Here is a 144,179-nt window from a genome sequence, read left to right on the forward strand (position 1 = left end):
GCCTGGTCCATTAATACCCGGTTATATATATATATATATATGGGTCTCGTTCAGCAACAAACATTTTGGCAAAACATTTTTCAAAACATGGGTTAGAGGTTTTGGAATGGGCTGATTTTTGGTGAGGATGATCTCTACGGTGAGGAGATCATCATCACCAAAAATCAGCCCATTCCAAAACTTTTAGCCTCAATTTACAAGTTGAAAACTTGTGGACCGTCCATTTTTTGTAAACCATTTTTGATGGGGTTAGCAGTTTTGGAATGTGCTGATTTTTGGTGAGGATGATCTCCTCACCGTAGAGATCATCCTCACCAAAAATCAGCCCATTCCAAAACCTCTAACCCATGTTTTGAAAAATGTTTTGCCAAAATGTTTGTTGCTGAACATTTCCCTATATATATATATGGGCGGCGTTCAATGGCAAACTTTTTAGCAAACTTTTTGGCAAAACATGAGTTAGAAGTTTTGGAATGGGCTGATTTTTGGTGAGGATGATCTCTACGGTGAGGAGATCATCATCACCAAAAATCAGCCAATTCTAAAACTTCTAACCCCATCAAAAATAGTTTACAAAAAATGGACGGTCCACGATTTTTCAACTGGTAAACATGGGTTAGAAGTTTTGGAATGAGCTGATTTTTGGTGAGGATGATCCTCACCGTAGAGGTCATCCTCACCAAAAATCGTCCCATTCCAAAACCTCTAACCCATGTTTTGAAAAATGTTTTGCCAAAAAGTTTGCTAAAAAGTTTGCCCTTGAACGCTACCCTATATATATATATGGGAAATGTTCAGCAACAAACATTTTGGCAAAACATTTTTCAAAACATGGGTTAGAGGTTTTGGAATGGGCTGATTTTTGGAGAGGATGATCTCTACGGTGAGGAGATCATCATCACCAAAAATCAGCCCATTCCAAAACTTCTAACCCCATCTAAAATGGTTTACAAAAAATGGACTGTCCACGAGTTTTCAACTTGTAAACTGGGGCTAGAAGTTTTGGAATGGGCTGATTTTTGGTGAGGATGATCTCCTCATCGTAGAGATCATCCTCACCAAAAATCAGCCCATTCCAAAACCTCTAACCCATGTTTTGAAAAATGTTTTGTCAAAATGTTTGTTGCTGAACGGGATATATATATATACATACATACATGTATTAATGTATATATTAAGGTAATAATGTAAATATATATTATGATGTATATAAACTTATGCACTTTATAGTTCCGACAACAATTATGACAACAGTTTTTTGTGAACTACTTTTGAATGGATTGATTTTTGGTGAGGATGTTCTCTATGGTGAGAAGATTATCCTCATCAAAAATCAGCTCATTCTGAAACTTCTAACTAACCCTAATTTACAAGTTGAAGAATTGTGAACTATCAATTTTTTTATAAATCACTTTTGATGGGATTAGAAGTTTTCGGAATTAACTGATTTTGTGTGAGAATTATCTCTATGGTGAGGAAATCATACTCACTAAAAATTAGCCTATTCCGAAACTTTTAACTCATATAAGACAAAAACCATTGTCATAGATGTTGTCTTATGAACTGCCCATATATATATATACATTGAAATTATTAATTTTTATTGGATATTTCTCTTTAAGGTTATGAGCACTAAATTTACGCTTTAAATTATTGATCTTGATTTTACTTTGTTTTAAAGTCCTCACACTCCAATTCCTCCTTCCTTAATTCAAGCTCTGTGTTGAGTCCCTCTCGATTCTCATCAATTAAAACCATGGGGCCAATGGAAACACCACTCACAATCGTTAAAAAAATAGGAGGGGGGGAATTGTTAAAAGATGAGATTGGACCACAAGGAAAGTCATCACTCCAAGTTCAAATAAGAAGCAAAGAGATAAATATTGGCTGGATACATTATACTTCGGAAAAAGTTTGGTTGGAGAATAGATTCTTACCCACAATCAAGAAAATATACTTTATTTTTTTTATATGATGAGGGTATCCAAACTTACGTCCGCCTAGTGGGACTGGAAGAGCAAGAGACCAGGCTAAGGCATGTGGGTCCCTTCCATCGAGTGCGTGCAACACCCGCACATCACACACACCGAGTAAGTGAGGGTGCCCTCTCGTAGGTGGCCCCTTTGGAATTAATGCTCAAACTGGATATCAAACTTATGACCTACAAACTTTCACCACTAATCGGTTCGAAATTGCCATTGAACCAATCCCTCGGGTTTCAAAAAATATACTTCAGATATAGGTATTTTATGAAAATTGTCAAATGTTTTGTAAAATGTATTGAATCAGTTATTTAAAAAAAAAAGTTACTGAAAATAGCCATACACTCAATTGCATAATTTATTTACGAAAACGATTATTTAATGTATGGTCACATTTGCTATTTGTTTATTTACCCTTTCTATCATGAACCAACATTGGTACAAAGATAAATTCTTCAAATTGTCCATATGAAGAAAGTACATCAAATAATATGATCATTTTCATTAAAAAGAATTATAAAAGTAGGTGTATAGTTGTTTTTATAAATATTTTTTTAAAATGGCTGATTCAGTAGTTTTGGCAATGTAGATAACTAAGATGATCTCCAAGTTTTTAGATGGTTTAAACACCTCCTCAACAATTAGTAATTATTTTATCTTCATATTTTCATATCGTCCCCACCCCGCCCTGTCCTTTTCACCGTGTTGCACCTTCCCCTTCTACTTAATTTTTTTTACCACCCTTTCCCGAAGAAGTTTTTTAGGTGATTTCGATACCCTTTTATTATTATTATTATTATTATTATTATTTTAAATATATATGAATATTTGAGACACTCCTATGTTTTTCCTCTTTTACTTCTTCCCGTCCTTTAATTTTTGAGAGACCACTTGAGGGAATCCAAAAACATGGCACAATGCCATAATGTTGTAAAGGATTAAATTCTATGAACTTTGAAAAAAAAATTTATAAAAGAGAAACCCCTTATTTTCCAATGATGAATTTTAATTTTAAAGTTTGGGAATTTGATAGTCATCTAATTTCAACACTCGGGTCAAGCTCAAATTAGAATTTTATTTATTTATTTGAATCTAAATTTTTCCATGAAATCTAGAAGGTTGTGGTGTTGGATTTTCAATGTTATAATCCATATAGGCCCAATGAACCTTAGTAAGATTTCAAATCTTACTGAGTAAAGCTAGTCTAACTATGAGTTTTTTTTTTTTTTGACTAGACACCTTTTACATTTTGATTAATATTCTTGACACTGTCATTCTTTTCTGGATTAATAAAAATAACTTAAATACCTTTGTAGACACATGAAATTTAAAGGGTTTTGACTTCATCTACTTGGATTTAGGATTCACCATCACTCAAAGAGTTAAGGTGTAAATGGACATCATAAAAAGAGTTTTAAAATATGATTTTTAAGTAAATAATAACTCAAATTTGATCTTTACATAGAGGTAACAAATAAGAAGGTTCTGTTATGAGACATGAAGGTGTTAGGCACGTCATCTCACCTACCAAGTTGGTAGTTACCAAGTGTTGACCAAAAGTGAAGTATAAACTAATTTTTTAATCTTTTTGAAGTTAGAAAACTACTAAGTATTTACAAAGAGTCGTGTTGGAGTGACCTTAGCAGGGGACACCTTGACATGGTGGCGTGCATATCCGTAGATGCATTTTACTCATATCTTGGAGAAGTGCATCTACAAGCATGCACGCACCACCACGTCAAAATGTCCTCTGTGTGTCCCCCATTGATGTCACTCCAGTATTAATCATTTACAAATCGAAATAAGTATAGTTCGACCTCTTAATTTGCAAGTGGGTTCAATGAGCATGTCAAAAATAAAATTTCATGTTTGTTGGAATTTTTTTATGTGCCTAAGGTTTTGTGCAAATCTACATAGATTTCACATTTGTGACCCTCAAGCACTCGTCTTACATATGTATACCCACTTGGGGATATATTTTGATTGGTTAGATTTTAGAGACATATCTATAAGTTGAACACATCCTTGAGGGAACCTTCACCTTCCTCTAGAGATTGTTTTGTTGGTTTAGAGTTGTTAGTATGGATCTAGATAGATTTCACCATTTTTTACTTATAATCTTTTAAAAATAAAAGAAAGGTGGTGTGTGTAAATGTGTATGTATGTGATATTCCATAAATGAACTTATTTATGGACTTAGAAAAAGAAGATAACTTCATGTAGATAAATCTAGATTGAAGATTAGGATAAAAAAAATTACCTAAGAAATTGACAATGACTGGTTGATTTTAGTTTCAAATTGAAGACAAGAGTAATGAGGCTATTTTGCATTCATCGATTAGATAAATTGAGGTCAAGCATGTAATGTTTTAGTGAAAAATTGAGATACCCTATGTTTTTAAACCAATCGCATTGCCACCCTTGATTTAGGTCTTCTCTCATAAACTAATGAGAAACGACCTAATTAATCTTTTCCTTCAACTTCTAATAAAAATCACCTCCAGAATTAGTCAAATAGAAACACTTCAACCTTACCCTTTAAGTATAGTTTGCCCCTCTAGAAGAAAACCCCGGCTCTGCCCCTACTACTCATCACATCCACAAGTCATGCTATAATAGACAATTATTTTTAGTAATATGTAGGAGCCATCCTCCGATTCTTAAGGATTTGATTGATATATCATTTGGTGGTTATAATAATTTCAGGGATTTGATGAGATCTCTTTTCTGATGAGGTTTGAGTTATGCTATTTGTTAAAGGCTTAACTAGCCAGTATATGCACATACTTTTAGTATCCCATGATACCTCTTAAGTTGGAACACAAATCTTGGAAGACGAGGGGTGAGCTTGACGTTGCACATGTATGCTAGGGATTGTGTGTATGTTCTGGATTGCTTGTCGAAGACATAATTTTTTTCGTGTTTGTGTTAACTTCTAGCACCCATAAACTTGGTTGGAGAAGATGGTCTTGAGACATGGGGGATAGGAAGCTCAACATGGCACATGTACTCTGGGGATTGTGTACTTTCATATCCTTATATACGATAGATGATTAATAAAAATCCATTACAATGATATAATAGAGGCAAATACTCTTTGGGGGGGATGATATGATCTATGAATAAAATTATACATAATTATGTTTAGGACTAAAAGTTTAATTAGAATAAGTGCATTATATAGTTCAATTATAATTTTCAATCTTATTTTTATTTTCATGGAGATGTTAGCATCCTTTACAATTTTTATTTTTCAAAAATACCATTAAAACACATTTATTATTTGAGTCCTGATAACCCGACTCCTTTTTTGTGTACTCACTATTACTCCTCTTTACATCATCCTATAAAATCATAAATATCTGGACTTGTGTAGAAAAGGATTTACGGGGACATGTAAGGGGAGTCAAAGTGAGTCATATTATCATGACTCTTACTAATCTTTATAAAGTAAATATTTTTATAAAAATTCCATTTGTTGTGCAATAAATACTTTTAAAACATGTCATTGATGGTTTTTCATTAAAATATTGTCTAATGACCATAACATTTTCGCCTTTTTTTTTCTTCATTAAAGATAAAATAGTAATTGTGTATTAGGGTATTTTCGAAAAATTAAATTTGTGGATTCAAACTTTTTGATATGTACAAAAATATGCCATTGTAAAATGATCAAAATACTTAATTTTTCACTAAAAGATAAAATAATAATTATTTTCAATAGCATTTTCGCAAAACCAAACTCCCCCACCATTTTACAAATAGTAGAAGGGTATTGACTTTTTTACTTGAAAATTTTGACTCGATTTATACTCAGTTGACGGGGCAAGAGCACAGAACCATAGATCTTTTTCTTTGAGATACACAAAGAAAATACCAATGGTTTTGTGCCCTTGCCACATCAGCTGAGAACAAACCTAGTGAAAATTTTCTAGTTAGAAAATCATTAGTGATGGTAGTATTCTTTCTTAAATCCTTAATTAGAAACAAATTATTACAATGCAATCTTAAGTCAAGAATCAAGAAATTATCAACCTGAGCCCTACTTTAGGTAAGAAAGGTCTGGGCCATCCCAATCCAAATTTAGCTTGGGTTGCACCCCACGGGACATCATCACTACCAAATTGAAATTGTGAGAGATCACTATATCTCTTTACTTTTGCACAGTACCCACCAACTTTAGGGTGGAGATGGTGATGTGTCATATGGTGAAATCATGTGATGTCATCTTCATTGTAGTAGTTGTTGTACAACTCAGCTGGATCAATTTGTCCGACGCCACATCAGCTCTTGCCAATTATTCATCCGATATATAGTACTATTTTTTAAAAATCGTGAAACATGAATGTACTAGAGTTCACCTGTGCCATAATGTTCATTCTCTTTGAGGGTTAAAGGGGTAAAAGAGGGGATAAAAAAATTGAAGGGGGTATTATTAAAAAATCTTTTGGTTGGAGGGGTAAAAGATGATAAATAGTAAAATTAGAGAGATTATTGAAGAAGGGTAAGAGCTGGGGGAGGATGAGAATAAAGATAATAAAGTCGAAGAGGTAAGAAAAAAGCAATGAAGATGTTTATCCCCACAAGTTGGTCCTATTATTGTGTTTTATTATATAGATAAGTCTACAGTTTAAAATCTTATCTGAGACCAAGATGACTTGAGTGAGATAATTGATGTTAATTGTCTGATATCCAAGATGATTGGTTTGATCTTTTGAAGATCAAATCGATCAAGTTTATGAAAACTAGTTTAGTCAATTAGATTATATATTTTTATATAAAATAATTAATTTGTAATGGCTTAAATACATATTTTTATTATATAAAAAAATAATGAACAATCCACCTTATAGTTTTAAATCAAGTTAAATGGTTTGACTTGTCTAGCATGAGAGAATTCGTACGAGTCAAAATGATATCAATTGGAGATTGAGACAGAGACAACATATCGAATTTTAAGACGTCGATTGTATGAAGGTTGACCAAGGGGTAGGCCGAAAGTTCATAGGTCAACCGCCGTAAGATCATAACAAATGATAGTTTGACTTGATTGACACAAGTATTTCAGAGAGAGAAATTAATCCTTTTAAACAGGAATTACTCCTAATGATTCAAAGCCCCCACCAAAACACAAATTTTTTTTCAAGCATCGACTTTTTAGGGCACTTCCCAGGAAATCAGGGAAAAAGAAGGCAAGAAGAGAGAGTAAAAATGTTGTCTACACTAACATGGGTCATATAATGGGCCTAATGGAATTTGGATTTGATTTGATTTTTTAAGTCAGAAAAGACAAAAAATTATCTACAAGTCATGATGACAAGTGTTGTTATTACTTTGAAATACATTTGAATTACCAAACAATCTTTGGTCACCCTTCTTGAGTGATTTGAATTCAAAACCACCCTTAAATATATATAAGATTAATACTTGAGTACCCTCATTGAGGGATACTTTAATGTGGTGGCGCGTGCATGCCCGTAGATATATTTTCTCTGATATATGAGTAAAACATATCTACAGACATACTCGTGCCATCACGTCAAGATGTCCCCTTTGTGTCCCTTGTTGAGGTTACTCCAACACGACTTTAAAAATATATGAAATTTTAATAGAAATTATATGTAGTAAGATTGAGAAGCTTTAATTAGAAGAGAAATAAAAAACGGAGTCCAAATGATTTTCTGACTAAAAAAATTTCACGCCGTCTGTACTCGAATGACATGGCAAGGGTATAGAACCGTTGATCTTTTCCTTGTGTATTCAAGAGAAAAAGATCTATGGTTATGTCCCCTTACCACATCAACTAAGTACAAATTGAGTAAAAATTTTCAAGTCAGAAAATCACGACTCAAAAAAGAAGAGAGTTGCTATTGCCACACCAACGTTTACTAATGGCACGCCAATTTCTATATAAACCACCAAAGATTTGGACACAGTTGATGTGGCAATAAAAACTCTCCAAAAGAAAAAGAGATTATTTCTTTATTAAAGCTAGGCAACAAAGGATGAGTTCAAGAAACCATCACAACTTTGCAGATTTCATGTCTTGTGGTTCAAATATATGTGTGACAACACCCATATGGGGTTGTGGTGGTGGAACAGTGGAAAAAAAAAGATTTCCACTAAGAATTGCATGAAAAGAAGAGACTTGAATCATGAAAGAGAGAGAAAGAGGAGAATAGTAGCTAGTATTAAGATTATGGATTTTACAATCCAGCATGACCCACCAAACTAAACATAGGAGCAAATCCTCTGTAGCACTTTTTTTTTCTTTTTCCTGTAACACTCTTTACATGGTAGAGAGAGAGAGAGAGAGAGGGACATGTCGAAAAACACTACCACCTCATCCATATAAGGACCCTCTTTTTGAATGGTTGAGAGAGTGCCACATTGAAAGAAGAGTCGGGATAATCTGACTTACCGATGTGGCATACTCGATCGACACTCCTAACGTGACAAGTTCGAGAATCGTAGATATGCTCTCTGCATTTTTTATATTGGGAAGTGCAGTTTTGTATCTTGAGAAAAACAAATTTACGATTCCCGAACCTGTCATGTTAGGGGTGTCGATTGAGTATGCCTTGTGGGCAAGTCATATTATCATGATTCTTGAAAGAAAAACTAAAAAACTCCGCCTCTTGGCCGGATTCATGGCCTAATTAGATTTGAACAAACAAAAAAATCAAAATTTTTTTTATTTATTATATCCTCAACGAACCAATTTTGTTATCTTGGCCACATGGCATTCTCACTAGCATTTAAAAGTATTACAGGATGCTATAGGAAAAAACGCTTCAAATGATCCACTTCCTTAAGGATCAAGGCCTGTATTAGATTTTTAAGAAAATTTATTTTTAACCTGATCGAAGACTTTGGAAATGAACGGTCATTGAACTCTCAATTTTAAATGTTGGGATTTTGTTATCTCGTCCATGTAACATGTAGCACTCTCTCAATCGAAAAATGGTGGCATATAGGATTGAAGTATCATTTGGGCCAATGTAGAAGTTTGCACGACCCAAATGAGGACTTTTGTTCAGGCTCTAGATAGTCCTTTGGTGCATGTAACCTTTTTCCATATGTATAAAAGCCTTGAAGACTTGAGGATGGTGAGATATTAAGCAATCATTGTGTCTAACAACTAAGTGGGTAAAATACTAACATAAAAAAAATAAAAAGTTTATTGATAGACCCACCCTTCCACTAGTGGAGGAGACTTGCCTTGCTTGCTTTCCCTACCCACTTTGTTCTAGTATGAATGGCTCCTTATGCCATCATTATCAAGACACTCCATTTTCCACCCTAATACATCTTCTTGAGGCCCATGAAAATGTTGCAATGTGAAGGCACTTCTCTCTACATTTGCTAGTTATAAGTTGGAGGCATGAGTAATAAGACATGTGTCATCACAACACATGTCAAGTAGGAGGATATCGAAGTTTTCCCCTCATAGATCATATATAGATGTGCGACCTATGGGTAAGGAAGTGGGATCCATACGTTTTTTTTTGTGTGAGTGTGTGGGTGGGTGAATTACCATTTCGTGAGCTGAAAATGAGTTATTTATGATTCCTATTGATTGTTCACTTTAATTATCAAAACATGAAAGATCACGTTTTCATTATAAAAAAAAAAAAAAAAAATCAAAATGATAATGAATTCGACTGTTTTAAAGTGACTATTTCGCAGGTTTAAAGTGACTATTTCCTATTAGTCACTTTAAACCTGCGACATAGTCACCCGAATTCGTTATTGTTTACGTTTTGGTAATTAAAAAGAATAATGAGCCAAAATCGTAAATTCATCAAAAGTTGATTGCTTTATCGTAAATATCCATTTTTTTTAGTTGAGACAACAAATTTTGCATCTTCGCCGAGATTTGTGAAATACAATGGTGAATTATGTAAGAATAATGATACAAATCTCAGTTACACCTTTTCAAGGGAACCTTCAAATGACAAATGAATTTGTTGAGAAGAAAATTGTACATTAATATATTTCTCGATTTTTGAAAAGTATTTCTTGCCTATGTGTCCTCTCAGGATGAAGTTTTATCAAATGAGAATAAGATTGTCCAGGAGAAAAGGCTTTTGTTGCTTGTTCTTCTCTATATGGTGATCAATGATCATCTACAATTTGACAAAATAAGTTAATTAAATACAAATTAAGTTGAGATTGTCTTTGTAGAGCACCAAAAAAAAAATACCCAAAGCAATTTGTGGTGTCCATTTTCAAAGTCCCTGGCAGAGGAACTTTTTTTTCTAATCCTTAACTTTTAGGGCTTCTCTTAATAGTCTATTTATTAAAACTTTTCTTTCTTGTTACTCTCTGAACCTCGTTCCTGACATTTCTCACGATTGAAACATCGAAGTGCCGTACCGTTCAAATTCACCATTTTCATCCAAAAAATTGGATTTTAGGAATCCCATTCAAGTTTAGGAAACTTCATTCTGAAGTTAAAAATTTGAGAAGGAAGAAGCCATTTTCAAGCATTTTGAAGACTTACAATTTTTTTTCTTTGGATGATTGATCAAAGATGGTTCTTTTTGTTTGAAATCATCTAGACAAGTCGTAATGTCAAGTTTTTAGTCGATCTTTTCATGTATGTTATCTCAAAAAAAAAAAAAAAAAAAAAATCGAAAATGAAAACAAGTAGGTTTTACAAAGTTCGACAATTTTAAAAACTGTCAAGGTTAATAATAAAAATTGGTGACCTCGACAATAAATAAAAGAATAATGATGAATGCCCGCAGTTGGATACGCATATGACGTACCAAGGGCGCATAACCGTACATCTTTTTCTTGTGTATCCCGATGAAATGTAATCTATGGTTTTGTGCCCTAGCCACGTTAGTCGCGTACCCCAACTGCGTACCAAGATCATGTGCATTTATCACGACTCTAAATAAAAAAGTGGTGCGTTCTATCAAGCTACCGCCCATAATTCAAGGACTATTAAGAAAGAAAATCCTCCGCCAAGGACCTTTAGTAATTTTTCTTATAAAAAAAGAACAAAATCTAGGTTCTAGACAACAGATGCTAACAAGGCTCGAGAAATCAAACCAAAGTGGAATTAATATTAAAATTAATAAATAAACAAAATAAGATCCCTATTATGATACTACAACAATAGGTGAAAAACAACTTTATTTCAAGACTAATGATAACCTAACGCTTATTATACGCTCTCTGACGTGGCAGTGCACAGAACCATAGATCTTTTCCTTGAGTATCTCCAGGAAAAGATATATGGTTCTACACTACATCAATCACTCTAATTACCATCTTCCAATCTTACCTTTTCTACTTTTCACCAAACTTGCCAAAAGCCAAGCAATTGCTAGTAAGATGGTGCAAACATGGTTTTAAATCTCGTCTGATTTGTCTCAAGTCATCTCAGACCTGAAGTGTTTCTCAAAATTCAGTCTACTGTGTCATTGTTGAAGAAGACGTCTTGAATATGACTCGGTCTCATTCACGAATGAGACGAGACGTCAAAACGAGTTTTAAAACCATGGGTACAAGTGCCCATTAACCTTGGCAAGAGGAGACACCTCTCTTGAGTCCTGGGGTCTTTTGCGAACCCATTATCACAAGTGAGAAAATCTGAGAGTGCAGCCATGAGAGATTGATCTTCAAGTCAGCCTCAGACTAATTTATCATTACGGTTGAATATGATTGCTAATCTTGTTGTCATAAAGATCCTTGCACACCAACTTTCCCTCTCCATTCTATATATTTTGAGATTTAACCAGCTTTTCAACCTTCGATTTAGCTTGAAGAATGGTTAGCTTTGATTGCTATTTGAGTTGCATATATAGCGCTGATCAGTCAACAATTCGGAGACGTCTTCTAACGCTCAAAGGCTCGATGCAAGGCAAATGATGGTGTTTGCTAGAAAGAAAAATGTATCCATGGACCATGGTAACCTATGTTTTACCATCATTAATGATCTTTCTTTCTTTCTTCTTCTTCGATCTGCGTTTTTTCGAAGTTTTCTATCATTTAGAAACCAATTTGGTTAGTAGAGGGAGGCTTGTAGGGGGGGACTTCTCCCTAAAATAATATTTGGAAGAGATGTAGATTAACCTTTTGTTTTTTCAGTTATTATTATAGAAAAATGTGGATTCAAATCCATTTCTATTGTATTGTAGTAAAGGAGATTTCTTTTGTATTGTATGTAGTAGAGGTTTGGTTTATGAGGTTAACCTTGATTATAGCATGCTTTTGTTCGTTGGCTTAATTTTGACATACACTTTTTTTTAGTGTGAATGTTTGAGAGACCCTTAATAGTTTAAAATTCATGGCATACCCTCCTTGACTGTGGTCTTTTACAAGAGACTGACTGAAATTACCAAAATATTCTCATCTTCATCCTCTTCCCCAAAACGCTTGGGGGTGTTTCGTTCAGATTACTAGATTCTGGTTTGGATTATATAGAAGCTGATTTTCTTCAATTCATAATCTCAGTCATTCGACTATACTTTTTGCCTTCTAAAGACTGACCATGGAATCTAGAATGAGACTCTCCTTTTGCCAATCTTGTTTCTATAGTTTTGATATTATATATCAACAAAAATACAATAAACATATTGTAAAATGGCAAGAAATGGGTCTGACTCATTTAGATTTTAGACGATTTATGATGATGAGATAATTATGCTAATTTATAATTTGAACTAATTATATGGATCCTTGAATGGGATTTGTAGGGGATTTTTCGTGTTTCCCACTCCTCAATATTTGTTTACCAATAAATATTCACTACTCAAGATTTGTATAGTAATAAATGTTTACTCGGGTTGTCTTCTAATTTGATGAACTTCTATGTTTCTGATCTTTTTCTTTATTTGTTTCACTTGAAAAGACATTAGTGTGGTGTTGGTTTAAGAGCTTCCAACGATTAAATTAGTACAATATAGATTTGCAGAGCAAGACTGCAAGAGTATGATTGTATTTTTTTTTTTACCTTGGGACTTGAGTGGAAGAAGTCCTTATTTTATAAAGTGGATGTCATTATCATGATGATCCATGATGCTTTGTACTTATGATCTTAATGATCCACTAATCATAGTATTTGTAACTAATATAAGGAATAGTCATTATTGTGTAACTACTTCAACTCGGTGATCAGTCAGTTTCTTGAGTTGACTCAGTTAAGTTATATATCTGTGACATGATTTCCATTGGACCCTTGACAATTAAGTTAGCAGTAGAACCTTAGTTAGTGTGTTATTACTCAGGTAGCTTAGTAGTAGTACATTTTCCATTATGTTGCTACTCGGGTAGGATTACTAGATATATTTTTCTCTTCTCGAATTGATTCTCAATGTGTCACTCTTCGTGTGACTAATTGGTAAAATTCTCAAGGGAGGAGGGAGGTAATGGTAGTGTGGAGATTAATCATCCATTGAAGGAAGCAAAATGAGAGAATAGTAATGTGGAGATCATTCTTCCTTAATAGAAGGAGAAGGAAAGAATAATGTGAAGATCATCCATTCTTAGTGGAAGGAGGAGAGAGTTATAATTCTTATGCTTGAGAGAGAGAGAGAGAGAGAGGTAGGAGAAGAAGATCGAAGGATGCATGGCCGAACCTCTTATTTTAGAGGGGAGGGGGTCAACCTCTTTGAAGGAGCCGAGCTAACATCTCTTAGATAAGGGTCCGACTGGTACAAAGAGGCCGAACTTCTCCCATCACTTGGATGGGGAGTCGTGCGGTTGGCTCCTTATTTGGACAGGTTTGGTTCAGATCAACTTGGATCGAGTTGGTTTTGGGACGGATAGGATCTCAAAGTAATTCTCTCCATATCTAAAATTATTTTATTAATCTCAAGGAATGTTAAATTTGGTTCCTACAATATTATAAACAAGAAATCAGATTCTAGCATCCTAACTAAATCCCCTTTGAATTTTTTCCTTAAAAGTCGTTATCTTCAACATTGGATTTTGGTGATAAGGTCGCCACTTGTTCGTCGCACGATTTGATTAATTACTCAATTTCTTTGTTCTTTTACTTTCTTTTTCTAAAGTGACTAACTTTTTTGCATACCACTCATTATCAATTGCACCCCACACTTAAAAATCTCTTTTGCAGTACTCCATTTGTATGATTGTAAAAAATATTACACTCTCTTCTTCTTCCTCTTCAATCATGCCTACAAAATTTATTGCTCGTTGTTTTTTTTTTTTTTTTCTTTTTTTGCAAAAAAAAAAACTGTCCTTTTTTATATCAATTCTTCAAGCAATAAAGATAAATTTCCACTAAAGACAATCATTTTAACTCATTCAATTAATCAATAAATAGTAGGGACTCACTAAAATCATCATTTCATTTTAGAGACAAGAGAAGACGTGCATGAAAAACATTAATGAATACGGAATCCTTTTAGAGTCGTGCTAGAGTGACCTCAGCGGGGGACACATTGGCGTGGTGGCACGCACATGTTCATAGATGCGTTTTACTTGTATCTGGGAGAAATGCATTTATGGCATGGGCATAGGCACGCCACCACGTCAAGATGTCCCTCGTGTGTCTCCCACTAAGGTCACTCCAGCATTAATCTTCTTTTTATGTCATCTTCATTACAAGAAACCAAAAGAAGATTGGGTAAAGAGTGCAACCCAAATGACTTTATGAGTTTCACTACATTCAATGTTGAGATCTAAACACAAGCTCTTATCAATTTTTAAATAAAAGGTTAAAAAAATGTAGTATTTTGCAATTTTCACTAATGAGAAAAAGAGCAAAAATGGGAAGATGAACAAGTAGGTTATCCTAATAAAGTGCAATTGTATGTTACGAGATATTATGAAAAAATGTATTCTTTTAAGATTAGGGTCAGTCCCTCTTCCAAATCAATGAGAAGAAAATAAATAAAGTTTTTAATCTAGATGAATTTATCAAGTAATTCATGGGTTGAAAACAATGGATTTTTGGAAGTCAGATAGATAAAAAATAAAAAAAAATAAAAAGATTGCCTAAAGATTGAAACTGAGTCTTTTTTATTTTTGTAGAGATATCAAAGGTTTTGGTGAGAAGTTGAGGCTGGGGTATTTCAGTCATTTTGATTAATTTCTGCTACAATGCCATGCTCAAGGGGTATCTTAAATATGTATAAAAATCCTAAGGGCATTTCTTAAAGAGAGATTCTATTACCACACCAACTTTAGCTAATGCCACTCCTGCTAGTTCTTTGGTGTGGCATTAGCAATAGTTGGTGAGGCAATAGAATCTCTCTTTCCTAAATTGTAGAGCTCTTAATCTACCAGATCACTTTCCTTTTTCCGAATCTGTCCTTCTTTATTCCATCCAAATTTGGAAATTATGAAATAGTTTTCTGGCGGTGAAGAGAGAGGGAATCTCCACTTGCTTCAATCTTACACAAATATGCTCCAAAGTAGAACATCTCTCTCTCTCTCTCTCAGAGGTGGGTCCACACCAAAAGTACCAGATTGATGGGTGATTTCCAGCCCTTGGATTTGGAAATTTTATGTGTTCAGGCTCCTTGGTGGGCTTAAAGCCCATAATGAAGAAAATTGCTCAAATTCAATGGCTAGAATTCAAGTATTCAACTGATTTTTGACATAGTAGGTCCTCCAAGTAGAGAGTCAAACAAGAGCATGTGCCACGTGGCAAGTTAAAAAAAATATCTTGATGACGGCATGCGGTCCTGGTACGTGGCAAAGGGCGTAGAACCATAAATCATTTTCATCAAAATAAACAAGAAAAAGATGTGCGGCGGTTCAATGCTCTTGCCACGACACCTGTATATCCAACCGTGTACTAAGACCGCGTGCATTCATCATGATTAAAAAAAAATTAGTGTTGAATTACATTATTCAACTCTTGAAGCTAAGGTACTTGAAAGTGATATATAAAAGGGTTTCTATTGCCACACCATCTTTTACTCTTATCATAGTTCATATCCTATGTTAGACAACCCTTCCATCTTTTTATTTTATTTTATTTTTTCATATAAAATCTATTGGTTTTGATTCAAGCCTTCATCTTTTCTTTTGTGTATTTGAAATCCTTTTGTTCTTCTTGTTCTACTTGGTTTCTAACAAGAGCTTCAACACCAAGCTCTTTCATCTTCAAATGCTAAGTACTAAAAATATCACCATCAAACTTTTAGACATCTAAATAGAGTAAAAAACTCCAGATTTGAAAAGTGGTTCATCCAAGCTTTCATGGCAGTTATGGAAGCAATTCTCCACCACACTTCACTACCTTTAAGTAAATTAAAACAAACAAAAAACAAAAAAAAACCTATATGCAAACCTCACTAAATTTAGAGGTTTGAAACCCTAAAAACAAAAACCAAAAAATGCAAAATAAAACCCAAATACTAAAATAAAAAAATCAGAAAACCATACTAAATTTAGAGCTTTCTTCAAACCCAAAGTTTAGTTTCCTCTCTTACAGCTCAACACAAATGATCAAATCGGTATTCTTTTATGAAAGCCCTATTTTTATTACACTAAAACTAGAAAAGAAGATAGAGATGAATGAATGTGAAAATATCATAGAAGAATTGGGGTGTGATCATTAAAATAAAGAATGATTATCTACTACTCAGACAAATCATTTAATTTGAAATATTGGTGGGGCATAAGTAAGACTTGGTGTGGCAATAGAAGTTATCATAAATAGTAATAAGGGTAAATTACCATTTCATAAGCCCAATTTAACAAATTTACGAATCCAACGGACTATTCATTTTAATTCCCAAAGCATGAACATGCGAAATCGCAAGTTTGAAATAATAAACTCGATGGTTATTTTCCCCCAAAGTAACAATCTTGATGGTTTGTATAGTGACAATCTCTTTAAAAGTAGTGAAGCCTGCGAGTTTGTCACTTTAAATATATGAAATTGTCACTTTAAAACTTTTGATATCGTTACCTTTCGGGTTTTTGGTACTTAAAATGACTAGTGAGCCAGAATCGTAAATTCATCAAAAGTTGACCATGTTTTCAATCATAAATATCTCTAGTAATAATAATTGTTATTATTTTGTTTAACAAACAATATTAAATATTAGTGGTTGGTAATTATTATGTGAAGACGAGTTTTGGACTTAGATCATAATTTCAGCAAACATGCTTTTAAAAAACCAAACTAGCTAACACCTTCGAAGTATACCAGTTCATGGGAAATGTTAGACTCTCTTGATTAACTAAATTATTCAATAATATTTTGAAAATTAAAAAGATATTAGCATAATCGAAACAAATAGTTATAGCTATATAAGAAGAAAAAAAAGGAAAATAAATTTATGATCACACTATGAAAGTTATAAAAGTAATGATTGAACAAATATTAAGATACAAACAAGATGTTATGAAACCATGCATTGGTTTTAAATCGACGAGGTCAGCTTAAAAGTTATAAGATTTCTATTAACTTATAAAAAGGAATATGGAAAGTTGAAGATCCTTAAATGGAAAGATGACGACTCAAAAGAACTCACATGGTGCTAGTATAAGTAGATACCGACTTACTCTTGATAACGAAAGGCTTTGCCATGGATATGAAGGAATGGAAGAACAAGATCTTTTCAACCAATCCCAAATTCTCGAGATAAGTCTCTATTGTAGTTGTAATAGGTGTGGGGCTCATTTAGTGTATTCGATCATTAGTCCTTGAACACTCCATTTACTGGGTTGGTGGCCCCTCGAAATATGTAGGCAAAACAAATTACCTTACCCCAGACTCGAATATTGATGATGATCTCTCATTTGATTCATGCAAATAATATCAAATTTGAAAGATTTTCTTAGATCAAGTTGTTATGGTTTGTAGAGCCTAATAGTACTGGTTAGCAAGGTGTATTGTTCATTATTTAACACAATGCTCGCTGGGGGATTGGACGAGGGGCAACAACCCCCTTTCTCAGAAGGTGGGGGTTTGGAGGTTGAGCCCTTGAAAGAAATTTTTTCAAGGGTATTTTCATAATTTCATTGATATTGTATAAATCCTAGTTAGTTTTTCTAGGGTATATATTTCTTTTTTCATGGTGTAATTTGTAATTTACAGTTTCCTCTTCATGTTGGAATTTGTGTGATATAGACGTACCTCAATCTTAAGGGAATTACATATAAAATCTCTATATTTTTGTGTGTGATTGCATCTTCTTTCTTTCTTTTTTTGTTATCCATTATTTCTACCTTCCTTAACACAAGTTAGCAAGAATAATCCAAGGGTCAATTCGAGAATGAATCCAAAAGTCCTTTACTTGTGTGATGTTCCTTTTAGTACAATGGTATTGACTTTATTTATTAATTTTCTCATGAAAATCCTGCAATTGATCCTTATATTTAGAGGATTAGGATATTTCTAACTTGATCTTCTTAATTTCATATAGAATTAAGATTCTTTCTTATCCTATCTACTTCTAATATTAGTCTGGGAAAATAATTATAATTAAAATCTTAATTATGCTAAGGATTCTCCTGTCAAGATTTACATTAATTCCTTATCATATTTGAATCTTACTTTATTTGTGAAGGTCACTCGATCGTATTTAGTTGAGTGATTTAGCATTACCATGTGTCACCCTAGTTGAGTTAACACGTCGTTTGGCCCATTTTTCCATGCATTAGCGGCCAAGTGGTCTCATCCCATTGATCCATGTTATCAGACGTAATTACATACCCACAAAATCAATGCTAAAATCAGACAAAGTTCAACAAAATATCATATCTAAGATCATAATCTTGCATAAACATCTTATAAGTCTTATATCTATACATTACGATTGCATTGGCGTGCCATTTAATCATGGGATTAATTGGGATACATGAGTTCATCACTCATTATAAAATTGTGGTCTCCCACTTTATGGTCGTGTCTTTAACGTCTTTTAACTATAATTTGCATGCCCCAATTGTGTTTTTAACGATCACATGTTACTTTCTTTTTTCGTAATTGTAACATACGACATAATGTGAGTTATGTAATGTTATATTTTTTATGTGCTTAAACTTCTGTCTTCTCAAGGTTGTTCATCAAGCCTTCAAGAGGATGAATCCATCCGACATGAGAGGTGTAGAGATCAAATTTCTCCATTGAATTGATTGTTAGCAATGGATTTTCGATCGAATCCACTGCTACTACAAGACTATTCCAAGAATTTATTGTAACAATCATATTTTCGACGTTCAACTAATACAAACTCTAGTGTGGTGCAACTTTTGGAAGTCTTGCACCAACAATAGGTATTGCAAACGAAAAGAGTCTTAAGTTGTGCAAGAAAGTTCTCAATTACATTAATGATCGATTTTGACTTCCTTAGAAATAAAAAATTGTATCTCTAAAATGAGAGCTACTACTACCACGCCAACTTTTACCAATGCCACACAAATTCCTATATAAATCACTAAAGAATTGCATGTACTTGGTGTGGCAATAGTAATTCTCCTAAAAATTAATGAACGAGAGTGCTGATAATCTGACTTAGGCACTTGGCAAATCAATCGACTTATATGATGTGGCAGGCTTGGGAATCGTAAATGTGCTCTCCTCTAAATAATTATGGTTCCCCATAAAAGTGCAGTTTTGTATCCCGAGAAAAGTAGATTTACGATTCTTAAGTCTGTCACATCAAGTAAGTCGATTGAGTATGCCATGTGCCTTAGTCAGGTTATCATGACTCTTAATGAACTACTCCGTTGATATGCTAATCTCTAGGAAATCTTTATTTATCTTCGTATCTCAGCGGTCTTTTGGATGGTAAACCGTTGTTACTGTCCAGCAGAAACCCAAAGTTTTAATTAGTAACCAGATCTTCTTTTTATGTCATACGCCACCAATTTTAAAGAGCCGAAAATTATCGCGATATATCGTTCCCATGTTAAAAAATAAAAACCACACCAATCGTCCTTTTTCTCGAGCTTTTATATCGCAATACGAGAAATTGCAAGATTACTATAAATAACGCGCTACTCGTAGAGACCCGATCTTTCGTCTCAGTTTTCTTTTAACCTGCGCACCATCCCCTTCGCTAATCTTCATTCTCTCTCTGTTGTTAACCTCAGAGTGATTTCTTCTCCTCTCGATTGTTTCAGAGCTTTTCGAAATCTGCGAGTTTTCTATTGTTCTGTTGGTGTTCTTAATCTCTGAAACAGATTCTGTAAAAGAGATCGATTCGATTGCTTCTTTCTCCTGTTCTAGGGTTTTATCGAACCGTATAAGCGTTGGAGATCAGGCAAGTTGTTTCAGAGAAATTTTAGGGTTTGAGATTTTATTTTGATGCTCGATCTACATGTTTTGGTGATCTGTTGATGATTCTGGATTGGATGATGTAGGGTTGTTTGATTTGTTGTTTAATTTTCTTATAATTTCGTTGATGATCATGAGATTTTTTTTATTATTATTATTATTTTTTTAACATCAAACCTAGATTTATTTATTTAGTTAGGTTTTGGCTTGTGGATCATTGCTGCCTTTGTGAAGAAAAATGAAATCAAATATTGATCCTTTCAGATTCTTCTGGCTTGTTCAGTTTTAATCGTAGTTGATGCGATTTCCCTGTTAATTTAGAGAATTTTTTTAAGTTAAAACTCAGTATCATGTCTTGAACATTTATGTTTGGAATGATTACGAGAAGAAGATCTATTAAAATAAAGAGAGAGAACATCTCTTTAACGTTTGCAATAAGAAGATTTTCCTGTTAGATTTGATCAATCGTAGGGCTTGAGGATCGTTAAACATGGTGCATTTTTAATGGCCATATTGAGGAAATAGTCATTGTAGTTATTGGGGATTGATGAGTAATACCATTGATGAACATATAGTAGGTTTTTCATCTCTCTAGATGCAAGATCAGTCTGGTCAAACTAGTTATTGAGTTCAAGGTTGAGGTATATCATGGAAATGGTTAAAAGTGTAGTTTATTTTATAGGATAGGAATTTTTGGTGGCCCCAAAATCGAGAGAAATAAGTGTGATAAACTGTTTCTAAATGGGAAAAATTGAGATGGAGGTATTACATAATTTGGAGCGATTTGAATTTTTTCAGAAATGGGTTAGTTCTCTCTGAAAGTGGAGTTTCTCGCATAATTCTAGTGTTTGGTACTTTGCTTTGCATCTCCAAGAGTTGACTGGGGCAATACAAGTGGTACACAATCAAGCAACAAGTTGACTCTCTATACCGGCATTTTAAAAGGTGTGTGAGGCGTAAGCCTTTTGAGGCACCTTAGGGCGAGGTTCGTATAAAGTTCCTTGAGGCACAAGAAAATGTAAAACTGCTGAGACTTTCCCTTAGACCAAGAGGCACCCATAAGGCATACATTTCAATGTGAGGCATGACTAAGGCATATGCTTATTGGCCACTAAGTATGCCTAACACTTTAAATTTTCTTTTTGCCTACCCCCATGGGTTTGGCTTAGTGGTAAAGCTAGCGATGGGGGTTTCTCTCCCTTTGGTCATGTGGTCAAAATTGGGTGGCCTCCTGATTTATTCTATTGCATTTTTGTAAACTTTCGTGGGGTCGGGGCATGTGATTTTTGGGACTAGTCCCATCATCCCCAAGGGGATGTGGGATACCTTGCGTTATCAAAAAACAATTTCTTTTTGCTTGATTTTTCAAAAATCAATATTTTTTGTTTGTTTGTTTGTTAAAATTATATATTAATTGTATTTTATGTTTTCTTCCTCCATCCTTTTTTTTTGTAATTTCTAATTTTGTTGTTGGCATGCAACACAATTTGAGTTTTTATAAATATATCTGAATATAAAATAGTAACATTTGCAAATAAATATGTTGAATTCATTTGAATCGTAAATAATTTATGTTGTATCTAGTATTATGGAAAAAAAAAAAAATACTGAATGATAATATTTAGTTGTATTTTTTATATAAATTTAAAGTAGTTATTTGCTATAGAAAATTTTATTATTTAACTAGAAAATATGCATTTCTTGTTGAAATATAAAATAATAATTTATTTTGTTACTATTTGTGTGGGGGGTTGGAATTCAGTTATGTATTTCTTGTTGAAATATAAAATAATAATCTATGTCTTGAGGCTTTCACCTGTGCCTTGCCTCACGCTTTAGTGTCAAAACATTTCTCCATATGCTATGATTTCATAATCACATGTGTATCATGTATTTGTATCCTTCAAAACTTTAAAACCATGGAGTTGAGAGTCTTCCATACCTGATGAAAGCCATCCGTAAATCGATTTTTAAAATTTCTTGGCCGAAAGGTCAATCACCTCTCGAGACATTGTCATGAGGCATATAGGATCTGGTCCTATTTTTCTCTCTCTTCCACATGTATTTGAACTCTTCCTAAGTTGGTGTTGGCCTCGTTTGATAGTTGGATGAGTCGTTCTTTTGTTTCTAGAGACAAGATCCCTTGGAGGGTGTTAATCTTTGTATGTTGGTGTATTTGAAAAGAGTGCAAATAGGACCTTCGAAGTGGTTGGAAAAAGCCTGCAAGATGTATGCTTAGATGGTTAAACAAGGACTTTCTGGAATTGAAAAATTATTCTTCTGTCTAAGCTGCATTTAGAGTTCAGGAGAGTACCTTTTGAAGATTTAGTTTTACATGGGATTTGGTTATATGTAAGTAGTTAATTATTTTATTGTTGCCAAGTTTATGCTGGGGGGTGTTGTTTTTTTGGCATTCTTTCTGGTAGGTCTTTTTGACCTTCAGGGGTGGTTTAGGATATATGTCCTTTTCTTGTTTAATGATATTCCTACAATTATCAAAATAATTTTTTGTTGTGTTTCTGCATGCTAGTAAAATCAAACCTTTTCCTTAATGTTTATTGATGATTTTCCTGTTGTTGATGGAATGTCTCTCGAATTTTTTCTTTAGGCTCTATCCGTTTAGTTGAATGACCTTGCAACTCCAATTAAACCATGGCTTCAAGTATGTTGACTGGAGAGCGAAGGTATACCTTTTTTCCCATAATATCCATCAAATCTCTACTGTTGTGATTTTACTTTTTTTTTTCCCTTAGAATTTTTTCTTTCAAGCATATTTGTTTCATTGTTTGTGTGAAATGACAAATTTGTGATTGATATATTTTATTTGTATTATCTTTTTTTTTTTCCTGAAAATTATTACTCCCACTTTTCTGACTGTGATGTGTTACTCAGTTGCATATTAAGGCATATTTTGATTTATAATGTTGGATCTGGTTCTATATTAGTGATTAGAAAGGATAATGTCTTTTCTATGTAAATGTTGCTTGTTGCAAATGTTTATTGCATGTGAGCTCCACACATTTTTTTTGCGATTGGGAAAAGGACTATTTTATTAAGAAAGGAGCAGGAAAGAAGCCCAAATGTACAGATAAAACAATTGGCTGGTGAGAGTCTCACATCATTCCTGTTAAAAGAAAACAAACAATGAAGTGGAACTAGATCTTTCAATCTGAACTCGAAGTGAGAAAAGCTTATGCCCATGAAATCACCAAAATAGAAGACCACTCAAACATAAGGGTGTTGATCTTCAACATTGTTTCCTTTGCGTTCTCTTCTTGTCGTCAAAGACTCGGTCTTTCACTCCTTCCTAACAGCCCAGACTATCACAAATAGGAGCAACCTCCACAATGGATTTGTCTTTGGATGAGAGCTCTTAGGAAGCATTCAACATATCTGAAATTGGTGAAGGAAAGCAAGTCGTGCAACATGTAGATGATTTTGGAAGTTAGATTTGAATTATAATTCTTTCTCATTTGGAATAATTATATATAAATAATACAATAGACAAGGTTGGTTCGTCTATTTTTTTAGTTTGTAGGTCTATTTCTTGGTTTGAGATCCGTCTTACTAACTACATCAAAGAATAAGTATATCTGATTCTCACCCAAAACAGGAATAATATCCAAGGGTTGTTAAAAAGTGGGATAACTGGAAAATCTCGGGGCATTCTCATCTATCCGGGGCTTATCCTATAGTTTTTTCCCTCGCTTTTGTTCTCTTTCTATAAATATCTTTCATAGTAATCTTTTTTGAGTTATCATTATACATTTTTTTTTCTTTTAGCACATTAAGCGCGATCCTATTGCTGGCATTGATTCTTACATGAACGAAATTCGTGATGGGACCATTGTTTTCATTAGTTGATTTGCTTCCATTCGTTGAAATCCTGGAGTACATTTCTTTCAAGTAGAGCGATTTTGCTCATTGCTTGTATCCATTAGAGTCACCAAGTCGGGGTTCGGAAATAAGTCGGCAAGGGAAAGTTTTGGAAAATTTGGTAAAATTGGAAAAAAAAAATCGAGCTAAGGTTAAGGCTATGTAATTATTCCTAATAGTTGGTGTTATCATATTATATCATTAAGTCCCATGCTAACTAAAATAATAAATCATTGAACCCCAAATTGATGTCACCATGCATCCACAATATATAACCACAGGTCTACAACATATGTAAGGTTTATATTGTACCCGTCAAAATCAACATTAACCACTTTTGTATTGTCATTATCTTAAGCTTTATCGATTAAAAGGTCACTATCATCTTCAGCAACGCCATATCCTCTTACTAGTGCATCAAGTTCATATTTTGTTTTTCCCAATTTAATCTCAAAGATCGTGATTTAATCGTGAAGTTCATGATTTAATCACTAAAAGTCATGTCTTATTGAAAAAGTCACAATCAAATTGTGATTAAATTGGTGAATGAAAAAATCATGATTTAATTGCGACTTTTTCAATAAGTTGGAGAATTTGGTGACTTTGGTATCCTCTGAACGTACAGAAGGCTTGAGAAAACTCTACTTAGTGCTGGTCACTTCCATATCGTGCCAGTTGCCCTATGTTCCACTAGATGATATGGCATAGTGCCCACCCATAACTCAAGACCTGAATTAGAATGAGAATAAGTTGACAGCCACCTAATTTGTTAAGTTTCAGCTTTGTTTTGTCAACTATGTAAACTGCTGAAGCATAGCATTCCACACAGTACAAGCTTTTGTTTTCAACTGTGTAATGTGCTGAAAAAATTATATTGTTACTGGCTTAACGCAGTACATCTCTCTCTCTCTCTCTCTCTCACACACACACACACACACACACACTACGCTCCTATTCTAACGTTATGTTGGTCTTGTAATGTTAACATTACTGTAGGTGGGTCTCTGCGCGAAGGGGGGGCATGACTGTTTTGGGGAAAGTCCCAAAACCTGTAAATTTACCCAGTCAAAGGTATTCTCCTTCCTATTGAATTATTTTAGTCTCATTTGCGTATTTTCATCACTCCATTGTTTGCTCATCACTTATATTTTCACATCTTGTAATTTCAAGGTTGGAAAACCATGGTTTGGACCCCAATGTGGAAATTGTTCCCAAGTGAGTTCAGTCTTCCTTCTTTCTCTTGAATAGGACATTGTTTATATCCTTGTTAGTTTGAAATGGTTGTATTTCACCCTCAGTATTAGGGTTTCTTTGGCTATTGCTGGTTGACGAGGTTTCTGATGCATTTTTCTAAGGGGCACACTTAGCTGGGGAAGTCGTTCATCATCCTCTACTCAAAATGCATGGGGCTCCTCATCCTTGTCGTCTCCTAATACTGATGGAGGTCCTTCTTCACCAAATTATCTTAATGGCCGCCCTTCATCTGGTGGAAGTGGCACTCGACCATCAACAGCTGGTAGTGATAGATCCCATGAACCTGCGCCTAATGCATGGGGTCCAAGTTCTCGGCCATCGTCAGCATCTGGGTTATTGGCCTCGAATCAGGCACCAATGGCGACAGCACGTCCTCGCAGTGCAGAAACAAGGCCCGGTAGCTCTCATCTATCCCGGTTTGCTGAACCCATATCTGGAAATTCAGTGGCATGGGGTCCATCGGGAACCACAGAAAGATTGGTATTTCTCTTGTTGTTGCCTTCTTTTGTTCTCATTGCATGTGCATGAATGTTAAAATTACCTTCTACCCTTGGTCCATAAAATTCCTTGTAATGAATTTACGTTATGATTCATACCAAACGTGCACTTCCATATATTACCATAGTTCATTTTTGTTGACATTTGGTGTGTGATTTCCTGATGGTCTGAACTATTTTATTTGGTCTTTATTGTACCCGCAGGGAGTTTCGTCCTCCAAGATGAATGAGTTCACCCTGAGTTCTGGAGATTTTCCAACACTTGGTTCTGAAAAGAATACTGAGTCACATGTGCGGCAAGGTGCTTAAACAATCTGTTAATTTATTTTCTGTGTTTGATGTTTCTAACCAACCCTAATTATGGTAATGATTTTGGTTATACTTATGATTGTTCTAATGCTAAAAAATTGTACATCATTTTAATGATCCTTGCCGTGTAAGTATATTTTCTTCTTGAGCTTTCAACTTCTGGCCCTTATAACCCTGATTTCAAATTGAAATCTCGTCCTAGATTTGTTCATTTCTTTTGTATGGCAATGCCATGGACCTGGGATCAAAACCCCGTTTTCACTCCTACAACAATAAAAAAGAGAGCCTATGTTTGGATGAATTTAGGGATTCAATTTGATGAAGTTGTGTTTAGATTGGGATTTGGAGGAGCTAGTTAGGGGATCCACTCTCAAATCTTTATTGAATGAAATGCACTTAAGAGACGCATGTTCTCTACTTAATGTATTTATTTGATAAGAATGGTAGAAACAATTGTTGTAACTGCTTTAGAGAAAAATCAGATGAAAACATGCCACTTTTTCAATATTATAGAGAAAACTAATACGATCTCAAATTCCTTGGCTGGTGATGAAAACTGTATTGGCTTTGAAAAGAGAGTTTTGATTTTTGATAAATGAAAGCAAATTTTATGGGAGGCTGAGATGACCTCCCAAGAGAAAAACACAAGAAGACTAGGTAGTTCCTTTACTAACCAAAGACCATCTAAAGAGAAGATCCTCAAAATATATACCTCTAAACACTCTAAATTCCTTACACCAATAGAACACAAAATCCAAGATACTAATAATGATCTCCTGCAAAGATTGCTCTTTCTTTTCAAAGATCCTCTCATTCCACAAGCCCCAAGAAACCGCAAAGGGCATGAGCTTCCATAATATCATCTTCCTGTTCATCACAGTTGCGAAGACCTCCAAATTTGGAATAATTGAAGGACCAAGCTAGGAAAACACTAAGAGATTCCGAGAGAGAATGCATTGAAATCTTATGAGCAAAATCACAATGAATAAGGAGATGATCCACGGATTCCCCACTGGATTTATACATACAACAAAAATCTAACAGATATTATACCCTGCTTCTAAGGTTGTTTGAGGTTAAGAATTTGCCCAAGGCTGCATTCCAAATGAAGAAAGACACTTGGGAAGGAATTTTAGGAATCCAAATCACAGAAGCAGGGATTTTGGGACACCGCGACTCTTAAGGGCATAGTAAAGAGATTTGACATAAAACCTACCATTTCAACCGCAAACCTAAAACCTATAATCCTTTGCCAGAGAAGCACAGGCATAGGAAGATTAATGATTGGTGAGAGTAGCAACTTCATGAATCTCCTAGATGTTATCTATTGAATAAGGACTTGGACACCAGCCCAAAACGTGAGGCAAACGTGAGGCATCTATTTATGCGTATTAATTTTTTATGTAGTATGATATTGATTTGTTTCCAATGGCTTGTCTGCTGAATATTATGCATTTTGTGGTTAATTTTAAATGTTATCACATGACTACATCAATCCAACAACTTGTTGGGTTCTTCAGGGCCACCATGTCTGCATGTCCTGGCAAAAGGAATTACCTCGGTCAACTTATATTTTTTGTGCAAATCAGATTCGGAATTGGCTAATCATCTCCTTATCCATTACTCCTTTCTTTAGAAAGATCTGGGCTCATTTTCTCTTGCTAGTCAAGATCTATTGGTGTTTTCTATTTTCTGTCTGCTCTTTTCCGAAGTTGGGGCCTTATCGGAAGCACTATAAAATTTTTAATCCTGTGGTCTTTAACTCCCTTTGCGTATGCTGGGGCATCTGGTTGGAGTGGAATAGTAGGGTCTTTGAAGGGAAAGAACATCACCTGCATGAAGTTATCATGGAGATCTTGGGCTGGCTTCCTTTTGTAGTCAGATCTTTTAAAGATTTTAGGGGTTTTTTCTTTGATGATTTTTTGTTTAGATGGGGTTTATTATGTGTTTCTTAGTGTTCCTTCATTTATTTATTTTGGGTTTTTTTTCTTTGTCAGCTTGGTTTTCTTAGCTGTAGGGTGGCCATTTTAGCCTCCCATTTTCTCTTTTTCTTAATAAAATTTCGCTTTAACCCATCAAAATAGTTAATTATACATACTATACAAGATCTATTCAGAGATTTGATTGCTTGAAAACTCCTTATGCCAGGTCATAGCTCACAAGGACGTCCTGTCTCAGCTTCCGATGATTCAGCAACACCGAAAGAGAGGTCGGGAACTTTTTCAGCTGGTGGGTATACCATGCATGCTTACAATTTAACTAGGGAGACTCACGAAGTTCATTTTCATGATTCAAAATTCTGAAATGTAGAACTTCAGTCTTTACTCATTAATATGTGTCTACTGGATCTCTTTTTTATTATTATTTTATTTCCAGAAGAAGAGTCAATAATTGTAAGTCCAGATGGTGGAGCTGTAGACACTTGGAAAAAGGACAATTCCCCATATGGTGGAGGTGGCCCCCCACCAAGCATGGACAAGTGGCACAGGGAAACCCAACCGTACTCCAATCCTAATATGCCACCTCAGCATTTTGGTTCTTCACATGGTCCTTACTTGCATAACTCTCCTGATGTAGTTTGGTATCAAGGAGGACCTTCTGGTGGTGGTCCTTGCAGACCACCGGGCCCTCCTGGCGGCTATCCTCTCGAATCTTTTGCTTATCATCATCCTCAGCTTCCAGCTCGGCCTCTAGCCAACTCTCAGCCAGTTCCACGGCCTGGATATGGTCCAGGTGGGTATCTACCAAATCATGGTGATTCGTTCCGGCCCCACGTGCCTAATTCTTATATTCAGCCTGTCATGCCAGTTAGACCAGTTGTTTACCCTGGTCAGGGGCCCTATGATGGCTATTACGGTCCACCTGATGCTCCTATCATGGGAATGGCCCCAACTGGTCCTTGTGTTTATAACAGATACCCAGTTCGGAACGTCCATTCTGACTCAGGCAATTTCCATGCCAGACCCGGTGAGTATGATTCTACAAGGACACCGATGGCCAGGGAACATGGTGACACTGGTCACCCTCACAATGCTCATCAAGGACCGTACAAAGTTCTCTTGAAGCAACAAGATGGATGGGGGGGTGAAAATGATAGGAAGGAGAAGAGGGAGCACATTGTAAAAACACCAAACCTTGGAAGAGGAAACGTACCAGGAACACCACCTAAAAATAGTGATAACTGCACTAATGATGAACTGGTGGATTTCTCAAAGACTGGTGAAGAAGATTCATCGGTCGCTGTAGGTTTGAACTTACCTGAAAACATGAGCAAGGCTAAGGCAGGCGGTGATGCCAGTTTGGTGCCTAAACAAGAAACAGTTGCCATTTCTGGAGAAGCTCCACAGACAATTTTTTCTACCAAAAGAAATCCTACTCTGATAGACAAGATAGAGGGTTTAAATAACAAAGCTCGGATTTCTGAGGGTCGATATGATTCTGGACACGCTCCTAGAGAGAAGACGAAACCGTTCAGGATTTTGAATGCTAAACCTGATCATATCACTAATGAAGCTGAAATTAGTGTCATTTCCTCCGAAAAAGCTTCCACCAGCAGGGTACTTACCCCTATCCATGAAGCGAGTGCTCCTGCAGGAGAGAAGAGATTTGAAGCATTATCCTCCAATGCAACAGTTATGTCCAGGCCAGTAAGCGACTTGCAAGCATCCACTGTTGATGTATTAAATCATTCTGTTGGTGGAGAAAAAGCTCACACTGATGTTCACAGGAGACCTCATGGTGTGCAGAGTAGAGCAAATTTCCGAGGTAAAGGAAGGTTTAACACTCAGGAGGGGGAGGAGTGGAGAAAGAAATCTCATGTTGAGGATTCACCAATTGTAGTTCCACAGGAGAACGTTGAGACTTGTCCTGATGTTTGTGTACTAGAAGACCACCATGCAGTTCAAGAGCCGTCTGAGATGTTCAATTCAAATATTCAAGCTAAGGCAGGAGGGGAATTGGGTCAGACATCTGTTTTTTATCTGAGTGATAAGGAGGTGCATGCACTTATTATTTTTCAATTTTTTTGGTGGTCAAGTATAGACCGATTGTTTTTGTGTTTCTTGATATGACATTAAATTAATGCTCTTTTTTGACTTCTTTGTCAGCGTGCAACGAGGAGAGAGAATGCGGCACAACGGGCGAAAGAGCTGCAGAAGGAGGAAGAAGAGCGGATAAGAGAACAGAACGCTAGGGCTCGTGCAAAATTGGAGGAGTTGGACAGGCGTAAACTAGCAGAAAGTTCAATTGAGAAGTCGGAACATTCTCTGCCTCCAAGTGGAGCTCTGCAGCATAAACAAGAAGACTACCAGTCTAAGGCAGGACCAGTGACTGCTGTGAACAGTTCCACCAATGTGTCAACTGATCTACCTAAGAGCTTGCCTTTAGAAGTTCCACCGTGTGCTCCTCCAGACGATGTGATCACAAACTCGACTTTGCCGTTGCGGGAAAATACCAAGGATGTTACTGACCATAGAACTACACAGGTTAATGATACCAGTGCTCCTTCCAAGCATAGACAAATGGGCTATAAAAGAAAGCAGAGCAATTCGATGGACAAGAACTTAAACGAAAAGTCAATTCCTACTGGAAATGCTGTTGGGGGTCCAAAAAGTCATGATAATGCAGCAGGGATCAATGTAAATGCTTCGGGTGGTGAATCAAACTTTCCAAGTAACAGTAATGCTATGGATGATTCCTTGCAGCAGCAACACAAGAAGAAAAATATCAGGAGTGGCAAAAACAAGCACAAATTTGACGAGGTTTCATCATCTAGCATGATTTTACCATCATTGGTGCCTGTTAAAGGAATTGCTGTAAAAGATTCAGCCGAAAGCAGCAAACCAAAGACCCCTGAATCTGTGTTGGAAGTTAGTACTGTCCAGGCAGAGACTTCTCAGAATGTAGTTCCATTCACAGACCAAGGGTGGTCGTCCCTACCAATTGAAGAAGCTCATAGTAAAGAAAACCATCTGTCTCAGCTTCAACCTCAACCTCAGCCTCAGCCACCTCGTCGGATGCCAAGGAAGGCACAAACTACTAGAACAACGGACAAGTTTCATGGCAGTGACAATGTTGTCTGGGCTCCAGTGCGTTCGCAGAACAAGAATGATGCTTCCGAAGAAGCTGGCCACAACAATACCATTGAAGTCCAGTCTCCCTCGGCAATTGCGCATGGGACTCAGAATAACCCAAAAAGCAGGAGGGCTGAAATGGAGAGATACGTCCCAAAGCCTGTGGCAAAAGAAATGTCCCAGCAGGGGAATATGCAACGACCATCATCTCCGATTGTTAATCAAGCTTCATCAAATGAAATCACTGAGACTAAAGAGTCTGGTTCTCTGATTACCGAAAATAGTGAGCCTGGTGGTGGTTCTTCTGTTGGTAAAGGAGGTTTTGCTGTTGTGTCCACAAATGGGGAGAATAAGGATAGCAAGCTTGGTAAAACACAAGGATCATGGCGGCAGCGTGGTTCATTAAGTAATAACAGGCAGGAAAAATATCCCGACAACCATAACGAACAAGTTACTGGTCCTGATGTGAAAGATCATGGAGTTACGGGCAGGGGAAAGAGGCAGCCATTCAAGGGGCAGAAGGGCATGTTGCATAATCACAATAATTTGTTTGACGACTCACATGGCGAGGATACTTTTAAATCTGGTACTCAATCTGAAGCCAATAAACCGAGTCAATTAGAGAGAAAAATTGTTGTGGGAGAGAACCAGATTGTAATCCAACATGGATCGTCATCTCATTGGCAACCCAAATCACAGGCTTATGTAGGTCAAAATCGACATGGAAGCCGGGGCAATGGAAATGATAGAGTTGTATCTCAGGTTGATAAGGCCCCTGAAAAGGAGTATCATCCTCCTGAGGGTGGTCAGCTCCATCCTGATTGGTCCAACCCACAGAAGCCCATTGTAGCTGAAGTACAAAATATACATCATCAAGTTGCAAAGGGAGAAAAGAAAGGTGGTGTAGATTCATCTGAAAATGTAGACAACCAACATGAGCAATCCTTCTCCTCGGGATTGCGCAGGCATGGACACCACAATGGTGGTCGTTTTGGCAGAGGTGGTCACGAAGTGTCTCGTGGAGGAGGTCGGGGCCCATCAGTGAAAGATAATAACAGTAGACAACAGCATTTACCTGCAAACAGTGATGGACGAAGGAATAGTTCACATTATGAGTACAAGCCAGCCGGGTCTCCCAATAATGAGCATGGTGAATACTTTGAAGAAGATTCACGTAATAAGGGTTCAAGATACCGTGAGAGGAGTCAGACACATCAGAGGCGTGGTGGCGGTGCAAATTTTTATGGGGGGAGTAGTGGCGCCCTCACCCGTGTGTCCGATTTTTATGCTAGTGGGGAATGAAGGCCTGAAACTGTGGTTTCTTTGCTCAAACCCATTTTTCAAAGGACTTTGTGGTGTTTGATTGTCTGTCTGCAGGTACATTGCTTACTCTTCTAGAAAATACATGTTTCGATTTGTTTTTTTTTTTTTTCCAATCACAATTGTTGTCTAATAGTTGATTTGATATTTATATGTCTGGAGTGTCATTCAGGAGTACATCGGAGTTAAAAAGATGGCGAGGGTTGTGATTGGTCTTCTACTATTTGCTTAGGAGGGTACGGATGTGGTAAGATTGATGATTTTTAAGATGTATTTGATTTGAACATCTTTATGGTTGTTGCTTTAGTAGTGTATGTGGAACCTTGCATTCTTTTCTCAAATTCTCTCTGTATTTAGTGGCTAATGCTTTGGCCTCTAAAAGAAGAGAATCAGTTGAAGGTTCCACATCTATCACGGAAAAGTTTTTGTTGACTGTCATTTTTCATTTCTAATGGGAAAAAAAGAAGGGACAAAGCACATATATAGCTTCTCTTTGTAAAGGATGTAGTTTGTATGCTCTATGTTATGGTTATTACTTGAACTTTAGCCGAGTAACTTGTTGACTGCATATTGTTTGTGCATAATCCACCCATTTTATTTTTATTTTTTTCTCTCCGTATAACTCCATGTATGGGGGTCCCATTCCAACGAATTTTATTTGTAAAGGAGATTCAAAAGTGTGTTGGGCTCTTGAATTGCTGTTCGCCTTAACGATGAAGTGGTTCAGACCTGCTTTGGGATGGAGTTGGGGTTGGGAAGTGCTTCCATTCATAGGTTGGGTGTCTGAAATTTTTTTTTGCTCATTTAAAAAAAGAGAAATAAAAAATCAAATTGTACTCCCTCTTCTATGGAAATTCTTCCCCCCTCTGCATTTCCGTCTGTCTGTATGATAAAAATTAACCTATTATGTGATGGCAGTCCCATCTCTTTATGTAAAAGCAGCCTGCGCTCTTGTGGTCTCAAATGAGGCCTAGGGATTTGTGATTTTTTTTTTTTTTGTCCTTTCCGTTTTCTTTTAAAAGCTCTAATGACTATGATGCAAAATCAGATCTTTTTTTGTCTCCCTTCTTGTCCACGAGATTATTAGATGAGAAACAATTCCTTCATCCTAAATGGAAACTAATTGTGATAAATTAATAGTTAAAAAAAAAAAAAAAAAAACCTTTTCTGGTTTCTGATGAATTATTTGAGTCCACTGTTATTGATGCATCTGAAAGGGTACGGATGAATGTGGTTTGGGGCGTGTTTTGGTAAACCTGTTAGCTGCTTTAATGCAACCAACAACAAAAATTACCTGATGGAAATAATCAATTTTATGTTATTAGATGAATAAAACAAATAGAAGATGATGGAATTTTGAGAAATCTACTAAAAATTAGGGTTAAAATAGGGACTGGATCATCATTCTTCAAAGCTGAAGAACAAGGTAGTTGAAAGTTGTAGATGAGGGCATATATTATATAGTATTCTTTAGTTTGTAAAGAGAAGACCGAGGTCAAGGGGCATTGTAATCAGTTTGAAAACACTGTGGAGCGGTTATGTCTAATTCATTCTCTAATTTGAATTTTTATTTTATTTTATTAGTGTTACAAGTAAAATTTGGTGTGGCACTATTAGATTTTAATTCAACAACTTGGATCGGAATAATTCTGTAGCTGTAATCTCCGACTCCGACTCCAACAGTTGACCTCTTTATTCCACAAAATATGGAAAATGCAATTCTATAGTGTGTAAACAGGCACAAATACGGCAAATTAAATTGAAGGACTAGTTATACGTAAAGGCTAGCTAAGCTAGGGCTATCAGTTTTATTAGGAACAGACTTGGCCCAATTATTTAGAATAGTTCGATAATCCAGAGAATTAATACTTTCATCGAAAAAAATGAAAAATTTGTGAATTTTTCAAGAATTAAATGGGAGATTGCTAACAAGGATTATGAGTGCTGATTTTATAGCTCAACTTAACATGGTAACTCAAAAACTCATTGACGTGTCAGGTGCAAGAATCATAGATATTTTTCCCTCACGATACAAAACTGCACATATTTTATGGAGATGTTCAGTTGTGCATTCCGAGGGAAAAATCTACTGTTCTTGCAGAGTACGTATCACTTGAGTTTTGGAGTCCCCATCTCAGGTTAATTTACGAAATCACTACAACTAAACATTAAGGCTGTCAATGGGTGGGTTCGGCCGTGCTTCATGGAGCATTAAACCAACCCTAAAGAAGGCGGGTTCTCTCTAAACCAGCCCGGCCCATTATATGTTAAAATGTCTAGAATTAACTTTTTTAATGAAAAATTTGCATTTTGTACAATAATAATAATAATAATTATTATTATTATTTGAAGATTACAGCATTGAATTTACAATTCATAACTTATTAACATATAATGTAGTAAGAGATGAGAGCTAAATTCTAATTATACATGTGTTGTCCTTATTAGAAAAATATTTATCGAACTAATATTTTATGAATGTTTCTAAAATATATACTAGCGGGTGGACCGAGCATTGTAGGCCTAGGCCCTAGTCTTAGCCGGATTTGATAGCCTAGGCCCTACCTTGTGGGCTCAATACGAAGGCCCTAACCCTCGTTTTAGGGGCGGGTTGGGCTGGGCTGAATTGACACCCCTATTGAACTTTTCATAAAACATGACGAGTTGTGTATCCCGAGGGAAGAATGGTAGATTTTTTTCTTTGGGATACATAACTGAACATCTTCATAGACATGTGGAGTTGTGTATCCCGAGGGAAAAAATCTCCAACTCTTGCAGGGTACGCGTGAATTAAGTTTTTGAGTCACCCTGTAGGTTGAGTTACAAAACCAGCACTCAGCTGGACTTCATCTACTTAGGCGGTGTTTGTTTGTGCTATTTTTCGGCGTTTATTGCTGAAAAAAATTAAATTCAGTACTGTTGTCAAAATAGCGCATTTGTTTACTCTATATTTTCAGCGCTAATTGCTGAAAATAAGTGAAAAAAATTCAGTACTATTTTGATGCTGAAAAAAAGTGCTGAAGCGATAAGCACTTCGCTTTTTTCAACACGGACAAGTATGCCCTTATTCTTAAAAGGATATTACCTCTTATATCCCATGGATAAGTATATAAACATCCCACAAATTAATAAACCCATACCATAGTTAAATTATTTTGTCTTATATGGGTTAAAAGTTTTGGAATAAGTTGATTTTTAGTGAGGATGATCTCTACAATGAGAAGATCATCCTCACAAAAAATCAGCACATCTTGAAACTTCTAACCTTATCAAAACAAGTTCAAGAACCGTAAATTGTCCCCTTTTTTTTTTTGAAAACTATTTTTGACGAGTTAGAAGTTTCAAAATAGATTGATTTTTGGTGAGGATGATCTCTAGACCATATATACCATCCTCACTAAAAATTTGCTCATTCCAAAAACTTTAATCCATATAAAATAAAACAAAAAATGGCTATAGTGTGGGTTGCCCTTATTAATTCATAGGGTGCTTTTATAATTACACATCCCTCATTTCCATCGAAAATTATTCATCCAAAATTAAGTTCTTTTAAAGTTGATTTCAAATTTTGGTGACTTGTATGACATTATTATTTTTAATTTGAAATTTGTGGGCTTTTATAAATATAAATTATTATTTATAAATTAAAGATTTGAGTATTATTTATTATTTAAAAATAAATTGTATTTTAATTTTATAAGAAATAATATATTTTATTGTGTTTGATAATAAATAAGCATTTGAAACATCAAAACAATGTATAATATGATTGTAAGGGTAACAAAGACAATTTACTAGTTTCAGTAATCTGTAACAAACATAATTCAACATCTAAACAAACAACTTTTTAAGCACTTAAATTCAGCGCTTAATGCTATTGTGCACTTATTTTTTTCAGTTTAACAAACAGCACCTTAGACACATGTAGAGCTGAGAGTCAATATTTGTTCTACCACATCAATGATTATTGACGAAATTACCCCTTAATAAAAACCCAAAGATACACTCTCACAAAAAAGATTTGCTCTTTTAATATAGAGAGATTTTCAAAGCTATCCAAAAAGGAAAATCCAGCGCATGGTGGATTCATGGTTTTAAAACTCGTTCGAGATCGAGACGTATCGCCTGAGTTTAACGAGACCAACTCACAAGTCACTTTTTTGATCGAGATTTAATATCTTATGTTTGATTTTTTTATTTTTTTTGAACGAGATGTTTCAAATGTATCGGAAAACTCATCCGAGACGACTCGGTATCAAACCTGAACGAGACGAGACGCAAAACCGAATTTTAAAACTATGGGTAATTTACAACTTTAGAAGGATATGAGGCAAGTATTCTACACTGCATGGTCTATAATAAGTAACATGGTTCATCAATACAATCACCAATCAAGATCAAGATGGCCCACCTAAAGCAGTCTAAGCCGTTGATTGGTAATTCATTCCAATGAAGCTATTTCGTCATGGTGATAATGACTTCTTACATCCTAAGGAGTAAGGACTAATAATGTGTGGAGTATGATAAAATGATAGGCAACAAAGCATTGAATCTTATTCTGTTTCCTAAACAATAATGCAAAATCTATCCATACCATTGGTGCTTCATCACCAATTAAATAATTTCCTATGTATTCCACTAAATCCATTAAAACATTGAGGGTATTTTGGTAATTATGAAATATACCCATAACTCTCTCTCTACACTATAAGAAGTAGACCTGTATAGGTTGTCTGAAATATTCTGAGCTCACCCAACAAATTAATTGGTCTAAAAAGTAGATTTTGGGAAGTTGTTTTCAAAATGGAGGGTCTGAATTTGGTTAGAAATGGAGAGACTAGATTGGGTCCTGGCATCCAGATCTTTCCAACTTATGACGAACTTTTGGTTCACCATTTGAAACGCAAGGTTATTAGTGATCCTTTGCCTTCTTCGATTATTCCAGAGTTTGATGTTGCCAACACGGATCCTTGGGCTTTGCCAGGTAATTAAATGGGAATCCCTATAATTTCCATAGTTCATGAATTCATTGTTTGTCTTTGTGTTTCTTTTTTTTTTTTATAACTAAATTATCAAATTATCTAGTGTATACAAATTGTCCAAGGGTGGTGATCGGGCGCCTAAAGAGAGCCAAACGCTTTTTTCAATGTATGGGTTAGAAATTTCGGAATGAGCTGATTTTTTGTGATGATGATCTCTGCATCCTTACTTATCCTCACAAAAAATCAGTCCATTCTGAAACTTCTATTCCCATCAAAAGTTATTTACAAAAATTGAATGGTCCACAATTCTTCAACTTGTGAATTAGGGTTAAAAGTTTCAACTTCACAAAAAAATCAATCCATTTCGAAATTTCTAACGTGAAGAGATCATCCTCATCAAAAATCGGCTCATTCCGAAACTTCTAACCCTTATTTTGAAAAATGTTTGACACAACATTTGGCTCTCTTTAGGGTCTCGAACGCTTCCCATTATTGAACACCATGATTTTCGGGATGGATCACATATCCATATGGTCAGTGGGTCCCAAAATGCCATGTGGCATAAAAATGGGATGCCACTTGACTGATCCCTACTCTTATTTTTTGAGCTGTGATTTTTTGACTGCCCCCCCTCTGACATACTCCCCCAACGTGGCATGTGATAGAACTATAGATTCTCTTTTCTCGGGATACACAACTACACATCCCCATAAACATGTCCCATTGTGTATCTCAAGGAAGAAAATCTACGATTTTGTCACATACCACATCTGAAGAGTATCTCAGAGGGGGAGTCCGAAAATCATTATTTTTTTTTTTTTTTTTTAATTAGAAATAAGGCTAATGATAAACTAATGCTCTTTGTACGTTATCTAACTTGGAAGTGCATAGAATCATAGGTCTTTTTCCTTGTGTATCTCGAAGAAAAAGATCAGTTAATCATGACTCTAGCTAGGAATAATTTGGTTATTTTTCAGGTTTAGGTGATTTGGAGAAGACACTCTACTTCTTCACTGTAAGAGAAGTCCGACCCTATATAGTAACCACTTCTGGTTACTGGAAGCCTAATGAATCGGACGAGCAAATAAAGGATTCAAGAAGCAATGAAGTGGTCGGGAAGAAGAAAACTCTTGTCTTCTACATGGGGAAACCTCCTAATGGGCCTCGAACTCTGTGGGTCATGCATGAGTATAGCCTTGCCGGACCTACTAACCCTACCCAAGTGAATTTTACTGTTTTATATTTTAGATTCTGTCTTTTATTAATTATGTGTTTATTATAATAAATAAATAAATAAGTTAATTTCATTTTTTTCTTTTTTCTTTTTTCTTTTTCTGCAGAATTGGGTTGTTAGCCGAATCTTTATGAAGAGAACAAGTACAGAAGATGACGGCGAGGTTGTCCTTTAAAAATGTTTACTTATTTTACATGTAGTGAAGAGGTGGATTGTAAGCCCAAGCCCAATTATAATGGGTTTGGATTGGGTTCGAGTTGATTTTTGGATTATATAAAAATGTTAAATTTATGTAACTTTTGAAATAGTTAGTTGTCGCTTGATGGTATATTTCATAAAAATAGGGGATTGAATCTCTAACATTGTTGAAAAAGGGTTAGAGATGAGAACAAATTTATTATTTTATGATGTATTTTATTACAAAATCATAAATCAGACTATATAACTTACATACATAGTCTTAGTCTTCACTTTTAATTAATACAGTGGTAACCACCAACTTGGTAGTTAAGATGAGGTGTTTAACACTTTTCCTTCTTGTAACTGAATTGGACCAGTTTTGAGTCACTAACTTCATCCCAAAAAGAATTAAATTTTTTTTTTTTTATGGTATCCATTTACACCTTAAACTCTTTGAATGGTGACGACTCCCAAATCCAAGTAGAATCAAGGTTTAGACTACTAAACTCTTGTGTAATGAAGATATTTCGAAAAAAGATACAAAATATAATTTTCAAAGTAATGTATCATTCAAATCTAGGCGGATATAAAGACAGATCTGTATCGAACCAGATCTGACTGGGTCAAGAGACATCAACCCATAACCCATATCCTTATCATATTTATATTCGGATCTACTCCAAGGGTTCAATTTGGATCACTCAGATTTTAGATAAAATTCGACCCATTTTTATATATACCCTAAGAATACAACCCTTGATTACTCTAAGGAAAAAATCCATCATCTTGAAGTTCTAAACTCAAAATCAGCACTCTTCAAGATATATCGTCCAAATTATCTATAATGTTAAAGGAAAACAAATTCCTAGAAAATTTTATTGATCCCGTAAAAAATCACACCTATTGGTGTGCAACTAGCAATACTAGGGCTGCAACTTAGGCGGGCAGAACCCGACCATGGGTTATGTCTGGGCAAACTTAGCTTGGGTTAGGTTCGGCATGGGCAATAGGTATTGGTCAACCTAATTTGCCCGAACCCGAACTTAAAAATATTTCGTATCTTAGTATCTTTCACACTCATAAATCATTTGTTTATCTATATATCAAAACTAATATATGATTATTTTTATAAGATTATTAATGCTTTATTTTAAGTGTAATTCTATATTGCTTATAATTTTATGTATATAAACTTTTGAAACATAATTTTAAGAAAAATAATTGCAAATTTTAAGTTGTTTTACTCGCACACTTATCTTTATATAAACCCTTACCAATACTAAATTGCCCAGTATGAATTAACACCACTTGGCTAACAAACAATGCAGTTTTTGACATTTATTAAAGTTAGATAAGCAAATTTACTCTTTTTATTAGTAAAGAAAAAAAAACCGCAATCAAACACTCCTATCAGATAAGAATTACCTACAAAGCTCTACCTAAGAGCATCATTTTGATCATCCAGCCCTAATTTTATGAACAAAATCATCTTTATTCTCTTCTTACAGAATAATCAAATTTACCTAACAAACAATGCAATTTGAGATATTTATTAAAATTAAATAAACAAATTAACTCTTTTATTTAATAATAATAATAATAAACAATCAAACACTCCAATCAGACCAGAATTACCTTCAAAACTCGATCTACGAACTTGTAAACTTCGTCACCGCCTTAGTTCCCTCAGAAACCGCATGCTTCGCCAACTCACCAGGCAAAGTTAAACGCACAGCTGTCTGGATCTCTCTCGACGTGATCGTCGGCTTCTTGTTGTATCGAGCGAGCTTCGATGCCTCTTGAGCGAGTTTTTCGAAGATGTCATTGATGAAGCTGTTCATGATCCCCATTGCTTTGCTTGAGATCCCGATATCGGGATGAACTTGTTTCAAAACCTTGAAAATGTAGATCTTGTAGGTTTCTACTGCTCGCTTCGATTTCTTCTTTTTCTTTTCAACTGAAGCAGATCCATCTTTTGAGATCTTTGGAGATTTCTCAGATACAGGTTTCTTCTCTGCGATTGGTTTCTTTCCAGCCTTCGACGCCATTAATTCTGGTTTTTGAGGTTTTTTAAGATCTAAGATTTTCTCTGTAATTGGAGAGACTCAAGTATGGAGTATTTGTTTGAGTTTAGGGTTGGTATTTATAGGTAATTGTTGGGGAATAGAGAAGTGTGACTGATTTTGATTGGTTGGATTAGAGAGTGAATGATTGGGATGGAAGATGTGATCATGGCCGTTGGATTCTAGATTTTACGGAAAACTCCATGTTTTGTGTGAAATTGATTTTAAGGTGTCATATTTTTTTGGGTAATTATGAGATACCCTCCTAGTGTAAATTAGAATACACATGGGTTTTTGAACTCATGAATAAGCCTTGACTTAGGTCCTCTACTAAAGAGTAACTGGAAATGACTTAAATGTCCTCGTCTTTGATGGATAGTTTGAAATCTCATCTTCAATCCATGGTTTAAATCTCTTGGAACTACCCTTCATTTTTCTTCAAATCTCTTACCAAACCTTCCTGAAAGTCATAATCCCACAGTCACAAGCATCGTGCGTCCCCTTGGAAAGTCCTACATGCAACTGATTGAGTCGAGGGTCAATCGGACCCTAGAGGGTCAATCGTGCGTCCCCTTGGAAAGTCCTACATGCAACTGATTGAGTCGAGGGTCAATCGGACCCTAGAGGGTGGCCCCAAGGAATTCATTGCTTTGTGAGGTTTCAAACACTTGACCTACCCTTCTGAGGAGCTTATGAAGACTTTTGTCATAAGGCCTTGCTCTAACCCCTTAGCGTTCTAAAAAAAATGAAGACGATAGGTTTTTTTAAAATAACAACAAAAAAATTAAGTGTTTTAACAAGGTTGGGGATGAGGGCATCCATTCATTTTTGTTAATTTATTTCTTGTATGGGACTCTATGTTTGGTTTGGAGAACTTTTTTTGTTTTTCAAACACACTTATAAATGCCATTTTGGCCTTTAGGCTATGTTTGGTTATTTAAAGAATTGTGATAATACGACACCCCCATTACAGAACCGTAGATCATTTGCCTTAGGATACACAGAATCATAAATCCTTTCTTATGTATCCCAAGGCATTTGATCTACGGTTCTATGATGGGGGCATTTGTCAAAAGGGAGTATCATATTATCCCGGTTTTTATTAAAAATGCCCTTAGTGTGCAATAGAATTATAATCTCATTTTTTTTTTTAATTTATAACAGCAATCTAAACAAGTTGATTCTTATCATAGTGACAAAAATATGTATTACATTATTACTCAAAAACACACCCAATGGCCTGTATATGAAGACCAATTTACCAAAAATATAAAGGATTGGAATCAATAGACTCATGATAACTTTCATGAAACCAAATGCTTCTACCCAAACAAAACTTAAGTCGTATTTCTTAATTTTTCAAGTCTACAACCCAGTTTATACAATTACTACATGTATGATTCCAATCCGGAATTCACAAGCTGTTACAAAAAATCCCAGAAAGCTTTGTGCTGCTAACCGAATAAAACAAGAAAAAGTAATTTTCCCAAAAAACGTGTTACAATCCGAAGAAGAAAAAAAGAAAAAGTGGTAACCCTTTCAATTGGTTATAGATTTATGTGCAGTTTCAAGCACTCCATCAGTGAGAATATTATAAGAACTATGCATAGTACATGTACAAGCTATTTGCCGTTGAACAAGCAATTAAATTTGCTGTCGGATGCCAAGCTAAATGTAGAAGCTTTGAGTTTAAGTCGCACGGAATTGAATTCCCCTCTGAGCTTGAATTATCATGTCCTGTAAAATCAGTAGAAATGTCTTAAGAGGTCGAAATAGGGATGGAACTGAGAGAAAATGAGGAATAATTGAAGTTAAAAATAAAATAAAAATGAGGATTTCAAAGGCTCTAACCATGTCGGAATTGTCCACGAGTGAGATTGCTTAGTGATGTCCGTCTACTTCTCGAATAAGTTTGGACGTGTTGCTTCCTGAAAGAAAGACAGGCGGTGATATTTTGTTAAAAAAAAACAAAACCTTGTCCCAAAGATTTGAGGTCGGCTAAACGAATCATGTTCCTCTTAGCATTCGTTGAGCATGCCCAAACCATCTTAGCTAACTCTCTTAGTTTATCACTTAATGGAGCTACTCCTACATATTCAGGAGGGCAGTCCGGAATGCAGGAGTAATAATTTGTGGTTCACAATAAATAAGAATCATTGAAGGGCCCCACAATAATGTAAAGATACAAGAAAAACACTTTACTTACTAACATAGTAAGGTCTTAAGTCTTACTAAGGGTCGTTTTGCTCAAATGGATTACCAAATTAGCAAAATCCAACACCACATCCCTCTAAATTTCATCGAAAAACTCAGATCCAAATAATAATAATAAGCAAAAAACATTTTATTTTGTGCTTGATCCAAGGTTTTGAAAATGGACAGCCACCGAACTTCAACCTAACTACCAAATTTAAAATTAAAACTCAACGGTGAAAAATAATGTTTTTTGAATTTTATTTTTTTTCAAAGTTCATAGAATGTTGTTCTCTACAACCTTGAAATATCGGATCATGTTTTTGGATGCCACAAGGTGTGTCCAAGGACCCTTAGTAAGGGTGAAGTCCTTACTTAGTAAGGCTAGTCTGACTCAAAAAAATATGGGGTACTCTTACCACTCTACTACACTCCACTTGGATCACTCACATGTAAGGGGAGTACAAGTTATCCTCGATTGGCGAGAACGCCACTCAGGAGGTCATCCAACCCAAAAGATCACATCAGATCTTAAACATTCAACTATGGATGGAAATTGGATGATGGTTTAATAAAATTCACATCTACCTATTTCAAGATACAAGTGTCTCTACTTTATGATTTCCTGGAGTAATAATCAATTTCTTTTTCTGCTGATGGGTATGCAAACATAAAACAAAATAGAGAAAAATAAATAAATAATACCTGTTTGGGTTTTTGCTAGCTTCCAGTGTAGTTCCTTCTCCAATTCCATCCCCATGAGAGAAAACGCGAAAAAGATTGCTATTTCAAAAATAGAGAAGGAAAAAAAAAACAAAAAGAGTCAGCCCAGCTGCGATTGTTTGGGCCAAATGCAGTAGAATACAAGTAAAGCAGCAGTTCTATGCAAAGGACAAACCTATAAGATCCGCTTGCATAATGAAGCCCATCCCCACTGAGGCAGCACTCAAATTTGTCAAAAATTGAATCATTGTTATATAAATCACATAACTGCAGAAAACACATGGTAAGATGTTAGACATGGTACCAACAAAAAAAACAAAAAAAATCGGTGAGATAGCACATAGAAGAAAGAGGAGAGTAACCACAGAAATGGACCGCTAAATTAGGTGTCGAAATTTACCTGACTTCTTCATCATCAGGGAAAAACAATAAAATAAAAAAGAAAAAGAAAAAGAAAAAGAACAGAAGATATTACAAGCCAACGGGAAAAAATAAAATTAATAGATAAAAGACATCAAAATTTCTTCATTGAAAAAGTTCTACTTTTCAATTAAATAAGTTCTCTTAAGCTTAAATGTTCTAATGGGAAAGGTGCGGTAGAAAGAAAAAAGTTTTTTCAACTCTGATCAGAATAAATATTCCATAAGTGAAAGCCAGAGTTTGCAAGGGATCCGATATTTTAACAACTCTTTACTGTGACCAATGTTTATATCTATTCCATTACTTAACAGTTGGCGAATTTAATCCAAAATCCGGAGATATTATAATTGGGAGAGTTTTATTTCATGGCACACAAATTTATTACTCCAGTATGTCTCTTTGAATTTGCAAATTTAATGCAATAATGTGATCCTGTTTATGGCATTTCTGCAGCATCTTCAATTTTTGGAAGGAAAAATCTGCTCCATCCCTTGCTTCACTATTTCTAATTGTCAAAGATTTACTTCAACAATACCCAAAACTGTTCTTTCTAGAACTAGGTTAGGAGATTTCCCTTAACAAAGAACAAGAATAGGGTAGTTTCCTTGGTGAAAATAGGGTTTTAATCAATGCATTGGACTTGATGGGTACGGCTTACAGTTCAAAACAAGCCAAAGTTTTAAGAAGATTTCAAGGATCTTTTCGGTAGTAAAAAATCGTGATATAAGAACAAATCTTCCAGTTGGAATTGGACCATTCGACCTGCCGGAATCGAACCAGCGACCTAGAGGATTAGTCCTCTGCTCTTCCGACTGAGCTAAGGTCGACTTAGGTGAACCCCCATGCTACCTCAATGAATGTAAGCATGTAAATGAGAAGACCCAAACAAACCCTAGATATGCTAAGGAAGCCTTTTGCAACCTCTTTCAGATACTGAGATGGAGATGCTGAACACATGTTACATAGGAGAGCTTTCTTTGAAAAGTTACATAGGAGATGCTAGAGGAGGTTTCTTGGCCTTCACTTGTTTCAGCTGTTAATGAGTGCATGGACATTAAAATAGCACAAATCAATGGATGCATGTGATGGGGCATCATGGAAATCAGTGCCTTCCATTTTCATTTATAAAATAGAGACCTTTCCCATATCTATACTATTATAATGAGAGAAGGCGGAGTAGAAGTGGTTCGACACTAAATTTTGAATCCCACAAATGCCCCCCACTTTTACATTTATAGTTAATATAACAAGGGTCATTTTAGGCAAAACCCTAGAAAATTTCCGCCCACTACCTAGAATCACAATGGTTAGTTTTCAAAATTACAAAAATGTCCTTTTTACTATGTAATATTCCAAACCCTTTAATCAATGTTTTCAATTACAGATAAGCCCTTTATACACGTGTGCACATGCCACCTTCTAGCATTCTTAAAATAAAATAAAAAAACTTCCATACATGATGTCCCCTCTTACACTATTAAAACTGATCGCCTATCAGTATATTTTTCAATTTATGGAGAGATCTTACCTTAGGTCGGAGGTGATCGTGAATCATAAAAGTTGCAACAGGAGAGGCTTCCATGTTCAAGTCCCACAACTACAAATAGGGGGAAATTGGAGTATTTAGCATATATATAAATGATATGGGGGATTTTAAAAAAAAAAATCATTCGTCCCTCATTATTAAAATCAAGAATGTGGTTACGCATTCAAAGAAAGAAAAGCTTACAATAAGGAGAGGAAAGCAGAAAAATAACCGTTAATGATGCAGAGAAAATAATCCAACATTAGTATTTTAGCTTGCTAGTTTACTGAGGAAACAGATTACTTTATAAATAAACAAAAATAGATGGCAAAAACTCATCTGACGAAGTATATGAGCATCCTGGTCACACATATACCATAAAAAACTAAACTAGATGATAAAAAAAAAATGTACATTCACAAGAGTTTGCCCGTGCCCATTGGCATAGGCATCCTCTTTGGGGTTAAGGTGGTCAAAAAAAGAAAGACAAAAAAGTTGGAGGGGTTATTATTGGAAAAGGAAATATATAAAGTTGGAGGGATATTCTTGGAAAGGGGAGAGAAGCGAAAAGGAAATAAAGTTGAAAATTGTTCTCGAGATGCATATGAAATTGAATCTAAACTCTTCTTTCTAAGGGGGATAAACATTGGAAGACAACCGTTGAGTTTTATTATGTAGATCATTTAGACTCCCCTGATTTCTGCAGAAGAGAGAATTTTTTTATAGAAGAAACATGATTATATCCCAGTTATTTCATGCTCGATGTAGCTAGAAGACCTTTAGATTCATGTAATCACGACTTAGGATGTGCCTTCCATCGCTCGCAAACTTTATATCAGAAATAGAAGCTACTATCTCCGTAAAAAATGATTTGGATCCCTGGTTTTCGCGTTCTTGTAATCTGTACAAACAAAATTCAAGTTAACAAGTCATTCACACTTTCCTGAGCATTGTTAATTTGTAAACAATACAGATAACAAGGATCACACAAGAAAATACAAAACTCACATCCTTGCATGTTGATCACACAATGCTGATTGCCGCATGTCAACTAGCCGAATAAAACCTCTCGAGCTACTGTATGCTAGGATATTACAGCAAACTGGATGGAACTCAGCTGACGTTATCACCTCTGAATGAAAATTCAGAAATCCATCAATACAAGATAGCCCATGGAAAAGATAATTAATGAACTACTAACTTTGCCATCATGACTTCTTGTACATGAATCGCAACCGACCACATTGGGCTGGTTGTAAGTTGATCACCCAGGACAACAATAGGCAATGAGTTCCAGATGAAGGCCCTGCTTGGTATGCTGCAAATCATTTGCAAATGCAAATAATTTTCTAAAATCAATTGCAAATGCAAATAATTTTCTGAAATCAATTTTACTGGTGCTTGGTTACACAATGCAAATGATTTGCATTGCAAAAAATTTGCATCGATATCCTAAATTCTTACTAAATTTCAGTAAATGATTTGCAGCACAAAAAGTACCGCAAATCATTTGCAAAATCACAATTAAAATTTGTATTCCAAAGATCAGGCCAATCACAATAAAAAGATTTGCAAGAGATTTCCCATTGGTTACCAAGCAATAGTAAATCATTCATCGCAAACCATTTGCATTACAAAATATTTGCAGTACAAATCATTTGCAAATGAAAATGCAAATGATTAGTAATGAACAAAGCAGGGCAATAGAGGGAATGGACTTCCCAAATTTCATCAAATGAGAGAGTAATGCGAAACACAAATCAAATCAACAGTCAAGGGTTCCAACGAAAAATTTGTAATTATTTAGCTTTTCCCTTAATTATCGTCGAGATTATTTTAGATTAGTTGTTTTTTTAGTTTTGAGTTGTTTAAGGACTTTATTTTTATGTTTTGGAGACTTATTTTCATGTTTTATTAGCCCATGGTCTTAGTATAATATTTAGGGGGAGTTTGGTAATTTTAGGATGTGTTTTATTTAAGATTATTAAGATTGAAAATTTAGGAGAGAGAAAGTTATGAAAATTAGGTATTTTAGTTTTATTAGGACTCTTGATTCATTTTCTTTATTTATAGATTGTATTAGGGTTTATTTATAGAGAATGAATGGAATAAACAAATTACAAAAGTTTATGCTTTTTTTTTTTTGAATGTTAATGCATTCAATGTGGTTGATGTCATGGAAATCATTGGAGTGATTCCAAGGTAAATACATTTTTTTTTTCTTTAATCTTCTTCTTATCATCTATTTGTTTTTTTTTTTTAATGAGAAATTAGGAACCCTTTAATCCTTTCAAGAACCCAACTCATAAATTTTGCTTTTTTAATTTTCAAGAAATCTTGAATTCTTGAAACTTATAAACCTCAACCCTTAATCTTTCCCCACTTTCTTTAACCCTTACTTCATTAATCTCCTAAACCAAATCTACCCTATACCCAAATACCCTAAATCCACTATTTTTCTTAAATCAAATTCCATTTTCTTATCTCTCCTATTGTCGCCCAAATCCTTAAACTCAATCCCTAACCAAATTTCTCTAAATCCACTATTTTTTTTCCAAAATCAAATTATATTTTCTTATCTCTCCTATTGTCGCTCAAATCCTTAACCCAATCCCCAACAAGATTTTCCTAAATCAAATTTCATTTTCTTATCTCCCCTCATCATTTTGCATCAAATTAGTATGAGAGCTTATGTCCAGGCGACACACATTACCAGATCGCATTGAAAGTAAATGGTATTGGAAGTCAAAACTAGATTTGTTTTACCTTCCGAAAAGTCATTCAAGGTATTGTGTAGTGATGATTATGAAGAGAACCTAATTTCAACAAGTTTCGTTGAGAAAATCTTACAAAATGCTGAAGATAAGAGATTTTGTGGATATTATGATGGAGTTTTCGTTATTTAATTTTGCCTAGGAAAGTTCATAAATAGTGTCGAGTGTAAGGTAATTCCTTTAGAGGAACGTCATATTGTGTTGGGACATGATTGGATCTCACATAAACGGGTTACTTTTGATGCGAAGCAGGGTATTCTAATTACTTCATACAAACGATATCTACTCAAGATATTGCCGTGGAAGTCAACCCCTACAATACCATTAGTCCAAAAACAGGTTGAAAAAAAGACAGATCAAACGCAGAAACAAGATCATGAAGTGGAAAATATGTCAAAAAAGCCTAAGGAAAATCTTTTGGAGACAACATCCACAGTTTTTGTTCATGATGCAGTTGTTCCATCACTAACTCAAACCGACTTAATCTCAGACAGGTACAATGAAGACTTTGCCCAGAAAGAAGATCGCAATTTGAAGTTAATGGTTCAACACAACATTAAGACATGAGGACAAATCTTCGCCAAAAAAAATGAACCACAAATTATCTTGATCATTCTCAAGTACTTCAAAACTCGATGACGAATTTTCTCCAACCAAAGGAGAATAATGCGAAACACAAATCAAGTCAATAGTCAAATGTTCCGACGAAAAATTTGTAATTATTTAGCTTTTCACTTAATTATCATCAAGATTATTTTAGATTAGTTGTTTTTTTTAGTTTTGAGTTGTTCAAGGACTTTATTTTTATGTTTTGGGGACTTATTTTAATGTTTTATTAGCACATTATCTTAGAATAATATTTAGGGACAATTTGATAATTTTAGGATGTGTTTAATTTAAGTTTACTAGGGTTGAAAATTTAAGAGAGAGAGAAAGTTACAAAAATTAGGTATTTTAGTTTTATTAGGACTCTTGATTCATTTACTTTATTTATAGATTGTATTAAGGTTTATTTATAGAGAATGAATGGAATAAACAAATTACATAAGTTAATGTTTTTTTTCTTTGGAATGTTAGTACATTCAATGTGGTTGATGCCATGGAAATCATTGAGGTTATTTTTTTTTCTTTTCTTTAATCCTTCTTCTTATCATTTATCTTTTTTTTTTTTTTTTTTTGTGAGAAATCAAGAACCCTCTAATCCTTTCAAGAACCCAACCCATAAATTTTGTTTTCTTGATTTTTCAAGAAATCTTGAATTTTTTATTCTTGAAACCTACAAACCTCAACCCTTGATCGTTTCCCACTTTTTTAACTCTTACTTCATTTATCTCCTAAACCAAATCTACCCTATACTCAAATACCCCACTTTCTCCAAATCTACCCTATATCAAATTCAATTTTCTCATCTCTCCTATTGTCACTCAAATCCTTAACCCAATCCCCAACCAAATTTCCTTAAATTCCCTATTTTTCCAAAATCAAATTTTATTTTCTTATCTCTCCTATTGCCGCTCAAATCCTTAACCCAATCCCCAACAAGATTCCTAAATCCCCTATTTTGCCTAAATCAAATTTCATTTTCTTATCTCCCCTCATCATCTTGCATCAGAGTAAATCCTTGAAATAGGGTCTTGTTTTTAATTAAAAGAAATCATGTCAAGTACATTGTAGTCAAGGAGTGCCCACGCAGACATCAAGGCGAGGAGTAGAAGAGGTGCCTTAAAACAGATGAGGTAAGGCAGGTTCTGTGAGGCGCATTGAGGCTCATGCCTCGATTGCACCTCAGTAAAGTCGCAAGGCACACCAAGTGTATGACTCATTTAAAATTGAATATAACAATACGTAGCTTTTTTGTTTATTGGTTCTTACATCATAATATCATGTATTTTGCTACATATTATCATCACTATATATACATAGATCTAACTAATTTTCTCCAGGGACACTGTTACAACTACAAACCGAAACTCTTTGCTTCTTAATTGTGCAATTTTGCAACTTTGTGTTAAACTTCTAAGTTTAAAATTTTAATTTAAGATTTGTTGTTCTTATCTTCATGATGTTTTAATCATATTTCATCATTGTTAGTTTCTTACAAGTTTGCAATTGATTATTGTGGTTTGGGGCCTATTTATAGAGATTAAGGTGGTGAATACTTGTTTATAGAACTCATATTTATACATGTTATAATTGTAAAATATTTAGATCCTACCTTTTACTATTTGATTTTTATAATTTTATGATTATTTTATAATTATTGTGCCTTGCTTCACTCAAGCGTACACCTCACCTTGCACCTGAGGCGCCAAGAGGTCCTTGACCCTTAAGTGCAACTTTCGCCCTTAACCACATTGCTTGAATATTTCATTCAATCACGTTTTCAAGAGTGCCAATCCACATGCATAACAGGGAGTCTTTCTCTATATGTTCATGGAAGATAGCATAGAAAGCTACAGTTCAAAGACTCAGGTTACAGAAATTACCTGTGAGGTCCTCCATGTTGGAAGGTTTCATGTCGATGATATTAAAACATTGATCACTGACTTCTAGGTTCCACAAATTTATTCTTAGGTCATCAGCAGAAACAAATGTCTCACCGTCACTGTATAAGGGATATAGAACAATCACCGTCACTGTAACATATAAATCATCTCTTTTTTGTTGAAAAGATTAGAAAATCGGCTAAAAAGAAATTCCAAAAACAGGAGAGTGCACCTGTTGTTTGAGATAGAATTAATATTGAAATCATGAGCATGAGCATACACCCTCCGACATCTAGCAGGAGCAGCCTCTCCAACATTAACTATCTGTTTATACAACATAGTATGGGTGATCTTGCAAGTCAATCTTATCAAAAGCAACATACTTGATAAACAACACTTGTCGCATAGTACATTGAGGAGCTTTTTAGTAACCCACACAAACCTACCTTGTTACGACCTTCCCGAGATGGAGACGTGTTTTTGGGCATTTTATTTGTCCACTCCAAACGGTGGCCATTTGCAACAGTTGTTTCATGTTGACCGGTTGTGAAACTCTTTTCTGCCAGCAATGCATTTTCTGTACAAACAGATGGGTTGTCATCCATTTCTTTGAGTTCTTTTACTTTTTGTTCCTTAACCTGATTACCAAACGACACAAACTACTTCAAAGTTGTACCTGAAGGCATTTGGTTACAAAAGTAATTACTAATTTGAAACACAATTTAAAATGCCAGAGAAATTTTTCGGAAAAAAAAGTGGGAAAGAAAAAATGGGGAAAAGGATAATATATATATACACATAGGGGAACGCTAACGTCCAAGACCTCATGGGGACGTTAGCATTCTCCAACACTTTTTTTTTCAATAATACCCCTTTTGTCATTTAGTGAAAAAGACAAGGGTATATCAGTCTTTTTTACTTAATAAATATTAATTTATGTAAAAAATACTTGTCTCTTTTATAAGAAATGCTAAGGGCATTTAATCTTTAGAATTAAAGGTCTTGTTGTAATAAATGATTTGGCAATCAATGCAAACAAGCATTTACTGTGTAAAAGATCCACATACCCCTATTTTTTTCACTAAAAGACTAAATGAATAGGGGTATTATTGGAAAAAATAAAGTGTTGGAGATGCTAAACTCCCCCATAAGGTCTTGGACGTTAGCATTCCCCGTATATATATAATACATTGGACATTTATGTTAAGATTTTAATATATAGGGAAAAATTACCAAAAAAGTGTCAAATATTTCATATTATAAAAACAAAAAAACTAACCTTATAAAATTTACTAAATCGGATAAAAGTTTGGACTATCCAGTGTTTTAGCAACTGGCTGGACAGTCCAGCATTTTATGTTTAATTTTGCATTAAAACACTGAAAATGTCCCTCTACTATTAAGGCCTTTAGTGAGAACTTTCATCATTCAAATTTATTAAAAAAACGTTGAACTGTCCAACAAATTGCTAAAACGCTGGACAGTCCAATGATTCAAGTTGTTTTTGGTAATTTTTTTTTAAAATGTTATTCTTTGATAATTAACTAAGACTTTGATCCTTTTTTGGTAATTTTCGGCAATATCTATACATGATAACATGTTTCCACACATAATTATACATTTCATGAAGGTAAAAATCAAAATTAACCATCAACATATCTTTTGAGCAAGATAACACACTACCGAAAAGACAAAAACCATAACATCAAATCCTACATTAAACAATATTTATGAACCAATCCACAAACAACCATAAGGCCACAAAAATTAACACAAGCCTTTTTTTAAAAAAAAAAAAACTTGTTTAAAATGTGTTTTAAACATGATTTTTTTCAAAAATTAAAAAAATCATCATTTTTTGTGATTGGCTACAAAGAATACTTTAACGATGCACACACAACCCTTTGTGGTTATTGGAATTAATCAAATTTAACAAATCATTACCTTCCATAGCTTAATTGTTTTATCATTAGTCGACAAAATACATAGCGAACCATTGGGTGTTGCGCACCATCTTACTTTGTTGATCTTCTCTTCAATTTCCACACTCTTCAGATAATCAAACTATAGAGTAATTCACATAGTAAGCAAGCAAAAAAATATATATGGATCAATTCACCATAATAAAAAATTAAAAGTAAACACCTATGCTACCTCTGGTTCATGGCTCTGAAATTCAGTCTTATAGTGATATTCAAGATGCCTCTTGGCACCATAATCCAAGTGCTCCAAGTCTTTTCGAGATCGACTCTGATTTCAAGAATCGAGTAATAAATAACTATAAAAATGATCATAAACCAACAAATTCCAGCGGAACAAAAAAGACATGTGATTTATTAAATTTGTCAAAGTAAACTTACATCTGAACACTCGGTCCTCTCAAATATTACAATACGACCACCTCGATCTCCAGTCGCAAGATAATCGCCTCTCCTCTCGAAATCAATCGTAGATATTATATCAACTAGAGAGGGAAAAAAAACAATTTTCCGTAATCAGAGATTGGATTTATCCAGAATGAATACTTCATGAAATAGATTTCTACAACAAATTACAGTGAAATTGGCACAATCTGAGAACTCATAATTAAAATTGTATCAAAGAATTAAACGAACAAGAACAGAAATCAATCATAGATATAAAATCAACTAGAGAAAAACACAAATTTCCGTAATAAGAGATTGGATTCTATCGAAAACAAATACTTCATGAAATTGATTTCTCCAACAAATTACAGTGAAATTTTCACAATCTCAGAGAACTAAAAATTAAAATTGTTTCAAAGAAGTAAACGAACTAGAACAGAAATCAATCATAGATATAATATCAACTAGAGAAAAACACAATATCGAAAAAAATACTCCATGAAATTGATTTCTACAATAAAATTACAGTGAAATTTGCACAATCTCAGAGAACAAAATATTAAAATTGTTCCAAAGAATTAAACGAACAAGAACAGAAATCAATAATTCATAGAGTGAGATGGATAAAGAGAAGCCCTAACCGTCTTGAACTTCTTCTTCCGGGGTTCGCTCGCCAAAAACCTGAGAAAACTTCCACTCGAGAGCAGTAGTTGGAGATCCAGTACCCATGGAGGCTTCCTTCTTTAAGCTGCCACGTGTCAATAATCGATTTCTTACAGAATCTCCATTAGAGAAGCTTCATGAGTTCACCGGAGCTTTTGGTTTTGGATTTTGGCTCTTCTGTTATCGCTTTCTCAGAAATCCTTTCACATGACGACGATTATCTCGGTGATAACATGAAAAGCGCAAATAATTGATTTTTTTTTTTTTTTCTCTCTTTTATTTGTGGTGTAAGCTAACTTACGCTACAACGAAGGTGCGCACCAAGCCCAAAATCCAAATCACTGCCACGTGTCCATCTAACTATTAAAGCCAAGCCGAATTGTGCTGAGTGAGCTCAAGCTGCAACCTCATATCGCACTTCTTGACGTTTCAATATTATTCAACCCAATAATAAGAAAATGCTGGAATGACATAATATATTTACTGTGATTCTCACAAATCTGACGTGGGATGTGTACATAACCATAGATGTATTTCCTCGTGATACAAGTAAAAATCATTAATGATTATGTATGCATCTCCACGTCAGAATTGTGAGAATCATAGTAAATCCTACGTCACCCTAGCACAACTTATAATATTAAGTTGGCCCATTTGGATGAAAATATTGAGAGTTACTATTGCCACACCAACTTTTACTAAGGCCATGCCAATTGTGTACAAATTTTTTTGATGATTTACATAGGAATTGTTGTGGCATTAGTAAAATTTGATGTGACAATAGTAACTCTCAAAATGTTTCTAACGCAAAATTTAACGGTTGAGATTTAATGTTGGGATAAGTATCTCTAAGGTGTATGTTATTGGGATGCATATAAATTCTCATTATTGAATTTCATGTTTACACTGTCGAGACTCGATATCATGTATTTATTAATGAATCAATTTGTAATAGTCATAAAGGAGTCGTGATAAAATGGCATTGCTAAATCGTACGCAATTGATGTGAAAAACACAGAATCGTAGATCTTTTTTCTTATGTATTTTTTCAAATATATTAAATACACCTTCATTTTTGTGTACTTAAACTACCCTTGAGAAAAGTTTCCTATCAAAATTGCCCTCAATTATTTATTTTCAAGGTATATTTAATGCATCTTAACATGTGCCCATAGGTCACACCATGCATGTCTCCAGTAGGTTGAAACTCTGACAACGATATGACTTCTATCTCAATAGAAAGGGATAAGGTGGAATCATACAAATCATTATAATATTGGACACTAATAAAAGTGTCATGGCTTCAGTGTGACTAGTGAGAGATAACATAGAGAATGACTTCTTCATGTGATTAGGGGTAGGGGTACTGATTATTGGACATGATTGGTGGGAGTACACAATGAAACTATTATAAATGGAGTCTAACTAGCCTTACTAAGTTAGTAAGGATTTTATCCTCACTAAGGGTCCTTGGACTCAACTTGTGGCATCCAAAACCATGTTTCGATGCTTTAGGGTTGTAGAAGACAAAATTCTATGAACTTAGATAAAGAAATTAAACGAAATAAAAATTATTTTCACAATTGAATTTTGATTTTAAATTTGGGAGTTATGTGAAAGTTTGGAAGCCATCCATTTTCAAAACCTTAGATCAAACCCTTTTTTTTTTTATCTGAGTTTTTCGATGAAATTTAGAGTGTGGTAGTGTTGGATTGCAGAGATGTGGTAATCCATTTGAGTAAAACAACCCATGATAAGACTTAAAATCTTTTCTAAGTTAGTAAGGAAAATATTTCTCTTATAGATGGCCCTTGATAAAATAAGGCAAAATGAAGTAGATATGCAATTTATAAAATCTTGATGAATAACTTTGCTAAATGAAAAATTGATTTGTTGGTGAGTGGATTTGCAAGTAGTTCGGTGGAGTTAACGAAACTAGCAAATGAGACAATCGGTTTGTTGTGAATCTTAAGGTATAAGAGGTGAATTACCTCATATGTTTTCTATTGTCGACCCCAATAATGTAGACGAGGTGCAACAATCAATATCATCCTCGAATGCAAGGGTTGTACTTGTACAAGTCTTTTTTTAATAAAAAAAAATTATGCCTCAAGTGGTAAAAACATAAGTGATTCAAATATGAATAATGATTTTCTAACACCACCATCTGACACAATCCCCTTGACATGGCATGTGTTAGAACCATAAATTATTCCTCGGGATACACAATTGCACATGTTTATGAGGATGTACAGTTGTGTATCCCAATGGAAAAAATCTATAATTCTAACCCATGCCACATCAGGGGGTGTGTGTCAGAATATCGCGACTCTTCAAATATAGCTTACATAACCATGGACAAAATTTGTAATTGTAGAAATTTTGATTACTCTTCATAGAAAATCCTATAACTATTTCTAAAGATTGATTTATTGAGGTGGAAATTAGCCTAATCAATGAAAAAGATTGGAAAAATGTTTTTTTTTTTTTTTGGGTAAGGTTTAACGTGAAAGTAGGAGTTATCACAAGTCTATGGTATTAGTGGTGAGTTAGGATCCAAAACGGTGTCCCATTCTTATAACAAAGGTTAGAGGGACACATGACATATTTTTGTTGGAGTTTAAAATACCTAAGTTTCTTAATGCTTTTTTTTTTCTAAGTATTTATAGATATTGCATTAATATATCTAAGAAATTAGAACATGGACAATCGTTTGCATGACATTCTAAAATGCTTAGATTAATCCAGGTATGATATATATGTCCACATTTAGAAACATTGAGCTACATTGACAATTTAGATGACACACGTTTAGTTGCGCGGTTTACTATGAGTTGCATCATTAAGTGGGGTACCCCTCTAATAAGTTGGAAAAATGTAAGGCTTCTCATAGGGTCTTGGTGTAGTAGGGAGGCCCATCCCATGTGATATAGTTTCAGCTGTGACTGGTCACCGTTGAATCAATGGGACTACTTCTCTTTTAAGTGTTCATCAATTTTTTTCCTTCAATTAATTAGAATTGCTTTGTGCTACATAGTTTAGCATTTTATGGACTTTTTAAAGATGCATTGTTTCTCACTTACCTTAGATATATATAAGAATTAGAGGCATGTTTGTTTGTTAGTTATTAATTATTGCTTCTTGTGTAAAACTAACTGGGAATCGATTGACCAATTGTTTATTCATTGTGCCTATATAAATTCAATGTGGTCCCATTTCCTTTCTATTTTTCATTCGTCTTTGTTTTGATCCAGTCCAAGGTCTTTGATACAACTCTTTTCTAGTTGGAGGTCGACATTAGTGTAAGCAAAATAAGGATTTTAGGGGATTTTCGATTTATGTGTGCGATCTTGTGTATTATATTAATAATATATTATTAATACTATTAACGATACTTATTTTACCTGCTAGTAATATATCATATTAATGGCATTTACTGGAAATTGTTGTTGAATACGGGATTAGAGGCGCTTTTAAAACCGCCGGTAATAATATTATATAATATATATATATATATATATATTGTATGTATTAGAGGCACTTTACAAACCGCCAGTATGGTATTATTTAACGGCGGTTTCCAGCAAATGCCATTAATATACTATATTACCGGCATGTAAAAAAGTGCCTCTAATACATTATTTTATGGCAATTTTCAATAAATGTCGTTAAAAGGATACGTTACCCGTAGTTAATGTAAGCAGCACTAATATCGATTTCAGTGGCGGTTTTCAATAAATGCCATGTATATTAGATATTGCTAGCAGTTTATAACTGCCAGTAATAGAAAAATACACTTGGACAAAAAAATTTATCGGTATTTCATAACCGCCAGTAATTGTACCAAAAACCGTCGCAAAAAATATATTATTGTCAGCGGTTCTATAATTGTCATTTCAAGCAGCCTGACATGTTTGGACTCCAATAGAAATTTAGTGCCCATGTTGTCTGTTTGTCCCAACTAAGCTAAAGAGGTGTATTAGGACCATATATAAAATTATTCACATTTTATATATGATATGGAGACATTAAAATGACATATCTCATGAAGATCATCCAAACCAAAAATCAGTTAACTATGAAGTCATAGAAGGAAACTAATTTCTTAGTTAACCCATATTTCTCTTCCAACGTGTCACTATCTCATTGGTTTGTTGAACGCTATAGTTTCCTTCTCATGTGTCCAAACCCTATTAAAAGAGGATTGTAAATTAAAATGGAAAAAAAATCTGCAAGAACATTCATTTTTTTGGAACAGAGATTTGCTATTTCAAAATTTATGCGCTAAGTTGATGAACCAATGGCATGACGCCATGTGTCTTGAAAAAATTACTAAAATAAAGCACTAAAATTGCTCCAAAATTTTAATATACATCAACAGCAAGAGCAAGCCTACATCACACACACACACACACACACACACATGTATGGGATAATGAAGGGGGACATAGTGAAATAATGAAAGAAAATTACAAAATTCAGTATTTGATCTCCCCCATGTAAAGAATCCTCATCCTTAAGAACCCCTTTCATCTCCTTATCACTCACTAGCATCTGTAGCCAACTCTGATTAATTATAGATACAGTTTCATCTTTCAAATTCACAAAAATTCTTCTTTCAAACAGGTTTTTGGATCCCAATCTTCTTGTTTACAATGATGATAATTTCAACTATTTCTACCTATTTTTGGATACGTCAACCTTTACAGGTTCATTTGATTCTGAATGAGATATACTAGAAGGCACAACGGAATTATTTGTGAGCTCGATTGTTGCTGATTTTACCGTGCCAGAAGAAATGGTGGAACTGTCCGAGTCTAACACACTAGATTTCAGAAATGGAGGTTGTTTCGGCCGAGGAATCTTTTAATCTTTTTCGGTTAGCATTTGCACCACTTCAGACATAGATGGCCTTATAGCACAAGAAGCTTGTGTGCATAAAAGTGCGATTTGGAGCACATTCGAGGCCTCTTTCACTGGGAATTCTTCTCTCAAACATGAATCAACTGATTCTTGTAACGAGTTCAACTTGTAATGCATCCAAACCTAATGCCATTAAAAAAAAACAAAAGATAAAAAGAGAGAAATTATTATTTATACTAATAATAATAACAAATTAACAATGCTTGTGTTCTAAACATCACAATGTGAAAAAAAAAAAAAAAACCTATATTTGACAGTCTAAGGTGTTGAGTTTAGTTCCACATCGGACACTGATTGCCTTGTCTCTCTCCTTATTGTTGGAATTTAGAGGGTTGAATTAGAAAACCCTTTAATATTCATTTAATTGCAACCATATGGTAAATCAATCTATTAACCATAGGGTATTTAAATCCCATGTTTGCTTTATGCTTTTTACTTTATGCTTTATGCTTTTTACTTTATTGCTTTATGTTTATTTGAATGTTTTGATTTTGCCTTGAATAATTTTAGTCCCACATCGACTAGGAGAAGAATTGATTTGCAATTCTTAAGTAGTTGTGCTTCTAGTAACTTTAAAGTGGATAGGCCCGTTTTTGCTTTAATTTTCAAGGTCCGTTTTTATTAAAAATTCTAGACGTTTTTTAAATTTAAATTGAACCAGTGTGTCTATTCTGAACCAGCACAATGTGCCTGTTCGGAACCAGTTTGTGACTGTTCTAAACAGTCACTTTCTCTTTTATTTATATCAATTGTTTAATCGATTTTAACCACTAAACTTTTTCTGCTATTTCATATTCTCGAATTATCAGTAATTTATTATTTGTTGTGAGAGCACACAACATCGTCGAGTTCGAAGTTACGTTCCAATTTAGAGTACCCTTTTGGATACGTGGGTTGTTGAATCCTGCAGAACGAACGCCTACAGACTGTGGTACCGTAGCAGGGGCGAATTTCGTTTTAGGACAGTGCTTTGTGCACGCCTCAACCATTTTCTTTTTAGGTAATATTTTTCTTTACATTCTATTTCGAAATTAAGATTTGTTTAAAACTTCTTCTCTCTTTGCCATAAGAAATCAGTATTCAGAAACAACACTTATAAGCTCTTGGGCCTCTCCACTCATTGTCAATTGGTTTTAAGTTGGACCCCCAAATTTATCATGGTATTAGCGTGGGCCCTTCTCTCCTCCACATCACCCAATTCATATCTCCATGTGCTTTGGCCCAGTCTGGCCCTCACGTGCGGGGGTGTGTTGAGTTTAGTCTCACATCAGACACCGATTGCCTTGTCTCTTTTCTTATAAGTTCATGGGCCTATCCACTCATTGCCAATTGGTATTGAGTTGGACCCCCAAACTTATCAAAGGCCTTCAAATTTCATAAATTTTGATGGGCCAAGACGTCGATTTTTTTTTCGACAAATAGAAACTGTCAAATTAATGGAGGATGAGAGAAATTCGATTTCTAAATTAGTGGGCTTTGACCCGTTGAATTTTCTTGTCAAATTTTTCAGTTTTCAAATAGTGCATGTTGTATAGAAGGGGAAGGAATCTTACTGAATGTAGAATGGAACCCGACTCTTGCATGAAGACATTGTTCCTCCTACCACAAATAATCTCAATAACTACGACTCCATAACTATAAACATCTGCTTTCTCTGTTAGTTTTCCTCGAACAAGATATTCAGGAGCCATGTACCCACTGCACCATAAAGATGTTTTTTTAATAAAAACACAAGAATTCTTGCCAAAATTTCTCTTAAAAGTATTCCAAAACAATGACGAAGAAATATTTCCAATGCGTACGATATGGTTCAACTGAAAGAGTTGATAAAAAAATAAATGATAAAACAAAGGGCACTCTTCTTGCAATATATAAATTACAACTCAAACAAGTTCAAAGCCTTAAAAAATGGAGATGATCAATGGTTCTTCTTTTGGTTACTTTACACAAAATGATATTAACTGTTGTAATCGATACTCGAGCATATATAGAAAGAGAGTGATAGAAACTGACTAAATGAACTATTTTTTTTCTTACAGTGTTCCTGCAATTCCGGTACTAAGATGAGTCTTATCGGCTGCAAAGCGTCGAACAAGTCCAAAATCAGCAATCTTTGCTGTCATATTCTCATCGAGGAGAATATTACTACATTTGATGTCACGGTGGATTATTCTTGTTTGTGAACCTCCATGAAGATATGCTAGTCCCTCAGCTGCACCAATGATTATGTCAAACCGCTGCTTCCAGCTTAGAATTTGGATCTTATTCTTGTCTGTATGTAAGACAAAATTAACTACCATTTTACAAAAATGGACTGTAAAAAAAAAAAATTAAATAAATATTTCATGGGTTCCATTTAATTTACATGAAAACTGTAACAAATCCTGAATTTGAGATGAAGAAATTCAAATTTGTTTCATTTTTATTCTAGAATTGTTAACCAACCAGCTACTCCAAAAGACCAATTTGTTGGAGAGAGGGAAAGAAAATTACAAAGTTCAGTATTTTGTCGCCCCCATGTAAAGAATCCTCATCCTTAAGAACGCCTTTCATCTCCTTATCACTCACTGGCATCTATAGCCAACTCTGATTAATTATAGATACAGTTTCATCTTTCAAATTCACAAAAATTCTTCTTTCAAACAGGTTTTTGGATCCCAATCTTCTTGTTTACAATGATGATAATTTCAACTATTTCTACCTATTTTTGGATACGTCAACCTTTACAGGTTCATTTGATTCTGAATGAGATATACTAGAAGGCACAACGGAATTATTTGTGAGCTCGATTGTTGCTGATTTTACCGTGCCAGAAGAAATGGTGGAACTGTCTGAGTCTAACACACTAGAATTCAGAAATGGAGGTTGTTTCGGCCGAGGAATCTTGTAATCTTTTTCGGTTAGCATTTGCACCACTTCAGACATCGATGGTCTTAAAGCACATGAAGCTTGTGTGCATAAAAGTGCAATTTGAAGCACATTCGATGCTACTTTCACCGGGAATTCTTCTCTCAAACATGAATCAACTGATTCTTGTAATGAGTTCAACTTGTAATGCATCCAAACCTAATGCCATTAAAAAACAAAAGAAAAAAAGAGAGAAATTATTATTTATACTAATAATAATAACAAATTAACAATGCTTGTGTTCTAAACATCACAATGTGAAAAAAAAAAAAAAAAAAACCTATATTTGACAGTCTAAGGTGTTGAGTTTAGTTCCACATCGGACACTGATTGCCTTGTCTCTCTCCTTATAAGCTCTTGGGCCTCTCCACTCATTGTCAATTGGTTTTAAGTTGGACACCAAAATTTATCATGGTATTAGAGTGGGCCCTTCTCTCCTCCACATCACCCATTTCATATCTCCATGTGCTTTGGCCTAGTCCGGCCCTCACGTGCATGCGGGGGTGTGTTTAGTCTCACATCAAACACCAATTGCCTTGTCTCTCCCCTTATAAGCTCATGGACCTCTCCACTCATTGCCAATTGGTTTTGAGTTGGACCCCCAAACTTATCAACGGCCATCGAATTTCATAAATTTTAACTGACCAAGACATCGATTTTTTTTATTTTTTCCAACAGAGAGAAACCATCAAATTAATGGAGGATGGGAGAAATTTGATGACTCTAAGCCGTCGAATTTTCTAGTCAAAATTTTCAGTTTTCAGATAGTGCAGTTGTATTGAAAGGGGAAGGAATCTTACTGAATGTAGAATGGAACCCGACTCTTGCATGAAGACATTGTTCCTCCTACCACAAATAATCTCAATAACTACGACTCCATAACTATAAACATCTGCTTTCTCCGTTAGTTGTCCTCGAACAAGATATTCAGGAGCCATGTACCCACTGCACCATAAAGATGTTTTTTTAATAAAAACACAAGAAATTCTTGCCAAAATTTCTCTTAACAGTATTCCAAAACAACGACGAAGAAATATTTCCAATGTGTACAATACGGTTCAACCGATAGAGTTGATAAAAAATAAATGATAAAACGAAGGGCACTCTTCTTGCAATATATAAAAATATATAAATTACAACTCAAACAAGTTCAAAGCCTTAAAAAATGGAGATGATCAATGGTTCTTCTTTTGGTTACTTTACACAAAATGATGTTAACTATTGTCATCAATACTCGAGTGTATATAGAAAGAGACTGATAGAAACTGACTAAATGAACTATTTTTTTTCTTACAGTGTTCCTGCAATTCCGGTACTAAGATGAGTCTTATCGGCTGCAAAGCGTCGAACAAGTCCAAAATCAGCAATCTTTGCTGTCATATTCTCATCGAGGAGAATATTACTACATTTGATGTCACGGTGGATTATTCTTGTTTGTGAACCTCCATGAAGATATGCTAGTCCCTCAGCTGCACCAATGATTATGTCAAACCGCTGCTCCCAGCTTAGAATTTGGATCTTATTCTTGTCTGTATGTAAGACAAAATTAACTACCATTTTACAGAAATGGACTGTAAAAAAAAATTTAAATAAATATTTCATGGGTTCCATTTAATTTACATGAAAACTGTAACAAATCCTGAATTTGAGATAAAGAAATTCAAATTTGTTTCATTTTTATTCTAGGATTGTTAACCAACCAACTACTCCAAAAGATCAATTTGTTGGAGAGAGGGAGAGAACGATGAATATAAGAGGGTCCCAGGGCTTAACTGGAGTATGACACAATCGAGAGTGGAAGAAAATATACACTCAACACTCTCCCTCACACATAAGGGTGGAAAGAATCGATCCCGTGACCTATACAAACCTAGTGCTCTGATACCATGTTAACCAACCAACTACTCCAAAAGACCAATCTTTTTGAGAGGGGGAGAACTATGAATATATAAGGGGGTCATGGGGCTTAATTGGGGTATGCCACACTCGAGAGGGAAAGAAAATATACACTCAACACTCCCCCTCACACATAAGGGTGGAAAGAATCGAACCCATGACTTATAAGAACCTAGCGCTCTGCTACAATGTTAACCAACCAATTACTCCAAAAGACCGATCATTTGGAAAGGGGGAGAACTATGAATATAAGAGGGTCATGAGGCTTAATGGGGTATGACATACCCAAGAGTGGCATTCAACAAGAATCAATTAAAAGTTATCAAAGAAATTTACAATTGGGTACGTCGAAGGACTCACCGAAAAGGATTTGATCAAGGCTCGAGTTTGGTAAGAATTCATAAACCAAGAGGCTTTCCGGACCTTCAATGCTACAACCCAAAAGCTGTACGAGATTTTTGTGTTGAATCCCTCTAACCAAATTTACTTCATTGAAGAACTCATCAACCCATGTTCTAGTATTAAAGCATAATCTCTTCACAGCTACTGTCCTCCCATCAGGGAGATTCCCCTGACTCAAGTTTAATTCAAACTATTAGAAAACAATGGTGGTGATGGTGGTAGTGGTGGTGATGTTTACGGGGACGATTCAATCTTACCTTAAATACCGAACCACCTCCGCCTTGGCCTAATTTTCTAGAGGGATCGAAACTTCTTGTTGCCTTCTCGAGTAGTTCATATTTGAAATTCAATTTGGAGTAGTACATTGAAGATGAAAGATGAATGAGATTATTGTGTTCTAGAACAAATAAGAGAAGTTAACCATATCAGAAACAATTATGGATACAACGAAGTTAGTAGAGAAGAAAATTCTTTCGATTGTAGATGAAATTCTACCTTCTTTTGTCATTTTAAGTTTTGTGTAACCCACATATGCACCAAACAAAGAAAGTAAAGAAAAGGCGACACTGCCTATAGCTACTGTTATTACGCCTGCTTTTCTTTCCAACTCTGAAAAACACACGAAACAAAGAAAGAAAAACCGTTAAGATTAACAATAATGCCAACTAAAATTCAATCCTTGCACCAACTTGTTGAGATTTTGGAGGTGCCTATTCAACACGATGGACGAAGAAAATAGTAACAAATATAAATTAAAAAAGCAAAAGAAATGAACACCAAGATTTATGTGGTTTGGCTTTGATGCTTATGTCTTTGATGCCTTATTATATCTTTCAAGTTTTATTCCCAAACCCAAGCCCTAAAACTCTTGTACACCCCTCTCAGTCTCTCTGGTAATAAGAGACATGTAAATAACAAGATCCAACTGATATTCAAAGAAAATGATGAATAAATTAAACCTAAGAACCATAGTATTAAATTTCGACATATTTTCATTTCCACAAGGTCTAAGACTAAATTTAACTGACAGTTTATTTATGTATATATTTCAGTGGAAATCACTATCCATTTGGCAAAATATTTTGACAATTAAGAATTTCAACCAAAATAATAGATGCTAAGAGTGACCTATCCCACTACCCATCCCTTTTCAACTACCATTTTGGGTCGTGAAATCCAAAAGAGGGGTCTCCAACATATGGCCCATCTCACTACCTTTTTTGGGTAGTGGAATTATCACAACCCAAAATAGGTCGCTCCACACAGCTTCCCCATTTTTTTTGGAGGGAAAAAATTCAGACAGTTAGCTGAAATATTATAATTTCACACAGTTTGAAATCTGAGTTGAATTAAAAAATTTAAAATATTTATGAATAGCAATTTTTGAGTGGTACAGTTGGAGTGCATATCCTAGGAATATCCAAAGTGGCTATCCATATGCCCATGGTTACTCATTTATGGGGATGGAGATGGGTATCCCCCTTGGAGTTGATCTAAGAATGTAAAATTTAGGTGAACATATTTCGATAAATAGTAAATTTTGACCGAAATATTCATATAAGTACTCACATACAATCCATCTGTGCCATGCTCTAATTAATTAGATATATCAATAATTCAAATAAACCCCTAAACCAATCAAACCAAATCAAGAAGAAAACAAAGAAGAAGACCTTACCCTCTATTAGAATTATGAAACCAATAATCAAAAACAAGAAACCAATTCACCTCATCAAAGATAGAAACAAAAAAAATCCTAGAAATTTTAAGAAAAAAACATAAAAATACTATAAAAATTACTTACTTTCATTGATCTCCTCTGCCCCATCATTGTAAAACATATCCGTCGAATATCTTAAATAACACCCAGGATTCAATCCCCTCCCATCGGTGCCTGGCATACACGTTCTTAACAACTGCCCTGCTTTTTCCAAGCAAGTTTTACATCCGCTCTCGTTAACCGTCTTCCAACATTGCGCCAATGCATACACACTCGCCGCTCCTCCCTTCACCTCAGCTACCCCAAATCCTCCTTTTCTAACTGCATTCGCAACCGAATTCATGATTGCTTCGTTGGCCTTTTTCGTGATCTCGTTTCCATAATAATTTTCTACGAACAATGCAGAAGACGGTGAATTACATAGCACCTTATTGTGTTCACGGTCAATCGATTCTTCGAAGAAGTTGTACTTGTCATATCGGAAGAAACACCCGTCGAGATAGACTCGAGCTGAATTGGTGGAAAGGCATTTTGTGACCTTGATTTGGCTCTCAGCGAAGCATTGGTAGCATTCTTTCGGAGACAGGTCATCCATACATTGGGATAAGATGTATGTAGTTGGATTTAAACCAAAAGAATGGGTACCCCAATTTTGGTTTAGGATTAGTTCGGAGAGAGTTTTCAATTCTTTGATGAAATTTGGGATGAAGTGAGTGTTGGATATGGAAGGTGAGGTACCACAGTATACGCCCGCTTCTGTGATTCGTGGGTTGGCGAGGGAGAGATCGAAGAATGAGACAATGGAGAAAAGGAAGAAAAGGAAGGAACAAAGGAGAGATGAAGGAATTGGGATGAGGAAAGACATAGAATTTGAAATGGGTGTCTTTAATTTTTTAGAGTTTTTGTGTGTTTGAAGGAGAGAGATTGTAATAAAGATTAGTGGATGTGTGAATTTGGGTTAATTTCTTTTTCCTCTCTCCCTCTTGTTCTTTTGCTCTTTTTCTTTAAGGATTTAGAGGGAGAGAGGTGGGATGTGGTTCTTGGATGATCATATTTGGATTAATTTTTGGTTTTGAGAGAGAGAGAGATATGGTTGGCTGAAATGGGTTTGTCTGTTATAATTTTAGAGATGCAGAGTTGACTGAAATGAGCTTGTTAATTCCTGAGAGAGAGACAGAGCATGTTTGTTTGAATTTCTGTTATTAGTTGTTCTAGTTTCTTTTCTAGAGCTGCCATTGGCATCCCAATTTTTACTTAGTACACTCCAATTAAAAATAAAAATAAAAAGTGAATGGTGGAGAATAAGTAAAAGTTGATGGGCCAATAGTATCTCTCTAAGCCCAACCTTAACTGTAAACAACTACCAAAATTGTTTGATTGAGTGTCATTAGATGTCCATTCAATTTTTTTTTTCTTTTTATAAATGGGTATCCGACAGCGGACCGGGCCGATATCTGGGCTTTGCCCAGTCCATAAATCATGGTCTTGTCCAAGGACTAGTCTCGGGGCAAGTGCAACACCCACACATCCACGGTGGCCTCTGAGGAATTAATTTCCGTACTGGGTATCAAACTCGCAACCTACGGGCATTAACTGCTTATCGGTTAGAAATTGTCATTGAACCAACCCCTTTATGTTCATTCATTCTTATTTGGTGTGTTATAATGAAAAATAATGTGGCAATAGAAAATCTCTTGGTCCCACTGAGAATTTTTTTAATTGGGCCTTGAAATCTACATTAATCCATGAGCCTGGCCCATGATGAAAAGTGCTAAAATCCACACGTCCAAAACACATTAATCAGACTGATTTTGGTGCGTTGATTCTTCTATTGTAGATTGATGATTCCACGTGTCAGCAGGCTGAATCATTTTAGGTAATAAGTCATGTCGCATGGTTTCGATTCTGAACTGATAGCACGTTTTTAGTGATCTGTTTTTATAGAATCATGATAATCTTACTTACCCACGTGGTATACTCAATCGACATCCTGACATGATATATTCGGAAATCGTAGATCTATATGTCTCGGGATACAAAACTGCACTTCCCCATAAAAAAGTGTATCCCGAGGAATACAGATCTACAATTCCCAAACATGTCATACTAGGGTGTCGATTGAGTATGTCATGTGGGTAAGTCATATTATCACGACTCCTTTTTATAAGGGTTGTCAATGGAGCGGATCAAAGTATCAAATCCAAAATCCGATCCGATAAATATGCCAATAAGGTACACTTTGATAAGCTATGGATCAGTTCTAGATCATGTCTTGATCCAATAGGTTCCTTCTTTTTTTCTTTTTCTTTTTCTTTTTTTGAAACCAATAGGCTCCAGTTTCGATAAAATGTGAAGGAAGTATGTAAATTATATTACATATTTTGTCTATCAAATCAAATTTGATATTATCTGGATCCGTTCTGATTGTTATCAAATTGGATTTGGATCCTAATATTGAGATCCGAGAAAACTTTCGGTCCAAGAATAATTTGACTCCATGCTTATTGCAATGATTTGATATCCAATACACTCCTTATCAAATTGTTCCAAGATCAAACCCAATCCAAACTAAACCCGATCCATTGATAATCCCACATTTTATTGTGAATCCCTAGGATATCCTCCTATATCAACCACTCGTTTGATACCAGTGTTTAAGAAAAAATGATTTAGGTAAAAACACTAGCTTTAACACACGGACGAGATTAGGAATTTTCGATGAAAATGAATTCCGAGAAAAAAAAAAAAATTTAAGAAGACAAGTATTAATCTCTAGAAAATTTGAATTCTTCTTATCTTTATCTTTGTTCAAGATTGAGTCGAGGCGACTAGAAAAGTCCATTATTTACTTATGCCCTCGAGTTTTGGTGAATATGGCTTTCTTCTTTTACGAGAGGTTAATACAAAAAGACCTAAATACCCTCGTCTTCGAAAAAAAAAAAAACCCTTTAATGTTCAATATCAAATCACGTCACCTTCAAACAGTCCAACTTCTAATTATTGATTTAAATTACTAGTGTTTGTGTAAATCCGATTTTTACAAAAAATCATGGATTATTTTTTTTTACTTTAATATTATTTTTTATTTCATATATAAAAAATACATGTTTTTTTAATATTTTTTATACATAAAATAATTATTTTCTACTTCTAGATTTATCCCTTTTTTTTTTTACATTTACCAAAGTTTTCTCTTGTCGAATTATTTCGAAACCCGACTTTGTCACTATGATTCTATCAAATCATGTCATCTGCAAATACTTCAAACTTTTAATTATTGACTTAGAATTTGGAGTGACTTTGTATTTGGAGAAAAGTTATTATATTTGTTTTTAGTCGAATCACGACTACATCCTCACTTAGTGCAAGACCACCTAACTCCAATAAATAATTGAGTCCTTACGTTTCAAGTTAAATTTTGGCCCATTAGATGATGACTTCTCACATTATTTAATTTTTAAATTAAGAAAAAAGACGAAACAAAGGTCACCAGCGTACTTGATAAGGTGTGATAACTACTCTAAACGTGTGGACTTATGAGAGCCCGACATCAGGGGCAGAGCCAGGATTTTCTTTTAGTGGGGGCAAACTTATAGTTCATTGGAGGTAGGGGTGTCAATGGATAGTCGAAAATTCAAATCTGATTTGAATTTGAATTCAAATCTGATTTGAATTTGAATTCAAATTCAAATAGTTTTATATATTCGAATCCTTATCGAATACGGATTCGGATATTAATATTTCAAATTCGATAATATCTGATTCGAAATAACATATAATATATATTATTTTACTTGATTTATTTATTATATACATATTATAATATATAATAGGTTTTTTTTTTTAATAATGAAAAATCAATTGAATAACGGAAAATTGTGGTCTTTTTTAATATACAAATTATTCGAATTCTAATTGGATATTATTTGATATCTGATAGAAAAATCGAATTTGAATTCGGATAGAATTTTAAAACATCCGTCGGATTCGAATTCAAATTCTGATATCAGATAAAAATTTTAGATTCAAATATTAATGTATCCAAATCGATAAGCATTCGTTGACAAAAAAATTGGAGGGAGATGAGGAAGTGAGGGCAACCAGTTCAAATGGGACATGTCAATAGTTCAAAATGTAGGGGTATCGCAAATTTAAGCATAAATTCAAGGGTATCTAAAATGCCCAAAATAGTTAAGCAAGGGTAATTGCCCCAATGTCTCCTTACTAGATCCGCCCTTCCTCAACACGTTGGTCTTTGTTTAGTTTATTGTTGGTAGGAATTCGATTTGACTAATTTAGATGAATTTGATAATATTTTATTAATGATAATATTTTATTAAATAATAAAATTTTTGAAAATATACAAATGATGTTTTTTTGGGTTTCTTACCAAAATCCATCATCTACAATTTTCACGAAATGTCTATCTTGTTATTGAGATTTAAATATTGAAAAAAAAATTAATGTTAGATAAAAATTTGGATTCATATATTACTGTATCTGAATCGATAAGCATTCGTTGACAACCCTAATTGGAGGGCAAGAGGGCAAAAACTGGAGGGAGATGAGGGAGTGGGGGCAACCAGGTCAAATGGGGCATGTCAATAGTTCAAAATGCAGGGTATCGCAAATTTAAGCATAAATTCAAGAGTATCTAAAATGCCCAAAATAGTTGAGTGGGGCAATTTCCCCCAATGTCTCCTTACTAGCTCCACCCTTGCTCAACACGTTAGTCCTTGTTTAATTTATTGTTGGTAGGAATTCGATTTGACTAATTTAGATGAATTTGAGAATATTTTATTAAATAATAAGAAAATTTTTGAAAATTATATGAATGATGTTTCTAGATTTCTTATCTACAACTTTCACGGAATTTCTATTTTGTTATTGAGATTTAAATATTGAAAAAAAAAAAATTGATGGACAAAAGGTAAAATTTTACTATATTCAATACAATTCATTGATTCGTCGATTTAAACAACTAGTCTCTTATTCCAAGAAATTTATTTATAATTTTTTTTTTAAATAGTCAAAGAATTTTGTGATTATAATTGGGATCAAACCTATTACTAATAGGGGTATCAATGGATTAGTTTCGGTTTGATTCCGAAATGAATAAAAAACGAAATCATTAATTTTTTTGATAATGATTTTCTGACTTCCCCCTCTAACATATGCTCCATGATGTGGTATGTGCCAGAACAACATATTTTTCCTTGAGATACACAATTGCACATATTTATGTATCCCGAGGAAATCTATGATTTCTAGTCCGAGCCACGTCCAGGAGTGTATGTCAAAAGGGGTGTCAAAAATCATGACTCTTAATTTTTATTTGTTTCGATTTCGATTCTAAATTTCAAATTAATGGAATCAGAACCAAAATACAAACAGAAGAAATAAAAAAAATCTTCTTAAATGACTCCTACAACTTTTTATCAATTTCAATTCTCCATCAATTCGATTCTAAGGGTTCAAACTTGAATAGATTATAATAAAAAGATATTCGGAACCAAAGCTTTCAGAGTCGGTTAAATAGGTTTCCATTGAGACCATAGTTGTTGGGGGTGGCATTGATTTAGGTATAAGAACCGATTACGTCCAATCGTAATTTTATAAAATTAGTGTAATTTTCAATCTACAAATCCAATTTTTTTTTTTTTTTCAGAAAAATAGTACCATTGGAAAGATATCATCAATACTTTTAAAATTATATTAATATTGAATATTTTTTAATGTACATTTGAAAATGATAATTTTTATTATTATTGTATATTCGTACAAGGAATTCGTGCACAATGGATCATGTTGAGGCTAATGTTTTATCAAAGTCAAACAAAACAAAACAAAAGTCTACAAAGAAAAAGGCACCAAAGTCCAAAAGGTTGATTGCAGTCAGCCTGATTGAATCTGCACGCAGACTGGTGTTGACCGACAAGGCTAAAAAAAAAAATTAAAAAAAAAAATCCGACCCAATATTTTATCGGTTTGGATCTGACCTTTTTGATCCGCTTGAAACCCTTCTAACAATTTTATTTGAGAGTTACTATTGCCACACCCACTGCGTGCAATTCTTGGGCCATTTATGACATAAGAATTGGCATGGCATTAATAAAAGTTGGTGTGGGGATAACAGCTATTTTTTATTTTTTCGAAAAGAATTTTTATTGTCACACCAATTTTTACTAACGCAACACCAATTATATGTAATTCTCAAAGGCCAAGTTAGGATTTTGCTCATGTGAGGACAATCAAAAGTAGAATTTTTTTTTTTGTGGGACAATTAAGAGTGAAAAAATATAATTGTGAGAGCAATTAAGATTGAGAAAAAAAAGTTATAAGGGGAAATAGTGATAGATATGTTATTCGTCGCTGAAATTTGTTATAATATCTCATTGATTCATAAACTTTGAAAAATTTTGTGAGAAAAGTGCCCTCACTCTAAATCTGCCCCTAGTGATGGTCTATGTGATTTATATAAGAACTGGTGTGACCTTAGTAAAAGTTGGTGTGGAATAGTAACTCTCTTTTCCAAAATCATGCGTCAAGCATTTCGCGATGGAATTAGGAGTGTCAATGGATACCCATTTAATCGGAATCAAACCAGAATCAAAACCAAAAATCCCAGTTCTGGATCCCTTTTTATTAGAATCGATTAGAGTCGGATCTAAAATAGAACTGAATCGGTAGGAACCGAAACCGTTAGGTTCCAAAATAAATGAAATCGAAATCAAACTGCAGGCACCCAGAATCAATTTATTTCCATACTATAGAAGATTTAAGGTATTTTTTATTTCAAAATAAATGCATGTTCTATATAATTCTTCAATTTTTTGTATAAATTATCAATTGAAACTTAAAATGAGTTATTCTTTTAAATTTTTATTACTTTTAACAAAAATAAATTTTTTATTTTTGAAAAAAATCATTAATTTTTATCTTTTGTATAACAAATATAATCAAGTTAATAATTTTGTTGATATATTGTTAATTTTTTAAAGAAATTTTTTTATTATAATGATTTGAAATATTTTTTTTCTCATTCGATTCTTGAGAATCGGAACCGATGGATGCTCATGATTTTTGACGGTTCCGATTTCAATTTTATTTATTTTGGAATCGGACCTGAAACCGAGAAGAACCAGAGCCGACCTAATATTAATGGTTATGGTTCTAAGTTCCTTAGGAACCGAACCGGAATCGACCCATTGACACCCGTAGACGGAACGGTAAATCTTTCTTACCGTCGAACCGTGTTTTTTTTTTCCCCTCATTTTAGTCAAATAAAATCAGGAACTCGATTGGAATTTTATTTCGATTCTTCAAGTCAAATCCTTCGAAAGAGAGAGATGGAGACTTTAATTTCTTCTTCTTTGACTTCTCAAAGATTATCCATAGATTATTTCTTCCTAATTTCATTCTTTTATAAAGAGGAGAGGGATCAGATTATTCTCAGTGCCTGAAGATCATCGATTGGCACCAAAAAGGTACGAATCTCACCTACTTAAAGCTTTTCGATCTCCTTTTTATTAAATTAGATTTTTTTTTCTGAACTTTATAGTTTTTTTTTTAATTACTTCCATTTATAGTTAAATTCTTCATAATTTGAACTGTTTTAATGAGTTGTGTTCATAAGAAATTCAACATTTTTACAGAGATTTGTCTTCAATAATTAAGATTAATTACTAAAAGAATTATAGGAGAACAATATCTCATGTGTTATAAGTAATATTTTCTAAGAGATCGGATCATTTTTTTGCTTTTTATAGGGTAGAATCGATCTTCGAAGTCACTTGTTCTTCCAAGGATTTCTCTTTCTTCCATATAAAAACCCTTTCAGGATTTTAATTATTCCTATAAAATCTTCGAAAACGTGTGAGATATCTGTTAGAAACATCAAGGAAGCTTTTGGGGAAACGTAATAGTTTTTCAAGATTGTTTGTTAAACCGAAGTTCAAAGTTCAAACCAGAGATTGTCGGTTTGAATTTTGAATAATTTTTATTTTTTTTAAATACTTTTGGTATTTCATCAATCAATTAATGTCCCAAGAGATAATCTTTTTAAGAAGGTGTGTATTAAGGTGTGCCCTTAGGACACGCGTTAGGATGCATTAAATGTACTTTCGAAAAATTGGTAGGAAAATTTATTTCCAACGTGTATTTAATGTCTCTTAACTTAAGTCCTTAGTGCCCATGTTAACAACTAACTTAGTAAGATTTTAGTCTTAAACTCACATTGGAAAAAAACTTAGAACCCTCTTCAATTTGAAAGAAAAATCAAGATTTTTTTTTTTTTACTAGAGGTTAAAGATGAGGACATCCAAGTTATTTTCCATTAGTCTAAAAGAGAAGATCAAGGTCAAGGGGCATGTCATCAATTTGAAAATATAAAGAATATCTCAAATATTCACCAAAACATAAACATAGGAGTACATGACTGAACCACCCATATAACCTTTGTATTACATTAAATTACTATAAATTATAAAATTAGATCATTTATTTTAAGACTAATGATTTTTGAACTCAACCTGACAACCGACTTAAAAACTCATTGACGTGTCATGCGCAAAGAATTGTAAATTCTTTCACTCGGGATACACAATTGTACGTCGGGATACATAATTACAAATGGTAGGTCGATTGTTTATCCCGAGGGACAAAATCTGCAATTCTTTACCTATGCCACATCGATGAGTTTTTGAGTCCCTTATTAGGTTGAGTTCAAAAATCAGCACTTTTATTTTAAATTTGTAACAATTCTTTATTTAATAAAACAATAAAATTATCTATAAATTTTTTAAAAATATTTAATTTTTGTAATTCAAGTGGAAATGCGCATGCCAGTGATGCCACCTACTAGTGTCCACATATTCTTTATTCCCTGTGTTTCCTTTTCAATGTTTAAAGAGGGGTACCATATAAGAATGGAAGCTGGCCTACATGGTAGGTACCTCTTAAAAACGTTGCTAGTCTCAGTCCCCACAAAAAAATTGCTCACAGAGATCTGAGATCCACTAATCACATGTACCCATGTGTATTGAATGACATTCCTAATTTACAAAAGTACATTTGTTAGTTACAAACATTGCGTTTGGATAGAGCTTCTTGACAACTTTTGCTCTTACGGGGAACTAGCAAACGTTTGGATAGGTTTTTGCTCTGGCATGGAAAGGTTTTTTGCTCTTTTTTTAGAAGTTCCAAAAATCTGCTCTTGCGAGGAGAGATTGGGCTTATGTTCTTGCGTAGAGAGGTGTATCCACACAGGGCCAAAACTACCATTGTATGTTTGATGTGGCAAGCACTAAGGAGTTTGTGAGCAAAAAAACGACTCCAATCGCCAGGCGTGATTGTGTGCTTGCTTTTGCCAATATTCTTTCACATGTGAGGGTGGGAATTGGAAAAGTGATAATTACAAATTATTAGAATCAATCAACTACCAAGGAGATGGTTGACTGGGGATGGTGTACTTTTTTGGAGTAGGGCTGTCAATGGATTGGTCAGGATCAAACCGGGTCAATTTGGTATTTTCTATTAAGGATTTGATAGGAATTGGAATTGAGCCGATAAGGTCGGAATTGGACTCTTATTAGATCTCAATATTATGATCCAAACCCGATCCAATAATAATCGGATCAAATCAAATCCGATTTCATATACAAAATCTAAATGAACTCCATAAATTTAAATGACATATATAATTATATTAGTGAAATACTAATATCTAAGACCTCATGGAGATGTCTAACACTTTTTTTTTTCAATAATACCCCTCCTAATTTTGTTTTTAGTGAAAAGGATAGGTCATTTAGTCTTTTACATAATATAATGCATTTATTATGCTATTAATAAATGCATTGATTATATTGGCATTTATTATAATGTAAAAGACTAATACTCTTTTTTTTTCACTAAAAAATAAAACGATGAAGGGTTTGAAAAAAAGTGTTGGACAAAACCAACATCTACATGAGGTTTTGGATGTTAGTATTCTCCATTATATTATATTATATATTTTTTGACAATTTATCAAATCGAGTCACTATTAGATCGAGACATGGTTGATACAGAATCGATCCAATTATATGGGATTAGATCCTTATCAGAATCCAAATCCCCGATTCAGTCATTGAAGTTATCGAATTTCAAATCTATTCTGATTTATGACAGTCCTTGTTTATAGTTTTCGGTAACTTTTCAGGCCCACATACCCATGAATGTTGATTTAAAAAAAAATCTTGTAGATTAATGGTTTTTATCCACTAGATTGTTGCATTTCCATATGGTAGCATTTGGGTTGGGAACTTGTTTTCGTGCCCACATCCTTTCTCCAACTTTTCACACTTAAATTAACATTTTGGTAATAGATCTAAGAATTACTTCCTACAAATACCCTTAATTATTTATTTTTGGTGAAAAAGGTCAATATATTTTGGTACTTATACATTAGCACTTTTGTAATATAAAAAATCTCATATGTATTTTTGTAAAAATGTTTATAATTTATTACTTAATATCCAAATTAAAATCAAAATGTCTTTATCTTTTTCAATAAAAAATAAATATTTAATATTCAAAAGATTTAAAAAAAAAAAAAAAAAAATCTTCACTAAAAGATAAAATAATTAAAAATACTGTTAAAAAATAATAACGTCTTCATGAAGCATTGGATGATAATATTCTCCTTTATCATCTTGTGTCCTCTAGTGAGTATGACTGTTGCTTTTTTACTAAAATATAAATCTCACTTTTAAACCTTAGAAAGCACTTTTCGTATGAAGTACATCCAATATAAGTATTTTCCATTGGGCAACGTACATCCCCAAACAAGGTCGATAAATTCAAATCCTCTTTAACAACGAGTCCAATTTCAAATAGAAAAATATTATTATCATATAACATTTGAGGCTCACCATTAGATGAACTACAAATATGGGGGATATTTATAGGGATTCTCAAGAAATAGATCTCTAGAAATCTTGTATTAATCCCTAGGAAATCAATACTTATCTCAACAAAACCTTCACTTTTTAATCATATTTTCATCAGTGTACATTTGATGAAGAATCTCAAATGTTATTCGAGCCTTCTAGGTTAGAAAAGTCCTTTCGAATACATATGAGAGTTCAACTTTGAATTGGGTTGGCCATTTTGAAATTTCAAAGAAACTACTTTTACCACATAATAAATGTTTGAACTTATTTTAAAATTTATAAATATACCCCTACTCATTTTTGTGAATATTTGCTTCTATTCTCTAGTGGACAAATGAAAAATGACTTAAATGCCCTCATCGTCAACATATAACAAAGATCCATCAATTTTTATCCTAAAATCAGACATGTTTAACTTCCTAGGTAAACATTTTTCCCCTACGCTTCAACCTTCTAAAAAAGTTTTATCGTCGTTAAAAAATTAAGGTTATATCCACTTAAACCATTAAGCATCAAGAATTAGGTAGGATTATTGAAGCAAACAATAAATCTAAGGATTTTTAAAGACGAAAAAGTCATTTTAGTCTATAAGAGAAGATTAAAGTCCAGAGTGCCTATCATTAATTTCAAAGCATATAGGTATCTTAAATATTCATCAAAACATAGATCATGTCATGTAAGGAGAGATTTCTCCAATTCTTTGAAGGGAAATGTCTTTAATGTAAAATACAGATAGTTTTTTCAATTCTTTGCCAGTTATCAAAATGAGTTCCTGACGGAAGATGTTAAAATAATATATTAAATAGAATTACTATTGCCACACTAACGTTCACTAACGCTACACCAACTGCGTGCAATTCTTCGATTATTTTACATAGAAATTGGTGTGGCATTAGTATCTCTTAATATTAAATTAGCAATTATTTATTTATTCGAGAGAATTAGGATAATTCCAAGTTTTGAGTGGGTGGTAGGCTGAATGGGTAGGTCGCTTACGGCGACCTCTTCATTTGTTGGAAAAAGTAGACCACGTAAAACCATCTAGAGTAGACCACGTGGCTATCAGCTATTGCTGCCTTGTAGTATTAAATTCCGTTTTATCTTTTAGATCAATAAAATGTGAAGAAATATTTTAATCCAAAATCTCATAAATTACATTAATCGAAGATTAGTAAGAAAAATAACAACCCTTTACAGTTTACACTCATTATTATATTGAGTCGAGATTCCATACGGTCTCCCGTTTCTATAGATATGAACAATGTCTTCGTCGCGAAATTTGATTAGGAAATAAACACATAAACACCAACTAAAACATGTCATGTGGACACTTACACCGTTTTATAGGAACGGGTCACCGTTGGATCCTGAGTCTATTATATTACGCATCTTCTCCACATGTCGTGATCATTCACAAATCCCAAAGACCATCTGAGGGTCTGGATTTAGGGTGTATGGCAAAGGTGGCTTGATCAAAAAGCCATAAATCCATTGTGGTATTTACTTATTTTTTACCAAAATGGATATATACTGTATGATAAACATTAAAATGAATTTACTTTAGATTTTTGTTCCAAATTCAAACAACCATTAACTGAATTTATCTTTATACCCTTATTTTCAACCTGAAATAACCTCTGGAACCTTAATATGTTTTGGCTTTTTCATAATTTTATTAATATTATGATCTTTCTTTTGAGGTTCACAAGAAGGTTAAAAATGTAAATTCTTAAATGTGACCATACAATGAGTACCCATTTTGGTAAAAGCATATATATACAAAAATGGGTACATATGACCCTTTTGATAAATATTTTAAAAATGGATCAACATGACTGTTTTGGTAATTTCTCCAAAACAATGGTGCATCTTATTAGCCAAAGCTTAAAAAGTAGTTGCAGATTATGAACTTGATATCTCTTGTTGAGTGTGAACGTTACTCAAAATAGTTGACAACTGAATTACAAAAAAGTCAACTATTCTTTGCTTAAGCCAACAAGAAATGATAATGAAAATGATTTTTTTTTCTTCCTTTTTGGATCTTAATTTTTCTTCAAAGTTTATTACTCAAACACTAAAAGATATTGCCATATTCATGAATTTCATCTCAAACAGACGTTCAAGCAGAGACACATACAGCAAAAAACACCGACACAGATCAATGAAGAAACCAACCCTCTTTGTCTCTCCTCTTGTGTTCCTTATGATCTCATCTCTACTAATACAAACAACAGTAAGTGAACCAAGAGCCCAAACAGTAGAATTCAGGTGTGGAACCACACCAGAACACAACACCACTGCATTTGTTCCCAACTTCGTTGCGATCATGGAGAACCTCAGCGACCAAATGCGAACCAAGGGCTTTGGATCAGCAATTATAGGCTCGGGCCCCGATGCAAACCACGGCATTGCCCAATGTTACGGTGATCTCTCCTTACTCGACTGTGTACTATGCTATGCCGAAGCTCGTACTCGTCTACCCCAATGCTTCCCCAATAACTCAGGTCGTATATACCTCGATGGGTGCTTCATACGTATAGAGAATTTCACCTTCTTTGATGAAATTACGGGTCCTGATGACAAGGCCTTGTGTGGGAACACTACCCGTAAGGGCTTAAGGTTTCAAGAGTCGGCGAGGAGGGCCGTGTTGGACGCAGTAGGATTAGCGCCACATAATGAGGGCTATGCCAGGGCCGAAGTGATTGTGTCAAGTCCGGGGAATGAGTCGGCTTATGTGCTGGCAAATTGTTGGAAGACGGTGAATGCGAGCTCTTGTAAAGCTTGCTTGGATAATGCATCGGCGTTGGTCATGGATTGCTTGCCATTCTCAGAGGGGCGAGCGTTGAAGACAGGGTGCTTCTTGAGGTATTCTGATAAGGATTTTCTGAACGAAGAGAATGGTGGAGGTTCAAGAGGTGAGGCAACTGCCATTATTACTTGCCCACAATGTATTAGTGACTCCAATTCCATCCATTTCATAATCATACTTAGTCACAAAAAAATGGCCTTTAAAAAAAAATCATGTTTTAAAGGTATTTTTTTACATTTTAAATGCATTTTTTCTTTTAAAAAAATATTTTCTGTGGTTCTATGGATATTTGTGATTTGGTTCATGAATGTTGTTTATTGTAGGATATGTTACATATTATATAATTTTACGAATGATGAATGTTGTTTAATGTGGGATGATATGATGATGTCTTGATATTATGGTTATTAAATTTTTCTATAGTAAGTTATTTTGCTCAAAAAACATGTTGATAGTTAGACTCTTTTTCAGCATCATAGCACATATATGCATCGATATTCAGTAGCGTGTTTTTTTTTCTCTCTAAAAAATGTATTGAAAACTTACAATATATTTGTTTTATTTTCACATAATTTTTCATTTTTTTAACTATCTTTTTCTCTTTGTTTACGAAGTTTTCCCTTGTAGTTTTAAACCTGTACTCCGGCTTGGTGACTATGGTCATGATTCCTTGTCTTGGTGCCTTTTAAAGTTGACTAGTCTTGAATTGATTGTCAAATGATAGTGAATCATCGTTGAACCAATGTAGCATTTGCAAGATATACTTAAGATGGCTGACCTGGTTATGGATTTGCATCAATGGCTCTGCAGTGAACATAAGAATGGTTGTGGTTATCGTTGCGAGTTCTATGGCTGTTGTGGCAATTGGGGCAGCTATAGGAGTCTATGTTTTGAAGCAAAGAAGAATACAAAAGAAAAGAAAAGGTATAAAAGCTTATCTTGTATAAACTTTTACTACTAGCTTGTGGAGTTCTAATTTTTTAGTAACATTAGAATACAAGCTAGCCCTGTGAAGTCAAAAAACCTATTTAGTTGGATTTTTCAGACTTCTCAACATTTCGGATTCTCATTTTGCGAGAACAGAACTACCCTTCAAGATTGCACTTTGGAATTTCGGATGTGTGGAAGATTCTTAATGCAAATTTGTTACCTTCTGATTTTACAGATTCAAATGATACGGTGAAAATGGCGAAGACTCTTCACGATAGTAGCTTGAACTTCAAGTACTCCACACTTGAGAAGGCCACCGGATCTTTTGATGAAGCAAACAAGCTTGGCCAAGGAGGATTTGGAGTAGTTTACAAGGTAATTTGTTAAGAAATGAGCAAAATACATACATACATACATACATACATATATGTAGGTATGTATGTATATGTAGGTTGTATGTATGTGGGTCAGGTTTAGCAGCAAACATTTTGTCCTATATGGTTAGAAGTTTCGAAGTAGGCTGATTTTTTGTGAGTAATGCTGGAGCGATTTCCTATGCAACTGCATTCAACACTGAGCTGACATGGAGGTGTGCACTCCACTATAGATGCATTTCACTCATATCTCGAGGAAAGTATCTCTATGGTTCTGTGCACACCTCCACATCAGTTAAGTCTTGAACAGTGTGGTAGGAATTCACTTTAGCATTTTCCTTTATATTTTGGAATTCCTTCTCAGTTGCACCTACTCTCCAAGATATTAAAAGGAATGAAAAGTAAAGAACAATTCTATTTTCTTTTTCTTTTTTTAATTTTTATTTATTTTATGTCATTGAGCTGAATATCTCCTTCATTCTAGGGAGTTTTGGCTGATGGAAGAGAGATAGCTGTGAAGAGGCTTTTCTTTAACAATAGACACAGAGCAGCAGATTTCTACAATGAAGTTAACATAATAAGCAGTGCAGATCACAAGAATCTGGTCAGGCTGTTGGGTTGCAGTTGTTATGGACCTGAAAGCCTTCTTGTCTATGAATTCCTCCCAAACAAGAGTCTTGATCGCTTCCTCTTCGGTAATACAACAACAACAACTACTACTACAATTAACTATAAATTCTAGTTGATCAACTCGGACTTTGGTCCACCTAGGCTGAATCTTGAGAGCCAAGTCGAACAATCTCCAAGTCCATCGTATTATATCCGAATCTGAGTGAAAATCAATTTTCCTTGATAGTTTCTAACATCTTCTCCTCTAAAACTAATGAAAGTTATTCTTTTATTTTATAAATATGATAGATTCAAACAAAGGTAAAGCACTGAGCTGGGAAAAGAGATTCGAGATAATTATTGGGACAGCAGAAGGTTTAGCCTATCTTCACGATGACTGCAAGATCAAAATCATTCATAGAGATATAAAATCCAGTAACATTTTGTTGGACTCAAAACTTCGAGCTAAAATTGCTGATTTTGGGTTGGCAAGGTCTTTCCAAGAAGATAAAAGCCACATCAGCACCGCCATTGCAGGAACACTGTAAGTATCCTTTAGAAAATTGAAAAATGAATAAGAAACTAGGCTGATTAAAGTGATTACAACCCTATAATTTCTAACTCAATAACATTATGATTCATCTTCTGAGGAAAGATTCATGCAAGTATGAAGCTTTACCGCCTTGCAGAGCTGGCACCTTCAATGGGCTAGCCTAGTTTGTCTGTATATGTGTGTGTGTTTGTTAAGATTAGACCAATAAATGAGAAAGAAGATTAGATAAAAAAAATATAATGAGTTGTGATCCAAAACGATGTCCCGTTCCTATAGCAACATACGGAGTCTACATGTCATGTTTTGGTTAGAGATAAAACACACCACAAGCTGTGTGCCATGTAAAAAAACGGCTTGGTTAGGAGCCCAACATGTTTTAAACTCCTACCAAAACGTGCCATGTAGACACCTTACTTGATCCTGATTCAAATATAATTTCTGCTTATTGAAAGTCGACAACGACAACAACAAAAAAATCCCTTTTTTTTTAAATGAAATACTGATTTCTATATAAATCAAACTGCAACACTATACACAAGAAGCATTAATGTGAACATTTACTTGTATGCATGAATGTCTGTTTTGGATGCATGTTTGAATGAGTAGTTATTTATGTTCTCATGTTTGCTTTGAGTAAACAGAGGATATATGGCTCCAGAGTACCTAGCCCATGGTCAGTTAACAGAAAAGGCAGATGTCTACAGTTTTGGGGTCCTATTGTTAGAAATTGTTACTGGAAGGCTAAACAGGAGCAAAACATCCGAGCTCTCAGACAGTCTCGTCATAACTGTAAGTTTCTATTCTTCATTTTTCAAATAGTCCAATTATTCCATTACTTGTTAACCTTCATTTTCGTTTTCTTTTCTTTCGTGACATATGGGTAAGATAGGTATGGAAGCATTTCCAACAAGGGAAGGCAGATGAGCTCTTCGATCCGAATTTGATGTTGGAAAACTACGAAAACTATAGCATCCTTAAGAATGAGATTTTGAGGGCGGTGCATGTCGGACTACTATGCACACAAGAGGTCCCCTCATTGCGACCTTTCATGTCAAGGGTCCTAACTATGATGTTGAAGAAGGATGAACAACTCCCTACGCCTTCTAATCCACCCTTTATCGATGAGAGGACGATGGCTCTAAATGATACATTTGAAGACCCGAGTCATCCACTTAATGCCACTTCTACCACTTCAGTTGGCAGTATGTCTTACAGTTCCTTCTATCCAAGGTGATAGGAAAACATACGAAGAGTACAAAATAACTTAAATGAGTTGTACGCGAGCCAATAAGCCTAGAGGCTAGAAGATAGAGCACGATGTCAATTGATGTATTGTTGTCAGCAATTTACAGGTACATTCAATGTGCAATTGTGTGACATATGAGTCTCAGTTACTAATAAAGTTTTTGCATTTTAACTGGAGTAGCAATGTAGGGTGAGAAAATGTAACTGTTATTACAGGAATTGAAAGGCTTGGGCCTTGAGGCTTTATCAGTAACAATCAGATATTTTACGAATATAATTTTATGCATGCCAGTTTGACATGTTCTGATTCAGTCTTCGGCTGCTGTAGGTGGTGTTTGCAATAGTTACTTTCAAAATTTGTCAAAAATCAAACACATTACGTCTATGCAGATTCTGGCAATACCTTGTTTTATAAGATCTGCATAGGGTGTTAGGGCAGAAGAGCACAAACACAAAGCTGGGTTTCATGAACCTAACCTCTCCAAGGATTACGTCTATGTGGTTCTTGAAATAATCCCTAAATGGGAGTTTACCTCAAACTCCTAAGGCACTCATCCACATTAGAGAAAAAAGTGATTTAAAAGTAATAATTGTATTGTTCTTGTTATGTTTGTGCCTTGTGTTCAGTTTGGGGAAACTTTTTCCTCAATTTCATACTTTTCTTGTCTTAGGGGCAATTTCATCTTTTGCAGAATATAAATTCATAGTGAACTTCTTTAGGGTTTCCTATAAGGGAGAGTTTCAATTTTACCGAGGAAGTGAGATTGGGAGATTATATCTTCGGTATTCCTAGAAATGGTGAAAGGCTCTCATAATCACTGGTAGACATAGGCAATCTTGCCGAACCACATAAATTCTTTGTTGTGCTCTCTTATCTTTGATTTAAGTTTATTTTTTATTGTTTTCCTTGCTTCTCACACCTATATTTCTAGAGTCCTTAACATCGAGCGATCGACGTTATGATAACATATGATGACCACTCCCTCTTATATTGACTTAGGGTGATGAAATGGATGGTACGGATCAAATCACACAAAGATGATTCAACTACCGACTCAGGTTGCACCATAAGACCATGACATGGTACCACTTTATAAACGTGTAGGAATTTTCCGCATTTGAACAACACCCCATCCATGACTAGTATTTCATGCCACCCTCCAAGGGTTGTATAATAGTGAGCACAAATCAGGGGACATCAGTGTTTATGCCGCCCAGCAATCACCATTTTAGAAGATCAACAACACTATGGGCAGCTTAAGCAATTGTTCAGATCATCAAGATCAACAAATTTATGCCACACTTGTAACTTACCATTTCACTTCAATATATATATATATATATAATTCCAAAATTTTGGTCAAAAGCTCAATCAGCTCAACAAGGAACAGATACTTATACACGACTTTCGTTTTGTACAGATGAATACATGCATTCAACATATATGAATACCAAATATATTTCGCATTTTCAAGCTCTTCAATAAAAGGGTATAAAGGCGTGGGGTAGAGAATAGTTATTTGTGTCACCTTGGGCCCGAAAGCTCCATTGCTTCGACAACCACAGAAGATTCTTCTATAAAGTCTGAATATCTCTGAGGCGGGTTCTCAGTGGATAGGTGTTGTCTTGGTGTGTCGACCTTTTGTGAGGCCTCCCATTTCTCAGCAAGGCCGTCACCTTCTAACATCCTCACCACTTCGGACATTTTTGGACGATGAGATGGGTGAAATTGGGTACATAGAAGAGCAACTTGTACCATCTCTTCTAACTCAACCCTGTCAAAATTGTTCTTTAGATCTTTATCTACTAGTACGTTGAGCTTACCCTCGTTATGAAGCTTCTTCACCTGCACAAGAGATAACCACAATGTGAGAAAATTCAGAAAGAAAAATATTAGCTTAATATATATTAGATTTTGCCCTTGCCGATGCCCCGGTCATTCTATTTGGGGTTAAAGGGGGCAAAAGAGGAAAGACAATAAAGTTATAAGGGAATTATTGGAAAAGGGGTAGAAGGGTTAAGGCAATAAAGTTGAAGGGGTGTATCATTTGAAAAGGGGAAGAAGAGGAAAGAGAATAAAATTGAAATTGTTCCTCGAGATGCATGATAGATTGAACTTGAACTGCTCTATATGGGGATAAACATTAGTTGAAGACAACCATTGTGTTTTATTTTATATTTATAAACTAGAATTTGCCTGGGCATCCTCTTTGGGGTTTAGGGGGTGAAAGAGTAAAAATAATAAATTTAGAAGGGTGTTATTGGAAAAGAGGAAAAACAATATAAAAAGTTATAGGGATGTTTTTGGAAAGGGATAGAAGAGATAAGATAATAAAGTTAGGGGGGGGGGGGGGTTACTATTGGGAAGGGGAAGAAGAGAGAAGACAAAAGAGGGGCAACCGGCCTCGAGATATGTTATTTATGAGGTATAAATCTTGAGACGAAGGAGTGGGTCCACCGTTGTGTTTCATTATTAATATTATTATCTTTCCTCTTTTACCCCTTTAACTAAATTTGATGTGATTTTCTTGAAAAGGCTAGAGAAGAGGAGAGGCAATAAGGTTCGGGGGTGGGTATCCTTGGAAAGTGATGAAGAAAAAGTCAATAAAGGTAAAAGGAATCCTTGAGATACGTTCTATGATTCTGTACACATTCCACGTCACTTGAGTATATATATATATATATATATAGAGAGAGAGAGAGAGAGAGAGAGAGATTACCCAGTCAAGCATTACACCTTTCTGGTTTGTTGCTCGTCCAAGATCTAAAGCCTTCTGACCAGTAATTAGTTCTAAAAGTAAGATACCGAAGCCAAACACATCCGTCTTTTGTGATGATTGACCCGTAGATAGGTACTCGGGGGCTATGTGTCCAACAGTTCCACGCACTGCCTGTGGTTACATGAGAATCCTGATGATCCAAGAGTTTTGCCAACCCAAAATCTCCGACAACTGCCTCAAAGTCTTCGTCAAGAAGAATGTTGGCTGCTTTCACATCACGGTGTATAATTTTGGGGTCACATTGTTCATGCAAATAGAGTAACCCTCGAGCTGCCCCTAAGGCTATCCTCTTTCGCCTCGACCAGTCTAAAACTGGCTTACCATGAACATGATCTGTTAGAAGAAAGAAAACCATTAGTATGCTAACTTGAAGTATTTTTCATGATTTGGTTTTAACTAATTGTTAGAACTCAAGATAAGAATACTTGAAGAAAATAGTACTATATAAGGATGGCAAAATAACCAAAAAGAAGCTGGAGGCAAGCCAGGCTTGGGCTAGAATTTTAGGCCCAATGAAAAGCAGCCTGTTTAAGGCCCAGTACAAGCCCAGGACAGTGTATTGACACCCATATGTACTATTTTTTTTTTTTAAGAAAACGAGAAATTATATTGGCACCCCAACTTTTACTTATTACACCCCAATTAGTTAAGTAGTTTATCACTTCCCAACTAAAAATTCTTTCATGCCATTTAAAATAAGAATTAACATTTCCACCTCAAAACTTTCTTCATAATAATTGCACAATATGAAGAAGAAAAAACAAAAAGCCACGAAATGCCACCATCGACAATAATCCATCAAAAAGAATAAATTGACATCAAAGATGATTGTCTACCCCGACCTCTTGATGTTGATCTTGTACTCTTCTCTTCGATGTCTCTTCATCAAAGAGAAGAAAATTTTCCAAACCTAATGTTCTTTCCAAAAGTGAGAGAATTATATTTTCACCCTACAAATTTTTTATTATTTAAATGTAGATGGGGTGTAATAAGTAAAGTTGGGGTGGCAATAGAAGTTCTCCAAAAAAAATGCCAGAACTAGACTGCAAAACGTTGGGGTTTATTATAAGCCTAGTACTCACCTAGTGCAACAAAAAAAAAAATTGTTTTCATGTAAGGGTTGATATGCCAAGTTTTCCACTAAGGAATGTTAACCAAGAGATTCAATCTAAATAAGGACATGAAGTAACAAATATTCCCACTCCCTACTCTTAAATATGAATAGTAATCACTGAGTGCATTTACCTCTTAGTCGAGACGCAACACTTCCATTTGGCATATAGGGATAGACAAGAATCCGTTCAGTCTCTGTTGTGCAGAACCCACGAAGCCGAAGGAGATTCCGATGGACAGCCAAACTTATCATCCCGACTTCTGTTTGGAATTGGACTTCACCACCAACAATGTCATAGTCTTTCAACCTCTTGACTGCCACAAGACTCCCGTCGTGCAAGCACCCCTTGTACACAATTCCAAATCCACCTCTCCCTAAAATGTTATTCGAGTTGAAATGCTCAGTGGCCGCTCGAAGCTCCTTAAAGGAATATCTCTTCAAATGACCCAAACAAACCTCTGGATCGTATTGGTCTGCCAAGCAACATATTTATTGAGAAATGTAGGGTGGGTCAATCACAACCATCCACAAATAAATAACATAGAGAAATTTTATAAAAATAAAGCCATTATCATCTTATGTACATTATACAAGCTAATTGACAAGCATTCAGAGGCCCTAAAGAGAGCCAAACACCGTTCAATATATGGGCTAGAAGTATTGGAATGTTCTGATTTTTTGTGAGGACGATCTTTACGGTGAGAAGATCATCCTCAAAAAAAAATCAGCCCATTCTCAAACTACAAACCCCATCAAAAGTGGACGGTCCACAATTCTTTGACCTGTAAACTTGAAAAATGTTTGGCTCTCTTTAGGGCCTCCGAACACTCCCTATACATATAGGGTCTCGTTCAGGGGACATCTACAAGTGACAACTACTTTTACACAACCACTAGGATGCAATCCATTTTTTTAATGTTTTCTACAACACCAACAGATGCCGTTGGATCTTGTAAAATTGATGGCATCCGAGAGATGTAAAATAGTTGTCACTTGTAGATGTCCCCTGAACATGTCCCACCTATATAGGGTCAGGTTCTGTTGACTCAAAAATTATGATTTAGGAAATGATAAAAGATCTTGACCGTGTAAACACAAAATCCAACAGTTGAGTTTTATGCGTATCTCAACATTACATATCCCAATGATGCTTATCTCAAGGATAATTTTCAACCGTTGGATTTTGTGTTTACACGACATAAATGGTACACCAAGGCCTATATTTCTTTGAGGAATCCACCTAAAATCAAACCAATCAAAGATCTTAACACAATGACGTTCAACTAAAAATTTGACATTCAGAGAACATTGATCTTTGGATTGATTTCCTAACAGAAAGAATCCTCTGTTGCAACTCCCTCTCTGACTAGTCCATCAGTTCCATAAGATTAATAATTGGGACACAACAGGCTCTAAAGGTGTCATATTTAATTCGATTTGTTGGTTTATGGTCCACCAACTGGTGGCCCATCATCTGAACAATGCATTGGCCATAAGATCCATTGAGGTTTATCGGCCTCAAGTCCACCATATATTTTATCATTTAAACCCTGAATGAAAGCTCCTGAATTTTTCCAAAAACCTTGAATAGAAATTTATACTGTTTTAGTATTTTAAACCATCTAAATACAAATTTCCTTTTAAGGAAATACTTTTCAGGAAAATCAAACATGAGGATATGTATGGAAGTACAAACCATTGAAGTCAAAGAAAATCTGTTGGTTGTGTCTATATCTCAACCAAAGAATCAACCCAACCGCAACGATAACTAAAGAAGCAGACCCAACACTTGAGCCAAACACAATAGCCATTCGGTGGTTTCTCACTCCTCCTGGCTTTGATTGATCTGAGAACCCAAAATCCAGGAAGCTTAGGATAGTTACCTAAGTTAACTAATCAAAGTGTTCCGGAAAGTTAATTATAGACGGAAAAAACGGTACAACTTTATGAGAGTCACCTCTTAGAGCATCTGGTGAGAAGGAAAGCGGCTCGGGAAGTACGGCAGAACAGTTGTTCTCTGAATTTTTCCAACAAATTAAAGGATTTCCAACAATTCTGAAAAAATAAATACATAAATAAAGGTTAATAACCAAACAAAACATCAAAAGAGCTTACCAAAAAACAAAGAGTAGGACTAGCCTGACTAACTTAGTAAGGAAAAAAGGCCTTACTAAGGCTCACCGTTCGAAACAAACATCAAGACCCGTAACAAATCTCGAGGTTTTGTTTCAACAATGGATGAGCCTTGGTAAGGCCTTTTTTCCGTACTAAGTTAGTTACGAAAGTGTTTTTTGAAAAACAAAACATCAAAAGAGAAAATCATTGGTATTGAAGACCCGCATTTTGGAGAATCCGAATGACCACACATTCTCATTAGTCCACGTGTATTGAAAGGCATTCCAAATTTACCAAAACACCCATGTTAGATAACATTGGGGTGCTTTTCAATACACATGGACCAATGAGAATGTGGGGTCTGTGGGGGTCTCCAAAATCGTACTCAAAATTAGTTACTTACTTGAAAGTTCTTGCTGATATTTTTGGCAAGGAACCGCTCAGATTATTATAAGAGAGGTCTCTGAAAGAAAGTTATAATAGTGACTCAGAAAAATGTTTCCCGAAAGAAATCAAAATAGAAGTGTGAATAGAAGGATACAAAGACATACATGAGGGTGAGGCCTTCAAAGTTGGACAAAGACTCGGGAAGGAGTCCAGAAAGGCTGTTGTTATTTAGTCGCCTGTTTTTCTCAAAAACAAAAATGTATAAGCACAACACTTGGGCTTAATATATTTAAAAGTCAAAAACCTCTTAAAACTTACAGATAATTTAGGTTCTTTAGGCCCCCCAAAGAACTTGGTAATCCACCACTGAACTTGTTGTTTGAGAGATCAAGGGTTTGTAGCTTCTCTAGCTTTCCAATTTCAGCCGGAATAGGACCCGAAATGGCATTATTCTGCAATAAACTACACAACAAGTGCAAATAGTTGGAAAAAAAAAATGACTATCATTTGCAACCAAAAACACTACACAATATCCAAGTAACAAGGGAGAAAGGACCCTCGGGTGAGGTGATGCCTTGGTAATCTTCTATTTAATTCTTTACTTATTTCCTAAAAATTAAATAAAATAAATATAAATCTTTCAAAAAATTAAAGAATGAAAATATTAATATTATAAAAGGATTATTTATGTACTGATTTGGAAGGAGAAGAACTTAAAAAATGTACCAACTTTAAACACTGATTTGGACCACCAAATCAAACAAGCTGTGGATAACATTAATTTTAAAAAAAAGTTTAGCAAATTGAAAAGCTGTGCAAAATATATGAAGAAATACAGCTTCCACATTATCTCTAACTTAACCCTAACTTAAGAAACCATTTATTTTCCTTCAATTTAGTCCAATTGGAATTAGACACGACAATTAACCTGGTTTACTACCATGGAAAGCTCACCACGAAAAAATCACTCTAACACTAGAAAGAAGATAGCTCGTAAGTAAATATTTTAGTCTTTAATGTGTGAAGGACTTGTAGCCCCTAACTTTATATCCCTAGCCTAAGCAAAGGGTTATAAGCCCATCACTTGGGCTAGAGGAAGCACCCTCCCAAGTGATGCTTAGGAAAAGGTTTGACCAAATGGGCTTTATCAGATTATCTTGCATTTTATTGATCAAAATTGTGATTTTGTTCACAATGAAGATCTTTTGACATTAGCAAACTGAGCACTTCTCTAAGAATGGCTGGGTCCCAGATACAAACAATGTGCATATTGACAAACCACGATGACCAAGTATCCGCATTTGAGTAATGAGAACGAGAAAGTAATCTCAACTTACACAGATTGCAAGTTACTGAGGTTTCCAATCCCAGTCGATAAGGTCCCAGACAAGCTCTGACTAGGCAACCCTCTGATGATATAAAATCAAGATAAAAAAGAAACACCACAAATCATTTTGATGATGATCAATTCTAATATCTTTTTTTACTTGATAGAAATGTATTTAAGACGGTAAATAAGAGATAACGAAGAATGGTATCTTACAGAACAGACACGTAGCCTTCGGTGGAGCAAGTAACCATCCTCCAACTACAAGGATCTACTGAATTAATATCCCAACTCTCCAACACATTGTATGGGTCATTTAAACCAGATTTTATAGCCATCAAAGCCACAACTGCATTTATATAAAACGAAAATTTGGGATGAATCATTGTTTTTTTATGTTCAAAATTTATTTCTACAAAATAAATAACTAATCAGAACACGTGGATCTGGACAGAATTGAATGGAGGAACAAGATTCATCTAGATGAACCTAAAAGTTTGGGATAAGGCTTCAAGAGTAATTGAAATTCTAAAAGCAGATAAGAAGCTAGAACTGAGGTCCCAAATAAAAGGGTCATTTCAAAATAACATTTGATAATAGAAGAGGAGATCATCAATTATACATAGAAAATAATGAGCCATGACGATCAGTTTTGTGTGTAATTTACAAAAGTTGGAACAAAAACTTCCCACTAAATCATTCACACTTAGAAAGAAATACATAATTCATAGAAAGAACTAAGAACGCAAGATCAACTGACCTTCATAGTTTATACCAGAAGGAGAGAGAGTTGCAGAGGACCCATTAATCCAAGCCAAAAATAGCAAACCCACTCTCCAGTCAAGCAAACCTCTTCTTCCCATACTCTTTCAAGTGCTCCAAATCCACTTTAACAGTCTCATTCACTCCTTAAACCAAAACCCATTTGCCAAAAACTCCCATCTCAGCTCCAGAACACAAGAGAAAATGAAAATTTTCAAACTCACAAAATAAACCCAAAAAAAAAAAAGTTATCTTTTTTTTTTTTTTGCTTTTTCTTCAGTCAAACTCAATCAAAAGCTTCTCATAGTCCATACCCAGATGCCCAAATCTCCATTTCAGAGAAAAAGAGAACCAACTTTCTCAGATAATTCTCACCGTAAACCTCTAAAGATGAAAACCACAGTTACCCAGATTTTGATACACAAAACTAAGCAAGAAACACTGGTTTCAACCAAAAGTCTGTCCTCTCATCACCATTTTGACAACAAAAAAAAAAACAGATTTTGATCAAGAAACAAGAGTCCTTCATGTCTGAAATTCTCAAATCCTAGAAATTAAGAATGCTGACCCATCAGCCCTTTCTGTCATTCTCTCCAATATCTATACTTTCCTACAAACCAAAGAGAGGAAGAAAATACCCATAAGCAAACAAACAAAAGCCAACACAAAAGACCAAAGAAGACAGAGATACAGATGTAGAGGAGGAAAAAAAAAATTGAGAAAAATAAAAAGTCTAAAAAATGGTTTTTTTTTCCTATAATTTTAATAGTTAAACTGGTTGAGTTGATTGGATTGAAGGATGAGAATGGGTAATCAGAACTCAGAACCAACAACCAGCCTAACAGAGGATGTGAAGAGAGAGAGAGAGAGAGTGAAAATGAGAGAGAGAGAGAGAGAGAGAGAGAGAGCACGTGCTGAGGTTGGCTCAGGCTTTGTTGCTTTTTGGACCAAAAATGTTTTTAAAAAATTATTAAACAAAGCGTTCTTCTTTTTAGGCGTTCTGTAAAAAGCATTTTTTACAATTTGCAGATGATGTCTCCCAATGCTATAATGCGCCAAATGAAGGTCTTGATTATTAGTGCCACTTGTACTAACATGCACTGGGAGGAACGTACGCCAGAAAGCTGAAACGATGTACAGTACTCATCTAAAATGCGCCGTATGTGACACAGACCCATTCTTACATTCTAAAATGCGCCGTGTATGTGGGCCCTATTCGATATATTTTTTATTTTGTTAACTCTACCACTATTTATATATTAAAAAAATGTGATGTGGAAAACTAGAATCTCAAATCCCAAAATAAAACAAACAAACCCTAAACCCTAATTCTTCTAGCACGTGCCCCTATAAAATCTTTTGGCTTTTATTTCTCCAAAAATAAACTTTCACCTATGTAATATTATTTCTTTAACATCGACCACTTCACAAGTAATGTGGCCCACCTCGTCTCTGTCAATTAAAAATGAATAAAAAAAAGGAAAAATTATTTAAAAGACACTTATAGAGGGATTTCTTTCTAAATAATCCCTAAATTTTTTACGTAAACTTTTCTTTTCTAAACGATCCCTCATTATTAGTGAACTTACCATTTTTTTTTTATTTACGGTCAAGGTTCACCGCTTTTTATTTAATTGTCACCATTATTTACTGTTGAGTTCACCACTTTTTATTTATTGTCGAATTCAACGATTTATTTATTTATTTATTGTCGAGTTCACCACTTTTTCAACACTGGTGAACTTGACACTAGTAAAATCCACTCATTTTTAATTTTTGAGTTTTTTCTGATTAAAAAACATGGAAAGATCAACTAAAAATTTGAGATAACGACTTGTTTACATTATTTCAATCCAAATGAATCATTCTTGATCAATTTTCATCCAAAAATTAAGAAAAAAAATCTTAGTTTTTTTACATATATCTTCAAAATATTTGTAAAATTCTTGAAAATGACTTCTTCTTTCTTAAATCATTTTCAATGGAATGGAATCTCTTAAACTCGATTAAGATGTTAAAATTTCATTTTTTTTAAGATGACAACAATAAGTTCAAACAGTTAGGACATTCAATCGTGAAAAATGTGGGAGATAAAGTCCAGGGACTATTAAAAAAAGAAAAATTTGCTAAATGAATTATTAAGAGACCATCCAAAACTTAAGGACTATTTAAAAAGAAATCCATCACAAGAGCCTTTAAGTAATTTTCCCATATAAAAAAAATAACAGAAGAGGAAATTACCAAAACAGCTATTTTTTACAAAAAATGCTGATTTGAATATATTATGTTTTTTTATGAAAAATGTTATCCGAAGTACTTAGTTGATACAATTTGATTGACCCACCTTTATGCTCTTGAATTTCATGCAGGCTACAAAAGGGTAAATAGGTAAAAGGTAAATGTGACTATACAATGAATAATTGTTTCAATAAAATTAAATAATAATGAAATTGGATGTATGACCATTTTGGTAAATATAACATAGGTGATCAATTCAATAATTTTTACAAAAAATATTCTACCATTTTCGTAAAACTCTCAAAATGATCTAAAAATGCAATGGGGATGAATTATTATATAACTTTAAAATTCATATTAAAAATAATGTTTAAATATATTTACGAAAAATGTGGCCAATTTTTGACAAAATTATGATTTTGGCTCACTATTCATTTTAATTACAAAACGTGAACGGTAACGATATCGGAGGTTTTAAAATGACAATTTCACAAGTATCAAATGCATCTCTCTCAGGTTTCATTACTTTTAGTGAGATCGTCACTATACAAACCGGTGAGTTTGTCACTTTAAATATGCAATTTCGCACGTTCACATTTTGGTAAGTAAAATGAACACTTAGCCAAATCGTAATTTCGTGAAATTCAACTCACAAAATGATAATTTACCCTAAAGTTTAAATATGGCAATTGGAATGTGTCAGACCAAATGATTTAGTGTATATTAAGATTTATGTTCAAACGTATTGATAACTTAATTGAAACCAACAGCACTTGGAACAAATATATTTTACCAGAAAAACAATCATTTTCCGTAATAATGATTATTTTTGTATTACCCCATTCCCTCGAAAGAAAATGATTTTTCACCTTCTAATTATTGGCCTACTTACCTATCAAACTAAAAAATCCAAATTAAATAATTTCATTTCTCATTTTCAGAGACTTAAAAAACGACATTGGCCGCAAATAAATTTAAAAAAAAATCATTTTCTTAGGATCATTTCGTCGTAAATGTTTCTTTCTGGAAAAACACTCTCTCTCTCTCTCTCTCTCTCTCTCTCAATAATACACAAAATAGTTTTCTTGTAAATGAATTTAAGAAGATAAGGTATTATACAATATGGTGTTTCAATTCTCTTATCTTATTTTCAAAGGTATGTATCGTCTTGATATACTCAAAACTTGGAACACCACATCGAAGGATATTTTTGTCGCTTTGGGAGAAATGAATACTGTCTATTTTATAATTCCTTATATATTACTCAAGATTCCCATTAACATTTTCAAAATATATAAAAATTTAATAATCAACATTAGATCCTTATTATTTGATCGAGAGTCGAAATCATCAAACCCTCCAAACCCAAACAATGGGTATTTTGGTCGTTTTCGAAAACATTTCCAAGACACTATTATACAATTTGAAAACTTAAATAGTGTGCATTACAACTAAAATAAATACTCCACCACCCCTTATAGTGATCTCAAGGATCCACGTGGACAACATGCAATTTGTGATACTTTCCCAATGGATGACTCCTCCTTGGGGATGTAAAATTGAACTTGTACCCGCAACCCAAATCCAAATCGACCTGAAACCCAAACCGAACTTGACTATAGTCTTGAATGGAAATATAACTCAAAACCCGATATAAATCCCAATCCAAACGTTCTTATTAGTTATAGAGAGACACTTTCCTTACTAAGATAGTGAGGGAAAAAGCCTTATTAAATCTCATCCGCCGTCAAAAAGACCTTGAGATGCATAAAACAAGACCTCATGATTTATTACGAATCTTGATGATTTATTTACAAATCTCAAGGTTTTTTCTATGGTGGATGAGACTTGGTAAAGCCTTTTCTCTTCACTATCTTAGTAGGGTTAGTTGGGGGAGGAGATGGGGAAAAAGATAATTTTTTTAAACTTTGACAATTGTAGGGAGAGGTTGTTGGGTGTATGATCATGGTTTAAAATGTCTGAATGTATTGATCAATAAATATATATATATATATCGGTAACGACTAATACCAATACGAAACATTGAATGTTTAGCAAATTTATCGAGTATGTATCAGAAGTATCGATCAGTATTGTATCAATTTTTTCGTTAACCGAAACATTTAATTGATATGATATTTTAAATCTTAGGTTATACGATCAAAGAAATGATAATTTAGAGATGGGGAGGGGATAAATCTAAAACCAAACCTAACAAAGCTCGAACCAAAATAAAATATTCAAAATTTTTGGATTTGGTTCGATTTCCAGTTGGAGACTTAAGTGTTCAGCTCGAACTGAATCCAAACCCAAATATATATTTTTTCGATCTCAATTTTACTTCAACCTAAAAATAAACTAATTTTTTTGGTTCAAGTTCGGTTCCTACAACTCAAATATACACCACTAGTCCTAACCCATCCCTAATGAGATGGCCATAAATCAATTATAAAACCTCCATCATACAATTGAATTTCAAGCCTATGAACCCAAATCTATATGCAGGTACTTCTTGAGATATTAATTCCATCTTACGTCTTATTCCATAAAATAATGATTTTCTGACGCCCTCCTCTAAACCCCCCCCCCCACACACACACATCCCACCTCACCCCACAAAATCGTAGATCATTTGCCTCGGGATATGTAGAACCATAAATCTGTTTCTTTTGTATCTCAAGGCAAATTGTATACAGTTCTGTGATGGGGGGTGTAGGGCGGTGAATGTCACAGGGAGGCATCAGAAAATCAGTATTCTTCCATATATTGTGATTGACAATAATAATTATAACAATCATGAAAATTTCATTTTAATATTAAAGTGTTTTCATATCTTTTATATATAATTTTCATCCATATTATTTTTTACCTTCTCATTGAATCGAGAACTTCAACATGCACCAAATATTACCACACAAATTACTTCATATCATGATTAACATCTGTTGAAGTTGACCAAAATATGAAGGTGTCAGTTTGCTAAGTTGGTTAAACTTGGTGAGTGTTGATACCACAACCTAGGTTCCAAAACTACCTCCATTACTAGTTATTGAGCACTAATCTTGTTTTCCTAGCCAAAAAATAAAAATAAAAGATCAACCCAAATATGTTGAAAAAAAAATTGTTCATAACTTACATTAGGACATAATTGAATGGAGAGTAAGATTCATTCGGTTGAAGCTAAGGGTCGGATTTTTCCCTTGTTTGATTCGGTATGTATCGGTTGTGGGTTGTTTTATTATGCCAATGTAGCAATCAAGTCGGGTTGAGCCTGATGTTTAGGGTCAGGTTTGGACTTGGGAACTAGGCCGGGCAGGTGGATTGACCTGATAACTAGACTATAAAATGTTGGAAAATGTTGAAGTGACATTAAAATTAACATCATTTCACACATTGATGATATGGATGTGTACAAACCATAGATGTTTTTTTATCGAGATACAAGTGAAAAGCAGCTATGGTTATGTGCACACCTCCATCTATGGTTCTTAAAATTTTAAGGTTAGAAAAAGAGTTTTATTTGCAAAAAAAATTTCAAAATATAAATTTTCTCAAGTTATATAAATATAGATTGGCATTCAGAGGCCCTAAAGAGAGTCAAACATTGTGCCAAACATTTTTCAAAACATGGGTTAGAAATTTCGGAATTGGCTGATTTTTTGTGAGGATGATCTCTATGATGAGGAGATCATCCTCTCCAAAAATCAGCCCGTTCTGAAACTTCTAACCCTTTCAAAAGTGGTCTACAAAAATTGGACGGTCCACAATTCTTCAACTTGTAAATTAGAATTACAAGTTTCAGAATGAGCTGATTTTTGGTGAGGATGATTTTTTTCATCATAGAGATCATCCTCACAAAAAATCAGCCCATTCTGAAACTTCTAACCCATGTTTTGTAAAATGTTTGGCTCACTTTAAGGCCTCTGAACGCCACCCATATATATATATATATATATATATATATATATATATATATATATATATATATGGTCCCGTTTAGCACCCAACCATTTATATATATATATGAGTCCCATTTGGCACCCAACCATTTACCCAACATGTTTTGTCTTACATGGGTTAGAAGTTTTGGAATAGGCTGATTTTTTGTGAGGAGATCATCCTCACCAAAAATCAGCCTATTCCAAAACTTCTAACCTAGGTAGGACAAAACATGTTGAACAAATGATTGGGTGCTGAACATTTCCCTACATATATATGGGTGACGTTCGGATGCCCTAAAGTGAGCCAAACATTTTTTAATGTATGGGTTAGAAGTTTTGGAATGAGCTGATTTTTTCTGAAGATGATGTCTATGATGAGGAAATCATTCTCACAAAAAATCAACTCATTCCAAAACTTCTAACCCCATCAAAAGTGATTTACAAAAATCAGATGGTACACGATTCTTCAACTTGTAAACTAGGGTTAGAAGTTTCGGAATGAGTTGATTTTTTGTGAGGATAATCTCTTCATCGTAGAGATGGAATGAGTTGATTTTTTGTGAGGATAATCTCTTCATCGTAGAGATCATCCTCACAAAAAATCAGCCCATTTCGAAACTTCTAACCCTTGTTTTGAAAAATGCTTAGCTCTCTTTAGGGCTTTCGAACGCTCTCTTAATGAGTATGGTGTGTCTCGTGTGATCCTTACATTTAAGGGAAAATTACTTTTTGAAAATTTTCCAAAAACAAATTAAGTCAACAAACACTCCGGTGTCTTTGTAACTAGTTGGACTATCCAGTGTTTTAAACTGCGGCTAAATTGTTGGGGACAGTTCAACGTTTTAATCATTAGAAGGGTATTTTTTATTTTAAAACAATAAAATGTTGGACAGTTCAGTGAGTCACTAAAACGTAGGACCGTGAAGCGATCTAATTATTTTTTGATAATTTTTGAAAAAAATAAATTTCTTTTTTATAAATATTAAAATATTAAATCATCTTTCAGTAATTTTTCCTTTATTTAAAGGAGTTAAGTCCATGCGTAAAGGATAATATTAACATTGTAGCCGTAAAAGAAGACAATAGAATCATTGAAAATGAGGGCCTTTGGAAAAAGGTTTTCTTTTTTGATGAGTATATAAGCTGCACTTGAACCCACTACTATTAAATTTTCAAAGTTTACCTTTGAAAAAGGTCAGTTATCCATTAAATTTTGGGGAGTGATACTGTACTACCGGGAGCACTGAAAGCAAAAGATTACACTAAGGTCATTCGTTCGATTAATACAATCACATCATGTTGAGAGTTTTGGGATGGGACCCATCAACCAAGTTCATTCATTAATGAACATAAAGTATTGATTGCCAATCAATACCATGTGATCTAAGAGTTGTTTTTACTAAACAATAGTCCTAGCTTATGTTACCTGGTTCACCACTCCAGAATGAACCCCGTTCGTAGGGATAGGTAGAGATAATTTGTTTCTTGATTCATTTATATATATATATATATATATATATATATATATAATTCAAGTATATAAGTTATAAGTACGATTGTAATGTTAAAAAATTCTAAATTAAATAAAAATAAAATAATTCAAATTTAAAATATGAATAATTAAAAAAAAAAAAAATTGGTTTGGTTCACCGAGCCAATTAGAAAATTATTTGATTCGTTGAACCCAACCAAAATTTGATGGGTTCATAGTTTGCTTGATTTTACGAACCCTACTACAAACTGGTTTGTGGTTCAGACTAGTAGCAATAAATTGGGTAACATAAGTCGAGCTTCTACTTACTTCATTACAACACGATACTTCTTGAACACGGTTATCAAACAACAATCAACAACATCTCTCGACTCTTGCCGAACCTTCTAATAATACCTCAGCGTTATCTCACTTTGGGCGTAAACTCTTCTAACCAAACCAATACATGCCCAATCCTCGGGAATGCCATGCGTTAGAAGTATTTTAGTTAGATGCAACTCTAGCGAAAGTGTTTCTGAATAAGTGATTGTTTGGTAAGAATACTTATGAAGTGTTTTTTAGTAAAATAACTTTTTTGCTTTGAATATTTTAATAATTATATTATATTAAAATATTTGATCTTGTTTATCATTGAATTATAATCAACCTAAAAACTCATAATTCTAATTTCCGAAGATTCACGTAAATGTCAAAAGTAGAAAGTTGATCCGGACAACACTTATTTTCATCTTCTGCGTTTGGTTGCAAGCTAGAAACAAAGTCGTTATCAAATCATAATTTTGATCCCAAAAGCATTTTAGATCTAAAATCACGCGAAGAAATTTCTCGAAACATGTATTTTTGATGGATTGTGTTCATAATAGAGTCATTGTACATGATCATAATTTTGTCGTAGGGTTGATTGGAAAAGTGTGATTGTTGATGTAAAATATTTGAAGTCATGCTCCACAACAAAACAATTAAAATTTCAAATTTCACCTAAAAGTAGAGTCAAAAGGTTGCAGGCTTTTCAAAGGACGATTTGCTTTATATGAAGTGCCCTTTTCAAGAATCCAATTGGGCCCACACTAAATCACATGGGAAGTGGGATCCACTTGTCCATTTAAAGGGCCCACTATATCACGAGCTTCTACAACATTATTGGATGCAGTGAAGATGGCCCAAGAACTATTAATAAACGTGTATGATTGAATGCTTTCTAGTAGCTTCATTATCAAGGACTGCTAAGTCCATGGGCCCATCTAAGGTAGTGTTTGGGATAGCATTTGGAAATCACTTCTCACACTCAAAAGCACTTTTTCAAGTAAAATTATAGTTAGATAATAACGCAACTTCTTGTTTTATATTAGATGTTAAGAGTCTATTTAAAAAGAAAATAATTTTAGAAAAAAGTAATTTTTAGAAAGTAGAAAGTAATTTTCTTTAATATTTTAAAATGAATTCAAACCGACTTTATAACATTTTAACTTTCAAAAGTTAAAAAAGTTATTATTTTGTGTGTATCCAAACAGGTTCTAAAACTGAAAATAAACAAATGCGAGAAATTGTCTGGACCAACTTTATGGTTCTACAATTTGCGAACATTGGATGAAAATTAAAGTGAAGGGTTTGTTTGGACGATAATACCCCTATTTTGGGGGTACTATAATAATAAATTCTATATGACGTGGAAAATTGCTTATATTCCTTTTCACTGGCATTTCTGAAAAAGATCATACCTTTACCAACCAATCATTGCAGCTTCATCTGGAAAAACGTTGCTTCCGACAAAAGCACTTCTATTTGAATCACTTCTATAAGAATAGCAATTGCATAAATATTGGTAATCACGTTCAAAAACTATATTTTTAAAGGCTTCTTGATAGAGTTTTAGAACGCTTGTCAAAGCAAGAAAAAATCCATTTTGAGAGAGAGAGACATGCTATTGGTACCCCAACGTTTACTTATTACACCCCCGATAAAAAATAAAAGTTGGGTGTCAATAAAAATTTTATTTTATTTTATTATTATTTATTTTTTTTGAGGAGGTGAGTAGGCTAGGATTTTATAAGAGCCTTATCATAATTGTAAATAACTATTGAAATTGTTTGAACGGTGTTATAATGTGAGGAGTGTGTTATAGGATTTCTAGTCGACTCACTCTCTCTCTCTCTCACACACACTCACTCAGTTGAGTCAAAATTAGAGGGAGTTGCTCCCAAACAAAGAGGGTATAAAAGATTAATTCAAAGAGAATAATGTTGTAGTGACCTCAGACTAGAACCTCACATCACACATTTTGATGTGAAAGTATATGGAATTACAAATACTTTCATCGAAATACGAGTGAAAAACATTCATGATTCCTACCCACTTTCATATTAAGAAGTGTCAAATGAAGTTCCAACTTGAGGTCACTCTAGCACGAGTCATTGGAAGACTACCTATGTTGCTCATGTTGTTAGCTTGATGAGTCAAAATTTATGTAAGCTTCTAGAAGCTGTTGAAATAACCTTGACATAACTAAAGACTTTTGAGAGGAAAGATTTGTCGTTTATTAATCATGGTTATCTTTAAAAAAAAAAAAAAAAAACATTTTGAAGGGGAGAGTCTATTTGCACACATCAAAATACTCTATATACCCACTTACACATCACACAATTTTTTCTGTACCCAATCGGATCTTAATATAATAAGATAGGTAGAAATTTGATCACTTTTGATATAGAATTCTATACAAGACTCTATAAGTTGAAGCGGTAGAAATTTATTTATAGGAATGTTAAAAAGTAAAAAATTCTGAATGCACACACCCATTAATGAACTACCGAATGAAATAAAAGTTATTCTCGACTTAAGCCCTAAAACGATTAAAAACCCCAAAGCTTCCCATCTCTCTCAACATCCTCAACAACCTAAAACTTTCTATTCTCTTCAAATTTGTGTCTTTGTCATTATCATAGTTGCATTACCTCACAATGCAAGTTAAATTATAGTTTTCCTCTAAGTTAAATCTAATCATTTTTTTTTTTTTTTTGAAATCTTTGGATTTATTATAATGTTCCAAATTACTTGAATAAGGTGTCTAAATGGTGAATTCAACGTGCGTATTGAATTTTCATTAGATTTCATTGCTCTAAATGATTTATTCATCGTTTTCAATCTGTTTAGTGGTCTAGTGTCGAACCATATATAAAACTTCCGATAGGCACCTATCGAGTGGTTATTAAAATTTTCAGTATGAGACTACCGACTATATGTGAACACGCTCAGTAATATCATACTGATTGATATATATAAAAAAAAAATTGTGTACGGATCATGTTAGACAAACTGCTTCCAATCGGAGATGTCGTTAACAAGCACGCTTTGAACCAGAAGCTTTGGGTGTAGCCAATGATGCCGGACCCTATATAAATATTGAGGAAGAACTGAAAACACCCACAGTTTTTCCCGATGGGCCGAAAGACCATTCCATTCTAAAAAGTTTTGGAACTCATGTTGCAATGGACATATGGAAGGGATAGGTATAATTTTTAAGTAATTAATAATTTTTTTTAATTTTATCAAAATATAATATAATATTTATTACGTAGGAACAAGATATACTAAGATATGTGCAACACACCATGAAGCTAACTAGTTGGGATTTACGACAGGAGTCGAAATGTGTTGTACTTAAGGTTGAACATTCAAGAATCAAGATTATAAGATATCGAAAAGTGCTCATACAAATACACCAAAAAAGTGTATATTTTTGCGTTCGTTGAGAAATAGCAACATGAGACTAATACCCTTCACCTCCCCATTGGAGAGCTTACCATCACAATCGATATGTTCAAAATCTTTTATGGTTCCCGGTGCTTGGTAAAATTGTCATGACTCCTATGCCAACAGTGATGGATACTGCAAGTTTGATTGTCAACACATTAGGTTTGAATAGAAATAATGTGTTTGAAGAGCTAGGATCAACTACTTAGTTCGAATGGAATACTTATGTTCAAAGTTGAGAAAAACATCAAAGGAAGCTACAATAGAAGAAAAAAAAAAAAGAATGTGTCATTAGGGGGTATCTACTAACGACAATACAATGAAAGGGTGGGAGCTACAATATTGACCTTTGGATTCAAGAACACTTTCTTCAATAATGACTTCATGAAGAAGCCGAAGTGAAAGTTATTTTCAAATTCTAAGTTCTAATTTTAGCCTTCAAAGAAATCAGATCTAGTTAAAATTCAAGTACGTAGAGTTTGTTATACTTTTTCAATGGACTTGAAGAAGTACAAAGAGGGCTCATGATTTTACGTTTTTTTCCTCTCGAATGTCTGTTTTTTTTTTAAATGAACATCTCGGCTGTCTCGTTTATCAAACAAAATCATGTTAAAAGTATCACATTGATCAGCTGTCTCGTTCACCAACATTAAATATTATCACATGATTTAGTGATCTCAATCTCGGGCGAGTCATCTCAATCTCCGACAAGATTTAAAACCATGGACCACAGGGGCAGAAATCAGAATTCCAAGAATTATGAAAATGAAGGACAAAAAAGTCTTACATTTTTTTTGTTACACACATTTGCTTTCCCTCTCCACCAAGTATGTCTGAGCCATTTCAGCTTCTGATCCAGCTTTGACTTCTTACATTTGTGTATCTGAAAGTATGTCATTTATCAAACATTGATAGTTATAAGTCAAGGTGTTCTCAAGGCATATCCCTTAATTTACTCTGACAATGGAAAGTATTGAATGTGAAAAGGTACTAACATGTCTTCAAACTCATTTTGAATTTATTTTATAATAAATAACTAACTCATTAACTTTATAACTACTTTTCTTTTACAAGTCATTAATTCAAACAATTTGGGAAATGTTTTTATTGGTGAAAACATCAATAATGGGATTCAATTTTGCAGCGATGCAAAGTCGTCATCCTTGAAATTCAGACGATTCCAACTGTAGCTTCATCCTTCACCTTCTGCGATGGTCAGAGAAGAAAATGATATTAGAGCGAAGACATAAATAATTGGAATTTGAGGTCATAAAAGCGGACATAAATAAATGGTCTAAAGAACTGGTTTTTAGGTGTCGATCATAGTTTGGACCAACCAATTTCGGTTTGAACTGCCCAAGACAATCCCTCCTAATTACATTCCAAATTAATGTTGGCCTGATTTGATTTAGACCTAGAAATAAACTAGTTTTCCCCCATTAAAAATGGACTGATAGATGCTTACATACAAAATAGCACTTTTATATCAAATAACATAAATTTAAATTCTTATATATCTGAGATCAGTCGAGATATGAGAGTTCTAGTTTTATGGGAATTTGCTTGGACCGATCTATCCCCATTATGACTCGGTAGAGTCAAATTGGATTTGGCTGAGTAGCAATCATGGTTCATAATTCATAATCATATTTGACTTACATTGGAGATACTGATCCAAGACTCCAGTGTCTTGAGAGCTTTCCCTGATAAATGTGTTTCGCGAGCCAGGGCTACACCTTCAGCTAGACTGCTTGCAATCCCACTTACTAAGAGAGCTGCTGCGGCGTTTAGGATCTGATTGATTTCGTTCAATAAATAAATAAATAAAAAATCTTTCAGAGTATGAAATTACTAGGGAATCAAAGTTATCAAACACCCACGTTACATATTATCCTCCTATACGTAAGTGTCTTACACGAAGAAGAAGAAGATGTTTGTGCTACTTTAACCAAAATTTGTTCAAGCAACAATTATTCTCTTGAAAGAGAAACACTCAAGCACAGAAAGAAACTAATTCTAGGATATAACCAACCAAGTTACTCAGACAGCTAAAAAGGTATCATACCACTGTTCAACTTCTCAATTTTAGTGTAAATGAATACATGGTTTTCAAGATGAGTTGCGATAACCTGACTCAAAAAAAGCCACTTGAAATTCACTCCCTGACGTGGCATGTGCACAGAACCATAGATCTTTTTCATCAAGATACACAAGGAAAGAGATCTATGGTTCCGTACACACTTCCACGTCAACGAGTGAATTTCGAGTGGCTTTTTTCGAGTCAGTTTATCATTAATCTTTCAAGATGTATTAGACAACATTACATAAATCGTTGGACTTTGCTGATTCATGGAAATGACTCATGTAAAAAACCCATGATCCTGACCATGTAAACATGAAATCCAATGATCGAGAGTTGTGTAACCCAATAATGCATATCTTGAGGATATTTATCCCAAAGATGAATCCTGACCATTGGATTTCGTGTTTGCATGGTAGGATCATGCGTTTTTACATGAGTCATTTTCCATGTCACCAGAACCTGACCCTTACATAAAACTTGATTGCATTGTAGAAAAAAGCTCAATTTGAATCAAGACCTGGGCCACCCTCAAATGGTGACCTTTTCACTTAAAAACCCAAATAAACTCGAGGAAATTCCTTTGACAGAAGAACTCAAGCCAATACTTGGAAAATTTCGAGAGAAGTACTATATCAAGGCCTTTGCAAGCTCCAAAACCTAAACGATTACTTAAATACACTTTTGATTGAATATGGTTTTGGGTTCTCTTCTAGTTTCTAATGTGTCAACCTTGATTTCTCTTATTTCCTGAACTTTAATAAATAATCACCTAAGAAAATGAAAAGGAGGAGAGGGTTGTGTTAGATTCCAAACATGGATTTGATCATCTAACAAAGTGAAAGAAAATTTACTTCTTTGTATGTTTATAGTGTATCAAAGGACATGTACAGAATTGAATGGAGGAACCCCAATCTTTGGCTTAAGGTTTCCATAATGAAGACGACATGATTATTTATACGGGGAAGGAAAGAACATAATTGATGAAGCAAGCCCCAAGGTTCAATAACTAGGTCATACCACATTCTACTTCCATCTGTAGAAATAACCACATAGGTGATTGATAGAAAATAATTAATGAAAAAGTCGGGGATCCAGTAATACAACTAATGGTTCAAATAACTCATCTACTTAACTAAGGTCTTTTGTGGTTCCCAGTTCACAAAATTTTAGAGTTACAAAATCGGAAACATTTTTTTTTGTTGCTAGGCAAGTGTGCTTTTGTGGGCAATAAATTAGTGGGTGATTGAACCCATCAACACTCAGAGAAGAAATATAGTATCTTAAAATCTACATTAATGAAAGAAGAGACTTACAAATGCATCTGCTATGGATCCTCTCTCACCAGATAGCACACACCTTAGTGCATCTGCATTGAACTCTGGACCTCCACCTCGCAAGCTTTCTAGAGTACATCGAGGAATACCAAAATCCACTAACAAAGCACATCATGTACTGGGTTAATTGAATTTTACAATATTAAAAAGAAATTCAAATTTTTAGATAATATTAAGTACCAGACCTACACTCAATTTGACATCGATTTACATACCCTCTGGAGCCCACATGGATATCAGTCAAGGGGTTATGTTCGGTGAGTACATCCATCATGAGATCATCCTTCCAAAATTCATCCAATTCTGACACAACAAGCCCTATGGCTGTGGTATACAAGTTGAAGCTTATAGACCAACATTGATGAACCAACACACTTAAACAGCCTAATCTGAGTTGAATTTGATCATTGTTTCATCATGGACTTGGACCCAATGTTTTCCACCTGACTCTATGGACCAATTTATGAAGCTGTGATAAAAATGGCTCAAATTTAAACCCTAAGAATCAACAATCAAGCCTAATCTCAGGGTGTAGGTTCATCAAAGGGTGGACCAAAAAGTTATGTGGACATTGGACCCAAAGGTGTGACATGGCACCAAACCACATCAAGGTAGAGAAGCTTCCATATATTGCTGACACATTATATATGGGTTAGGATAATCTTACACAACTTTGTTTACAAGTTTTCTTTACATCAATCTGTGGGTTCCAACAGAGATGAGTCGAGGGAGACAATGTCTTCACCATGGAGATCATCCAAGTAAAAAATCAGGTCATTCTAGAAAAATCTAACTGCAAGGAAAACATACTCAGAGTGAACAGTGAATGGATGGCCCATAATGTTTTAGAACTGTCAGCCACTTTTGGTAGGGTTAGAAGTCTAAATGTTTTTGGCAATAAGCACCAGTCCATATGTTGGTCATGTCAACTCTTTCTTCATGGCACACCCCTTGGTGAACCAGTAGCCAAGAATTAGCTTGACTAGTGTAGGAGTTGGTCCCAAGTACCAGTCCATGTTGCTCATGTCAAATGTTGTTGCATGGCACATTCTTCAGGCCAATTAAATCAATTAATATTTTTCCCAACCTTGGAGCACATAGCCCAAGCAATGGCATGTAACAGGCAACTCCGGCCCATTTGATTTGAGCCATTTTGGGCTTGGACCCATGTATTGAAATTCAGATTGTTCATAAAGCCCATGATAAAAAATAATAACAAATAATAATAAATAAATAAAAATCTAAGCCAATCAGGGGAAGAGCAAGGATTTTGCTCATGTGGGGGCAACCAAGTGTAGAAAAAAATTTGTGGGGACAAGTAAGAGTGAAAAAAATAGTTGTGGGGGCAACTAAGAGAGGAAAAAAAATTGTGGGGGCAATAGTGACAGATTTCTTTATCCGCCGCTAAAACCTGTCACAATAGCACATTAATCCATAGAATTTGAAAACTCTTGTGGGGGCAAGTGCCCCCACTCTAAATCCACCCCTGAAGCCAATGGCCACAAATCGTATGGGCATACTAATCATATGAAAATTAACCCAAATTGACAAAGTAATTGAGTGGTCCAGAGTTTCAGGTTCAAGTCATCTTTTCATTAAAGGTATGCCAGAATTGACTTATTTTTTGAGGATGGTGCCCATGGTATGGCCAACTCACTGTGCAGTTGGGTTGTCCAACAATATCTCTATGTGGGCCCAGCCGCTGTAGGTGGAAAAATTGGGTGTAGATCAGATCAATTCTTTAAAATAGCTGAAAATTGGAAAAGTGGGTGTGACAAGAAGATCGTTACATGGATCAAATGGGAACTTCTCAATCTTTTCTGGAGTAACGTCAAGGACCAGTCCAGGCCCTGTCAAAACCGGTAAAAATCATTGATCTTTAAGTAAGATGAATTACCAAAGATGAGAAGTCGAGACAGAAAAAGATTAGAGAGTGACCACAATCAAAATATTAAACAAGGGATCTCACCAAGGGGGCTCATTTCATCCAAACCCTCTGAATGAACAACTAATGCTCTTTTCATGCCAAACCTTTGCAGTGCTTTAGCCATTTTGACAACCTGTCCAAGAATGAAGAAGAATTTTCTTAACAAAGCATCAAGTCAGTTTTAAACTAGTAAAAGGCAAAATTCAGCCAAAGACTTATATTATTCCCTCCAAGCATACAAGAATGAAATAAATAAAATAAATTAAGCTCATAAGTGAAATGCTAGGTAGAGAGCACTTTATAGTTTAAACATCACATGAGTACTGAAGATCGATCTTTGTCAATATAATCCAAGTGACACACTCAAGAATAAGCGACACAGAACAATTAAGTCCTGGTAAGGTCTAGAAAATTGACTGTACAGCTCACTTTACATCATCATCATAATCATCAAAGTCTTATCCCAAAGATTTTGGGGCCAAAATAAAAGTTGCATGTTCTAGCAGTAGAATATCAAGATTGTTTGAGTAACAGAACATCCAACTGCATAAGAAGTAACTCACCATCCAATTACATACAGACATATTCATATGGACCTTGAAACAATTTTCTGTTTGCAATTAATCTACCATAGTACACTTATGGATACTCTTTAAAGAAAGTGGCAAAGTTTTGCATGAGGGCCAGGTTTTTTTTGCTAGGCAGGCAACGGCTTAGTGATTATCACCTATCAATGAAAGTGGGTTCAACGGGATTTGAACTTAGGTCATGGGATCAACTCACCTTCCATGAGGGCTAGACCTCATGAAAGTTTATCAAGAGCATATTTTAGAAAAGAGTAGTTCTAAACTACTTCCTTCGCCACTGTACTCAACATTGCCCTGATGTGGCAGTGGGCAGAGAACCATAGATTTTTCCTTGAGATACAATTAAAAAAATATGGTTCTCTTGCCACGACCACTTCAGCACAGTGTTGAGCGCAGTTTCAAAGGAAGTCAGGTCAGCATTTTCCTTTAGAAAATGTAAAATTATCTCATCTGATCAAAAGGTTTTAGCTCTGGGGAATACTGTTTCCTTATACTTGTGCTATTTCAACTCACATACTAGATGTGCACTTTTCTAAGCTGCTGTTCACCCTAAATAAGAACAACATAAATGATAGGACCCAAAAGTGACCATCTTCAAAACATAAGCAAAATCCTTCAACAAATTGCACAAAATAGAAACTTTAACTAATATTGTCAAAAGAGGGTAAACCTAATCTTGCTACAATCCATAATGTAGGAACTTACAATATCTTCCTTGTACACGCCAACGACTGCAAATGGTACTCGACCAGGATTCAGCATTGGACCCAAGATATTGAATACAGTCTTCACTTTAAGTTTTTTCCTCACAGGACCAACGATTTTCATTGCCGGATGGTATCTTGGTGCCATCATAAAACCAATGCCTGCTTCCTCTACACATTTCTTTACTCCCTAATTCGGAGAAAAAAGAAAAATTAATCACCACTGACCTGCAGAAGATTTACTACAAACAAAAGAACAGTGGTTTAGGTGCAGCAAGTCCTATAATTAATATCATGCAATTTGGGAAAACTGAATGCCAGGAATTCTCAAACGGAACTCCATACCCAGACTCTATGCAACCCACAGTGCAGTTATAAAATTAATAGACACGCATAAAGCTTAAGAGAGGGACATGTTTGTAGCACCCATTCCAGGCTGTCCATGACTCCCTGCAACGTAGGTTTTGACGGTGCACCTATATATAGATTGGGTTTTAGGTGATATAAAGCATGCATTTGTTTTCCACTGCTAGGTTTTAATACTTTTGTAGGTGCTCCATTATGCAAAACATTTGCAGAGAACATTAAAGAATCAGCCCGACCCTTGTATAAAAATAGGTACCACAACAAGAAAGCCCATTTGGAGGATCGCCACAAGGATGAATAATGGAGAAACAAATTAAAAAATCAATACTGAAAAAGATGATGCCAAAATTGCCGATTTCAGAGTTACAAGTGGTTGTAGAACAATGGAACCTCAGAAATGAGGAGTATCTTTTTGGAGTATCTTACACGAGCCAAAGAAGAGAGTAAAGATTTCAACAAGTTGTCGGGAATTTTTGCAACTTACATCAGGAAGTTGTACAAATTTTCTTTTCATATGATGATGAAGATTTTTTTTTTTTTTCCTGATCTGATTTCCAGATCAATTTTTCTGTTTCTTTCGAATAGTCTTGCTCACAAATGATATTGTATGCATCGTTTACAACATCACCTAGCAAAGTGGACAGAGGACTGTTTAAATGAATTTCCCCTTAGTATTTCACCATGACCACTACATTGATGTGGTGAATGCATAGGGATCTTTTATTTTCTTTTAACTTTTTTCTCTCAAGACAAGTGAATTAATGGGAAGGGAGACGATGGATTTGAACCCAGTTCTCTGGTATCAAGAAACTTAGACTTTGCAGATACAAGTTGTCCATTCATGAGCTGGTTGTGCACACTGTTTTCTAACCCCTTTTGCAGGTTCTACATTCCTTGAAGGTTTTGGAATCATTGTAAGAAAGATTAAAAGCATCCAAGGAATTCTATATTATTATTTCTATTCCATTCTGTCTCAGATTCACAAACCAAACATGTATGTCTTAAAGCCTTGTGAATCTATTATTGTTGTTTTGATTTAATCGGTCAAACGTTTGAGAGCCAAAGATCTTCATTAATTGGGTGTCTTACCCAACACAACATTCAAATAATTAAAAATAAATAAATAAATAAATTGGTTCACCATTTAACAATCTAATTATGCTGCACTAACCTCAGGCTCCAAGTCAATAGCTACTCCCAATGCTTCTAATACATCGGCACTTCCACAAGCAGAAGAACTCGAACGGTTCCCTTGCTGCAAGGACGACACAGTGTCATTCATCGTATTTTTTTTTCTTTATTCTCTAGTCCCAATTAATTGGAAATCATACCAAAACAATTTCTAGCATTACTCATCGTGTGAAGGGGACTTCTCACCTTAGCAACTTTTGCACCAGCAGCTGCAGCAACAATCGAAGCACCTGTTGAGATGTTAACAGTGTTCGCACCATCGCCACCTGTCCCAACAATGTCAACTACATCACCCACTCCTTCAACCTTCTTACAGCATTTGATCATTGCCCTTGCTAATCCTACAATCTGCAAATCAAAAAATGTTAATTAATATCTACAATCTAAAGAACCCAATGTGCTTTCTTTTATCTTTGAAGAATTATTGAAATTTTCAAGTACTTCTTCAAAGGTCTCTCCTTTGGCTCTCAAGAGAACAAGAAAAGCACTGATCAAGGCTTCATTAGCTTCATTCAGTAAAAAATCAAGAGACGCTTCAGCCTCCTCTTCGGATAAATCCACCCGACTTATCAAAGACTCGATTAACTGTACAAACCAGAAAAGATCATAAAAGACAATCATTAATTAATAATTCCAACCAAAACAATAGCAAAATCAAATAATCTACCACTTCACAACCTCATTAAAGGAAGCAATCGAAGAAGTTGAACCCTCTCGAGCCCTGGACAAAACATTCACCCTAGCGTTTTGGATTTCTCTCTTTGTATGAGTAAATGAAGAAGCAAAGAAGCACTTTTGGATCTGAGATTGCATCTGTAAAGGTCTGCAAATGCAGGGAGAAGTAGAAATAGGAGCAGAACATCCGAACACCGCCATCACTGCCTTGTTTAAATTTGACAAAGATTTTTCGACTAAATCCACTCTAATTAATCTTTAAGATCATCAACAACCAAAAACACGATTAAGCATTAGTGATTTCAGCTTCACCAGGCAGATATACTACAGAACTCGAGAATAACACTGCTAATGTACAAGATTTTATAAAATTAGGCTATCCAGATAACAACAAAAAATAAATAAATAAAAATTAATCCACCACATATTTGGTCTTCAAAAACATCGAAAACTGGACCAAAAAAATTCCGCCTTTCCAGTTAGTTCTCCTATTTTTTTCATCCAAATCTTCAAACAATCCAATAAAACAATATCTCCTTATCCTTCATTTCCGTCTCAGATCAAAACCAGTAAAGAAACCAAACCTATTTTACAATTCAGAGTCAAAAACGAAAATCTAACGGGATTGTATATCGTTTTTCTCGGAATTTCCAAATAAGAACGAAGATGTAAGCGATTTCCAAGTTCCAACCTAAATTTTTAAACTTGTAATGGATAAATTAACGAAAATAACTGGTAAATGAGCTTTTCAACGCGATTTCGTGAGAACAAAACGAGAAAATCAAAATGCCGCCATGGAAATACAGTTTTGAAGCTCTTCTAATCGATTCGTCTCTCGCTTTCTAGGGTTCTATCCTCTCTTCGATAAAATAGGATTTCTTAGAAGGAGAATTAGAGCGCTAAAACAAAGAGAGAAAAAGAAGTAGTTAAAGTTGAAGGTTGAGAATGGAGGGGATTGGAAAATGCTGGAATGACACAAACGGAGACACCAAAGTGAAAAAAATGATGTGGTGGCGTGCACATAACTGTAGATGCTTTTATTATCGTATCTCGCGGAAAAGAATCTACATTAATGTGCACGAGACCACGAGTTCTTGTCACCCTTGTGTCACCCCAGCACGATTCGGATTGAATTTTTCGGAGAAAAAAATTGAAAAACAGAGGCGTTTCGGTTCGACGTAGCGATGACAAAGAGACAAAAGTCCAAAGTCAGTGGCTTTACAGCATTATTATTAGTGAAAATGTCGATTATGACCTTTCTCTTTCAAGAAAAATGACGAGATACCTAACTTGCAAGACCAATTCCTCTTGTACTTGTTTTCTTCCCTTTTTTTTATTAAACATTGGTGGTGATAAGTGATAACGTGACTGACTTGCTTTAGAATCGGATGACATGGTATGAACACAGAATTGTAGATGTTTTTCCTGGGGAGCACAACATCAATCCCCATAAAAAAAATGTGCACTTGTGTATTATTAGTAAAAATATCTATGGTTCGGTGTCCGTGCCACGTCAGACGAGTATTGACCGAGTGAATACGTTCTAGTTCGAAAATCAGCATTCTTTATTTTATTTTCCGATTTCCATGGTTTTTACCTTTTCCGAGCCGGTTTGTGCGGATCGGTGGATCCACTAGTGATTGTGTGGATGACTTTAAATTTAAAATTATCTAAAAAAACGTGAAAGTTTTGTTAAATGTTTTACGATTGAGTAATGATTTCCTGACTCCCGTGGCATACTCAAAACACTCTCCCGACGTTGTATGGGTTGGCATCATAGATTTTGTGCATCGGGATACACATCTTCACGTGCTTCATAGATTTTGTGGTTATTTGTATCCAGAGGCATAAAATATATGATTCTAATACATACAAGGTCGAGGAGTCAGAATATCACGACTCTCTACAATTATCTCAGGAACTAAGTTACCCACCATTTAATCTAGTAACTCTCACTTATTATTTTGCACCTTGTCAAAATCCCTATTATTTTCCTATTACTTTTTGGAGTCACCACTCAAAAATCTCTCTCTCTCTCTCTCTCTCTCTCTCTCTCTCTCTCTCTCTCTCTCTCTTACATTCTTCTTCCTCGCATCTACGAGGATTTCACGAGACAAGAAGCAGTACCCTTAGAATTTGTAAGTAGGTTAGCAAGGACTACGAAAACAACATTAATTTCTAGTCTAAGGATTAGGAAATCATGGTAACAACAAAAACAACCAAATGGAACTTCATTAAGTAATTTAGTATCCAAATTGTCACAAGAGATTTAGTAGGATCCTATCGAATCTACATGAATAGGTTCGGTGAGTTCCTACAAATGTTTCGATTGGTAGGTTTCTACCAAATCCTTTTAGGTAGATTTGTCGGCTTCTTCCATATTAATGAAAACTTACAATATATAGAACAAAAATTATTTGATTCTTTAAGTGGACGCAAATAATGCAAATAGTGGGTGCAAGCCAACGCCTCTTATTTTAGTCATGAAATAAATTGAGAAAATAATTATAAATTTTAAAAATATAGATAAAAAATTATTTTGATTAGACAATGTCAAAATTAATTTTAATCTACTAATTGTTTTTCAAAAAACAAGAAAAAACTAACCATGCTTGTTTCATATGGGACGAATGGCTGGACCTCACTAGTCCAACTTGACTCGACTTTGAATAAATTAAATCGGGAACATCCAGGTATAAAACAATGCCTAGCTATGTTATTATATTAGTTAAAAATATTTTGATTGACGTTCAAAAATTTTTATGACACCCGATCACAAAATTAAATAAGATATCAAAAATATAGATAGAGCTTATCTTTTATTTAACAATTATGCATTTTATAGACACCCCAAAATTGCACAATACCCGAATCCAAAATCCAAGCCTGAAATTCAAATTTGAACCTAATTAAGAGTCCAACCCAATTTTGAATTCAAATTCAAAGTCAATAACCATTCTCCTTCTAATCTTCTTCAGTTAATAATCATTCACATATTCTTTCTCTTAATCTAGTCATGATTAGGATTATGTTAACAAGATAAAATCCAGATTTTGGACATTTCGATGTACAAAATCTTTATTTTAGATTATTTTTGTCAAAAATTGAGAATGATTTGAATTGCTAGTATATAAGGATTTAACTAGTTTTATGTTATATGGAGTTAGTTAATCAGATCGGTTCAAGTTCATTTGCGTCGGATTTGATTTTTGCAATATTTGTCGCTCAATATAATTGCAGCCATCTTCATAAGATATGAATTTTGCTTAAATTTATTTGGTAACTGTGGAGATCATTTTTGTGATTAATCTCGAGATTTAATTTTTAACAAGATCATTCACCAATAAATCATAGAAATCATGAAAAAATAATGAAAAAGAGAAATAACACAAAAAGATTTTTTACATGGTTTGGTAAACGTGCCTACATCCACGAACTCAGTGAGTCATTTCACTATAGATCTCATATTTACCTAACCTCTTTTCCCATTTTCCATCTTTCCTCTCTCCTTTACAATGGTCCCTCTATCTTTTTAAATAAAAATCCTAATTAGAGTTTTTAACCATAATCAAGTTACAATTGATCACATTGCCCCTTATCCAAATTAACAATTACATAACAAGGGGAAGAATCCTCTTAAATTATGAATATTCTCTAATAAGATAAAACTCTCTTTAAATGATGTCACATGTCCATATCGAGATACGTGTTGATGGTGCGAATGGACGATCCAGATGGAAGACAATTTTATCCATCCACATAGCCCCCTCTCGAAAGTGGAGATCAATGTATTGAGTTCCGCCTTCGAGAAATACTTCTGACCTGAGTGAAATCCATCCCTGATTTTTGAATTAGTATGATTCTTGATCCCCCGAGCTTATTTTTTGCAAACTTGATATTCAACTCGACTAATTTCTCATAATAAGTAAATGTTTCAATAATAAAATTGACCGCAAGCTGGTCTTGATTTCATAATGAGTCAAAACTTTGGCAAATGATAAAATAATCGATCGAAATCTCAGATCGGGCTTAGATCCTAGAATGATTAAAGACTTTGATAAATAAGAAAAGATCGACCAAAATCCCAGATCGGGCTTGGATCCAAGAAGGATCCAAGATTTAGATAATAGAATAACCAACCGAAGTCTCAGATCGGGCTTGGATCCCAAAATGATCCAAGATTTAGATAATAGAATAATCGACCGAAGTCCCAGATTGGGCTTGGATCCCAAAATGATCAAAGACTTTGATAATCAATAGAATAACCAACCAACCGTATTGGATTCCGCATCATTCACCTCATTGAGTGACGCTCGAGTCTGGGAGGAACCGACCTTATTCGAATTTCATGTCATTCACCTCATAGAGTGACACTTGGGTCCATTAGGGAACCAACCTTATTAAAGTTTCGTGTCACTCACCTCATAGAATGACACACAGATCTACCGAAGGAACCGACTTTATTAGAATTTCGTGTCACTGACCTCATAAAGTGACACACGGGTCCACAGAGGGAACCGACCTTATTAGAGTTTGGTGCCACTCACCTCATAAAGTGACACACGGATCCGTTAGAAAATTAACCTTATTAGAGTTTCATGTCATTTACCTCATAGAGTGGCAAATGGGTCCACAGAGGGAACCGACTTTATTAGGATTTCGTGCCACTCACCTCATAGAGTGACACTTGGGTCCACCGAGGAACATACCTTATCGCCTTACAAAAATTTGTTGAATCGATTTGGTAGCATCACTGTCCAAGTGATGTTATTCCATCTCATATAGAATGCACTCGTCCTTGTGGTAGCAATCTTTTGCAGACCTTGTTGGTTGCATAGTTGCATCCAAGATTACACATCTCGTAGTAGCCCCCTACCTCAAAAGAAGATGCAATTACAAATCCTCGATGTTGATAACATACGAACTGGATCATGAAGAATATGCCTGATTGTATTACTGTGCATTTTATGCGCCTCATATGCTTAGGAGCACCATATAACCTTTCATCCCTTATTACTAGGGATTACTAGGGATCACTATAAAACAAAATGCTTAGAGTACCACACCCTCCATTAATGTTAGAGAGCATAACAAAACCTCACTTTACATTTATTAAGACCTGTTACAATGATGATGGTCTTTAATGTTCACTTTTTATAAGACATCAAAATCAATGTAGGTGCCAAGCTCTTAGTTCAATCTATCATCATATAACTCTTATCATGTTCCTGGTTACTTTTAATAGCAAAGGAAATGGTCCATACATCAAAAATGATGTATTAAGTGACGTAATAAAATTAAACTCCTCATATTTCTTTTTCTTTTTTAATATAAAAATAATAAAGTGAAGAAAACCAGGGCCTGCGTGGATTGACTTTTCTATATACTTCTGACTTTTGTAGGGACTCAGAAGTATTTTAAAGGTGTTTGGATAAATAACTCTTGAAAAGAACTACTTTATTGTGGAGTCATTTTAGTATTTTTTCACGGAGTACCGATAATGCTACTTCTCTAAATTACTCTTGCGTGGAGCCACAAAACATTATCAAAATGCCGAGATTAGGATAAGTATGCCCCTCATAAATTTTAAAAATTACAAATCTACCCTCAAAAAAACAATTGAAATAATATTATATTACTATCCATTGATATGGTGGTAGTTTTTTGGTGTAACATTTGGGACAAGTATATCCCTCATAAATTTTGAAAATTACAAGCATACCCTCAAAAATGCAATTGCAGTAATACTATATTACTATCCATTGATGTGGTGGTAGCTTTTTGGTATAGCATTTGGACAAGTATGCCCCTCATAAATTTTGAAAAGCATATCCTCAAAAATATAATTAAATAATATTTTATTATTATCCATTGATGTGGTGGTAGCCTTTAAGCGTAGCATTTGAATTTGGATTTCTACCTCCCCCAATTGCTTACTCAATGATTTATCCATGAGCATTCCAATCATGGTTGAAATTTTCTTATTACAAGATTGATGTGAACAATTACATACAAATTTACTATCTATTGATGTGGTGAAAGCTTTTTCATATTTTTAGTGCTTATATATATTTGTTCACAATATCTTCTATTTGTTTATAATTGTTGGGTGTTTATATTAGTTTTTATGGATAAAAACAATAACTTTTATTTATTTTGAAGAATAATTTGTTGAGTTATAATGTTAAAAATAGTAAATGATACTTATAAGGACATTTTGATCATTTTAACAGATTCTAAAATAATTTCCAAATACAAAACTCTATCAAAAGTAATTCTGACAGTACTTTTCAGAGTCTACATCCAAACACACAACACTTATCCACTTACTCCTGACAGTACTTATGAAAGTACTTATGTTCTAAGTATGTATGGCTCCTGTATCCACACGGGCCCTTAGCTTCTAAAACTTCCATAATCTCTAGACAACTTGTCAGTATCACAAGTTCACAACTCATATAATAAGACCTAAACGTATCAAGGAGCCCCTGAAGATATCGACACCTTAGTGTTAACCTAACACATTCTTTCTACCATCTTATGTACTACCGTTGCCATTAACGCATATTGACACCCTTCGATTCTTCTTTTCAGAAGAAATTGTGAACAAATCAAATGGCATCCAAGTCACGAGCCATCTTTGCTTTGACAACAATTTTAGCGGGTTAAACTGTCTTCACTTCGGGCTTTGGTTTCTCTTCAGGTGGGAACAACCCATCAATCTCTCGTGGAGAGATTCGATAGTCCGTATAGATATCAGGATCGAACAAATCAGTTGAACCATCTTCATGACCTCGGTAACCACCATCCCCTCCCACCGTTAGTTAGATCTATGACTTTTTTCCATCCATCATTTCCACGCTCAACCTGAACTTTAAACCCTCAGATTTGATTGAGAACTGATGACGAATAGAGCTTTGCTTCCATCTTTCGGTGCTACAAGCTCAAACCCCCTCAGGCAGCCGAACGACTTCACAACTCTGATAGATCTGATTCCCTCGACCACGTATCGATCTCTAGATACACACTCATCATCTTGCCCCTTTTCCCCCTTACTCTCTCTTTATTTTTCTGATTTGATTTTTGGCTCTCACCACCTTTTTCCCATTGACACAAATAGATCCAAAATCCCCATCTCCTAAGGGTTGGTATCGATGGCAACTTGGGGAAGAAGCATAGGTTGAACTCTTGGAACAATCAAACACCAAAGTTATAATAAATTCTCACCTTCAACATTCGAGAATTGAATTCTCTCTTTTCAAATACATTCTAACTAAAGCTAGAGGAGTATTATTCAAAGGGGGGGGGGGAGGAAAGACGATAAAATAAGATTGTGTGGACCCCCAATCTTTTCTCCCAATGTTTATAACCCACAAAACTATAGTTGAGTGGATGTTTATACCCCCTCAAAACTATAACTGAGTGGGGTCCACCATTGTGTGTTATATATAGATGATAAATAACTCCAATGTACTTGTATCCAACTTGTAATAATAATAAAAAAACCTTAATCATTCTTACCAAAACTAATCTTCTTCAAACTCTGCAAACTCTGTATGGGGTAATTACTTTTAATCATCATTATTTGCAATAAAAATCCTATATATTTTTGTGAATATTTGAGTTATCTTCTATTTCTAACGCTATGCCATATCCCTCTGACTTCCAACTTCTTGATTAGATTAATGAAAATTAACTCCAATGCCCTCACCTTGAATATGTAATAAAAATTCTTAGTTTTTTTTCTAAAATCGATCACCTCAAATCCCTCAACCTTCATCTTTAGCCCAATGTTCCTACCTCTTTTTAATCTCTATTAAAAAACTCTAAATTATTTTTATACAAAATTTCTTCACTATTTGCTTCACATTCCTATTTTGTTCCCAAAGTTTAAAGGTTGAAGTAAATAGTATTAAAGCAAAATATTTTATCCAAAGAGGTTGAAGATGATTGGTATCAAGAAGAAAAACAAGTCCAACCAATCTTACTAAGCCTCATCCATCGGCAAAGACTTCGAGATGCGCAAAAAAGTACTTGAGATTCATAACAAATCTCAAGGTCTTATTTTGCGTATCTCAATGTCTTTTTGTCAGATGGATGAGACTTAGCAAAATGCATTTTTCTTCATTATCATTGTAAGGAAAGGGTTTCTCTAATAAAAAATCAAATAGCATTGGGTCATTTTTCATTTGTTTATGAGAAAAGGTAGGGGGTATATCAGTAATTTGAACGTGCGAAAGGAACTCTTGTGTTCATCAAAACCCAAGGATAAATCAATAAATTTAAAAATAATAAAAGGCCAAAGCACAGCCCAGTTGGTTAAATACGAACACCTTGGGAAAAAATTTTGATGCGACTAGCCAGCTGCAAAATTTTGATAGAACCCTCTTCTTTAGATTACACATGGTGTGCACACAAAGAGATATCCATTATTAATAGAACGCAGAGATTTAAAATAAATACAAAATAACACGTGTCATTTTACCGAGGGTCGTACTAAAATTTTGAAGCGGTCTGTCCGCTTCAAAGGTTTTTTCCTATCTCTCATCCTGTAAAAGCAGTTCCTTCGAAATTATGCTGACATCTGTCCGTACTGACTGAATGGCTAATCATCAAGATGTTCTGTTTTTAACTTCCTCACTGTCACATCGACACAGCTCATCAAATAGACAGAAGGAATACGACCTCAAGTGCACATTTTATCTGAGTAGTAATTTAACACTGTCAATGGGCGGATTCGGGTCGGACTTTTAATAGTAGGTTCGGGTTAGAATTAATGAGCCCCAATTAGGGGTGCTAATGCGTCTCCAATTCGTTTCATATTGGAAACAAATCAAAATCAATGAAATCGTAAAAAAAAATGGAGACACAAAAGTGACAAAAATGATGTGATGACGTGCACATAATCATAGATATTTTTTTTGAGTAAAAAACATCTATGGTTATATGCACACCACTACATCATTTTTGTCACCTTTGTGTCAGTATTTTCCCAAAAAAAAAATCTATTTAAACGGTTTTGATTATCGATTTTGATTCTCAATCGATTCGATTCCAAGATACTCGACTCTAATCAATTCTAAGAAAAAGATATTCAGAATCATCGTATCAGTTGGATTCCAATTAAATGAGTATCCATTGACACTCTTGACCCTAACAAGCAGGGTGGTCAATGAGTCGATTTCGGTTCGGTTCCTATGAATATTAGAATCATAACCACTATTTTTATTGATTTTGATTCTGATTCCGACTTTAAAATAAGTGAAATCGGAATCGTCAATAATCACAGGTATCCGCCGATTCCAATTCTCAATAATCGAATAATAAAAATTTCCTTCTAAAAAATAACATATTATTTTTAAAGTATCAACTAAGTAATAATTGTTTTTCACTAAAAAGATGATTTAATGACTTTAATTTTCAAAAAAATTAAAATTCGTCCCTTTAACGAGTAATAAATTTGAAAAGAAATGACCCATTTTAAGTTCAAATATTTAGTTTATATGAAATTTGAATAACTTTATGTAATATATATTAATTTTAAAATATAGGAAAATCTTCAATCATGTATAATGTAAAAATAAATCGGTTTTGGGTACCCGCGGGTATCCATCGGATAGAACCCTATGGTTCTAGTTCCTATCGGTTCGATTCCATATTAGACCCAGTTCTAATTGATTCCAATAAAAAGGGAACTGGATCTGGGTTTTTCGATTCCGAGTAAATGAGTACCCATTGACACCCCTACTAACAAGGTCGAGAGATCGAGAGAGAGAGAGAGCGAGAGAGAGATTGTACCTTTATCTCAAATTTTTAATGAAACTTAGAATGATGTGGTGTTGGATTTCTAATGTGATAATTCATTTTAGTAAAACAACCGTTGAAACAACTCCAACTAAGATTCAAAACCGTTAGCTTTAGAGATGAAGCCCCCAAAGCAAGCTCCATCTGGGCTTCATTTTGAAGCCTTGGGGCTCCAAATCACAGTTCATGACTATATATAGAGCCCCACATAGTTTTTGAAGTCTCGAGCTCCATTACTGATCATCCTTTATATAAATATCAATTGTATTCTTTTTTAAGTAAATATCATTTTTACCCTTATTTTTTCACGTAATATATTTTAAATATCTTTTGTGCCCTTTACTAATTTTAAATTATTTTCTTTCATTATTTTTAAAATTAGACACTATATTTGATTGTGAACCACCAATTAAAATTTCTTTTTTTTCTAATCGAAACAAATGAATGTAATTTAGAAAATATATATATGGGGCATGTTCGACACCCTACTATTTACCCTACGTTTTGCCCTACATGGGTTGGAAGTTTTGGAATGGGCTGATTTTTAATGAGGATGATCTCTATGGTGAGGAGATCTTCCTCACCAAAAAATCAACCCATTTCGAAATTTTCAATCCCATCAAAAATGGTTTACAAAAAATGGACGATCCATGACTCTCCACAAAAATAGTCATTATCCGCTCTCTCTGTTGACTGAACGCCCCAGCTTCTACAACAGCCATTGCCTCCAATTTCTTATTTTCTTGATCGACTCATAACAACCCTTATCTCGTCATCTTACTACCTTCTTTAAAGCCTCAAGCTTTTTCGAGTTTTATCTAAAGGAACGCACCGCAACCAACATTCTATCATATAGGTACGTATAGTTTTTATTTGTATTTGTATTTTATTTGTTTTTTCTGACTTTTCTTTTTCCTCCTTTCTACGTTTTTTGTTTTGTATAGATGATCGTTCAACTTTCAGTAATGTGTTCGTAATATTTGTCATGCGTTCTTAACTTTTGAGGGTTTCAGAATTTTACATGTATACTTGGGTTTTCTATCTTTTGTTTTGGTTAATTGATTTATTATGTATTCATAATTTTTTGGATTCAAAAATTTCGCACATAGATATGAATTTTCGATTCGTTGTTTTGTCACGCGTTCCTATAATTTTTTTATTTGAAAATTTTGCATTTATGTATGAATTGATAACTTACTGATTTTTCACATGTTCATGATGTTTCGATTCAAGGACTCAATTTGTGAATTTGTTAACATGTTTATAATTTTACTGATTTGAACATTTTATATGATTTTGATTTTTGCTAATTTTAAGGTTCAAGTATGTTCATAATTTCATATTTATAATTTTAAGCGATATTGAATTTTGTAATCTGTTGTGCTGCCATGTGCTCATAATCTTCTTATTTGAAAGATTTCATATTCATAATTGTTATTTTGGAAACTTCATTTCTATAAATTTTTATTTTGAGAATTTCATAATTTTCTATTTTGGGAAAACACATATTCATAAATTTATAATTTAGAAAATTCATATTTTAGTAATTTTCTAATTTAGAAGTTTTTGCATTTTCTTTTTTAGAAATTTCATATTCATGGAAATTTGAAAATTATATATTTTATGAAACTTTTTATGTTGGAAAATAATTTTATAAATTTATAATTTGGGAATTAATCATATTTGTAAATTTCTAATTTGGGAAGTTTTATGTTCCTAATTTAGAAACCTCATAAGTTGTCAATTTAGAAATTTCACATTCATAATTTTCTAATTTGAAGATTATTGCAAATTTCTGTTTGATCAAATTTGGAAAATGTGTGCACATGTGGATTGCTAATTGACTTTAGATCATGAGACATAATTAAAGTTTTTTCATAAATTCTCATTTTTTGTGTGAAATTCGATGAATAATTTATATAATTGGAGAATTTTAGCTGTAAAATTCGTTTAGCAAATCTGATATAGATTGATGATGATTGGACATTAATTTGGCTTTAGTCTTTGTATGTTGACCTTAGGATAGTTTTGGATTGTAGTATAGATCGATCATCTCGATCGAGCAGATTCGGTGTCTAACACCTTCCGAAACTCGTAATTTGACCCCTTACCCATTTCTCTTATATATGGATCGATCCCAATCCATTTTTGAAATTATTTTTAGTTCCTAGATCTAAACTAGGTGGCTACTCCCAATTATAAAAAAATCCTCCATTTATCAATCGAACTCTTTTAAACTATTTAGTGAAAAATGGTCGAGACGATTTCATAATCAAGCTTGATGAAAATCTGTACTAAACAATATTTGATTATGAACCACCATTTTTTTTTTAATTGAAATAAATGGATGTAATTTAGAAAAAAATAAAATAATATATATATATATATATAAGGTGGCAAAATAATGATTGTGCCCAACATTTTTTCAATGTATGGGTTAAAAGTTTCGGAATGTACTGATTTTTTGTGAGGAAGATCTCTATGATGGGGAAATCATCCTCACCAAAAACCAGCCCATTCTGAAACCTCTAACCCCATCAAAAGTGGTTTACAAAAAATGGGATGGTCCATGATTCTTCAGCTTATAAATTAGGGTTAGAATTTTGGAATGAGCTGATTTTTGGCGAGGATAATCTCTTCACTGTAGAGATCGTCCTCACAAAAAAATCAATCCATTCCGAAACTTCTAATTCCTATTTTGAAAATGTTTGGCACAATGTTTTGCTTTCTTTAGGCCTTTAAATGCTTCCCATATATATAATAATGCATTCAAACAACTTCAACAGTTCCATTTCGAAACTTCTAATCCCTATTTTGAAAAATGTTTGGCACATATTTGACTCTCTTTAGGCCTCTGAACGCTTCCCATGTATGTAATAATGCATTCAAACAACTTCAACAGTTATTTAAAATTATGATTGGGCTCATATAAAATCCTAAATCTAACAAATATTAATCTAAAATAAAATAAAAAATAGTGTGAGTTTTTATTGGCACCCCAAATTTTATATATTCTTAGCCAAACCATTCTACCTTTAATTTTAATTGGACCGTAATAAGTAAAAGTTGGAGTGCCAATAACAACTCTCACTTTTAATTTACATATATATATATATATATATATATATATATATATATATATATATATATATATATATATATATATATATATATATATATATATATATGAGTGAATAGTATTTTAGAACCATAGTGATTTGAAGCCGGGGATGGTTGGCCTTCGAAGGTGGTTTGGGGCCTCAAAATGGAAAAGATGCCATTTTGAAGCCCAAATTTGAAGCCCGTGGTTGGAGTTGTTCTTAGTAAAGCTAAGGAAAGGATTTCACATTAGAAAATGGGTTTCAAGAGACATAAAACGAGGTTTTAAATTTTGAAAATCATTTTCTAAAACTGATTCTGATAATTCCAATTTTCAGAATCTAGAACAGCTCGAACCATACGATCCTTGATTGATGTTAAAGCTGGCACCTGCAAAATTTTGATTGGTATGTCGGACTTGAACCCACGACCTCAAACGCACTTCACAATACATGGGTTTATGACCCCTTATCACTCTTACTCGTGAATAAAATTTTGAGAGATTTATTGGGCAAACCTATCTATTGCAATTTTATTACAAAAACTCCCTTACTTTATCAAGTTTGTTATTCGACAAACCTTACTTTATGAATTAGGTTAACATGATTATCTTAGTAAGTGTTGTTGGGCCCACACGGATTATCAAATTAGCAATCCAACACCACAACCTTCAAGATTTCATGGAAAAACTCATATTCAAACCGAAAGAAAAAAAAAAAAACCTTTTCTGGGCTTTGATTGAAGGTGTTGAGAATGATGACTATTGAACTCCCAAATTTAAAACTAAATTTCAACGGTAATAATTAACTATTATTTATTTCAAAGTTCTTAGAATTTTGTCCTTTATAGTTCTTTGGAATCCGATCATATTTTTGGATGCCACAAATTGATGTGATTAGGATCCACTCTAAGGTATGTTAAGTAACAAATTAATTTCATCAATTTGAATTGGAAAATGCTGAAATGACAAAAAGTATTTACTGCGATTCTCACAAGTCTGACGTGGGATGTGCACATAACCATAGATGTGTTTCCTCGTGATATGAGTAAAAACCATCTACGGTTATGTATGCATGGCCACATCAAACTTGTGAGAATCACAGTAAATCCCGTGTCACCCCAGCATGACTCATTTAAATTTTATGACATGGATCCCCACTCCAATGTTTGCTGGGTAACAAACTTGATGAAGTAATGTTTGGCGGTTAAAAACTTCGTAAATTAAGGTTCCCTTGGAGTTGTCAGAACTCCAACGGAGTTTTGAAATAAAAATGCAATAATTAGGTTTGCTTAGGATTGGCAATGGGCCAGGTGTGGTCCGATGAAGTTATTTCCATATCCTTATCCAACTATATATCCGGTTTTTTACCCACTTATGCTAAGGATTTCCGTATCCGACAATTTATCCATTTTTTAAAAGAATATCTGTATCCGACTTGTACCCAAATTTCAAACAGATATCTAAGTCAGATATATATACCTCATTGTGAAGATAATGGAAAAATCCTAATTTTGAGTTATACATATATTTTATTTTGAATTTACCGTATTAAACTCAGATAAACAGATAATTAGGTTGGATAAGACTTATATCATATCAGACCATTAAAATATTTGGATAAAAATAATTGTAGTTAAATTTACTCAAATTCTTAATCGGATAAAAAATTTGTTCCCATACCCAAATAACTCAGGTAGGATGAGTCGGATAAAAGGATACTATCCGACCCGTCTGCCGGTTAAATGTTTCTAAATTTTGTTCTTTATATTTTAATAGGCCAGGCCCAAAACCAAAGCCCTCTATAATGTAGGGCCATGGGTCGAGATCGGATTTGGGCTTGGTAATTTCGCATGGAGTAGACCGATCGGATTCAACCCGGACCGGTTTACACCAATATCGCACTCACAACAACCTTCCACCAACTTAGCATAGCGACGGAGGCTTCGAAGTTCAACATCCAATTTCCGACTTCGAACACACAACAAGGGAAGCATACTTATTTGGTCCGAAAGCTCAAATATCTGCAATTCTCTGCATCTCATCTGAAAATATTTGCATCTCTCTCGCTCTCTCGAACTCGAAGATGAGCACCACATTTACGTTCTCTCCATCTTCTCCATTTCTCAAGCAACTCCCTAATGGAAACCCTAACCCTAAACTGAGGTTTAATCCGATTCTTCTTTCCTCTTCACGTCCAAAATCACTGGGTCTAAGCTCCATCAATGGCGTCTCTGGTTCGTCTTTCCCTAGATCTTCTCCTCTATGTTCTAATTCACGCTTATGTACGTTTAGTTCTGTTCCTTCTCTCGTTTCGGATCGAGGATCGAAGGATTTTAAGATCAGAGCGACTTCTGTTGAAGAGAGCGCTGGAGAGAGTGAGGAATCGAGTAGTTTGGTCAAGACTTTGCAGCTTGGATCTTTGTTTGGTCTCTGGTATCTTTTCAACATCTACTTCAACATTTACAACAAGCAGGTGTGTTTCTTTAATTTGAATCGACTTGTTTCTTCTGAATCTGAAATAGTTCGGTTTTTTATGTTTTTGTATCTAATTGTTAGAAATCTGAGATGTTGAGACTTGAGATCTCTAGGTTTTGGTAATTTGAATTGCTTGCTGATGTCACAAACGCTGGATTTCACGTGTTCGATCTGTATTATTTTCTGTATCTTTTTGTTATAAATTTCGGGATAATAGACGGATTATAATCTCTTCGTTTGTTATAAATTTTGAAATCCTAGTGAAGGATTATGCATGAGAAAGCTGATCATTTGGCAAATTAAGCTGGATTACCTCGAATAACAAGATTTGATTCTTTCTTATTGTTTGAGAAGAAGTTCGATTTGAATCTTGTACAACCTAAACTTTGTGAATCCAAGCCATATAATCATCCAGTTTAATTTCAAAGTTTTCACTGATTTGATGATCTTTAACTATAGTATCTACCACACATTTCTTTTGTAGTGCATTAAATTTCTGAGGAATGCTAGCAAGTAACACTGTCAAAAGCAAGGCAGAAATATATATTTTTAATTCATTTTTTTTGTTGTTGTTAAATTTTGAGTAATTGTCTGCACAATCTTTTCCTTTATGCATGGAGGAAAATTGACTGACTTTTAATAAGTTTGTTTTTCTTTGTGGCTGTTTTAATTTGGAATTTGTGCAAGAGAATACCCTATACCCTACAACTGTAAAAAAAGAAAAAGAAAAACCTACATCTTACTGCAATTTGTTCCTGATAACACGATTCCTATTTGAACCCATATATTTGCTTTTAAGGATTATTATTATGGAAAATCCTGAAGTGGTTGCGCAGGCCATTGTGTTGGACATGGAGCTGATGTGGAGGTGTGCACGGAACCATAGATGATTTCCTTGAGATACGAGTGAAAGCATCTACGGTTCTGCACACACGTCCACATCCGCTCAGTGTCTAACGCGGTATCTTGAGCAGTCACTCTAGCACGACTATATTATTACGGTTCCTAAGAATGAAAGCAAAGTGAGATTAACGCTGCAGCTACTTTTTTTTTTTTTTTCAGGTTCTGAAAGTTTTGCCATTACCCTTTACCATCACAACAATACAGTTTGCCATTGGGACCGTGTTTACCCTCTTTATGTGGACATTTAATCTCTACAAGAGGCCAAAGATTAGTACTTCTCAGGTATTCCATTTTTGTGCATTAAGGGTCCGGTCGAAGTAATTTTCGTAAGTTCTTCTCTTAATGTATCAGCATGTCTCATATTTCATTTGTGGAAAATTATTTCACAGCTCGTAACAATTCTTCCATTGGCTATTGTGCACACGTTGGGCAACCTTTTCACCAATGTGAGTCTTGGGAAAGTTGCGGTTTCCTTCACGCACACAATCAAAGCGATGGAGCCCTTGTTCTCGGTTCTCCTCTCAGCCTTGTTCCTTGGGGAGGTAAAGATTGTGTATCTTGTTCTTTTCTTTTAGTTGCTTCAGTTTGGATTTGTTGGGATTGATATTTACCTATCATTATGGTTCTGTTTTCTATCAATTTGCTATTTGCCAGATGTTCTTATAGTTTTTTGAGTTATTTTTCTTATGGATTATAAAAATTGAAAAATTATAAGAATTTTTTTATTTATCATTTTCGGTAACAGCTACTTATCATTAGAGCCTAAGCTATTATTTCCATTGAACTCATTATTGGATTCTTGAAGAGTAAGGCTTGCCTTACTAACTGAAATTTTACTAAGGGTTGTTGAGCTCACCTTGTGGCATCTAAAAACATGATCTGATGCCTCACAGGGATGAGAGGACAAAATTCTATGAGCTTTGATTTTTTGTTGAATTTTAATTTTAAGTTTCGTAGCCGGCCATTTTCAAAACCTTGGATCAAGCCCAAATAATTTTTTATTTTATTTTTGGTTTTGGATTTGAGTTTTTCCATGAATTCCAGAGGGCTGTGGTGTTGGATTGCCAATGTGGTATCCATTTGAGGTCAACGACCCTTAGTAAAAAGTGGAATCTTACTAAGTAAAGAAAGTGTTTTTCATTCTTAAACTGTAAAGAAGGATCATCCCCCACAAATTCAGATTATTTAGCTGATATGGCTGTGAAAACTTGTGCACACACATATAGGAGGTTAATCCAGCAATTCCACACGTAATTGTTATAGGATGGCGTTACTGCTTTATCATTTAAGTCTTTTAACTTCTAGCTTGACCATCCTCTTCAAACAGGCCCCTACTTTCTGGGTAGTTTCATCTCTTTTACCAATTGTTGGTGGTGTGGCATTGGCATCAATGACCGAAGTCTCTTTTAATTGGTAACCAAATCTTTCTCAAGTTACTACTAATCTTTGCACAGAATGTAAGAGAATCACATGTGCTTGTCTACATGGAGGATTCTTTATACAGTACCTCAGTTTTCATTATATCTCTCAATTAATTGAAATGTTTAAGCCTAGATTCTAATATCTGACTTAACTTAGTTATTTTTTGAGGAAACAGGACTGGATTTTTGAGTGCAATGGCGTCGAACGTTACATTCCAATCTCGTAATGTTCTTAGCAAAAAGTTCATGATTAAGAAAGAGGTAATTGTAACTGTTAGACAAATTTTGGTTACTTTCTTGAAATTCCAAAGAATAATTATGTCGTAAAGCATCACATATAGCTAACTTGTCACATTTTCTCTGTTTAAATTCTTTTCCCTTTACTTAAGTTTGGTCCTTAACTAACAATTTGTTCTTAAACAGAAATCACTGGACAATATAACTCTCTTCTCCATAATAACAATTATGTCTTTGTTTCTCTTGGCCCCTGTGGCGCTGTTTGTGGAAGGTGTAAAGTTTACTCCTTCATACCTGCAGTCTGTTGTTGTAAGTAACGTTTTTGAAGCTAGAAGTGTACTACTACAAATACAAATACGATTGTGGTTCTTTACTTTGTTATTCTAATAGCCTCACAATAAATGACTCTAAATTTACTTTAATTTGTACATTTAGGGCTTGAATGTTCGAGATGTGTACATGAAAGCTCTCATAGCTGGGATCTGCTTCCATGCTTATCAGCAGGTGAGTCTTTTCTATAGTTTTATGTTGCTTCCATTTCTTTGTCGCTGTACGATGTTCTAAAAATATAGGCCACAACACTGCAATTGAAACCTAGTACCCGACCCGAAACATGAAGTGAAAGCTTCAGATAACACGTGATTGTTTTGCTTTCTTTAACTAGCTTAAATACTTTGTAAAAGCTTTTGGGACGATTTTGTTATTGCGTGTAGCTTTTGTTGTCATATTAGTTATGTTATTCTGCTCCATTAGTTTCAATGAGTTTATGACCGTTACAATGGATAAGCTTGAAACACTATTACAGTTGGGCGAGGCAACACTTGGTATTAGTGTATCCATGCCCAATCCCCAATTACTAATCGAGTAATAATGTATCCATATCCAGACCAAATGGTGTAAAGTCTTGTTGGATATTAATTTTTTATTTATATTTGGAAAAAATGTGAGCTCATGAGGTTTGCACCTTGCGCTTTAGACCAATTAAGTGCCTCACCTCATGCCTTCATTTCTTAAGCAATTAGATTCTTGTAGTGATGCAGTTCACTTCACTTGACTCGTTATTCTCACTGCACCCTTGACATCATATCGAAATGCACCACTATTCTATCTTCCTCTAAATCCATGTCAGAGTCCTTGGGTATCTTCCATGGACTTCTACAGTTTGAAAACATGCTCTTCTCAGTTGTACAAAACTCAATTACAATTTTTATGCTTGATTCGTCGTTGCCTTTATAAAAAAAAATATTATGTTTCCTGTAAAATGACGAATCTCTATTGGTTTGAACTCGCAGGTTTCTTATATGATACTACAGAGAGTATCCCCAGTTACACACTCGGTGGGCAACTGTGTGAAGCGTGTGGTGGTCATTGTATCCTCAGTACTCTTCTTCCGATCACCTGTCACGTCAATCAATGCTCTTGGTAAATCCCTCATAATCAACTACCTAGAATTGGTTTGCTTTGTATAAATTCATCCTTCTACATCCCATCCAATTCTCTATTTGTTTTCTTATTGCAGGAACTGGGATTGCTCTTTCTGGTGTCTTCCTGTATTCAAGGGTGAAGCAGCTAAAGCCAAAGCCCAAGGCCGAATAAAGTTCTTGTTTTTCACTAAGAGAGAGAGAGAGAAAAAAAAGGCGTTTGTATGTCCTTTGAGGGACCAATATCACAAAATGTTTGATGTGTGTGATGAATTAGATTTAGGTCAAGCAGACAGACGATAAAGGCATGTTCTTCGTTAAGAAGATTTTATTCACAGGGGACTACTACAAATTTTTTTCCCATGTCAAACATGCCTGGGTTAGAATGCTCTACTGTTCTAGCCCCACCCATGCCAGTTCAGTTGAATCATATTTCTAAAACATTCCATCCCCATATATGTGACGCTCTTGAATTTGCCAAGCTCTCTCACACAAACATCAGATCGATTGGTGATTTTCAGTATGTGGATTAATCCGACAATTACCAACCCGGCTTATTATTGGTATGTAGGCTCTGATTACATGGTCTAGATTGGGTTTAAAAAAAAAGATTCTTTTGTTGGATTATAGCTTTGAAAATGGATGGCTATTGAACTCTGAAAATTAAAATTAAAATTAAAATCCATCGAAGATTTTTTTTCCCCTTATAAGTTCAGAGTATCTTTTCTATAACCATGTGGCGATGATCTTTTTCTTTCCCTTATAAGTTTGGAGTATCTTTTTTATAACCATGTGGCACTCATCGTGTCTAGGGTGCCATATAGGACATGCCATCCATACAAATAGGACATGCGCTTCATGCAAATGGATGCCTGGTCACTATATATAGGTTAAAAGGATCACAGGATATGTAAGCCCGGTTGTTCTCCCCCAACCTACCCTAGAGAGTCGGTGGGTCGTTTGGGCTAAATCTACAGTCAACTAAGACGTCGGTCCAGGTTTTGTACGGTCCACACTAATAACAATTTGTTGAATGAAGGATGATCTCCTCCAAATGGATGGAGATTGGCCTTCGAGTATAAAGATAGAAGGGAGCTTGATTGAACGACCCATCCCTGTTGATGAACATAACATCGCTCAACAGATAAACGATGGAGATATAGAATCATCGCTCAAAATCGGTTCTGACCATCTCAATTAAAAAATTGAGAAAATTACAAAGAGGGTTAAATGTTTTAACATTAACAAATATATATATTTATTTATTTAAAATTACCAAAAACGAATTAAGTTGTAGGACAGTCCCCCGAGATGCTGGACTGTCCAACAACTTAGTTCATTTTTAATAATTTTTGAAAAAAATGAAATATATATATATATATATATATTTTTTTTGTAAATATTAAAATATTTAACCCTCTTTTAATAATTTTTCCTAAAAAATTTGGGTGAAAATTGACAGTTCCCACTTTTGATAGGGTTTAAAAAATTGCTACAACGTGCCAAATGACTAGAGTCAAAACCCTCACATGGAAAAGTTGAGAGCAGTTGTGAGTTTATTTCTATCAAAACCGATAGTTTCTTCTTTCTCATTAATAAAAGCTATTTGAGAAATGAAATTGACAAAGACTTAAAAAGATGTGGAACAATATTATATCCTAATATTAACTAGGCATCTTAGAGATTAGTTTGTGAGATCATCTCAACCAAATCCATCTCCTTCTTCACTTCAGTCTGCATTAATGAACCCATATCAAATGTCATCTCCATCTCCAAACTTGTCTCCTCAACAACAGAAGAACATGGCATCTCATCAAAGAGAGACTCAAGACTATCTTTCTCAGTAAACATCTTTATATCAAAACATAAGTCCAGATCATCCTCATTAAATTCATAATTTGGGACTAATGGATCGTTCAGTAAAAAATCGGATGACTTCTCTGGTTGATTTAGTGGTTTGATCATAGTGTTGGAGTTGTTGATCAATGTGTTCTTTGGGTAATCGGTCCCCATTGAATTTGAAGTTAAGCTCTTGATGTAGTTCTGAAGAAGTGAGCTCGATCTACGGTGTTTGGAGCTTCGACATCTTCGTTTTGTAAATTGTTTCCTTTTGGTTGCATTCCAATGGTTTTTAATGGAGTTTTCAGTTCTTCCAGGCAGTCTTTTAGCAATTTCTGCCCATTTGTTTCCAATTGCTGCATGGGCTTGTATAAGAATCTTGTCCTCCTCCTCACTCCATGTATCTTTCTGCATGGAAAATGAACAACATATCTACTCAATATCCATGCATACATGAATGAATGCTATAATTAGGAGTGCAACTTGGTCGGGTTCAAACCGAGAACCGAATCAAACCAAACCAATCGCTTTGTAGTGGTTTGGTTCCGGGTTATGAAAATGGAGAATCGAACACTTATGCAATAAATAAATAAATATATATAATGATTATTATGAATTATTTTAGGAATTAGGATATAAATTGATGATCTTTTATGGATAAACTAGTGATATTTTATGGATAAATTAGTGATTTATTAAATGAAATTTTATGTTTATTATATATTTATTTTTTCATTAAAAAATTTTACTTACAATTTATAGAATATTTTGATAACTCATAAAAATCGAATCGAACCGACTTTAGTTTGATTTGGGTCGATTTAGTTCCAATGGAATTTGATTCGGTTTTGGTTCTTATTTAGTAGAACCGACCTATGTTAGTTCAGCCCCAATTTGAGTTCAAACCAAACCAAGTTGCACCCCTAGCTATAATGTATGTGTATGCATGCCCATCAACTTTAGAAGCACATGTGTAAAATTAAATTTTATACACGAATAAGGACTGAGTAAAGTTACCAAAATGGTCATGTATGATGTCAAAATTACTGACCCCAGGTCATGTTTCTAAAACAATTATGAAAAAGTTATACCCATTTTGGTGTTTATTTATTTTACCAAAATGGATATAGATACCTACTGTACGGTCATATTTGTGAATTTACTTTTTTAGCCATCTCAAGAAATTCAAATACCATGTATTTTTTTACAAGATTATGAAAAAGCCAGAAGTATATTTAGGGTTTAGGATTTATTTCAAGTGAAAATAAGGGTATAAAGATAAATTCAACTAAAATATCAGTTCATTTCTATGAATTAAAAAAAAAGTACTAAGGTAAATTCAATTTAATGTTAGTAGAATATATTTTTTTATTATAAAAATAAATAAATACATCCCTTTCAATAAATAAATAAAGAGGGTTACTATTGCCACACCAATTTTTACTAACACCACGCCAACTATATCCAATTCTTTGGATATTTTCATTGGAATTGGTGTGGCATTAGTAAAAATTGGTTTGGCAATAGCCAGCCCTCTAAATGAAATAGTCATAAAACACCCAATTACATAGAGGCTTTGTTTTTCTTTTAAATCTTTTATAATACAATGGTATTTGTCTTTTGAGGTTCGAACTCATGAACAGGAGTAAGCCCTGGTAGTGTCTTACCATCTCACCACACCCCTGGTGGGTACATACAGAGATTCTTGATAAGCAAATTTAATAATATTTTAAGATATTTAAAAAAATTAATATCTATGCAAAAAAATATTTTAAGTTATTTAACAAGTTTAATATTTATGCAAAAATAAAAGATGAAAAATACAAAACCTTAATATTAGGCCTTAAATGATTGTGCCATCTCTCTCTACACTGCTTTCCAATTCTTCCCTTCAACATCTGAGCAATATGAGACCATTTCCTTATTCCAAACTGCTCCACCAAGCGCACCAACAAGCTTCACATATTGATTTTAAAAAAATAATAATAATAAAAAAATTCAATCAATAATATTAAAATTTTAAAATAAAATTAATCACATAAAATAAAAAATATAATATAACCAACAAAAAAAAAAAAATAAAATAAAATTACCTATCTTCTTCATGGGTCCATTGTCCTCTAGCTATATTAGACTTCTTATGACCCTTAGTTGTCCTCTTCACAGATAGATTCTTCTTATTAAAACCAGATTCTTTATAAAATCTAAAAGGGTCCCCACTTGTGAATGAAAACTCATCTTTTATTTCAAACTGAGTCAACTCGAATTCGTGGTAATTCAAAAGCAATCGATTCTGATTCTGATTGTGATTCTGATGTGTCACCTCAAGTTGAGCTCTCTGAGGATAATTCAAGAAACCACTACTCCAAAATTTCTCCATAAACCCATTTCTGCTTTCTTCTTGATCGAAAGGTTTAGATATGTTGGTTTCGAAATTCATCGTAAACCCATTTGTAAAACCTTCGGATGGATTGAAATATGGAGATTTAACGTCGAATTTCAAATTAGATGATAACCCATCGAGGGAAAACTGATCAAAATTGTTCAAATCTTGAAAATTTTCTTTTGATGAACAAGCTTCTAATGAAAACCCATCTCCTTCTGACATAAATGTGGGTTGGAAAGTGAGATCTTCTGTGAATTTTGTGTCGAACTCCATGCGAGAGACAGAGAGAGAGAGAGAGAGAGAGAGAGATTATAACTTCGTGGAATGTGGGGGGAATGTTTTCGAGTCACGTAATTTAAGTTGAAGCTTTTACCACACGTGGAAGAAAATTAGATTTAGAGTTTCAGTAACGCTCTTTCAAAATTGACCATTTTGACCTTAAATATTGTTAAAACTTAAATGGGAATACTTGACCCATTTAATTGAAGAATTAATGATTTGTAAATTATATTCAACTCTTCTAAGTCTCATAGAGGACCATGGTCAAGGGATATGTCATCAATTGAAAATACAGGGGTATCTCAAAGGGAGTACTTCACCCATTTAATTGAAGAATTAATGAATTATAAATTATATTCAACTCGTCGAAGTCTCATAGAGGACCATGGTCAAGGGATATGTCATCAATTGAAAATACAGGGGTATCTCAAATATTCACAAAAATTTGGAGGGATATATGCATAATTTACCAAATAATGCAGCATCACTAACATTTTATTTTGAAAGTTGTTTACTTACAACCCTTTTATAAATTAAACATTATTTTTCTTATTATAATGACTATTCTTTTGAATCATAGATTGCATTTTGTTGATATTTTATGCCCTTGTCTTTAACAGATTGGCGAAACCCCTTGATTTTTCTACCAAAAATCTGTCAACTTCAAGCTAACCAACTCCTAAAGTAAATCTTTTTTGTTTATCCATTCAACTTCAACCCTTTGTTTTCAACCTTGCCTTAACCCTAATCTCTTGTAAAAAACCTTTATTTTTTCTATACAAAATGCCATCTTCCTACATAATTCTTGAGGTTTGAACGATGCAGATGGGCGGATGGGGGATTACAAATTTACCCAAGAGGGTGGAGATGACTGGTTTTGAAAATGGGTTTTTTAGATACGTTGAAGAAGAGGGCATTGTGGTCATTTTTAGTTGGTCTATTAGAGAAAATCAGCCAAAGGGGGCATGCCATCAATTTCAAAACATAGGAGAGTGCCTCATTAGTATTTGGTGAGACATTAACATTATTCAAGTCATTTCACACTTAGTGTTGGAGAGAATTTTGTAACTGAAGATTTCTTTAACTTAGGACTTAAATTACAAAGCTCCCCTCTTTATCTTTCTTTATTATAATTTACATTGAAGAGTGATTTAATACTCTGATTAAAGGGATGTTTCTTGAGAGGTAAACATTCTTAACTATATAAATTTTATTAATCACTACTCTCTAAGAACAAACAGTTACCAAATTACATGGGTTTAAATTCCTAAATTAAAATGTTTGAGATCCAATTTACATACGTTTAGAATGTTTTTAACTAAAAGCTGAAATTACTTGATGGATTTCATGAAGTAAAATTATATTAAATGTTTGTCTTCAAGATGATTTGTAATGTCTGAATCTCAAACCCATTTCAAGGATGATGCTTGACATTCCCTCAAATATGGGTCTGCTACAATAGTGCCAAACAGCTTTCTTTTTTCTCCTAAAGGTTGGGTTGGACCCAGACCTTTTGGCAAATTTTTAAGGTCAACAGAGAAACTATCTATTCTCCAGGCCCAACCCAAGCGTGGCTCAGCCCATTGATACTGCCAACACTATCTGAGTGTTTGAGAAGAAGTTCCAAGGTGGTGAGTTCGAGTCTTGCTTACCCAACCAACAAAAGATGGAAATAAGCTGTGAGTTTTAATTAATGTCGAAATAACAAATAGGGTAAATGTGTCTTAACTGAAACTTCTATTGTTCTAATTTATTTATTTCCCACTTTGATGATGATGGTCCAAACCACAAGGATTACTTCAAGTAGTTTTGGAACCATGGAAGATTTCTAAAACTAAGCAAGCAAATCAACAATATAGAAAGCCAGGCTCAACAAACCATTTCCAGACCTACAAAATAGGAAAAAAAAAAGTTTTGAAGCTGCGCAGCCCCCGCTTCAAAATTTTGAAGGAGCCCTCTCCATTGGATTACACGTAGCATTTCCAAGGAGGTATTTCAAAATTTGGGAGAAATGTAAGGGTGTAAAATAAATTCAAAACACCACGTGTATTGTAACGAGGAGGGCTCCTTCAAAATCGGACTCTACAAAATATAGTAACCAAATGTATCTCTGCAAGTTTCATTAGGCAAATTACATGTAATATTACTACATATATTATATGTAGATCCATACAAATATAAATAGGTATATCAATGATCAGTGATAGAAGAAACACACCAGCTGATATATAAAGAAGAAAACAATAGTACAGAGATTCAAGAAGGTCCACAATAAATACCTGAGAGAATCAAACTGAAGGGACGCTTTGATGATGGACAAAAGTGGTATTTGAATACCAAGATCGAGCCCCTTTTCTTTGATGTCATTTCAAGTTCATAGAACATATGGGTATGTGATATAAAAGGATAAAACCTAGCTTTCACTAGTCGGTGGTTTTTGGGTATAAACCAATGAGGCAAACAGCCAAGTGTCCGTATTTCTTCAAACTACGCAGAGAACAGATATGGTACACTTGCACAGCTCCACAGATTTTAGTAAGAGATGTGATCTAGAAACCAAGGAAGGGACATTGCTTCCTAGCATGTTCTGGTAATAGTTTCGCAAGTAATTCAAGTGATGCTCCTTTCAGTTCTGCAAACATCACATCAGTTGAGGTAGCATCAGCAAATAGGAACAAAGATAGACACAGCCTGTCAACACACACGCACGCACGTGTGTGTATATATATATATACATGGGGAGCGTTCAAGGTTGAAATTTTTTGCCAAACATTTCATCTTATATGGGTTCGAAGTTGAAGAATAGTGGACCATCAATAATTTGTAACCACTTTTGATGGGATTAGAAGTTTGGGAATGGGTTTTTGTGAGGATGATCTCATATAGTCATATAGGACAAAACACATTGGCAAAATGTTTGGCCCTTGAATGGTCCCCTGTATTTATGGGGTTGGGTTCTATTGACTCAAGGAATATGACACATTAACAACACAAGATCTTGACTGTGCAAACACAAAATCCAACAGATGAGATTTTATGCATATCCTAATAATATACAACTCAATGATACTTATCTCAAGAATAATTTTCAACCATTGGATTTTGTGTTTGCACGGTCAAGATCTTGAATTATTTATTGATTCGCGCGTTCGCGAGCGCGTGTGTGTGTGTTTGTGAGAGAGAGAGAGAGAGAACCTTGAGGTTTAAAGTTGAAGAGAGGAGGCAGCGGGCGCCCGTTGGGGAGACGAGTGTTTGGATCACGAAGTTCATCAAAAAACGGATGAATGCAGGCCTCCAACTGTATTAAACCAAAAAAAAAAAAAAAAAAAAAGATCGATTGCATAGCTTTTGGATAAAAAAAAGATGAAGAAATAGTAATTGAAAAACATAGCAATAAGCAGAACCATAGCTTTTGGATGATAGTGTTTGTTATGAACTAAACCAGCAGAGGCTTTCCCGGCACACACTTGAGTGTATCCATAGAATATTGGAAAAGACCTAGACCTCCCCAATTACTTGATTTGTGAAAAGACATAAATAGGAAAACTCACAGCAGTGCACCGCAGATTTGGTGAGTACTGAAGGAGTCTCGATACAAGATCTACTGCTTCTGGAGGCATGCGCTTGTGAAATATCTGAATATTATTTTTCAAGTTAAAAAAAGGTGCGTTAATCATTCACAAATAAAATAGAAATGCTGATAGTAATAATATAAGGTAAACATGTATATCCAGGTTGCTCACTTTGTGCCATGGGTGAGCCTTGATTTGTGGAAATTTGAACTCCGTATAGTTTGGATTCATACATTTGATTTCTTCTCGAGTAGGGGTACCTAGAACCTGCAAAATGAAAAAAAGATAACCCAATTTTTTAGAGCTGGTATTTACACCCCCAAAACTCACCATTCAAACATCAGAAAATTTTGGTTCAAGTTATTACTTCAATGTTACAAAGCATTATAACACATTGAAACAACTCCAATAGTTATTTACAATTAGCAGGATTAGGCTCAATATAAAATCCAAAATCTAACAAATAGATATCTAAACTTGAAAAAGAGAGTTTCTTTTGGCACCCCATCTTTGACTTATTCTCAGTCATTGATTTTTTTTTAATTGGGGTGTAACAAGTAAAAGTTGGGGTGCCAATAGCAGTTTTTTACTTCTTGAAATTGACTAATAGAAATAATACATTCCATCGATTTTTATTTTTATTTTTTCAAATCCAGCGTGTATGGACTCTAGAAGTTTTACCTTGATTATCTCAACAAGCTGGTCAACTCCACTCTCTCCTGGAAAGAGAGGCTGTCAAAATTTGGCAAGGCCGAGAAAAGAAAAAAAAACAAGGAAGAAGAAAAAATCAGTATTCACTCCTTATCTTACCCATTACTAGGTAAAAAAGTATGCAATCAGCCAGTTTTCAGAGAACCTGTCCAAGAAGTAACTCAGCAAGGACACAACCCACAGACCATATGTCTATTGCGGTTGTGTATTCTGTTGCACCAAATATAAGCTCAGGTGCTCGGTAATAACGAGAGCAAATGTATGATATGTTCGGCTCGCCTTTAATCTGTTATGGATAATGGATGGAGAAGAGATAAAAAGATTACTCAAAAAGAAATAACCAAATATCCAGATCAACAACTAGTCGCACATATAAAACAGTGACCAAACAAGAAAAAGGAGTAGAGGAAAAGAGTAAACCAAAGAAGGATGGAAATGCGTGTGAATGAAGAGAGATTGCATTTTACTAACATCTTTAATATTATAATGAGAGAAGGCCGAGAAGAAGTGGTTCGACAACAAAATTTGAATGACCAAAAATGCCCCCATTTTCACATTTAAACTTAATATTATCAAGGTCATTTTTGATAAAAAATCAATAAAATTAGAATCCCACAGCCCTTTAATCACGTTATTTATTTTTTTAAATTAAAAAAAATAATATCTTTATTTTATTTTATCTTCAAAATCCCTTTAGTTAATATTTTTAATTACAAAAAGACTCTTATAATACATGCATGTTTGATCCCATGACCTAGGTTCAAATCCCAATGAACCCATCTTCACTTCTATTAACCACCAATTCCTTGCTTGCTTAACAAAAAAAAAAAAATGTAAATGACAACATAATTATTCATTTGTGTTTTCTAGAGCCATAATACCATGCTTGAGAGCATGCATAGATACGAATGGAGTGAACCAAGCCAAGGGAATTTCTTGCATTTTGATGTATGCTCCATGCACATAAATGACATCCATGCCCCATTTCTTTAAAAACATTTTCATAATTTATTTTACCTGTAAGTCTTTTTTCCTATGTTTTAAAAATTATAACACATAAAAAAAATTAAACATAAAATTGCAGGATGGGAATCAAATCCCCTGTAATAGAGTCACCATAATAAGCCATTATTGTTAACTGTCGCACACAAAACTGAATTGATAATAATTATTGTAAAAATAGGTAGTTCAAGAATAACATTTAGGATTTCTCATACACTCTTAACAAACAGTCAATTAAAACAGGAAAAAAGAATGTATAGTAAAATATATAACAATAAGAAATCATCGGATAGATATTCTACCAGCACTTTTGCACTTCCAAAATCGCATAGCTTGAGCTGGTGTGTATGAGGATTAACCTGCAACAACAACAACAGGATTAGACGTGATAATAAAACTATTGAGGGGAGAAGATCACTAGGTTCTAATACAAACCAGTAGATTCTGTGGCTTAATGTCTCTGTGGCAAACTCCAATACCCCCATGAATATATGCCAATGCTCGACAAATCTGCCATTTATAATCAGAAGTAAGATATTTTCTTCATTTTTTTACAAGTTAGACAATTTCTTCATAGAATCATAGTCACCAAGTCGGAATCCGGGTTTAAAACGGAAAGGGAAAACTTCAGAAAAAATGGAAAAGAAACGAGAACAAAAGGGAAAAATGATACATATAATACATCAGCTATTTATTCTAACTTTCCAATATATTTTTGAGAAAAAAAAAATACTATTGAATATTTATGCATGATAACATGTTTCCATACATAATTATACATTTTATGATGTTAAAAAAAAAGTCAAACCATCAGCCTATCTTTTGAGCAAAATAACATATTATTGGAAAAATAAAATAAAAAGCATAATATCGAGACATCACCATTAAAATCCACATAAAACAACATTTATAAACCTAATCACAAAAACCATAAGGCCATAGAAATTAACCATAAGCCAACAAAAAAGGGGTTTTATTAAAAAAAATTGAAAAAAAAAATATCTTTAAAACATAAAAACACATTTTTTTTAAGTCAATTTTACCTTTGTATTGTTTTAATCCTTAAAGGTACAAAAAGCATTTTAAATGAGACTATAAAAACAGGGTTCTTTGTGACTATGCATAGAACTGAACATTTGTTGCATCATGCTGAAAAACATTTACCAAGACAGTTTCTCGATAGAGCTAACACTGATTTACAGTCTTCACCAAATACACGGACAATTAAATTGAAATGCACACTTCTGATACAGATTATCCAGATGAAGGGTTCCATTTGGGAATAATAGTACTTTTCACCTATGGTTTTAACAGCCCAATTTGCAATTATGAGGTGACAATGCGAATCACCTTAATGAAATTCAACACAATTGTTTCAGTAGGGCAGAAGAAGTTTTCTTTAGAATTTAATGGAACTATCTACCAAATATGACGCGTGGTGTAGTAATCACCAAAGGGTATAAAGTTCTAATTACAGTAATCTATATGAGGGAGAATAAAACTCAATTAACTTCACTTCTTTCATTATCTAGCAAAAAATAATTTGAACTGAAATTCTAGACCTGATATGTATACAGTTTGACGTATATTAGAGGCATTCGCTGATTTGCCCTGCTGTAGTGCTTTGCAACACGATAAACTGTCTCAGGTACAAATTCAAGCACCAAATTGAGGTAGAGCTCATCCTTCTCAGTTGTTGAAAAGAAGCAATGTTTGAGTGAGACAATGTTGGGGTGATCAAGAAGGCGCATTGTTTGCAACTCACGGTTCTTGTATCTCTTATCCTGCAAAACCTTCTTGATTGCTACAGTTTCTCCTGTTTCTAGGCACTTTGCCTACAAATTAAAACCATTGAGATTGCACAGTTATAATATTAAGATTCAATGATGAAACAGATTCTCTATAATTTGTCTTATTAATATAAGTATACTGGGGTGCAGGTGGTTGTTAATCTGAATATAATGGATCACCTGAAATACAATCCCAAACGAACCATGTCCAACGACGCGCTCTGCCATGTAACTTATAGTCTAAGACACAAATCAAAGGAAACAAGGGAAAAATTAGTGTGTGAGCTCCAATTCGAGGAAAAAGATGATGGAATCAACCAAGAAAAACGATTTTTTTTTTTAAATATCAATTTCTGGACCATTTTTTTACATCCATTTCCAGTAGATTCTGATATCTCATACTTTTATGAAATTATTTCCCTGTAATTTTTTCCATTCATATTTATTTCTGAATAGGATGATGATGAATAAGACGACGATGACATTTCATTTCACACTATTCCAATTTTGATTATTGTATTTGCACATCTGGTATTAGAGAGAAACTTCTCATTGATCATATTTAAAAAGGTCCTGCAGAGATTTTCTTCACTCTTCAACCCAAGATATTTAATTTTACCATTTCTTACATAATGTCACTTCTCTTAAAATCCAATCACAACATACAATCATAATCAAATAATATCCAAGATATACCTGTTTAGGTTGACCATTTCTACCACCAATTGTTGTGACAATAATGTGGCCCGTTTCAGTTCCATTTCCATCCACCACTGTTGCTTCCATTTCCTACCACAGAAAAATCATAATCAGAAAGATGGAATATATAAGAGAAGAGCACATAATTGACCAGAAGTGAGTACGAGAGAGAGAGAGAGAGCTTTCTCTAAAATAATTGAAAATTTCAACGTCTTTAACCTTGTCATCCCTGATCTTCATCTCGTTAATTTCCTCTGGAAGCTTATCAACAGACATTGCATTGCCACTGGTTTTTTCAACTGCTGAAGGAGGAGCTATACCAG

General features: G+C 34.4%; 10 protein-coding genes and 1 pseudogene across 13 annotated transcripts in view; 4 read left to right on the top strand and 7 right to left on the bottom strand.

Moving 5' to 3' along the window:
- The first annotated feature begins 19,937 nt into the window (after window positions 1–19,937).
- Window positions 19,938–33,101, top strand: MOS1 (modifier of snc1). Of its 3 annotated transcripts, none has more exons than XM_086433374.1 (10): window positions 19,938–20,217; window positions 22,814–22,889; window positions 25,078–25,152; window positions 25,252–25,296; window positions 25,437–25,815; window positions 26,037–26,133; window positions 28,290–28,370; window positions 28,518–30,136; window positions 30,248–32,590; window positions 32,696–33,101. In XM_086433374.1, the coding sequence occupies exons 2-9, from the start codon at window positions 22,858–22,860 to the stop codon at window positions 32,513–32,515; spliced, it is 4,596 nt and encodes a 1,531-aa protein (XP_086289500.1). In that variant the 5' UTR covers window positions 19,938–20,217; window positions 22,814–22,857; the 3' UTR covers window positions 32,516–32,590; window positions 32,696–33,101. The 3 variants fall into 3 exon arrangements, with proteins under 3 accessions (XP_086289500.1, XP_086289498.1, XP_086289499.1); XM_086433372.1 differs by having other exon boundaries at window positions 19,938–20,191; XM_086433373.1 differs by having other exon boundaries at window positions 19,938–20,191; window positions 32,706–33,101.
- A 4,197-nt stretch (window positions 33,102–37,298) lies between these two features.
- Window positions 37,299–39,072, top strand: LOC147405582 (NAC domain-containing protein 83-like). The gene is made up of 3 exons (XM_086432717.1): window positions 37,299–37,517; window positions 38,493–38,737; window positions 38,856–39,072. Exons 1-3 carry the CDS (start codon window positions 37,337–37,339, stop codon window positions 38,922–38,924), a joined length of 495 nt encoding a protein of 164 aa, XP_086288843.1. The 5' UTR covers window positions 37,299–37,336; the 3' UTR covers window positions 38,925–39,072.
- Window positions 39,073–40,326: 1,254 nt separating this feature from the next.
- On the bottom strand, window positions 40,327–41,184 carry LOC147405583 (histone H2B.9 pseudogene; annotated as a pseudogene).
- Window positions 41,185–42,312: 1,128 nt separating this feature from the next.
- On the bottom strand, window positions 42,313–54,396 carry LOC147405584 (serine/threonine protein phosphatase 2A 55 kDa regulatory subunit B beta isoform-like). Of its 2 annotated transcripts, XM_086433376.1 has the most exons (14): window positions 54,121–54,395; window positions 53,474–53,577; window positions 53,268–53,363; window positions 53,058–53,177; window positions 51,560–51,751; window positions 51,346–51,437; window positions 51,114–51,232; window positions 46,862–46,985; window positions 46,631–46,754; window positions 45,857–45,925; window positions 44,084–44,175; window positions 43,891–43,968; window positions 42,844–42,920; window positions 42,313–42,729 (listed from the first exon to the last, which is right to left on the bottom strand). In XM_086433376.1, the coding sequence occupies exons 1-14, from the start codon at window positions 54,206–54,208 to the stop codon at window positions 42,593–42,595; spliced, it is 1,512 nt and encodes a 503-aa protein (XP_086289502.1). In that variant the 5' UTR covers window positions 54,209–54,395; the 3' UTR covers window positions 42,313–42,592. The 2 variants fall into 2 exon arrangements, with proteins under 2 accessions (XP_086289502.1, XP_086289503.1); XM_086433377.1 differs by lacking the exon at window positions 45,857–45,925 and having other exon boundaries at window positions 54,121–54,396.
- A 4,202-nt stretch (window positions 54,397–58,598) lies between these two features.
- LOC147405585 (cysteine-rich receptor-like protein kinase 42) lies at window positions 58,599–67,132 on the bottom strand. The gene is made up of 11 exons (XM_086434023.1): window positions 66,075–67,132; window positions 64,766–64,879; window positions 64,528–64,667; window positions 64,229–64,439; window positions 63,267–63,501; window positions 62,773–62,917; window positions 61,767–62,131; window positions 61,439–61,449; window positions 61,103–61,379; window positions 60,619–60,763; window positions 58,599–59,188 (listed from the first exon to the last, which is right to left on the bottom strand). Exons 1-11 carry the CDS (start codon window positions 66,853–66,855, stop codon window positions 59,009–59,011), a joined length of 2,604 nt encoding a protein of 867 aa, XP_086290149.1. The 5' UTR covers window positions 66,856–67,132; the 3' UTR covers window positions 58,599–59,008.
- Window positions 67,133–73,288: 6,156 nt separating this feature from the next.
- LOC147405586 (cysteine-rich receptor-like protein kinase 2) lies at window positions 73,289–83,755 on the top strand. The gene is made up of 8 exons (XM_086433378.1): window positions 73,289–73,477; window positions 79,040–79,839; window positions 80,544–80,657; window positions 80,899–81,038; window positions 81,522–81,732; window positions 81,956–82,190; window positions 82,841–82,988; window positions 83,089–83,755. Exons 2-8 carry the CDS (start codon window positions 79,086–79,088, stop codon window positions 83,431–83,433), a joined length of 1,947 nt encoding a protein of 648 aa, XP_086289504.1. The 5' UTR covers window positions 73,289–73,477; window positions 79,040–79,085; the 3' UTR covers window positions 83,434–83,755.
- A 999-nt stretch (window positions 83,756–84,754) lies between these two features.
- LOC147405587 (protein CLAVATA3 INSENSITIVE RECEPTOR KINASE 1-like) lies at window positions 84,755–92,815 on the bottom strand. Its single transcript, XM_086433379.1, is given in 12 exon segments — window positions 84,755–85,290; window positions 86,165–86,335; window positions 86,337–86,557; window positions 87,470–87,811; window positions 89,035–89,184; window positions 89,296–89,393; window positions 89,857–89,916; window positions 90,005–90,076; window positions 90,159–90,302; window positions 91,178–91,249; window positions 91,384–91,516; window positions 91,928–92,815. Coding segments are annotated over 12 exon segments (1,887 nt in total). The 5' UTR covers window positions 92,031–92,815; the 3' UTR covers window positions 84,755–84,969.
- An 11,531-nt stretch (window positions 92,816–104,346) lies between these two features.
- On the bottom strand, window positions 104,347–113,285 carry LOC147405588 (anthranilate phosphoribosyltransferase, chloroplastic-like). Its single transcript, XM_086433380.1, has 11 exons — window positions 112,909–113,285; window positions 112,221–112,473; window positions 111,984–112,127; window positions 111,729–111,890; window positions 111,523–111,606; window positions 109,987–110,175; window positions 108,737–108,827; window positions 108,558–108,617; window positions 106,747–106,865; window positions 105,010–105,144; window positions 104,347–104,556 (listed from the first exon to the last, which is right to left on the bottom strand). Exons 2-11 carry the CDS (start codon window positions 112,416–112,418, stop codon window positions 104,521–104,523), a joined length of 1,218 nt encoding a protein of 405 aa, XP_086289506.1. The 5' UTR covers window positions 112,419–112,473; window positions 112,909–113,285; the 3' UTR covers window positions 104,347–104,520.
- A 13,756-nt stretch (window positions 113,286–127,041) lies between these two features.
- LOC147405589 (triose phosphate/phosphate translocator, non-green plastid, chloroplastic-like) lies at window positions 127,042–131,913 on the top strand. The gene is made up of 9 exons (XM_086433382.1): window positions 127,042–127,594; window positions 128,659–128,781; window positions 128,889–129,041; window positions 129,827–129,912; window positions 130,097–130,181; window positions 130,344–130,466; window positions 130,593–130,661; window positions 131,450–131,579; window positions 131,677–131,913. Exons 1-9 carry the CDS (start codon window positions 127,205–127,207, stop codon window positions 131,751–131,753), a joined length of 1,236 nt encoding a protein of 411 aa, XP_086289508.1. The 5' UTR covers window positions 127,042–127,204; the 3' UTR covers window positions 131,754–131,913.
- A 1,087-nt stretch (window positions 131,914–133,000) lies between these two features.
- On the bottom strand, window positions 133,001–138,134 carry LOC147405590 (uncharacterized). Its single transcript, XM_086433381.1, has 3 exons — window positions 135,511–138,134; window positions 135,247–135,373; window positions 133,001–133,825 (listed from the first exon to the last, which is right to left on the bottom strand). The coding sequence occupies exons 1-3, from the start codon at window positions 136,074–136,076 to the stop codon at window positions 133,256–133,258; spliced, it is 1,263 nt and encodes a 420-aa protein (XP_086289507.1). The 5' UTR covers window positions 136,077–138,134; the 3' UTR covers window positions 133,001–133,255.
- A 152-nt stretch (window positions 138,135–138,286) lies between these two features.
- The window catches only part of LOC147405591 (shaggy-related protein kinase epsilon), a 9,996-nt gene continuing 4,103 nt past the window's right edge, over window positions 138,287–144,179 (bottom strand). The window contains exons 2-13 of the mRNA XM_086433384.1: window positions 144,076–144,179; window positions 143,854–143,946; window positions 143,338–143,397; window positions 142,930–143,202; window positions 141,803–141,877; window positions 141,670–141,726; window positions 140,511–140,651; window positions 140,336–140,386; window positions 139,826–139,921; window positions 139,634–139,717; window positions 139,278–139,380; window positions 138,287–138,714 (exon numbers count right to left, since the gene is read on the bottom strand). The exon at window positions 144,076–144,179 is cut by the window's right edge and continues 98 nt beyond it. Coding sequence (XP_086289510.1) covers window positions 138,632–138,714; window positions 139,278–139,380; window positions 139,634–139,717; window positions 139,826–139,921; window positions 140,336–140,386; window positions 140,511–140,651; window positions 141,670–141,726; window positions 141,803–141,877; window positions 142,930–143,202; window positions 143,338–143,397; window positions 143,854–143,946; window positions 144,076–144,179 — 1,220 coding nt within the window. The 3' untranslated portion in view covers window positions 138,287–138,631. The remainder of the gene's footprint in view (window positions 138,715–139,277; window positions 139,381–139,633; window positions 139,718–139,825; window positions 139,922–140,335; window positions 140,387–140,510; window positions 140,652–141,669; window positions 141,727–141,802; window positions 141,878–142,929; window positions 143,203–143,337; window positions 143,398–143,853; window positions 143,947–144,075) is intronic.

The sequence above is a fragment of the Akebia trifoliata genome, chromosome 3, assembly GCF_017979445.1.
Source record: "Akebia trifoliata isolate Shusen 1 chromosome 3, ASM1797944v1, whole genome shotgun sequence".
NCBI classification, from domain to species: domain Eukaryota; kingdom Viridiplantae; phylum Streptophyta; class Magnoliopsida; order Ranunculales; family Lardizabalaceae; genus Akebia; species Akebia trifoliata.

What these genes read in the sequence shown, in the direction of transcription:
- MOS1 (XM_086433374.1), top strand. Translation starts at nt 22,858, where the DNA reads ATGGCTTCAAGTATGTTGACTGGAGAGCGAAG. An exon ending in AATGTGGAAATTGTTCCCAA is followed by an intron (nt 25,297 to 25,436) that starts GTGAGTTCAGTC and finishes CATTTTTCTAAG; the next exon opens with GGGCACACTTAGCTGGGGAA. An exon ending in CGGGAACCACAGAAAGATTG is followed by an intron (nt 25,816 to 26,036) that starts GTATTTCTCTTG and finishes TTGTACCCGCAG; the next exon opens with GGAGTTTCGTCCTCCAAGAT.
- LOC147405582 (XM_086432717.1), top strand. Translation starts at nt 37,337, where the DNA reads ATGGAGGGTCTGAATTTGGTTAGAAATGGAGAGACTAGATTGGGTCCT. An exon ending in GGATCCTTGGGCTTTGCCAG is followed by an intron (nt 37,518 to 38,492) that starts GTAATTAAATGG and finishes GTTATTTTTCAG; the next exon opens with GTTTAGGTGATTTGGAGAAG. An exon ending in GACCTACTAACCCTACCCAA is followed by an intron (nt 38,738 to 38,855) that starts GTGAATTTTACT and finishes CTTTTTCTGCAG; the next exon opens with AATTGGGTTGTTAGCCGAAT.
- LOC147405584 (XM_086433376.1), bottom strand. Translation starts at nt 54,208, where the DNA reads ATGGGTACTGGATCTCCAACTACTGCTCTCGAGTGGAAGTTTTCTCAG. An exon ending in CAACATGGAGGACCTCACAG is followed by an intron (nt 46,986 to 51,113) that starts GTAATTTCTGTA and finishes ATTTTCATTCAG; the next exon opens with AGGTGATAACGTCAGCTGAG. An exon ending in ACGATCACCTCCGACCTAAG is followed by an intron (nt 44,176 to 45,856) that starts GTAAGATCTCTC and finishes TGTTTTCTGCAG; the next exon opens with TTATGTGATTTATATAACAA.
- LOC147405585 (XM_086434023.1), bottom strand. Translation starts at nt 66,855, where the DNA reads ATGTCTTTCCTCATCCCAATTCCTTCATCTCTCCTTTGTTCCTTCCTT. An exon ending in CCTTGATCAAATCCTTTTCG is followed by an intron (nt 63,502 to 64,228) that starts GTGAGTCCTTCG and finishes TCTTACATACAG; the next exon opens with ACAAGAATAAGATCCAAATT. An exon ending in ACCGGAATTGCAGGAACACT is followed by an intron (nt 62,918 to 63,266) that starts GTAAGAAAAAAA and finishes TTTATGGTGCAG; the next exon opens with TGGGTACATGGCTCCTGAAT.
- LOC147405586 (XM_086433378.1), top strand. Translation starts at nt 79,086, where the DNA reads ATGAAGAAACCAACCCTCTTTGTCTCTCCTCTTGTGTTCCTTATGATC. An exon ending in GAATGGTGGAGGTTCAAGAG is followed by an intron (nt 79,840 to 80,543) that starts GTGAGGCAACTG and finishes ATGGCTCTGCAG; the next exon opens with TGAACATAAGAATGGTTGTG. An exon ending in GATTTGGAGTAGTTTACAAG is followed by an intron (nt 81,039 to 81,521) that starts GTAATTTGTTAA and finishes CCTTCATTCTAG; the next exon opens with GGAGTTTTGGCTGATGGAAG.
- LOC147405588 (XM_086433380.1), bottom strand. Translation starts at nt 112,418, where the DNA reads ATGGCGGTGTTCGGATGTTCTGCTCCTATTTCTACTTCTCCCTGCATT. An exon ending in GCGTGTACAAGGAAGATATT is followed by an intron (nt 108,828 to 109,986) that starts GTAAGTTCCTAC and finishes ATTCTTGGACAG; the next exon opens with GTTGTCAAAATGGCTAAAGC. An exon ending in GATCCATAGCAGATGCATTT is followed by an intron (nt 105,145 to 106,746) that starts GTAAGTCTCTTC and finishes GAAATCAATCAG; the next exon opens with ATCCTAAACGCCGCAGCAGC.
- LOC147405589 (XM_086433382.1), top strand. Translation starts at nt 127,205, where the DNA reads ATGAGCACCACATTTACGTTCTCTCCATCTTCTCCATTTCTCAAGCAA. An exon ending in GCTTCCATGCTTATCAGCAG is followed by an intron (nt 130,662 to 131,449) that starts GTGAGTCTTTTC and finishes TTGAACTCGCAG; the next exon opens with GTTTCTTATATGATACTACA. An exon ending in CACGTCAATCAATGCTCTTG is followed by an intron (nt 131,580 to 131,676) that starts GTAAATCCCTCA and finishes TTCTTATTGCAG; the next exon opens with GAACTGGGATTGCTCTTTCT.
- LOC147405590 (XM_086433381.1), bottom strand. Translation starts at nt 136,076, where the DNA reads ATGGAGTTCGACACAAAATTCACAGAAGATCTCACTTTCCAACCCACA. An exon ending in TGGACCCATGAAGAAGATAG is followed by an intron (nt 135,374 to 135,510) that starts GTAATTTTATTT and finishes CAATATGTGAAG; the next exon opens with CTTGTTGGTGCGCTTGGTGG. An exon ending in ATTTAAGGCCTAATATTAAG is followed by an intron (nt 133,826 to 135,246) that starts GTTTTGTATTTT and finishes TTTTCCATGCAG; the next exon opens with AAAGATACATGGAGTGAGGA.